Source organism: Mirounga angustirostris, unplaced genomic scaffold (assembly GCF_029215605.1).
Source record: "Mirounga angustirostris isolate CCGP_5_RB_7025 unplaced genomic scaffold, mMirAng1.0.hap1 SCAF_3, whole genome shotgun sequence".
Classification (NCBI taxonomy): domain Eukaryota; kingdom Metazoa; phylum Chordata; class Mammalia; order Carnivora; family Phocidae; genus Mirounga; species Mirounga angustirostris.
In genome coordinates, this window is record NW_026991711.1 from 72,081,869 (window position 1) to 72,226,047 (window position 144,179).

General features: G+C 40.9%; 2 protein-coding genes, 2 long non-coding RNA genes and 1 pseudogene across 5 annotated transcripts; 3 read left to right on the top strand and 2 right to left on the bottom strand.

The window, feature by feature from the left end:
* Positions 1–14,200: 14,200 nt before the first annotated feature.
* SLC46A3 (solute carrier family 46 member 3) lies at positions 14,201–35,298 on the top strand. 2 transcript variants are annotated; one of them, XM_045869254.3, is made up of 7 exons: positions 14,202–14,765; positions 15,183–15,395; positions 21,795–21,840; positions 22,429–22,665; positions 24,316–24,399; positions 29,627–29,783; positions 33,512–35,298. In XM_045869254.3, exons 2-7 carry the CDS (start codon positions 15,207–15,209, stop codon positions 33,594–33,596), a joined length of 798 nt encoding a protein of 265 aa, XP_045725210.1. In that variant the 5' UTR covers positions 14,202–14,765; positions 15,183–15,206; the 3' UTR covers positions 33,597–35,298. The 2 variants fall into 2 exon arrangements, with proteins under 2 accessions (XP_045725209.1, XP_045725210.1); XM_045869253.3 differs by having other exon boundaries at positions 14,201–14,765; positions 21,795–22,665.
* LOC135363853 (uncharacterized) lies at positions 16,615–29,455 on the bottom strand. Its single transcript, XR_010410060.1, has 4 exons — positions 29,370–29,455; positions 17,493–17,619; positions 17,175–17,270; positions 16,615–16,770 (listed from the first exon to the last, which is right to left on the bottom strand). It is a non-coding gene; the product is annotated as an uncharacterized LOC135363853 (long non-coding RNA).
* Positions 35,299–47,044: 11,746 nt separating the features above from the next.
* POMP (proteasome maturation protein) lies at positions 47,045–64,194 on the bottom strand. The gene is made up of 6 exons (XM_045869252.3): positions 64,054–64,194; positions 61,448–61,545; positions 59,040–59,100; positions 56,076–56,177; positions 51,469–51,562; positions 47,045–47,212 (listed from the first exon to the last, which is right to left on the bottom strand). Exons 1-6 carry the CDS (start codon positions 64,054–64,056, stop codon positions 47,145–47,147), a joined length of 426 nt encoding a protein of 141 aa, XP_045725208.1. The 5' UTR covers positions 64,057–64,194; the 3' UTR covers positions 47,045–47,144.
* On the top strand, positions 52,210–53,253 carry LOC123838421 (small ribosomal subunit protein uS8-like; annotated as a pseudogene).
* A 31-nt stretch (positions 64,195–64,225) lies between the features above and the next one.
* LOC123839610 (uncharacterized) lies at positions 64,226–93,456 on the top strand. Its single transcript, XR_006789672.3, has 4 exons — positions 64,226–64,367; positions 81,407–81,559; positions 89,736–89,872; positions 93,141–93,456. It is a non-coding gene; the product is annotated as an uncharacterized LOC123839610 (long non-coding RNA).
* The last annotated feature ends 50,723 nt before the right edge of the window (positions 93,457–144,179 follow it).

Below are 144,179 nucleotides of genomic sequence, written 5' to 3' on the forward strand. Positions count from 1 at the left end.
ACACTTTGCATAATCTACCACCAAGGCACAGAATTTGATGACAAGTTTCAATTCTATTTGAATCAATAATAAGCCTGAATCTGACTGTTGAATGGTTAATATATACACCTGAAAGCTCAGGAAGAATTAAAACTCAATGTGCGGAAGTTGAAGGAGGGGGACAGGTACTGGTGGCCTTTCTGGGGTTGCCAGAATAATACAGAGACTGACATTTTAAAGGTGTATCTCATTAATTTCCTCTCTTGGGCCCCAGCTTGGCTCAGGAGAACAGTTGTGGAATCCCATGTAGAATGTCACTTCTCAGAGGTCAGGGAGGATCATACAGCCCCAGGGCCCACTCCCAGGCTTATCCACTGAGCCATCCCTGGCAATAACCCCATAACCATCAGAGTGACCATACATCCTGGCTTCCTGGTGTGCACCTGTTGTCTTGGCACATTTACTACTAGCATCCTTGTCACTCTAAGAATTGTCCATGTTTGGAAGAGAAAATATATGGTCACCTTCCTCAGAATCATGACATTTTCCATATCCTATAACTCTGCTTGCACATTCTATCCCTGATCCACATCTCAGCTACGGAATTACCCACACCCTTCCTGGGGGTGGTAGGCACCTCCCCAGGGAAGCCAGGGTATGGACTTTAGATGACCCCAGGATCCTTGCCCCAAACTCAGGGCTATGCTTACCTTTCTGGGCTCTGCTTTTAATGTGTTATCATTTCTATTTTTATTATCAATGCTTCTTCCTATAGACTCCTTTTATTACTACAGATAAATTTTGCCTTGGAATTTAATATTCTTGCCTAAACAGCATCCCCTCAACTCCTCTCCCTGTACTTTTATCTGGTGTACATTATTAATCGTATATATCAGACTTGCCAACCAGAAAAGTTCAGTTCCCCAGTCAATTAATAACTGTTTGCCAGGGATTCTGACTTGAGGGAAAATTAAATTTGAATACTTAACCCATTTAACTCCAAAATGTTATGGCATTAAATGCCTAAAAGAATATAAGGAAATATGATAGCTAGGGCCTGAATTGTGTTCCCCCAAAATTTATACAGTGAAGCCCAACCCCTAATGTGACTACTGGGGGATAGGGCCTTTAAGGGGGTATTTAAGTTTACGCAAGGTCATAAGGATGGGACCCTAATCCAGTATGACTGGTGTCCTTGTAAGAAGAGTTAGAGACACTAGCAATGTTGCCACTCAGAGGAAAGACCACGTGAGGACACAGTGAAAAGACAGTGTCTACAAGCCACGGAGGGGGGTCTCAGCAGAAACCAAGCCCACTGACACCTTAATCTTGGACTTGCAGCCTTCAGAACCGTGGGAAAATAAATGTCTGCTGTGTAAGCCTCCCAGTTTGTAGTATTTTGTGATGGCAGCCCGAGTAGACTAATATACACACAAAACAAGTATAAGATCCACTTCTTTCTCACTAATAGCTTACTATTCACTCATGGTTCTCAGACACAGGAAAAAAAAGAGAAAAAAAGTAGCCAGGAAATACTTCAGGCCTTTTGTAGTTTCCTTGGTGCATGACTTTTACCTTCTTTAACGTCATCTTTAGTCCCTATCTTGGTCTGATCTATGCAAAACTGTTGTATGTCAATGTTGTGTCTTTGCATTCTGTTGCTATTGGTCAACTAAGAGCATTCGGATTACATGGACAGCTCCCAATATGCTAACCTGGATTCCCCTTTAATTCCCTGTCCATATGGAATCACTCAAGCCCGGTAAATCCCCACTCTGTGGGGGCTGCCGGAAGTCCTGCCCAGAACCCCTGCAGGCCTGAAGTGCTTGTTCCCCAGCTGTGGCATGTTGGCAGTTCAGGCTTTCTTCTTCACAAGAGAGCTGCCTCACTCAAGGTACACCCCACCCCAGGGGCAGCCCCTGCTTTTTCCTTCTGCTCCCACAGCCTCCATGTCTCCCCTGCAATAGGCTAGGGACACAGCCACACAGTGCCTTGCCTTAGCTGGGCCCTTTGTGGGAATGTTCTCCAGCTACCCGCATGGCAAACTTCTGCCCTTCCTCCAAGTCTCTGCTCCTGTCTCTCTTCTCAATGAGACCTGTCCCCATCCACTTGCACAATCCTCCAACCTGCCCCACTCCACTTCACCCCAGTGCACCTGGCTCTCCATCCTGCCCTATTGTTTCCCCCCAAAACCTACGTATACTTTTCATATTTGCTGTCTCCCTCCACTAGCAAGGCAAGAGTCTGTTTTGTTCACAGATGTATTCCAAGCACACAGTGGGTACACAAGAAACCTTTGTTGAATTTGTCTGACAAATTTTCATCAGCTTAAGTAGGGATATGACTTCACTCTTCATAGGATCTAACTCCCTAACATCAGAAAAAGCCATGATGAAGAATATGTTGTCTTCTTTACACATTGGAGACCTTATGCTGCCTCAGAAAATTCTGAGTCTCAAGGTCAAATGCCATAAAAGCAGTGCCATAATACCTAACATATTTGACAACTATGACGAGTCATTTTTTCATTTTCCCTTAACTATAAACAACAAAATTATTTTCAGTAATTACCAAAACTAATTTTATGTTTATACTTAATTTTATATTTGTCTGCTTGATTCCTTCTTTAGTTTTAAAACAACTAACAAAAAAACAAGAATAAATTTCCATTTAAAAATAGAATTCAAGGGGTGCCTGGGGGGCTCAGTCAGTTAAGCGTCTGCCTTCGGCTCAGGTCATGATCCCGGGGTCCTGGGATGGAGCCCCGCATCAGGCTCCCTGCTCAGCGGGGAGTCTCCTTCTCTCTCTGCCTCTCCCCCTGCTTGTGCTCTCTCTCTTTCAAATAAATAAATAAAATCTTTAAAAAAAAATAGAATTCAAACTCTGTAAACACATCATGTATGAGCCAAACAAAAACATTAAGCCCAGCCTACACTCAGGAGAGAGAAAGTGGGCTCCACACATTGAAGGGAGGAATACTGAAGAATCTGTGAACATATCTTTGCCACATATGGAAATTACTTAGAGCCAACACATAGATTTTGGGGAGAAAATTATTTTATCACTGATGTTGTTTAGAACTGCTGGCCAAAGTGGATAACAAAAGGCAACCATCTTTTAGTCATTTTTATTATGTCTTCACATCCTTCACAATGTGCCCCTTCTCTATACTTGGGGCAGAAGACTCCCCCTTCATTGCTCTTGGTAAACCATGGAACAGAAGGAAAACATTGATGTAGAAGATGTAGGATGTTATGGGTTGAACTGTGTCCTCCAAAAAGGCATGTTGAAATTCTAACACCCAGTACCTCAGAATGTAACCTTATTTGGAAAAAGGGTCATTGCAGAGGTAATTAGTTAAAATGCGGTCATGTTGGATTAGGTGGCCCCCAACCCAATATGACTGGTGTCCGTATATAAGAAGAGGAGACACACAAACACAGACACGCAGGGAGAACACTGCTTGATGTTCTTACAGTAGTGCATCTGGAGGCCAAATGTTGCCAAGAATTGCCAGTAACCACCAGAAACTAAGAGAAAGGCACTCTCTGGAAGAAACCAACCCTGCCGACACCTTGATTTCCGACTTCTAGCCTCTAGAATTGTGAGGAAATAAATTTCTGCTGGTGTAAGTCATCGAGTTTGTAGTCCCTTGTTATGACAGCCCGAGGAAACTGACACATAGCTCTTCAGGAAAATCTGCACGGTCGCCATTTTGTCACTTGGGCTACTCAGCATGTGAACAGCATTCTTATGAAACCGAAGAGAAGCTATTCCCTTTGCCCACCCCCAACAACTACATCACAGACACCTCACCCAAGTGTGGCAAGTCAGATTCTCCCTCTGAGACTCTGAATCTTGAAAAAGGGACTAAGTCACCAATTTGTGACTGTCGGCAGTGGCTGTGGCAGTGACGATGCAGATGATGCACCGCAGCCAACGTGCCAAGACAGCTGCGCCAGCCTCGGTTCTCAGCGGACCATTCCTGCGCCAAGTTCTTGGCTAGGTCTTTTCCATGACTCTCCAGGCTTCCTACTGATTCTGTGAGCTCACACCCCTCTAGGAAATTCCATCTCTGCTTAAGTGAACCAGAGTCGACTTGTGTTATTTGTACCCATGAATCCTGACTAATACACCCTGGAACTTGTTCTTAAGCCAAATGCCTATTGTAGCTTGGTTTCTTGTATTTACCTATTTCTTTTCTGCTGTAAACCTTCTGCATTCATCTGTTCATTCATTCATCCATCAAACATTTACTCATTGCTTTTATATCCCAAAATACTAGGTGTTTGGAAAACATGGCCTATTAAGACATGACCCCTATCCTTAAAGAACCACAGCCTAGTCCAGGGTAGAACCACCAAGGAAACAGATGATTACAATACAGAGTGGTAGTACTATGATAAACAGAAAAGGTACCTAACTGATATGTTGGAAGAGGAAGGAAGGCTTCCTTGTGGCCACTGATTCCTGAACTGGGTCTTAAAGGATAAATGAGATGCCCTGGCAAGGCAGAAAAGGGAAGAGGAGAGACATTCCATTAAGTGGAGGGAACTTAGCAGATCAGAACATTAAGTTACTTCAGTGTGTCTGTACATGAAACTCTAGGTGTGGAGTGGTGGAAGTTGAAGCTATATTTGGACGTTATCCCAACAGCAACCTAGAACCATTAAGTAGAAAGAAAGCAGCCAGTTTTATATTTGAGATTGATTTTTTACAGGCAACAGGGCCAAGAATTAATTGGAATGGAGCAGGACTGAAAGGTAAAAAGACCAAATGTGAAAGTGTAAGTCATCTGGGAGATTTCAAAAAGGCAAAGGCCAGGATGGGGATGGTAGTAGATGGCAAAGATGGGAAGGATAGGACAGACTTGAGATGAATGGATGTATTCTGAATTCTCGGCTTACGGTAAGTGAGGCACCTCTAGAAGGACACAGCCACTTGTCTTGTTCATCACTGCCCAAAACAGTGTCTGGCACACAGAGTCACTCGGTACATTTTGATCTGTCTTCAAGTGCAGTGGTTCTTTTCTTGGCCATGTCCAATCTATGGAGCCCATCAAAGGCACTCTTCATTTCTGTTACAGTGGTTTTGATTTCTAGCATTTCCTTTTTTTTTTTTTTAATTTGACAGAGAGAGACACAGCGAGAGAGGGAACACAAGCAGGGGGAGTGGGAGAGGGAGAAGCAGGCTTCCATGACCTGAGCTGAAGGCAGACGCTTAACGACTGATCCACCCAGGCGCCCTCTAGAATTTTCTTTCAATGCTTTCTTAGAGTTTCCATCTTGCTGCTTACCTGACTCAACTGTTCTCGCAAGTTGTCTACTTTTCCCAAAATAGCTCCTAAAATATTTATCATAGGTATTTTAAATTGCCTGCCCAACAATTCCAAAATCTCCGCCATACTTGCCTCTGGTTGTGATGCACTTCAGATTGTGTTTTTGCTTGCCTTTTAGCATGCTTTGCAATTTTTTTTTGCTGAAACTCATACATGACGTGTCAGGTAATAGGAACTGACATAAGCAGGCCTTTACTATGAGCTTTTCTGTTAATCTAGCTAGGGTTTTAGGCTGTAATCTCTCTTGTGGTTGCAGGTGCCAAAGGCTTCAAAGTAAATAGGGTCTGTGCCTTACAGCTCTTTCAGTTGGGATCCACTGCTATTCTACTGGAGCTCTGCTGGTGCTGGTCAAGTGTGGGCAAGGGAAAGTGTTCTTATGTGATCTTACAATTAAATATCAGTCTTTTAGTGGACCTGTGTTCCTGGGCTGTGACTGTCACAAATATTTATTAACCTTTTTTTTCCTTCTCTCAGGTGAGACAGGAAGGCTAGAGGGGGCTGGGGGCAGGGAAATGTCCTTCCCCAGGTAGGACAGTCCCTTCCCTTATAAAGCAGACCTTTGTTGTAAGAATGCTCAAGGCATATATTTTTTTCTTTTATTTATATTTTTGAGAGAGAGAGCACTAGTGGAGGGAGGGGCAAAGGGAGAGGGAGGGGGAGAAGCAGACTCCCTGCTGAGTGTGGAATCGGATGCAGGGCTCTGATCCCAGGACCCTGAGATCATGACCTGAGCCGCAGTCAGGCACTTAACCGACTGAGCCAACCAGGTGCCCCTAGGCATATTTTTAAAAGATAAATATTCCCCTTCCTCTGCCAGAGCCATATGGGGATCATTCTTGGCTCTTCAGCCTGAAAACCTGGTGAGGTTTTTGGAGACAAAACCCCCAAAAAGGTGTCAGACACCAGGAATTTCTTACTCTCAGGCTATTCCAAACTGGGCCTCCAGGAATTTATCAAAACTGACAACTAAGTGTTCCCACCAGCTTATAGTTCTACAGATAAGATCTTGGTGGTGACTCTGGATTGGCCTATCTCTCCAGACTGTGGGATGTAGCTCTGCCCTGTGACCTCCGTCTCTGCTGGGTTTAAGAGAAGGTATTGATTTTCAGCTTGTTCAGCTGTTTTGCTCTAAGGATGGAGTGATGACGTGCAAGCTCTTTACACACTGGAGCTGAAACCAGAACTCCCTCAGTACATTTCTGTTGAATGAATAAAGCACAGTAAAAGGTCTGAATGAACACTTGTGGAGGGAATGTATTAAACAGAGGAGTCAAGGATGAAGCCAGGGTCTGGCTGGGGTGAGAAGTAGAACACTAGATAGGGAATACAGTGGGATAGCAGATATTTGGGGAAGGGAAATTAAGAAGAAAAAAAAAAAAACCCTTAACAGAGAGTTCTGCGGGACTCCTGGGTGGCTCAGTGGGTTAAGCATCTGCCTTCGGCTCAGGTCAAGATCCTGGGAGTCCTGGGATCAAGCCCAGCTGCGGGTTGGGCTTCCTGCTCAGTGGGGAGTCTGCTTCTCCCTCTCCCTCTGCTCGTCCCCACCCTCGTGCTCTCTCTCTCCCTCCCCCTCTCTAATAAATAAATAAAATCATTAAAAACAACAACAATAAGAGTTCTGCTTAGTTATGTTTTGCATACTTGCAAATTTTGCTCCGATTACCTGAAGGTTTGCATTTTACAAACCTATTATCAGAGTTACGGGGGGAAGAAATAAAGTAAACCATAATCCAGGGGTTCAGGATTGGTGTGAATGCCGGCAAGACATCTCCTTTTGTTTGAAGATACCCACGGGTGTGGGCCCCCCCCACCCCGCCCCGCCCCGCCCCATCAGTGTCTGCCAAGGTGGTGTGACTGCCCTGTTTTCATAACCTCCAGAGTGCAGTAGTATGACCTGAGGGCACAGAGTATGACCTGAGGGACCTAGGAGCAGCCTCGGAGTGGAAAGATAAGACAGTACACTTTACCTCCTGGGGCACAGGCATGGGCGGGGAGCCTCTTCTGCTGAAAGCTCCTTCTTAAACGTCTTAACTGCCTTCTTACACTCCTCCTTAAAGACTCCATTCATTTTCTGTTTAAAACAATAATGGAGGAAGGACCTTCGGCAGCTGGGTGGGAACTCCCAGGAGGAGCATTTCCACCTCTCTGTGAGCACAGCACTATCGAACAGCAAAAACAGTGTGGGAAGAATAACACAGTTACTCACTTTCGCTTCAGTTGTCTCATGGGTAGAGTTAAAGGCTTGGACTAGAGCGTTTCATGTTCTTTGAGTCTCCACTGTTGTGTGCTTCTGGTTTTCAAGAGGTTGGCCCAGGCAACCCAAAAGTTCACCCTGGTTCCTCCATTCATTCCACAACAGTTAGTTATTTCTCCTTCTCAAGGAACTTTTCCGGAGAAAGAACTCTTGATTATCTGTCAGGAGTTGGCTTCCATCCTGTCTTACCTTGGACCACCTGCGACAGGCCCAGGATGTCAGTTTGCCATGTGGTTGCTGATTCAACTGTGAAGCTTGTAGCACTTCTTGGAAAAGAATCAACTTTTGAGAAGTCCTGAGGGGTTTTTTTCCTAAAGCTTTGTAACAAATATAGGCGATTTTGCATGGGTTTGTTTTTTTTTTTAAATCATTTCCCTCTCTTGTTTCTTTTTCAGTAAACTCTTAAAAAAATAAAAATAAACGTTTTCTGATTATAAATTAATACGTGTTCATTGTTGAAAATGTGGAGAATACAGGAAATTATACTGTCTGTGGTATTTAACACACAATAAAAATTGTTAGCAATCCCATCATTCAGAGATAATTGCTATTAGCACTTGGTATGTTATGTTATGGGCCTTTTTCTCTGCATTCACATGTATACTTACACTTTTTAAACAAAATTGCAATATACTCCTTTTAATTTCCTTTTTGTCTCAATGCCATAGTATGAAAAATTTTCATTAAATTTTCAGTATAATAGCCTTTCTAAATACACCATTATATATATGCACTATTCCTCTATTATTTTATTTATACAACATAGCTATAGTTACATAGTGTTATATATTTAGGACTTTTCAAATTATAAACAACCTTGTAAAAATCCAAGTAGCTCAATTTCTCTATCAATTCATTATTATTTTACCAAGAGAACTTGCTGGGCAGACAATGTGGATCCAAAACATTAATGATTTTAGTGCATATTGTTATATTATTTTTCTGAAAAAAATTTTACCCACTGACTTTTCACCAACAGTGTATAACAGTGTGTTCATTTTGCCTCAGACTGGTCAAATAAATTTTATCTTAAAAATAAAACCTTTGCCTATTTTGAATGTGGAAGATGACATTTTAATTTTATCCTAAGATGAGTTCATTTGATTACTAGTGGGAATGAACATTTTTTTCTCCTCTTTTTCTGGTAAAGAATAACATTTCAGATAGAATTACAATTAGTTTTGAAGTTACACATTTTAGACTGGTTTTATGAATAAAACCTTTTCATTCCCATCATTATTACATAATATATTTGAATATTGTTTATAACCACAGTTTGCTGAATACTCTGGTACATATTTCTTTTAAGTAATTCAGCAAGAATGCATGTAGTCATAAACTCAGGCCCTTAGAAAAATCAATATATCAGATAATCATTCTCTGTGGTTCACAAGGACAGATTTTGTGTACAATTCCATAACTTGGGAGCACTGAACAAAATCATCTCATTTCATTCATCTGACAAAGATTTACTGAGTTCCAACCACTGCTGTAGATGTGGACAGTCTTGCATGAGTCAGTCATCGTTCTGTGCTTACAATTCTAGTGCAAGGAATCGATGACAAAAAAGGGAAACATGCAAATAAATAAAATAATATAGAATGTGAAGTCTTAAACAAGAAGCCATTGAGCTAGAGCATAGCAGAAGAGAACACACTTTGCTAGTTTGGCAGGATGATCAGAGAAGACTTCTCCAGGGTGACATTCAAGTTAACGCCTAAAGGAAAAGTGTAATAACCCTGATGGTAGGAAGGAGTTCAGGGGCACAGAGATGGATAGTGGCCAGATAATTTGGGGCCTTTCAGGCTACAGCAAGGAGGCTGAGCTTTATTCAGAATTCAATAGGGAAGCCATTGAACGGTTTCAGGCAAGAGAATGATGTGCTCCTACATCTATGTAAAAATGATCATGCTTTGTTGCTGTATATAGATAAAGAGGAGAGGTGGAGTGCCCAAAGTGAGAAACTGTTGCAGCAATGCAGATGAGAGAAGATGGTGGCCTGGGGTAAGGAGCTGGACACAGGAGGAGGACTAATCCTAGAAACATGGAATCACACGTGCATGAATTTAACTGACTCTGCTAACTCCAAATCCTTCCCATATCCAACCCCATTAAAAATGGGACTGACTCCTCTTAAGAGAGGAAGATGACAGTTGCTCTGTGGGGTCACAGAAGGAAATGTCAACTTGAAGCAGTGGCCAGGTTCTTCCCTGTAATTTATCAAACACAGCAGGATGTGTGTCTTATTAAACAAGGTTTAGATTCAAATCCAAACATCATTGAATACCCACCAAGTGTGAGGCTGTGTTCTAGAAGCTTTCACATATATCCTATTTCACCTGCTGTGGTTGAAAAATAAAGCCATACGAAATTTACTACATAAATAAAGCAAATTTTATTTATGAGAAGCCCATTCATCATTCTCTGAGCTCTCCCTTCCTTGGAAAGTAAGACCTCTCGGGTGCATACTTTGTCCAAATGAGTCAGTCTTGTTTACTTCTGTTATGCAGAAAAAAAAAAAATTGAGAAGTCTGATCTGACTGCCTATGTTTCTCACTTCTGCTTTTGTGAGGCTGATACAGAAAACAGTACATCCAGCTCTCACACCTGAGGGCTGGAGGCCTAGCCACTGCACAGACCCAACTACAACTCTAGTGACAAACATTTTCATGGACAGATAATCAACCATTTCTCTTGAGGAACGCCAAGGTCCAAGATGGTGGGTCAGGACAGGATGTAACATCATTACTTTGTTCCCAATTGACCTCCCCCTAAGACCAGACAGGCCCTGGCACTGGCCTGGCTTACCAGCCCAGCCCTTTCCCTCCACCTCCACCATCACCACCACCACCATCATTTTGGTGGATTTCTTCTTGAGGGCCATTGTTGTCCATTCTGACACTTAGCTCATTTAGAACCATCCCAGCACATCAGAAGGGTTACCATAACTTGAAACTCCAAAGGGAAAGAGCCGGGATTTCTGATTTACTAGGGAAATCCTTAGTCCCTTTGCAAGATTTATAAGAAGAGAATATCTGTTTTGGACATTTAAAACTATGCAGTGGTCTTTAAAAATACTCAGGTGGAAACTCTGGGTGTCAAGTTCAAGAGTAGTGAGTGAGCTTGAGATTTGGGAGTGAGGGCTGTATTAGTAGTTGAGTCACAAGTAAGGATGTGATTGCGAACATGAGGATGTGAAATGGAACCTGAGGAATAGTACGGTTTGAGAAGCAAGCCCGCCAAGGAAGCTGAGAAGGAGCTCTTAGGGTAGTAGAAAGATACAGCCATGTCATAGACCCCAAAGGGAGAAAACATTTCAAAAAGGAATTTGTTCAACAGCGTCCAAGGTAACAGTGAAAAAGCCAAGGACCGAAGTCAGGTTATGAATTTCTCGGATAGATAAAACTTATTCAGGTCTGTTTTGGCATATTATCGATCAAGGTCATATGATCGGATTACATTCCCTTTCAACAATTTGTGCTCAGAGTTGTATAATTAGACTCTTATCAGCACAGTACTGACAATCACCTGCTAAGTAGTAATTGGTATAATGAAGGTCATTTCATCACATCTGACTCTACTGATTTTATCAGAAGTGAAAAAGCCACTTTCCTCCTGAAATCAACAAAATCTAGTAACTACTATATTCTGTTTTGGCTTTGCCACTTGACAAGGGCACTGCCCTGTACAGCATGGGTTCTTCCGAGTTCAGTATATCTATTCACGTGTCAGGTAATGACTCAATTCTCCCACACTTTTTCCTGGAATACTATCAAAACATTTTGAACAACGTGATAGAACGTGGTCTGGTCTCCACTTAGCTTGGGCATATCATTTATATATTTAGTCCACTTATTTTCTCTTTAGTCTGACATTATTAAAGTATTTCTACTTGGAGCCAATGTGATCATAAGCAGAAATATAAATACAGGTAATATCAAGCATCAATACAATTTCAGAATATGCTTACATTAAAATTTCTAGGTTCACTGAACTGGAAACATAAAAATTCAAAATCCTCCTGGAGACCTGGTGACTCATGTTTCAGAAACACGGTCAGGGAGATTATGCCCAATCAGTGGGCACTCCTCCTTTCGTGCCTAGACTTTATTTTTGATTTCTGTCTTTAAGGGAAGAAGGCTTGAGTGGGAACCCATGAGCAGCAACAACAGCAGTAGGTGAATGACAATTACTGGTCTGTGATGATATCCATAGACTTTGTTTTGAATCATTTTTACTCCTTTCATATATTTTCATCTTTTTCTAAAAAATAAATGGGCATTTCTTTGATAATTAACTGTGGTATGTTAACTTTTTTTGTTTCATCCACAGCACCTAGTAGAGTGACAGATTCCAACTGACAGTTGGCTAAGGCTTCTTTAGCTTAATATATACTCAAGCACTTAATATCATTTGGGGGGAAAAAGGAAAAAGGCTTGCATAACAATTTTTATCACATAGAGATACGCAGCCGAGAGTAAATTAAGAAGGCCTGGCTCTCTCCATGTGTAAGAGCAGGGACGGCAAAGCCTGGATATATATTGGCTACTAATTGTTTCTGCCCATAGACAGAGCATCTCTTAAATGCCTTTCCCTTCTCTTGATTTTCATGAGAAATCATGGCCTTGGGGACAAGGATGTCATTAGAGGTATTTGCTGATATTATTTCCTCTTTCTGAGTACATGATAGGATTTCACTTTTTCACATGGTCTTGTGGCTTGTTTGCACCAATCAAATGTGAGCAGAAGTGGTATGTATCTTTTCTAGGGGGAAATCTTTAAAAGCTGGTATCAGATTCACCATATTCTATTTTCTCTGCCTTGATGCCAGTGATGATATTAAGATGATGGCTCCATCAATCTGTCCATGAGTAAAAATGACAGGGAGTAAAGCTTTCCAGTGACCCAAGATGGGCAGGAGATCGAGATGGGCAGGAGAACCGTACTATTCCTCAGGTTCCATTTGCCATTTTAAGATACTGAGATTTGGGGCATGACCTTGACCTGCTTGATTTTACAGGGGCCAATCACCTGAAGTGGTCATTTTCCTCCTATCTCAACAAGAGGGTCTGAGCTGGCTAAAACAGTTAGAAAGTGGATGCAGCTAGGAAAAAAATAGATATTATTTTAGTGAGAATAAGACTATGCCATGCTTTACAATTCTCAAAAGCATTTTTGCATAGATTATTTCATTTCTTCTCCCTTGTGATCTTGGGAAGTGGTCAGGTCTCTACCTCTCCCTTCCAGACCAACATTCCTTGGTCAGTCGGCTCTTCTCACTGCCCATCCCATTTCTAATGTGCCCCTAATTTAGCACTTAGTACAGTATACTACAATTTTAAAATATGATCTGTCCTCCTAGGCAACTGTGTCCTGTTCAATTTTGTATACCTTCTTTCCAACCAACATCCATGCTCCACTGTTTCATACTCATATCAAGTGCTTCATAAATGCTCATTTGAAGAAGCTGAGAAGTTAAGTGGCAAATCCTAGGTTACAAGTAGCAATTAGTATTCAAATCTAAGACTTCCGACTCAACGTTCTAGTGACAACTATCATTTACTGAGCATGGAGAAAGAGAAAGCATCTGTGACATCTGGGTACTGTCCTTGATGTTGCTATGAGCTCGTCGGGACCACATTCTGTGGACTAAAAACAATTTCACAGAATAACATCAGACAAAGCCATTCTATGACCATGATCAAGACAAAAACAAGACCACTCCACAGTCTTGTCTGAACACAGATCAGGAACATTGTTGAAACCACAAAAATGACCAAAAATGTCTACTACAAGCTGCTTCTTTATCAGTAATGGCTTTAGCCTCCATCTAGCGTTCACTCCTTCTTACTAAGAATTAAGATACCCAATCATAGAATTACCCCCACTTCCTGACAGCATCCAATACAGTGCCTGGCCTTGCTTTCTTGAATGCTTCCCACAATTACATAAACCCAAATCCGGTAACAAATTCTAACGCCTCTACTGAGATACCCCATTGTTCCTCATGTATGCATTCCCCCTCCTCACCAAAACTAAAAAATCCAACTTCGGGTGTGTTGCTGGTAGGCTTGTTGGAAGGCAGTACAGTCCCTCCTTCGCTCCAGGGCTACGGTGTACACACACAGGTTGAGGGTTTCATTAGAAACCCTCATTAGGTGTGGGATTGTGATGTCCACTTGACAAAAAAATGGAGGGTCATAGAGATGAAATAATTTGCCCCAGGTCACACTCCCAGGAAGAGCCAGAGGCCACAAATCAGGCCCTTTGCCAGGAGCACTCTCTTTCCTGCACCCTCCACGGGAGCTCCCTACTCTGTCCCCATCTTCTGCGTTCCTTAGGGCACTTGCCCTGTGACCCGGATGCTATGGGGAGCTGCATCCCAAATATGTTCCTTTTGCAACTGATCTCCTGTGTGCTTCTGTGAAAAACAATATCCGGGCCCAGAAATGTTTTCTCACTGCAGAGCCCTGGAGCCGGCCACGGAGCTGCCCAGCAGCCGGGAGCCGGCAATCCGGCAACCCTGCAAAGTGGGATCAGCCTGGGCCTCTGGGGGCGGGCTCACGAGAGTGACGTCAAGCGGACCAATCCCTGCGAGGTCGCCGGCCACGGGGCCCAATGGCAGGAGAGCCTGGCAGGACAGTGAGAGCAACGCCGGCGGCAATACCCGCACCCCAGCGGCCCTACCTTCTCGGCGGGCGGTGGTGCTCGGCGGGCAGGGGCCAGTGTCGCCCGAGCACCGGACGGGCCGCGGACCCACAGACCCACCCACGACCCCCGGGCAGACTGCCGACCGCGCCGGGAGTAGCCGCCCGTTGCGCCGGCAACTCCCGCAGCTCCCTGGGACCGAGTCCGCAGGGCCGCCGAGGAGCCGAGCGAGGGCTGCGCAGCGAACTGTCGCCGTCGTGACTCTGGACGCAGGAGTGGTTTGCTTTAAAATGAGAGCTTGAGTTTCCCCGACAGGTGCATTTGGTCGAATTCAACGGAAATTCCCCTCCCCGTCCCAGCGCGGCGGTGCAGACCCGGCCCCCGACCCAGACGGCGGCCAGTGTCCCCAGCAGTATTTGCTGCTGGGCACGTGCCCAGGAAGCGCAGGGCACCCCCGCCCCCAAAGAGAAGACAGCCCCCAGAGATTCCGGGCCCCGAAAATGATCGGACCCGCGCCTAGCCTGGCAGGAAGACTGTAACCGTGGGGTGAGTTTAAACGAGAAAAAAAAAATCCCTTTACGATTGGGAGCTGCTTTTTGAAGGCCTCCTTCCTGTCCTATTAACAAGCAGCAAAATAACAATAACAAACAATTGCGCAACTGTCCTGTTCTCAGAGGAACCTCACTGTTTCCCTTTTGAAAACCGGTTGGCAGTATACAAGGTGGGGACTGTAGTGAGATTATTCCAAATGAAAATGGGTGACAACTTATAAAACTATTTTAAGGCGGCGTGAGTCCTAAAAGGTCGTAATTCTTAAAAATAGAAGTACGACAGTCTCGGGTTTACTGCGTACCCTATTCCAAAGTAAAAATTAATCTCTTAGTAAGTGCTTACTGCTTTCTGTTCCCTAGTTTGCCTGTTTACTCCACAAAATTCCTCTAACTTCCCCGTTCTTTTTCATAGAATTCAGCTACCTACCCAGGCAATATGAAGATTTTCTTTGTAGAACCCGCCATTTGCCTTAGTGCATTTGCTATGACTTTGGCTACCCCACTGACAACCCAGTATGTGTATAGGAGAATATGGGAAGAAACGAGCAACTACAGTTTTGTATCTGATAGCAATACTTCTGAGTGTGGAAAAAACAAAAGCAGCCCCATTTTTGCATTCCAGGAGGTAAGAAATTAAAATATCCCTAAAATGTAATAAAAGGGGAATGTATAATGGGGTTTTCATTGAAAGAGGGCCTTGCACTCATCATCCGTTGATCCCTCAAGGGTCACCTTAAAACTCTTAAATCCCAAATCAAGAGCCTTTATTCAGTTCTCCTGTTTGAAGTTTCCTGACACCTCTAATCTGCTTCTTCTAAGTAAAACCCCCTTCTTCTTCTGTGACACTGGCTGTTCTCTTTTCTGAGAAAATTTCAGCCTAATCTCATCTCCTGAGTGGCTGTGTCCTTCCTCCTTCCCACGCAAAAGCCTGAAGGTTTGACCAAGGCCAGCTGGAATGAGTACTGGGTGACCTCAGTGGGGTCAAACAGGGTGCTCCTGCCTTTCCCTTCCCTCCCCTCTGGCCTTACCCATCCCCCCTTCTACGGCATGTACATGACCCAGTTTTCAGTGACCCCCAGAACGTAGCCCATCACTGAACACGATGGGCCCCAGGGTCCGTCATCGGCTGATGGAGAAGCAGTGTGTCATTCCTCATTTGCTGTTCTCAGATCAGCTCTGACTCTCAAATGTTGAGGAGCTACTGTGTGAGCTTACGTGTGGAGGAGAGCACTCACTTTGGTGCTGAGAGCACTGAAAATGTTTAGCCAGATATTACAGATTACTTCTGCCTCTCCAGCCTCCTCCCCCAATTTTTTGTTTAAAAGAGGAGGTACATCGCCATTCTCCTGCTCCCTCAGTTTTGTTTTGTTTTTTTAAATCAAAGTCTGCCAATGTCCAGATGCAAAGGAGATGCATTCAGATTTGGAATTTTTCCCCCCAGAAAGCCTTAAAAACAGACCACACTTAGAAACATTGACCTATTTCCCTAGAGCATATTTAGTGATGGCAAAAGAGTGGGACTGCCTCCCCAAAGGACAAGAAGAGTTTAAGGGAATTCGAATCACCTGCTGGCTGGCTCTTAAGATTTTTCTCCTCAGTAGAAGAGAATTCAGGTGTGACTGGAAGATGAGTCTGAGGCCTGGAAGAAATGGCAAAGGGCCGAGAAGGAAGGCTCTAGCATTTCCGGAGATGTTCCCCGAGGTGTCAGGTATAACCTTGCTAGGCTGAGGCCTGGCTGTTTGGCACAGCTTCTGCTGTTCCTCATTTTCTCATTTCCATGGGAGAAATTTTCTTGGAACTGATAATTACTGGGAACCCATACAGACATCAAGGTTCCAGCCTAAAGTGAGGTCATAAAAATAGAAGGGCCAAGGGTCTCACCTTGTGGTTTTGTCTCCTGATTTCAAGAATGTTTCCTTTTATATATGTATGTCATTCCCAGGGAGTGAAAAGGCTCATCAGTTTCTATATTGGATTCTGTGCTTTCCTTTACCAGACACCTGGGAGCAATGGGAGGGACAGAGGGAAAGAGGACTTGAATGTCTGGAAAAATCTGCTGCCCTTGCCCTCCTAGAGTAAAGGGAGACAGGCTGTGGTTCAGTCACCTTGGTGGCCTCTATGACTGTGCAGGTGATGACTGTTGGCCCCTCTGGCCTTACCTAGTTGCTGAGATCCCCCCACTGCCCAGAGCAGTGGTCTCATTTTGAAGATTTTTGCCGAATGTTTAAGTTGATTGTTGTTTCATTGTTTTTTAATTAGATTAATATTCAAGAGGACATATTGCCCTAGATCCCTTCCCTTAAAGTTGGTGCTCTAGAGCTACAGGTGCTTTTTCTCAGATTGGGGAGCTAGAAAGCACCTCTGTCTCCACCCATAACCGAGACAGGTCAGGTGGGCCACTCACCTTTAGCTCCTTAGGAAGGAGGAACACTTTTGCTTCCCAGGAGGCACCACCATCACCTTCAGCACTTCCCTCTGGCCCCTTTTCTGGACACTGTTCCTGCTCAGTATAAGAATATTCTCTTACCTGGGGCACCTGGGTGACTTAGTCGGTTAAGCATCTGCCTTCGGCTCAGGTCCTGGGATCGAGTCTTACATCAGGCTCCCTGCTCAGCGGAGAGTCTGCTTCTCCCTCTCCCTCTGCCCCCCACTTGTGTTCTCTCTCTCTCTCTCTCTCAAATAAATAAATAAAATCTTAAAAAAAGAAAGAATATCCTTTTACCTTTAAATCCAAGGACAAATGTTGCCTGTTTTATGAGCTTCCTTCTCAATTCCCAGCTCTGCTTGGTGGGTGCTGACCACTTGCTGACTAAAAGAAGTTTAGGAGTTTGAGAACTGTTCTTATAACCCTAAAAACAAAATTTCATAGCACAGGGTCAGTCCCTAATAAAATAAATAAATGATTTTTTTTTTCAGTTCAGGTTTTTCTTTCCCACTCCCCCAAAAGACCAATTACTTATAAGAAAAGTGTATAACACAATAATGTATTGAACTTCTTACCGTTATACCATATTTATTTATCCTTCTATAAAACAAATACACACATGGACACATGTATTGGATGCAAGATAATATGAATTTCAGGGTTCAGATATAAGAATAAACTGAGCTGTTTGACTTACACTTATCATTTTGAAAGTCTATGAATAAAAGTCTTATTTTTCAAATCCACTGGGATTAATATGTATATCCATATAAATAAATATTGATCTAACCTATTTTTCAAATCTTTGAGTTTGACTATAAGGTACACCCACATACTTCTCTTGGGCAAGATTAGTCTCTAAAGGACGTCTTAACAAAATGGCAAGGCTGTGGGAAGGAAGGTCTTGGCTGAGGGAGAAGAGGAATTCTAGGCATGTTTGTTGACTTTTGCAGAGGAAGGAATTTTTAAGCCCCTTGTCACCGCCTCCTTCCCACCCATTACTTCCCAGGTTAACTGACTGGTTTTGAGGTATTAAATTGGCCATTGTGGTCTGTTCTCTTCAGGTACTTTCAAGATAGGGATGCTGCTATTTGAGGGGACAAGTTGGCATTAACCAGATCATGAAGTTGTTCTTATTCAGTAATTTATTTATAAACCTTTTAATAACTAACACAATCCCTTATTACCAGCAGATAGAGAATATTTTCTGCTCAATTGTAATTATACATTTTAACCTATGAAATTGTGACTTTTTAAAAATTGATATTCCTTTCCTTAAGTTATATCTCTCTCTACATTGTCATTCTGTTCAAACTTGCACAGGGTATAGCACTTTTTACTCTGACTTCTCCCATCTCCTTATCTAATATATAATTATCATTCTGCAGAGTTTAAAAGGTATAGGTTGCAGATGAGGAGAGTAGTCTGTGTAAAAGGCTGGGTTAGGAATGACAGTAGACAGAAGACAGGATGTGGGGGAGGGGTGGAAATGGGAGGAGGAATCTCAAACTGGAACATCTTGTTGACGAGTTGAATAAAAGATAATTGTTTTATTTACTTCTTTATTCAGTAAATATTTACTTGATGGCTTTTATATCCCTAGAGATACAGAGATGTGCTCAGGAAGCCTGACCTAGTAAAAAGGAAAACAGCCGAAGTTGATTAAGCACTAATCCGTAATAGGATCTGTGCGGTCTGCCTTATATTGACATACTGACTTTAAATGCAACTCTCACGACAGCCTGCATGATAGGGACTCGGGTTACGCCCTCTTGTCAGATGAAGCTATAGGGATAAATGATTTGGTGAGGATCACACACAGCTAGCAAATTACAAGGCCCATTTTACTTGCTTATTCATCCATGCAACCAGGCACGGATGAATATCTAGGGCGCGCCCTGTGAAGCACTGTTGTTGGAACTGGTGATACTGTGGTGAAGACAGGGTTCCAGCCCTTCTGGAGCTTATGCTGTAGTGGAGAGGGCACACCTGAGCAGTTCAATGAAAGGAACCCGTCCTGTCGAGGGGTGGCAAGTATATAAAGAAAATACAGCCAGACAAGCTCATAGAGCGCCGGGTGAGGGTTAGTGGGGTTGCTTTGGATTGTGTGATGAGTCGCAGAAGCCTTCTGAGGAGGTGGCATTTGAATTGAGGAAGTGAGCTGCAGGAGGGAGGCAGAGGGAATAGCAAGTACAAAGGCGAATGAGCACAGAGTGTTTGAGGAATGGCTTGCAGCTGAGGGGAGTGAGGAAGTGGACATGAAATCAGAGAAATCATGATGTCTGGCCACCCATGCCATGGCAAGGAATTCGGATTTATTCCAGCGTAAGGAAAGCCACTGGGGGATTTTTTTTTTAAGTATTTATTTATTTGAGAGAGAGAGCGCGAGAGATTGAGAGAACGAGTGGGGGAGGGACAGAGGGAGAAGCAGACTCCCCCCCAGAGCAGGGAGCTTGACGAACGGACATGGGACTGATCCTAGGACTGTGGGATCATGACCTGAGCCGAAGGCAGGTAGATGCTTAACCGACTGAGCCACCCAGGCACCCGCCACTGAGGGATTTTGAGCAGAGGAGTGATGTGAGCTGATTGTTTTTAAAGATCACTCTAACTGCTGTGTAAAGAACGGACTACATTATGGGGCACTTGGGTGGCTCAGTTGGTTAAGCGACTGCCTTCAGCTCAGGTCATGATCCTGGAGACCCGGGATCGAGTCCCGCATAGGGCGCCCTGCTCAGCAGGGAGTCTGCTTCTCCCTCTGACCCTCCCCCCTCTCATGCTCTCTCTCTGTCTCATTCTTTCTCTCTCAAATATATAAATCAATTAAATCTTAAAAAAAAAAAAAAAGAACTGACTACATCTGAATCTAGATTGATCTGACTCCAGAGCTCTTAATCATTACACCAAAGAATGTAGCTGGGGAATGATAATTGCCATATGAGAAGTTTCAATAGAAGGAGAGATTACATCTGTTTGGGCATTTCAGGGAAATCCAAGTGGGACTTGACTATGGACTGTGCCTGTAACATAGAGTATTGGAGGGGGAGTGAGTGGAGATAATGCAGAAGAGTGGGGTTGGACCGCATCTTGGTGGCCTTACACAACAGACTAGGAGTGTGAGCTTTCTCTAGCAGACAGTGGGCTGAGCAGGTGAGAGACATGCTGCTAGCGTGTTTTGGTAAGATGCTGCCACCATTCGCGTGTATGATCTGCAAAGTAAGGGGGCTGGCATCATAGACTGCATTGAGGAGAGAGCCAGCTAGATGCCAGGGCAGTTCAGGTGAAAACTCTGAGCCCTGTCCTTCCAGGGGCAGCTCAGGGACTATAAAGAGGTAAAGGATGCAAGAAGCACTAGGTGTTGGTGGGCATGGATGAAGGGAAAGGCTAGAAACAAAGATGACTGAAGGTTTGAGTCTGAGGGACTAGAACATTTCCTGATAACCTGAAATTGCTTGCATTATTTGAATATATAAAAATAAACACAGTCTCTTAAAAAAATTAATTTCAGAAATTGATATTTTTGTGGTTCATCAGTTGTTTTAGGGTCTTCCTAAATATTACATGAATCTATTTTTTAAAATGAGTTTAGTTGGGCGCCTGGGTGGCTCAGTTGGTTAAGCGACTGCCTTCGGCTCAGGTCATGATCCTGGAGTCCCAGGATCGAGTCCCGCATCAGGCTCCCTGCTTGGTGGGGGGTCTGCTTCTCCCTCTGCCCCTCCCCCCTCTCATGTGCTCTCTCTCATTCTCTCTGAAATAAATAAATAAAATCTTAAAAAAAAAATGAGTTTAGTAATCCCTAGTATAAAAATGACACATACTCTTTATATAAAATTTGGAAAATACAGAGAGAAGTGGCAAACAGAAAATGCTTTTAAATCACCCAAAATTCTTCCCATCAAATAACTAGCGTAGTGGTTGTAACATCTTCCAGTCTGTGTGTGTACCTGGTGATTATGGTCCTCCGGGGAGCTGGGTTTATCTTACTCCTCAGTTCATGGCATGCTACCATCTTTAGTCAGTGCAAAGCTGCTCTTTGGGTTTTATCTTATTTTTTAGTAAGTAAAGAAACAGATTAGAAGAAACTTATTTGTGGAGACACATGTGAACAAAGCAACTGAGTGCTTCCTAAATAAAGGCCTATCAAATATGACATTTACATGTGACACTCATTCCCCTTTAAGTAGACAGAAAGATCTATCACAGGAAAGGGTATTGCTCTTGCTTTACAACAGTGGGCATGATCTCAGTGCTAAACTGTTGATAGAAGAAAGAAAAATCATTATATGACCAGTCCCAGATGTCTTGGGGTCTGTGGATCTTCTATATAAGACACACATGCACCAATACACAATTGTCTGTTTATGAGTTCAAGTCCCCACCACGGTACTTGCATATTATGCCTGAGCTTCAATTACTATATTGCCTCTTGATACTTGCTTTATGAACTGGATGAAGATTCAGGCTGTATCAAACCCATGCACCAGAGATTCCTTGTTGGTGACCTACTGGAAATGTAAAGAAAAGTATGCATCATGATTATTTCTTTGCATGTTTTCTATATCTCTGTAAACACATTGTCTTCTTTTTGTCTCTTTGCAGGAAGTTCAGAAGAAAGTGTCTCTTTTCAATCTGCAGATGGACATAAGTGGGTTAATTCCTGGTCTGGTGTCTACATTCATACTTCTATCTCATAGTGATCATCGAGGACGAAAATTCCCTTTGATTTTGTCTTCTGTTGGTGCTCTTGCAACCAGTATTTGGCTCTGTTTGCTTTCCTATTTTGCTTTTCCATTCCAGCTTTTGATTGCATCTACCTTCATCGGTGCACTTTGTGGCAATTCCACCACATTTTTAGGAGCCTGTTTTGCCTACATAGTTGATCAATGTACAGAACAGAAACAAAGAACAATTCGAATAGCTATAATCGACTTCATACTTGGACTTGTCACTGGATTAACAGGACTGTCTTCTGGCTATTTTATCAGAGAATTAGGTTTTGTGTGGTCTTTTTTAATTATTGCTATGGCTCTTACTGTTAATTTGATTTATATTTCATTTTTTCTTGGTGATTCAGTGACAGAATCTTCATCTCAGAATGTTTCCATGTCATGTAGTGAAGGCTTTAAAAACCTGTTGTACCGAACTTCCATGCTTTTTAAAAATGCTTCTGGTAAGCGACGGTATTATCTCTGTTTGTTACTTTTTACAATGATCACTTACTTTTTTGTGACAGTTGGCGTTTCCCCCATCTTTATCCTTTATGAATTGGATTCACCACTCTGCTGGAATGAAGTTTTTATAGGTTATGGATCAGCTCTGGGTAGCGTCACCTTTTTTAGTAGTTTCCTAGGAATATGGCTTTTTTCTTACTGTATGGAAGACATTCATATGGCCTTCATTGGAATCTCTACCACCATGGCAGGAATGGTTATGACTGCTTTTGCCAAAACAACACTGATGATGTTTTTAGGTAAGTTACAAATGTAGCCTTAGAACTAACCATGTATTTATGTTTATATCAAATGAATTTAGTCTGTTGGGTGATAAACTTTTAACATATAATTCTCTATTTAATGCATTCTAGTTCAAGTAAGGCACTTTGTTAAAAGCCAGTTTGCCAGAAACTGAAAGCCAATCTGCTTTAAAAAAAGCAATTCACTGAATAACCACAATTTTCCAAATTTGCATACTTGACAAAAAATTGTTTTGAGGAACATTCTTCTTGTGAGTCAGTTCTTCAAAACAACTTTTGCCAACTTGCATATTTCTTAAATGCTGAAGGTTGGGGCACTGGGCACTGGGGTGGTTCAGTCGGTTGAGCATCCAATTCCTGGTTTTGGCTTAGGTCTTGATCTCAGGGTCATGAGATGGAGCCCCCCTCAGGCTCCCTGCTCAGCAGGGAGTCTGCTTGAGATTCTCTCTTTGCCTCTCCCTCTGCCCCATATATGTGCTGCTAAGAAGGCTACTTTCCATAAAAATTTTAAAGAGCATTATATAAAGTAGACTCAAAAGATTTATAAAATTCATATTTATTGAATATATTCAAAAAGAAAATTCTTTAAGATAGGCTTTTGCAAATTGGTCATTTCATTAATTGGCTTTTGATAAATTATTTTTTGCCAAACTAGACTGCTTCCTTAACTACCTACCCCATAAGTGGTTTCAGTAGGGCTTGAGTGAGATGCTACCTTTGAAAGAGCTAAGGGGTCTGTAAAGTGGGACCTTGAGAAGGGTCTAATTTCGTCTTTTTTACAAAGGCACTGTCAACCTCTTGCTCCCTTGCAGGGAAGCAGGATGACCAAATAGAATTGGGCTTAATGTCCATCTATAGTACCAGGTGATCTTGGGCAAATTACTTAACTACTCTGGGCCCTCATTTACTCATCCGTAAAATGGGCACAGTAGCACCGAATTCACTGGGTTATAATGAATATTAGAAGAAATCACTGTAAAGCACTTAGCACAATGCCTCGTATTCAGTAAATGTCAGTTCTCCCTGTCTCCCTTAGAGTTGCCAAGGCCAAGTAAGTTAATATATGTGAAATCACACTGAAAACTTTAGAGTCATCTGCAAAAATAATATATTGCTATTTTATCGTATATAACTAGAAATGCTACTATTAGGGGTCCATAATTTAAGAGGAGAGGCAATCTGTGTTCATGAAATTATTCCACACAAAGATGAAGAAGCATAAAGATAAAGAACCAATTTATCAATACATGCATCAATATGATAAAAGAATGCAGACACTAAGAATGCCAAGTCTGAAAAAGCAAAAACAGAAAACAAATGTGGAAAGCTAAGTCACACCTTGCTAAATGAGAGGTTTCTACAATAATCAGGGAAATAGCAGATCAGTCCCAATTGGCAGAATATATAGATCTGGACCTCAAACCTCCCTGAACTCTTGTTCTTAGCACTGTAGAATAAGAGGGCAAACGAACCTTGAACTGGCCTGTCTGCAGTGTATCTGTGTATTCATTAAACAGAAGTCTATAATTAATTACTTCAGTCCTTAGGTGCAATGAGTTAGGATGCTTAGAGAGAAAACATTTCATATCAAAAATTGACCATTGGTTTTCTGATTTAGCCCATGATTTCCCACCATTTCTCTTACAGTCAGGCTGCCGTTCCTTTTCACTATTGTGCCACTCTCTGTTCTACGCTCCATGGTATCCAAAGTGGTTCTTTCTACTGAGCAAGGTGAGTTTAATTTGCTGAAGGGAAATAATGAATCTACAATCTGTATCAACTCAAATCTATGTACAACCAATGTTTGATTCTTCAGAATATTCTACAACCGTTTTTCTGCTCAGAACTCCCTTTTGAATTAAGTGGTAAGTTCTGTGTTCAGAAGAGGCTTATATTCAGGCAGGGGTGCCCCTGCCCAGGGTCTCCTGCTTTAGAAGCTTGCTCTGGCCAGACCCCACCCCAAGAGGAGAGCAGTGCTCAGAGCTAGGCAGATGCCCACTGGGAGCCCACCACACCTACCCCTTCTAGACTACACTCTGGTTACCTGGACCCCCGTAATTCCCCACCAGACAGCTCTGGGTTCACATCCATGTGTGCCTGGATGGTAGTCTTCCTCAGACCCTTTAGCCTGAGGGTGGACTGTGACCCCAGTGTGCTGTCCTCTAGATCAAAGGGGTAGCCAAGCCATGACTCTTTATAGGAGATCTGGCCCAACCTTAGAATTGCAGAGTGGGGTGTCTACAGCCATGTGTAAATGATCCTTTCTGAGCAGGATGGAGCAAGAGGTAGAACACAACATGGGTGGGCTGCACCCTACAGCTGGGGACTGAGGGCCAAGGGCTAGCTAGCTCTGCCAGTGCTGCCATTTTCCTACACAGAACTCTAAAAAGTCTGAGAATTCTAAGTTTGTTCCTGACCCTCCAAATCATCGTGACGGTATATAATATAGTATATTTCTCAGAGAGGGGAGACAGAATATATCTTAGTTATGTTTGTTTATTCGAACTGTAACTTTTAAATACTTAGAATGTAATATATAGGCCTCTCATTGTATTCTTACACTGGACCCCACAAATGTTAGAGCTGGGCCTGAATTAGAGTCCTAGCATAAACAGGATCCCACTCAGCTGGTTCAGTAGAAGGGCAGCAGTATGGGGGGTGGGTTTGGTGAAGGCACCCAGAGAAGATGGCCCAGTAAGAAGGGAGCAGAGACAGAACACCACAACCTTTCTCTCCACGTTTATCCCATTGACCAAGCACAACAGAAAGTCAGGCTAGCAAGGAAATCCAAGTCATATGATCCGAAGGGTCAGCCCCCCAAGCACAGAGCAGGATACAGGAGATCAAACAGTTTGAAAGGGAAGGCAAAGAATGACCAATACAGAGGACAAAAAAATTAAATTTCTGGTTGGAACTAGTTACTAGTTAGATATTAGGCATATGGGGTTGTCCTCCTTCCTCCCTGTATCATATGAATACTGTTAGACTTTGAAGCTTTCTTTTGTTTCATGTCTTAGCCTGGTGCAAATATTCATATTAATTATTGATGGATCATTCATAATTATGCTATTGTATTTATGGCAGTTTAGTCAACACTGGGCAAGACTGCATAATTCACTACATTTAAAATATATTTCTTGGTTCTCTTCTACTCATAAGATGCAGCTGTATATGCACACAGCTGTTTATAGATTATGTAATGATGATCAACTGGAAAACCACTTTGGGATATAAAAATGTGTAACTAGAGTATGTAAAATCCTACCTGCTTCCTTGGGTTATGCAACGGTTTCTGAGATATGACACCAAAAGCATGACAACAAAAGAAGAAATAGATAAATTAGAACCTATCCAAATTAAAAACTTTTGTGCTTCAAAGGACACCATCAAGAGAGTGAAAAGACAACCGACAGAATGTGAGAATACATTTGTAAATCAAATGTCTAATAAGGAACTTGGGAGGTGGGTGGGGGGATGGAGGAAATAAGTGGAGGACATTAAGAATACACTTAGCACGATGAGCACTGACTAATATATGGAAGTGTTGAATCACTATATTGTATACCTGAAACTAATATAACACTGTATGTTAACTACACTGGAATTAAAAAAAAAACCTCAACAACAAAAAGAAAACCCAATTATTTGGCAAAGGATTTGAATAGACTTTTCTCCAAAAAGGTATACAGATGGCCAATAAGCACATGAAGAAATGTTCAACATCATTAGCCATCAGGGAAATGCAAATCAAAACCACAATGAGACCCACTAGGATGGCTAAAATGAAAAAAGACAGACCAAGATATGAAGAAATTGGAACCCTCTTACATTGCTGGCCGAACATAAAATGATGCGCCCATTTTGCAAGAACAGTTTGGTAGCTCCTCAGAAAGTTAAATAGAGTGATCTTATGACTCAACAATTCCATTCCTAGAAATAGAATGGAATTGAAATCCCAATAGAAATGAAAACATATACCCACACAAAATCTTATATACAAATGTTCATAGCAGCATTATTTATAATAGCCAAAAAGTATAAAAAAATGGAAATGCCCAGGAACTGGCGAACGGATAGACACATGTATATCTGCCCAATGGAATATTATTTGGCAATAAAAATTAAGTCCTGATGGTACTTGCTACACTGGGGGGGAACCTTGAAAGCATGACCCTAAATGAAAAAAGCCAGACACAAAAGGCCACATACTATCATATAAATATGGTTCCATCTAGATGACATGTTCAGAAAAGGGAAACCCATAGAGACAGAAATCAGAGAAGTGCTGTCCAGGGCTGGGGAGATAGGGGGTGACGGAATGGATACAGTTTCTTCTGGGGTGATGGCTGCACAATTCTGTGAACTGTGCAGTTTAAAGGGGTGGGCTTTCAGGTATGTGAATTATATCTCAATAAAGCTGTTCAGCGAAAATAGAAAAATCTACCTGCTTTAACTTGGAACATAGACTTGTCGGGGTGTATAGTTTGTTTCTGTTTATATTTGGTTTAGTTTATTTATAAAATGGCTTTTTAAAAGTCATTTCATACTGTTAAATATAGTGACATTTCAAAGTGTTTTGTTTACTTTTTGGCATTCCATATTCTGAATTGTAACTTCGTGAATCGTGGTTCCATTGTTCTAGGATAGGATAATTACTTTGTTTTTAACTGCAAACTACAAAATCCTTTTGGTGATGTCAGAATTTACATATTAAATATATTCCCATCCTTCATTACTTTTTAAAAATGGGATATTTTTGTGAAAATGTTATACACTTTAAAGTAATCAGAGAACGGAAACACTGCATAATGTCTCACTAGCCTCTCACTATCCCTATTATCTTGAATAAGAGAGGAGACAAAACTAGATTTGGGTAATTATTTTGGAATTTCTGTGCTCCATACAGCTGTGAAGCTCACAGCTAAAGCCACCCCAGATGACCTCTTACCTGATCACTACCTGCATACTCCTTCTGATTACAAATTAGACAGTGTAAAAACAGACTTGACTTTTGAGGTCTATTGAATTAAAAAAAGTATAGGAAGTAAATTAACCTGCACTTGTTATTTACTCCAGTTTATCTCTGGTAACTATTAAACAAGTTGAACTGCTTGGGGAAGTTAAGCAACAAGCGAACCCTACTTTGTAATAGTATGGCTGTTTATGCCAGACAGACATACCGCCTGACTAACTTGCCATCAAGAATGGATGTAAGCCATTGCATAAAAGGACTAGAACAATCCAGTCTGTCTTCCATGGCACTGTGCCTAGCTGTGGCAAGGGATCAGAAATAGAAGAAAATAATAGCTTAGTTAGATAGTGAGTACTTCCAATTAAACTGACTTCATGTCTTATCATAAAACATGGAAGCAGTAGGTCTTTATGCTACTTGCCGATTGATAACTGGGCTCTTGAATTAAGCTTTTATTCATTCATTTGACAAATAAGGATTAAACATATCTACCATGTGCCAGGACAGATAGGCCCTGGGACACAGCAGTAAACAAAGTAGATGTGCACTCGACATGAACAGAGCTTTTGTTTTAGTTAAAAGAAGACATATACGTGAAAATACAATATTCTTCAGAGCTGTTTATGTTTTATGAATATGTGACCTGTCATTCAATGAAGAATGAAAAGCAACGTACGAGAAATACATACTAGGGCAAAAAGCTTAAATAGATAAAAATCAACACACAACACAGTCTACTAGACCAAGACCATGGGAAAAATTAAAACACAGACATGTAAACCATAATCCAGTTATGAAAGGTGACCCTCAAGCTTGCCTTTTCCTTCTATCAGTCCAATCAAATACAATTATTTACATGATTTGCATTGTTTGTAAGACAAATACATGACCATTTGCCATGGAAAGGTAAACTTGGCAAAGTAAGAAGAAGCACAATGGCTTAATGCGAAGAGTCTGCAGAAGCTCCATAGGAACGTATACTGGGGACGTCATGGAAAGTGGAAAACTGTCACAGAACTTTGGTGATGCAAAATTTGACAAAGAGGAAGAAAAGTACATCCTGTCTAGAGGTTTAGCTGCTTGGTCAATGTGGTCTTGGATTCCAGACAAAACTAAAAATCAGTAGACTTAATGAGCACTTTTCTCTGATCATGAGCGTGGACTAGCCACGTAGCCACTTTGTGTTTCTCGAACAATGCTCCAGGGCCTCCTGCCCTCTCGCAAACGTGGTGTGGAGCCAGTGTTGCGGACAGCAGCAGGATCCCCACTCACTCAGTCTTGCAAGCCACCTCACAGTGGAGGCAGTTTCAAGCAGGGGAGGCAGAAAAGAATCACTCAACATCAAATCATGGCATAACGAGAGCACAGAGAGTTACTTAAGAGTCACATGGAGGAAGCGTGTGGACTGAATTTGTTCACTTTGAAGGGAGGGCTCAAATTCAAACTGCGGAACCCATATGCGATCGTCTTTGTCTGCCGCTGTCACTTTTGCCAGAGCTGAGAAGCAGATGAAAAGGATTGCTTTAACTTTCAAAAGGCCCCCCGGGACAGGACCTTTGCTGGAGGGAGCCACTGGCACGTACACATACGGGTGTGTCACAGATGTCCCCAGCTTAGGGACCAAGTGGGAGATAATCTGGAACGACAGTGCTAGTTGTGGCTATGTGTGCGCCTGCGCAGGGAGAGGAGACTGTGGATTTCGAATGTGTCAGCTGCTGGAGCCTCTTACCTTTGCCGGACTGACATCCAAACTGTTGTGTTTTCAGCTTCCCTCACATCAGGTCAGGGAGAACTGGTGACCTCAGTTTCTTCACCTGCAAAATGGGTTACTGGCTTCTCAGGGATTTAGAGGCAATAGCTTCTGTTCACCAAGCAGTGCCCCACGTTTGCTTTTTTCAGCGAGGAACAATTTTCTCCCTTTGTTTTGTCTATTGTTTTGTTACTCAGCCATTTCTTTTTCTCCCTGCACACCCTGACCCCAAACAGGCACCTTGTTTGCTTGCATTGCTTTCTTGGAAACACTTGGCGGAGTTGCTGCAGTTTCTACTTTTAATGGAATTTATTCAGCAACCGTTGCTTGGTACCCAGGCTTCACCTTTCTGCTGTCTGCTGTTCTATTACTAATTCCAGCCATCAGTCTATGGTATGTAATTATTTTTAATCATTTTATCAAAGGATAGCTGGATTAAATGAATTCCCTAACCTCACCGGTAAAATTACATAGACTGCTAAAGTTGTTGAAGAAATTCAACTGAGTAACTTTTTTTTTTTTAATTTATTTTTGTTTTAGAGAGAGAGCAAGTGGGTGGGGAGGGGCAGAGGGAGAGAGAATCTTAAGCAGGCTCCACGCTCAGCATGGAGCTGGATGTGGGGCTCGATCTCACAACCCTGAGATCATGACCTGAGCCAGAATCAAGAGTTGGATGCTTAACCGACTGAGCCAGCCAGGCGCTCCTCAACTAAGTAACTTTTAAAGATCTAATTGGCTCTAATTGATTCATGAATTAGGCAGCATCCCATCTAACAAGTAGAGGGGAGCTCTGAGGAGCTGTGCTGAGTGGAAGGTTTTCACAGGATGGAGGGTGGATCAAGAAGCAAAAGAGAAGAAATAATTATTTCAGGCAAAGTCACCTTCCCTTAAGGAGAAGGGCAGGGGGTCTTATCAGGTAGATGATCCCATCTTCCTTTGGGGGATGGAGGGGACCCGTGGGGCAGACTCGTTGGTGCTGATCAGAAAACTCTTGCCTGACTAGTGAAGATTCTGTCTCTGGGGAAGGCTGGAACTGCAGTTAAGTTACATATTCAGTCCAGGTTTGATAACTTGGCCTACCTGATGCCATTTTGGGCCTGTGGTTTTTTTAACAAAGTTTTACCTCAGAATGTACTTTTCTCAATAAATTTTAAGATTTTATTTATTTATTTGACATAGAGAGAGAGAGTGTGTGCACAAGCAGGGGGAGCAGCAGAGGGAGAGAGAGAAGCAGGCTCTCTGCTGAGCAGGGCATCCCATGCAGGGCTCGATCCCAGGACCCTGGGATCATGAAACAAGCCAAAGGCAGATACTCAACCAACTGAGCCACTCAGGTGCCCCTTTCAATAAATTTTAGACATGAAGACATCTACTGATAATGTTGAAAACCTAAGAAGAAAGAGACAATGACAAGGCTGACCAAAACTAGGAGAAAGAAAGATTGGGTCAGACTCTGAATAGCTACCCCCTGTCTCTTTAAATATGAACAATTGATTAAACTAGCATCCAAGAATAGATAGATAGATAGATAGATAGATAGATAGATAGATAGATAGATAGATAGATAAAAACTATGATTTCCTAGAGTATAATATCCTCTGAGGATCAGATTATATAAGAAGATAAACTTTAATATGGAGTCTTGGGTTGATGACAAGAGCAAATAGTGAACACTGAATATCAGGAATGTTCTTTCCAGAGAGTTGGCTTATTTAATGATTACTGTTTTAAAGGTAAATACCCAAATAAACACAAAGTACTAAATTCTATTTGTGAATAGTACGTAGAATAAAAAGACCAGAGTCAGACATGTAAGAGAAATATTTATTTCTCCCTTTGCCTTTTGGTTAATGAAAAGTATGATCTAACTAGGTAAGTGTTTGCTAAAATGCCCAGGCAAACAGGGTCAACACATTCTATGGGGCCAGCACAGTGAGCTGAGGGCACACTGCCCTTTCTTTGCTGGGCTTTGCCCATTCCACATGGCTAAGAGCATAGCGTGGTGATGGGGATCAGTAGAAGGTGCGGCACAAAAGGCATCTCTGCTTTCTCCTGAGCACTGGGCTGGGGTGGGGTGAGTAAGGGTGAAAAGTACCGATGTACCCAGGCTTTATGCATTCTGCCAAGACTATGAACTCCTTAAAGGACTGCCCTACATTTATTCATAGTAGGACCTCAGTACATATTGTCTCTACTGAATTTTGATACCTAGATCTGTGTAAGAGTGTAACAATATTTGCAGTTCCTCTGTAATTTTGATGAAAAGTTATTTTTACTAGATAGCTTTTTAAAAAGAAACCATTCACCTATTGAACTGGCAAAATTAAAAATATACGCTGTGCTAATGAGTACACGATGAGACAATCAATCTTATACGTTGCTGGTAGTAGTAGTATTTGGCACTGTCATTTTTGGAAGGCAATTCATAAACATGTATCAAAAGCTTTTTTAAGAAGTTCATAGTATTTGACCCAGTGATTCCTTTTAGAAACATATCCTAAGGGAATGGTCAGTAATGTAAAAAATTTATATACAATTGACCCTTGAACAACAACACAGGTCTGAACTGCATGGGTTCACTTAACATGCAGATTTTTTTCAATATATACAGTACTATAATGGATTTTCTCTTATGATTTTCTTAATGACATTTCTCTAGTTTTATTATAAAAATACAGTATTATATATATATAAAACATACCACATACATGTTAATAGACTGCTTTATATTACTGGTAAAGCTCCTGGTCAATAGTAGGCTATTAGTAGTTAAGTTTTTAGGGAGTCAACAGTGATGTAAACATTTCCAACTACATGGATGCCCCAACTCCTGCATTGTGCAAGGGTCCACTGGTATAAAGACATTCATTAAGACAAAAAAATTTTTTTAAATGACCAAAATGTCCAACAAGAGAATGATTAAATAAATGATGGTGCATCCATAGCATGAAACATAATGTTAATAAGAATTGGGGAAGGGGGCGCCTGAGTGGCTCAGTCGTTAACTGTCTGCCTTCGGCTCGGGTCATGATCGCAGGGTCCTGGGATTTGAGCCCCCCATGCATGGAGCTCCGCAGGCATGGAGCCCCGCATCAGGCTCCCTGCTCCATGGGAAGCCCGCTCTCCCTCTCACACTACCCCTGCTTGTGTTCCCTCTCTCGCTGTCTCTGTCAAGTAAATAAATAAAATCTTAAAAAAAAAAAAGAATTGGGGAGTAGATTAATGGGTAATTTTAATTTTATTCTTCATATATTTATACATACCTATTATGAACACATATGCAGCTAGCTAAAAGATAGTTATCCTTTTAATAATGTTTCTAATGTAAATATAGATGGTCTTCTGAGATTTTTTTAACCCTATACTGTTCAATATTAAAAAATATAAAATTACATGCAGGGTGCCTGGGTGGCTCAGTCAGCTGGGCATCTGCCTTTGGCTCAGGTCATGATTTCAGGGTCCTGGGACCGAGCCCTGCCTCAGGCTCCCTGCTCCGCGGGGAGTCTCCTTGTCCCTCTGCCCCTCCTGCCCCCTGCTTGTGCTCTCTCTCTCTCAAATAAAGAAAATCTTTAAAATATAATTACATGCTTTTTTTTTTTTTAAGATTTTATTTATTTACTTGAGGTGGGGGAAAGTAGAGGGACAGGGAGAGAGAGTCCTAAGCAGACTCTGTGCTGGGCACCAAGCCCCAGCGCTGGGCTCCATCTCACCACCCTGAGATCATAACCCTGAGATCACGACCTAAGCCGAAACCAAGAGTCACCCAGGTGCCCCCCATTACTGCTTTTTAAATTCTAGATGTCTTCTTGTCCCAGCTTCAATTATAGGTATTGAACATGAACTTCAGCCATATCTATAGTCACAGCTACTTTTTGTGGACTACAGAATAAACAATGGGACAGATGGACACTGTAGGTACCTGGAAGAGAAAAAAACTGTAGATTTTTTTATTATTTTCAGAAAGCAGTGAGTCAGTTGTATTCAAAATGCTACTATATTCCTTCTACATATAATTTGCATAATTTATTGGAAGCCATATAGTCGGGGGAAGATAGAATACAGGTTATTTATTTATGTATTGCCTTCATCACAATTTTAAAATATCTTGTTTGCTTTTGCAGTGTGGTCAAGTGCATCAACTGGAATGAAGGAAGCTATGTACTTCTTACACAAGAGGAATCCAGTGAAGACACTTCAGACAGATGATTAATTGTGATTAAAAAAAAAAACAAAAAAACTGAAAGCACATATCATATACTCTGACTTCTGAGGAATGTAAACTAGTTCCATAATCAATATTTCATGAATAATCAATGCTACATGTCCTTTCTTTTAAACTGAACAGTGAGAGAACTAGCTCCTCGCTCTAGCTTCTTACAGTATCATGCACTTTGAGCACTTTATGAGTATCATGTGATACATTTCCATAGATAGAAGAACAAATCTCAAAACATTTCCAACTTTTGGATTTAGGACAGAAACTGAAACTTCACAGTATAAACAGGGATTAAGAAACTTGACAAAATCAAAAGCAATAATCCGGTAATCCAATAATCCTAACATACTCCAGTCTCACTGCGACTAAGGAAGGAGAACTAACGCTATACCTAAGTTTCTTCATCTGCAAAATGGGTTTCTGACCTCTTGAAGATTTTGAAGGCCTAACTGTTCAAAATTACGATGAATCATTCACTGATAGGAAAATGATAGAAGTTTCAAATATTTCTAGTACAATAGTACCTCTGCCTGGATAATGCTTTGTTTTATAGATAAGCCCATCAAGGTGCTATTGACAGTGAAAGCTTTTAATAGATGCAAAAACCTGAAAATGGAATCACTTTAAATGATACATATTTTTACTTTTCCTAATATAATTAGATAGGTAAAACGGGGGATTGGAAAAAAAATACCATAAAAAATTGTTTATAAAGAAATGTAAAAACTGAGTAAGCAGCCAATCAGGAAGTAATATTATAGAGCCAATATTCATTCCTTATTTTTATCAAGGGATAGCCATTTCTTACTGCCTTAAACTCATCCTGAGACCCACCCTGGTCCCTGAAAACACACTCTTTCATGCCTCCTGTCTTTCTATGCACTGTTCCATTTGCTCTTCTTCCCTCGGGACAATGAAACTTCAGAGTCTCAGCCAAAACACTGCTTCCTCTGTATAGTCTTGACATTTCTTCCCTACTCCTATACTTCCCCCCACCCCTGCAGGGTGCCCATAGCACTTTCTTTATACTTCCATCCTAGCATTTTCCATTGTCTCATCATGTTTGTTTTCCCTACTTGACAATAAGCACCTTGAGGACAGGGACAATCTTTGATTCCTCATTTTATCCTCAATAAACATTTGTTGAACTAAATACAAAATTTTGTTTTTACTTGTAAAAAGAATTTAAATCTACATATTTAATGCGTTATGAGAGTAACCACTGATATCGATGCCACAGCCATTAAGCCAGCCTTGAAAAATATGCTAGCCTGTACACTTTTTAAATTGGTTTACAGCATTTTTACCGGTACTTCAATATCTTTGATTTTCTAAGTTACCATATGTAATAACGCAAATGCCTTGAAGTACAACTAGATGATTGATTCTTCATAATTTCTTGAACACAGAGTTTTCCATTTGACAGGACTGCTTACAACTTTTTCTGTAGGGTAATCAATGATTGCTGGACTAGCCAAGAGCACTCAGTGTAAAATATTGCAAATTTTTATTTCCAAGACTATTCCTTTTAAGTCTATCTAATGTCTTCTGGGCTGGAAGCCCATGTAAGAACTGAGTGATTTCCATATTTATTTATTTTTCTTCCTGTTCAATGCTCTTTCCACACCAAAAAATACTTTATGGTTTACAAAGTGTTCCTCTATATCAACTTATTGTATACTCTCTTAATAACTCTGACAAACTAGATATTCATTTTCCTCATTTTACAGACAAGGAAGTTAAGTCTCAGAGAGACCTGACCATGGTTATTCAACTATCACTAAGCAGTAGCATCACACAGAGATGGTCTTGGCACTGCTGAAATTATTCATAGCTAAGGTGTACATGTTACAGATTGTAAATCCGATAACAATAATTGTGTAAGGTGAAGTGCACCCCAACAAAACACAGCACTACTGTATCCAACTAAACTGCCTACAATATTGCCTTTTTTTTATGGTTAGACATGATGGTCTATAAAGTCCCTTTCAGCTCAACCTTCCATGATTTTACACTCTTCATCTAAACTGAAGAGAGCACAGATGGTATAATTTCATACAGTTAAGAGATAAATAGATGGTTTTGTATTTGAGCAAAAACTATTTGAGCTGTAGTATATCAGGGCACTGGATTGAGATGGCCCAGAGTAAAAATAGAGCATAAAGGAGTTTAGCCATCTCCAAAATATATATCCTAAGATACGATTAGTAAATGTGATGAAGACTAGAGAAACTTGTAAGCTGATCAGGATATAGAGTCAAGACAGAAATGAAAAAGAAAAAAATGCTGCCACCTAATCTCCCATAATGTGACCTAATTACCTGAAGGAAGAATTAATGAAATGATTTGTCTCTGTGGAGTCCATTTGAAGGGAACAAAGAGGAAAGTCATGTTCCTTTTTATCCAGCACTGTACAAGGGGGGTTAGATATACCATATCTAATAGAAAGGAATACTCATCACTACAGAGGGGATATTTCTATGAGGCTAGACTATTCAATAGGATTATTTATACCCTGCATTGCACAGCCTCAAGAAATCCCTTTTCTCTTAAGGAATCAAACCCATTTACAATTGCACCAAAAACCATAAGATAACTAGGAATAAACCTAACCAAAGAGCTAAGGGATCTGTACTCTAAAAACTACAGAACAGTTATGAAAGAAATTGAGGAAGACACAGAGAAATGGAAAAACATTACATGCTCCTGGATTAGAAGAAGAAATATTGTTAAAATGTCTATGCTACCTAGAGCACTCTATACATTCAATGCAATCCCTATCAAAATACCATAGACATTTTTCACAGAGCTGGAACAAATAATCCTAAAATTTATATGGAACCAGGAAAAACCCTGAATAGCCAGAGGAATGTTGAAAAAGAAAACCAAAGCTGGCGGCACCACAATTCCAGACTTCCAGCTCTATTACAAAGCTGTCATCATCAAGACAGTATGGTACTGGCACAAAAACAGACACACAGATCAATGGAACAGAATAGAAAACCCAGAAATGGGCCCTCAACTCTATGGTCAAATAATCTTTGACAAAACAGGAAAGAATATCCAATGGAAAAAAAGACAGTCTCTTCAACAAATGGTGTTGGGAAAATTGGATAGCCACTTGTAAAAGAATGAAACTGGACCATTCTCTCATACCATACACAAAGATAAACGCAAAATGGGTGGAAAAAAAAAAAAAAACTAAATGTGAGATAGGAATCCATCAAAATCCTAGAGGAGAACACAGGCAGAAACCTCTGTGACCTTGGCTGCATGAACTTACTAGACACGTCTCCAAAGACAACGGAAACAAAAGCAAAAATGAACTACTGGGACTTCATCAAGATAAAAAGTTTTTGCACAGCAAAGGAAACAGTCAACAAAACTAAAAGGCAACCTACAAAATGGGAGAAGATATTTGCAAATGACGTATCAGATAAAGGGCTAGTATCCAAGATCTATAAAGAACTTATCAAACTCAACACCCAAAAAACAAATAATCCAGTCAAGAAATGGGCAGAAGACATGAACAGACATTTCCCCAAAGACATACAAATGGCCAACAGACACATGAAAAAATGCTCAACCATCATGAGCCATCAGGGAAATTCAAATCAAAACCACATTGAGATACCACCTCACATCAATCAGAATGGCTAAAATTAACCAGTCAGGAAACAACAAATGTTGGCAGGGATGCAGAGAAAGGGGAACCCTTTTACACTGTTGGTGGGAATGCAAGCTGGTAAAGCCACTCTGGAAAATGATATGGACGTTCCTCAAAAAGTTGAAAACAGAGCTACCCTACGACCCAGCAATTGCACTACTGGGTATTTACCCCAAAGATACAAATGTAGTGATCTGAAGGGGTACGTGCACCCCGATGTTTATAGCAGCAAAGTCCACAATAGCCAAACTATGGAAAGAGCCCAGATGTCCATCGACAAATGGATAAAGAAGATGTGGCATATATAGATATATAAAATGTATATGTGTGTGTGTATATATATATATATATAAAATGAAATATTACTCAGACATCAAAAAAATGAAATCTTGCCATTTACAGTTAACGTGGATGGAACTGGAGGGTATTATGCTGAGCAAAATAAGTCAATCAGAGAAAGACAATTATCATATAGTTTCATTCATATGTGGAATATAAGAAATAGTGCAGAGAACAAAGGGGAAGGGAGGAAGACAAACCATGAGAGACTCTTAACTATAGGAAACAAACTGAGGGTTCCTGGAGGGGTGGTGGGGGGGGGATGGGGTACTGGGTAATGCACATTAAGGAGGGCAAGTGATGTGATAAGCAATGGGTGTTACATGCAACTGATGACTTACTAAACTCTACATCTGAAACTAATGATGTACTATATGTTGGCTAATTGAACTTAAATTTAATCCTCTGATTATTCAATGTCCCCAAATCCTGCTGATGAGAATAGGGTATCCTAGGTTCAGTTCTCTTTTAATGAAATGCCTGCATATCAGAACCACCCAAGCATTTTTTTTTTTTTTTTTTTTTTTAAATCCCTGGAAATTCTGATCTAGTCAGTCTAGAGTGGGGTCTTAGAATCTAATTTTTAAACTTTCCAGGTGTCTGATACACACCCAGATCTGGAAACTACTGGCTTCCAGTAGTTCCAGAAGCACTACTGGGGTGCTTCTCAGCCCTATTCTAAATGCACATTAGAATAACAAATGTGGGGTGGGCAGTAAATACAAATAACAAGCCTTTTCATGGGCCAGTGGTTTTCGGTCTTGGCTGCCACAGAGAATCACCTAGGGAGCTTTAAATACTGCCAATGCCCAGGTCCCAGTCCAGGGCAACTAACCTGGAATTTCTAGGAGGGGAGGGAAGACATCAGTATTTTTTCAAATGTTATCCAGGTGATTTTAAGATGTGGCCAGGGTTGAGAATGACAGCTCTGGATGAGGGGTCAGCACACTTTTCCTGTAAATGGTCAGAGAATAAGTATTTTAGGTTTTATTGGTTATATAATCTGTCACAATGACCTACCTGCCATTGTGGCACAAAGCAACCATAGACCATATATTAATGAATGTGCAGAGCTGTACCCCAATAAACAAAACAAGCGACCAGCTGCATTTGGCAATAGTGTGCAGAATCCCTGTTCTGCATATTCTGGTTACTGGAAACTGGAGAGCCATGTCCTTCATTGTAAATATTGGCATTTGAAATCAGAGAATGAATAAAATAATATAAATATATAACTCTTGGTACAGTTCCTGACTCAGTGGGGGCTTAAAAGAGCAGTCTCACTTGATTAGCTCAAGACAGTCCCATGAGCCAGATGGATTCTGGTTGTGCTGACAGAAGTAAGTTTGTGGATGTACATAGCCTCAAATCATTACTTAGGGACTGCTTTCTTGGGGGATGATATGTAGCTAGAATATGATCAAGATGGGACCTAGCCCAAGTGGTTTCATTGCCAAACATGTAAGGAATAAACAAAGAAATTCTACACAAACATTTCCAGAAAACAGACACAAGGAACACTTCCCAACTCATTTTATGAAGTCAGCATTATCCTGATGCAAAACCAGACAAAGAAATTACAGAACTTCCTTGACTTACGATGGGGTTATATCCCAAGAAAGCCATTGTAAGTTGAAAATACCCTAAGTTGAAAATGCATTTAATACACCTAACCTAAAATTATAGTTTAGCCTAGCCTACTTAACTGTTCTCAGAACTCCTATATTAGTCTAGATTTGGGCAAAATTATCTAACATAAAGCTTATTTTATAATAAAGTGTCGAATATCTCATGTCATGTATTGAATACTGTACTGAAAGTGAAAAACAGAATGGTTGTCACTGTGTTGGTTGTTTACTCTCATAGTCACATGGCTGACTGGGAGCTACCGCCCAGCATGGCGACAGGATCCTACTGTGTATCGGTAGCCTGGGAAAAGATCAAAATTCAAAATTCTAAGTGCAGTTTCTACTGAATGCATATCCCTTTTGCATTACCGTAAAGTCAAAAAATCCTAAGTCTAACATCCTAAGTCAGGGACTGTCTGTACATGAAAAGTGAACTACCGTTAAAAAAATAAAGAAGTCAGTGGGGTGCCTGGGTGGCTCAGTCGCTTAAGCGGCTGCCTTTGGCTCAGGTCATGATCTCGGGGTCCTGGAATTGAGCCCTGCATCAGGATCCCTGCTCAGCGGGAAGCCTGCCTCTCCCTCTGCCGCTCCCCCTGCTTGTGCTCTCTCTCAAATAAATAAAATCTTAAAAAAAAAAAAAAAAAGTCAAGTTAGATGACATACACTTTAACACTTCATGAAGATAGGTCTCCAACTGGAGAGTGGCAAAATGGGGTGGAAGGCAGAAAGCTTTTATAGAAAAAGGAGTAAGGAACAAGAAGTAAATAGAGAGCCCAGAATTAGCTTGCCTGGATATACTGTGTTTCTGGTCAAGAAGGGCACTTACAGAGATACATTTCAACCCTACAGACTAATATTTCCCATGAACATAAACAAAAAATTCACAACAAAATATTAACAGATCAAGCAATACATGAAAATGATAACACATCTGTCCAAGTGGAATTTATTCAGAAAATGCAAGGCTGGCTCAACATTTGAAAATCATTTAATGCACCATACTAACAGACTAAAGGAAATTTTTAAAAACCCCATATCAATAGATGCAAAAGAAAAATTTAACAAAATCCAAAATCCCATTCATGATAAAAATTCTCAAGAAACTAGGTCAAGCTGATAGAGGGCCTTAATAGTAAAAAGACTGTATGCTTCTCCCACAAGATTGGGAATAAGGCAAGGATATCCATCAATTTTATGTAAATTATACCTCAATAACCTTAAATTAAAAAGCCTAAATTGATGCTTTGAAGCCAGCACTAATATATGTCCGAGGCCCTTGGTAAAGGTATCATTACCTAGCTTATCTTGGGAAAGCCAGTTAGATGGCCAGTGAATAGGGGATTTACATAAGAAACCAAAAAATCCAAAGTTCCTGTCTCTCAAAGTCTTTGATTTCCTCCTTCTATACCAGCTGTTCTCAGAGTCTGGTCCCTGGATTAGCAGCATCACCATCACCTAAGCAACTTGTTAGAGATGCAAATTCTCAGGCTTCAACTCAAACCTTCTGAGTTTTGGGGGCGGGGGGCTCAGTCTGTGTTTTTAAAAGCCCTCCCATGATCCTGATGCACGAAAAAGTTTGAGAACCACTGCTCTACACAATACTAAGGACCTCTGGCATTTCAGCTTTATTTAGTGTGGGCCTGTGTTGAATCTAATTTTGCAAACTATTAAAACCACATCCATCCTTTTGAGTTAAATGTATCTAAAATTTTCTTGTATAAGGGGATCGTATTGATATTCGAAAAGCACATTCAAAATCCATTCTTTCACATGTTCCTGAAATTCTTGAAGGTATAAATTAGCAGTCTCCAAATTCTTCCTACACGCTAGGTTTCTTTGGATTTGGCCTCCAGGGGGCATGCTGGGCTCTTAACATTAGCTATGGGCTTGGGAATAGAGTGCAGTGGCAAGAGAGTGATTGTTTTTTTCTGGTAAACTGACCCCCTCAGGTGAAAATGTCTTAAGAAAAAAACACCCTTCTTCTAAGTGAAGAAATTGCTTCCTTCCTCAATCATATACCCACTTAATTCTCAGGGTCCTAATCAGTGCTCCAACTTTCATACATCAGATCCCGTAAGGCAGTGACTTCAACAGCTGTGCTAATTCTGGAGCCTCAGATTTGTTTTGGCTAAGCACTATACCTGTAAGAAATGGCATTCTTTAGGCTTCTGTAGGTTGGTTCGTGGATTTGAAATTGTTATTTACTTACTTTAAACTTTCCAATACACCTAGAAGCAGCCACTCCACCATCCCGACGTTTTCACATTCTTGTTGCCCAGAACCTTGCTGTAAATTGGGCATATGATTTCATATGACCAGACAGGATAACTATTTTACAACTGCCAGCAGAAGCCAACTAGATTTCCCACTTAGATTCACTGCCTAATCTAGCTCAGATAACTAATTCCTACTTCCCAAAATTCTCTGGGGTTGTGCTCCCCATAACACCAACTATCTGATGCCAATTACTGTAGCATTCAGAGATCCTGACCAGAAGCAACAAAATGTACTTTTCATCTTAAGCACACTGGATTTACTGGAATGCTCGTAGAGGTTCACAGCTTCAATAAAAAGCCAAAGAACAGGTAAGAAGACAATCAGGAGCCAAAGGAAGCTACAGAGATAGAGCAACAGCAACACAGCAATAATCATGCAGCACAAAAGGGCACTGCTTCCACCAGTGATGACTCACCTCACTGTCTTCCTCATGCCCTTGTGAATTGGAGTCCAAGTCCAGGAAAGAAGTTTAATTGGCCGACTCAGGTCACATACCTGGCCCACGAGGCACCAGGAGCAGAGAGGCATGCCCTCTTAGAATTCTAGAGAGGCACTCAGGATCTTCCCTCAAGACAACGCTCAATGGAGGAAAGGTGATTAGCCTCAAGGACTCAGATATACCCAACTAATGAATCACTGAACACTACATCAAAGACTAATGATGCTAACTGAACATAATAAAAAAAAATAAAAACAAAACCAAAAACCAAACCAAACAAAAACTCAGAGTGTTCAGAAAGTCAGAGTGGATGCCAGACAGCCAAAATAAGACAAATGAATTCTACAAAGTGGAAGATGAAATAAAGGGTAATGGAATGCGGAATAAAGCTAGCCTTGCCTATCTTTCCCCAAAGCCAAACCCTGTTATAGAATATTTAAAAAACAAACCAAAAAAGTCATTTATTTTCAAAATGACTAAAAGTGTTATTTTTCCTGTCTTTCCTGTATCAACTCAACCCCTGGGTAACCAAATGGTAGGTGGTAGTAAGTTTCCTTCTAAGGAAATATTCTGGCTAAAAAAGTGAAGAGGGAATGACAGATTTAGAATCACCATTTTGCAACCCATAATAAAGAAATGGATGTATGCACTAGGCATGGCTGCCCTTGCCTGTCTGGGTCTCATGACTTTCTCATGTGATCAGACAAAACATCAGTAGTAATTAAGTCCAGCAGTGTTTCCCCTATGACTAACATATTTCTTTGGTCATAACTTCTTTGATAACTATGATTATGGTAACTATGATAACTGAAGTATCTTAAGTATATTTAATACTCTGTGAAATAAAAAATTAGGAATGCTAAAAATTAAATCTAGTACTGTAACTCCTGTATAATTTTCTTTTCAAATTAAAGGTCTATGTATTCATTAAAATGCTTAGGTTTAGGGGCACCTGGGTGGCACAGTCGGTTAAGTGTCTGACTGTTGGTTTCGCCTCAGGTCATGATCTTGGTGTGAGCCCCGCATAGAGCTCTGTACTGAGTGTGGAGTCTGCTCAAGTTTCTCTTTCCCTCTCCCTCTGCCCCTCCCCACCTCACGTGCTCTCTTTAAAATAAATAAAATCTTAAAAAAAATGGTTTGGTTTAGGGCATCAAAGAGTAATGACAGGTAAGGATTATAAAACTTTAAGAATCTCATCCATAAGGATACCTCAGAAAGATAAATGGGGAGAAACTTGGTTTTAAAAAAATTTGTCAGTTGATAAATGTAGATGAAATAATGACACGGTTTTTCAGTCCTCCTGTCCCCAAAAACCAGATTAAGTAATTGAGACAAAGATTTTTCATGGATGCTCAAACCCTAGATGAAAGGTTCTTGGGGAACAAGGCATACACAAGGTCTCAAATTACTACTTCACAGATTATTTAATTATGAAAGGAAAACTGTACTTTTACAATGGAGAGTTCTGGCAGCCACCACCTGTTAACCAAGCGATCATACTTAGCAACACCAGTAAATGAGACAACCTAACATTTTATGGCTCCTGATGTGATATAGTTAAGTACATATCACTACATTTGTAGACTTCTTGCCAAAAATGTTCATCCTGAATCTACCCAAGAGAAAACAAGGCAATCTGATAATTGGTGAACCTACATGAAGGTTATGTTGGGTGTTTTTGTATTGTTTGTTCAGTTTTTCTCTAAGTTTGAAAGTTTTCAAAATAAAAAGTTGGTGAGAATATAACTTATGTTTGTAACATTTCCATATAATACAGAAAACAAACAAATAAGAAGGGTCGTTTAAGTCTTGGGTTAAAATCAATCCATCTCTCCAAAAGTAAAAAAGCCCAGGCAAAGTTGAAGCAGAATTCCGCCTGGTCCTTCATTGACCCAAAGCCATATCCTCTGTGACCTCTATTTTGTCACAGAGATGAACAATATAGCTTTTTCCTGTCTCCGCTAGGTCAAGACACTGAAGAGAAGCAAAAAGACAAAGTACAACTGACAAAGCACGTCCACTGGCTCCAGAAATAAATTCGAGATCTGGAAGCAAACTCTAACTTTTCAAAACTTGATTTATCTTTAAAAGAAAAAACATGTTAAAGTCCCTTTTACTTTTTTAATCAGGAAATAAAACAAACCCTGCTGAAATTAGATTCAAAAACTAATGAATGGTATGTTATTCTTTAATATGACTTAAGGATCTACAATATAACAAACTAAAAGTATAGGTTCTTAAGTAAGCATGTATTGTACATGAAGGAATCTAAATTTCAGCTTTGAAATCATGAGCTAAATGATAAGTCCCATGAAGTGTCACACCATTTTGGCTTTGCTTTATTGAAATAGCAAGTCAAAATTTAGTTAATATATACTTAGATTTTATGTGTTTAATAAAAAAAATTTAACCAATTATAAATTCCAGTGGAAGATTATACACAACACAGTCTGTTTTTCAAAAATAATCTACTTGTTCAAATCATCTTTTACATTCTTGAATGTATGCACTCAAAGGAATAACAAAATACAGGGGAGCTCTGGGTTATACTTATGTGTACTCCTGAAAAAGGGATAATACTGCAAAGGACAAAACTATGAAAAATGGTAACCCTTTCACCTATATTTTGCACAGAGGGTAGGAGTGAAAAGGTGTGTTTGTTGTTGTTGTTGTTTTAAAAGATTTTATTTATTTATTTGACAGAGACAGAGATAGCAAGAGCAGGAACACAAGCAGGGGGAGTGGGAGAGGGAGAAGCAGGCTTCCCGCTGAGCAGGGAGCCCGATATGGGACTCGATCCCAGGACTCTGGGATTATGACCTGAGCTGAAGGCAGCCGCTTAACCACTGAGCCACCCAGGTGCCCCAAAAGGTGTGTTTTTAGTGAAAGCCATCCCACGGTGTGTGCCAAATAGTGCTTACTTTTTTACCAACCCCCCAACACTTCCAGACAATAAAACCCATAAATTCCTTTATTCTTATACCTACTGAAAGGCTTAATACAGAATTAGACTGCACCCTCATTAGGTATGTTTCTATCCTTTATTGTGAATTTTATCATTTTAATCTTAATAAGATGAATTTTAATCAGCCACCAACCTAGGAAGCTCCACTTGAACCCAAAGCTGTTTCGCAAGCAAAACAGAAACAAGGGCAATAGTAAACTAATTCTCAATAAAGCCACAGCATCTGAAAGAAAAAACGCCTAGAGTTTGACACCTAGGCAAGTAACTCAGATCTGTATCTCTTATGAACAAACCCAAATAACACCAACTTCAAGCACACACTAAAGACTGCAGAGATTAAGAAACAGCAAACTTTTCAGCACAGACACAGGCCAGACAAATTAACTGATGCTAATGACTGTTGCTAATACAAAGACAAAAGCAAGCCAAGAAGAAAGCAAGCATAGGAATCAAAGATTCTCAAGCCTGGAGAGCTTTTCTAAAGTACACTTCCTGGGATCCACCCCAAACTAGTCCTATTGGAATTTCTGAGATGCAGACCCAATACCAAAATTTCTTCACAAGATTCCCAGGTGATTTTTTTGTGAATCCAGCAGTGAGGATCACTGGTATAAATACAAAGAAGGTATAAAAGAGGAAAAGGAGAGAGGAGGCAAAAAGACCTTCAGAAAGCGCTAATCACAATTACCAACTTCTGTTTAAAGGATCAGCTTTTCCATTTAAATCATGCTCATTAATTTCACAGTACCCCCTACTGGTCAGGAAGGATATATATTATTCTTAGAACTATGGTACAGAAGAAATCTCCCATTTTATTAATTAGTTGAAAGAATATGTCTAGAAACAATTAGCGAACCTTCATTATTTATTTTCTTATAACAAGTATAAAATGATTTGGCAAATATTGTAGTGGCAAAAATGTTTTAAACTTAATCTCAACACTTCGGAGCAATTTTAAAAAATGTATCACATTGTTTATTTCAAGGTTTGTCATCCTTGACACTACTGACATTTTGAACCAAAGTATTTTTGGTTGCATGGAGCAAACTCTGAATGTAAGCAGTTTTTACACTATTCGGTAATAACTTTTTTGACAGAAAAGGCTGTTTCAATGTAAATTATGAATTTTTCAAATCATCTTCATTTAGTACTTTTGTTACATGACCATAACTCTTTGTCTTTTCTGTTTCAGGATGTTTTGCAGCATCCCTGGCCTCTACTAGATGTGAGCAGCAGCCCTTCCTCAAAGTTGTCAAAACCAAAAACATCTCTACATATTGTTAAATGCCGCCCTCCCTGGCCCCCAAAAGGGGAGGGACAATATGGCATTCAGCTGCAAATCAGTGAACTATCCAATTCACATGTTCCCAAAAAATTGATAAAAAATATTTTTTACTTAGTGAGAGATGACCCACTTACTAATTAAATCTAAAGTTCATGAATTTTTGTATACCAGGTTCATAAAGAATATCTCATAAGAACTATAGTGAAGATTTATTTTTAAATAACTATGGAATTTGTGCGTACATGAATATTCTAATTTCTTTTCAATCTAATCATCTTGTGATATATAAATCTATGCAGTACAATAGTTTAATCAACATATGCTGGTTGCTTTATTTAATTTTTCACTTTAAAGATAAGACCAAAATCAAAACCTTTGAACTTATGATACTTTTCAACCTGAAAGAATCAAAGAATAGCTACAACTCTAAAATAGCATCAATAAATCCAATATTATTCTCATGAGTATCAACAAGCTATACTGAAACAAGGTTAAATATAAATATCTTACTCTGTACTTAATTTGAAGTGTTGCCACCGAAATCAATTACAGATGTTTATTCTGAAAGATGCTACTATGAAGGTTGCAGACTCAAATGCTGATAATGGTTATTCAAAATTAAATTTATGGAATACCCAGAAAATAGGCTGAATTTGAACCTGTAGATAGTTTTAAAATACTCATTACCAACAATTTTTTAAAGACATAGAAGGCTATTGTCTTCTATAATTGGGAGTTTTAAAATCATCTCCCTTTAGTGCTTTCAATTGTCACATGGCCATAAACCAAAGACCCAAATAACTTCAAATGATCACAGATACTATTTAGGCAAAAACTCTCATGTGTCAGTACTTTTAATGTTGTGTACATCAAATTATAGTAAAAAGATGACTATAAACAACATGCAGCCCCTCTATTTTCATGAACAGCACAACAGATTACAGTAAACCGAGTTTATATTCCACCATCAAGTGTGGTTCTCCCATTAGTTCACTTTGTGACGGGTCTGAAAACAAACAAAAACAAACATATTAAAGATTCTCAAAGAAAAGATAAATTCAATGATTCCACTTACATGAAAATCTATAACAGGCAAAAGTGACAGAAAACAGACCAGTGGTTGCCTGGGACCAAAGGTGGGGGACTGACTGCAAAGGGATCTAGGAAACTTTCTAGGGTGATAAACATTTTATATCTTGACTGGGGGGACACTTACACAACAGTACACATTTGCTAACATTCACAGAACTGTACACTTAAAATGAGTACAATCTATTGTATGTCAACTATACCTCAATACAGTTGATTGTAAAAAAAAAAAAAAAGCCAACAACAACAGATTGAAAAAGTTCTCCTTTTTCAAAACTTAAGTTTTCCAATGGCTTCCCAGATGATGCTAGGAAACAATCTCTAATTAAAAGATTGAGCAGTTCCTTAAACTAGTTTGCAAAAACATTTTATTTCTATTGTTTTGTGCTCTGTTACATACACATACACAAACATAAATCAGAATTTAGGACCAAGAAAATCTTTAAAATCTTCACTATCTTGTTTTTAGAGAGCAATCAGACAAAAGTCTTATTTTAACTGTATAGTACATATAAAAGAGCTTTTAAAATTAATGCTAACAGTAAGCTTCCAAAAAACAAAGCATTTTTCCGTTTCTGTCTCCTATTAGGATAAAAACCCAATGAACTATAAAATCAGTTTGTAAAAAGAAATAATCATCCACATTAAAATAATGATTACAGGTCTGGATGTTTCCTCACTGATCTCCTTAAGAGACTAGAGATTATTGTGTCACATCAGTTCAGCAATCTATATACTCTCCACACTCATCACACAACAAAGCAGCCTTAGCAACAATTGACACTGCTATACTTAATAGCAGAGCAACTGCTATGTATATAATAGGCATTCAAAATCTAAACTTATTAAAAAAAATGCCTCCACAAGAGTACAAAGGATAGCCAAAGATGTTTGCTTACAGCACTGTTTTGTGTTAAATGAAAAAAGAGGGGCGCCTGGGAGGCTCAGTCGGTTGAGCGTCTAACTCTTGATTTCAGCTCAAGTCATGATATTAGGGTCATGAGATTGAGCCCAGTGTCGGTCTCCGCATCAAGCATGGAGCCTGCTTAAGATTCTCTCTCATCCTCTCCCTCCCCCCACCCCACTCACACACACGCTCTCTCAAAAATTAAATTAAATTAAAATGTAAAAATTAAGCAAAAAAAGCATCCAGCAATAAATGCATTGATGTATCATACATACTGTAAGATACACAGTATGCCAGTTGTGTTAAAAAAAAAAAACAAAAACAAAAACCACTAAGCAATGCCAAATATTTCTGACGATATATATTCATATGAAGACACAGAAAAAAGTCTGGAAGGAAATATACTAAATGAAAACAGCAAGTAACTGAAGAATAAGGGAGAGTAATGGGCTTGGGAGTAATCATGGAGGACCCGAGTTTCAGCTGTAATGTTTTAAATTGTTAAAGAATACAACTTTCTTTTAAACTCTATTTTAAGCTTTGACTTTAAGTCACTTTATTAAACTGCATGCTTATTAAATAAATCATGTACACCAGAAAACAACAGACCACATCAGCAAGGCAACGGCCTGTGGTTCCAGAGCCTTCTCTGCCACTACCTTGCTGTGAGACTGAGAGGGAGGACTGAGCCTCACTTAAAGTCAGGGAACTGGAGTAAACAGAAGACCCCTTTCAGCATTAAAACTCTAGTTTAGACTTTACTATTGCCCTCCTCATAGTCAGTTCCTTTCCTTGTAAAATGTGCAGATTTTTCTTGGCCAAGTACTTCCCTGAAGAGCAAGCAAAACCCTATCACTTCAACACTTAATTCAAAACCCTCCAGCCATATGGGCCTTCTTAACACACTCTTCTGTGTGTTGGGAGACAATTCTCCCTGGGTTTCTCAAAATTCTCTAAATCTTAGATACCCTGCCTGCCTTTGTTTTAGACTCTCTTTCCAAAATTGTTTCTAAAGTAAACAGCCTAAGACAAAGATCATGACTCTTCTGGAGCCCAGAACAGAAAGGCTTATTTCCAGGGTGCCTGGGTGGCTGTCGGTAAACATCTGTCTTCAGCTCAGGTCATGACCCCAGGGTCCTGGGATAGAGCCCCGCATAGGGCTCCCTGCTCAGGGGGAAGCCTGCTTCTCCCTCTCCCACTTCCCCTGCTTGTGTTCCTGTTCTCACTAACACTCTGTCAAATAAATAAATAAATCTTTAAAGAATTAAAAAAAAAAGAAAGGCTTATTGCTTATCATAAAAGATTCAGATGTCCTTATCTGGGGGTTCCTCTACCTGTAATAAAATACACCGTAAATGTGGCATCACCTGACCCTCTTCTTGCTACTCTGTGGGAGCTGGGGCTCAGGGAACCAAAAGGAAAGCTGACACTCCAGCTACTGCTATTGCTGAGTAATAAACTGTCCTTTGACTCTAGGAGGCTTGTCTTCTGCCAGGATCTATGAAACCGTGGCAAGCTAACCTGTTAGCTTATAGATAAGAAAACATCTTAAAACCCTTCAGAGTTCTTCAGCTGTTCTCTCAGGTTACAGACCTTGAACATATTGCTTCTTCTGCCTAAAATATTCTTCCCTCTACTTTTTAATTAACTAATTCATACATCTTTTAGGAACCAAGTTATGTGTCATATTCCCAGAAGTGCCTGTCTCTCCCATCCAACAACAAACTATACCACTATACCTTTTTATTCCTAGAATTTATCACAATTTGTAATTATATGTTTGCATTTATCTGTTTAATGTTTACTTCCCCAGGTAGAAAGCAGTTTGTTTTATCACCACTGTATACTTAGAGCCTAGCCCGTGCCTGACACATAATAAATATCTGACTGAGTAAATGCTTAACAAGCACCTCTCACTTTCTTTATACAAAATTACAGAAATTGATTTTTAAATGAATGTATTTTTATAACTAATTTCAAGATAAAAATATACAGACATGAACTATCACCTTGCTAATGTAAAATGAGGTATAAGTTCAATGTAAAAAGCTTAGGCATTGTAGATTTCCCTGCATTCAGAAAGTTCCCTCAGGAACGATTCTCAAAGGGGAGGCTCACTAGATTTCCGTTGTGTCCACAGCATTTCCTTACCGGACATCAGCAGCCAAGCAAAACTAACATAATTTAATCCTGTTGGGTTTTTCTGTTTCTCTTGAACTGCTGGGGCATAATGAGTAGATGCAATACTAAATAGAATTATATTTGCTTATCTTCCTCAGAACCAGAAAAAACAGAGGATGCTGTTTGGATTGTTCTTACTTAAAAGTTATTTATCTTAGGGGCGCCTGGGTGGCTCAGTTGGTTGAGCGACTGCCTTCGGCTCGGGTCATGATCCCAGAGTCCTGGGATCGAGTCCCACATCGGGCTCCCTGCTCTGCGGGGAGCCTGCTTCTCCCTCTCCCACTCCCCCTGCTTGTGTTCCCTCTCTCGCTGTGTCTCTCTCTGTCAAATAAATAAATAAAATCTTTAGAAAAAAAAAAAAAAGTTATTTATCTTATATATAATAAAATTATCCAAGGAACTTTATTAAAAATGACAGATTCTTCTTTCCTATTCACCACCTATAGAAGCACAAAAACTCTTTGGGGGTGGGAGCTATTTTTTTAAAGAAAACCTTTCTTATTTTTCCTAGTCATTTTAAAAACTAGTCATAACCCACAAATATTTTGAATACTGAAACAAAAATCATTGTTTAAGCTACCCTTATAATACTATGTTAGACTCACACATCAGACTATAAGCGCAGGACATGAAATAAAGGACTATCATTAGTTGACTGCTAATGACTATAACCTCAGAACTCCATAAGTAACTTTCACCTTTAAAACCAGTTCAAGAGGGGCGCCTAGGTGGCTCAGACATTAAGCATCTGCCTTCGGCTCAGGTCATGATCCCAGGGTCCTGGGATCGAGCCCCACATCAGGCTCCCTGCTCAGCGGCGAGCCTGCTCCTCCCTCTCCTACTCCCCCTGCTTGTGTTCCTGCTCTCCCTATCTCTCTCTGTCAAATAAATAAATAAAATCTTTAAAAAAAACAGCTAAAGAACAGTTATTATCATTAAATTTTGTCTTGTTGCAATGAATAAACATAAGTGAATCAATCCAATGAGCTATAAGCTCCGTAAGGATGAGAATGCTATCGTTTTATTTGCTTCCGTTGCCTTGTACATTATTAGGGCTCCAAAAAAAGGTGCTAAATGACACTCACCATTAAGAATATCTTCAAATCCAATAGTCTCATCATTACCCCTCAAAATATCCAGTGAAAGGTTTGAGCTTGGAAGAAATGGAAGACGCTGTACCTTCAGGAAAAATATGAAAGGGCAAGATTAGAGAAAACCAAGGGGAGAAAGAAACAATACATAATCTAATTTCATGCTCCTCATTCTTTACTTGTAAAATTCACAAAGCTATAAATAAAACACCAATATAACCAGTGGAAAAAAATACCAGTTCATATTTTAGACCCAAACCAAAATTCTTAAAATTCCTCAAAACTTTACTCAAAATATATAAAGACACTGAAAATTATAGTTTTAATTAACACTTAATAATCCCATCAGCTTTGCATATATTTTGGGGCTTTGTTTCTGTCCCAAGAAAACCACAGCATACATGTGATGAAATGCCAAAAATCCAAGCACCTAACGTCATATCTACTTCCTAATAGAAGTGGGATGATCAAATTCCTGAAGAAATTCCAACTCAGTAAGAGCATTATTCTACTTAGTAAATTGATTACTTCAATTTGTATGTTGTTTTGTATTGCTCATTGTAAAAATGTAAGTTATGACCCTTTAAAACAGTACTGGTAACCAGAAAGGAAGACCAAAGTCACTTGTGGGGCCTTTAAAAAACACAATACTATTCTCAACTAGTGGTATCTACCTTTTTCAAGGATTAAATATATATACTGCAGACTGGTACGTAAGTATATAGTGGAGCAAGCATGAGTTGTGGAGTCAGAGACCTGGACTCAAACTCTTCTACTACTTACAATACTATGACTGTGTTTAAGTCACCTGATCCGTCTCACCGTCAGTTTCCTCATCTGTGAAATAGGATAATACCACCTTCCTCTCAAACATGCTGGATGATGTGGTGTAAAGTATGTACTATAGTATAGTCATTGGCATAGACTTGTTATTCAATAAACTTCTATATAGCCAAAACAAATTTTCAGTTTTCTGTGTTCTTTGTTAGTTGTCTAGCAATTATAATTGGAAACAATGCAGATTATTTTGGATATTGACAAAAGAATGCCAAGAGTAGTAATAGGTGGTCCATGACTATAGATACTAGTATTTTTTTTTTTAAAGATTTTATTTATTTATTTGAGAGAGAGAGAGGGAGAGAGAGCACATGAGAGGGGGGAGGGCCAGAGGGAGAAGCAGACTCCCTGCCGAGCAGGGAGGCCGATGCGGGACTCGATCCAGGGACTCCAGGATCATGACCTGAGCCGAAGGCAGTCGCTCAACCAACTGAGCCACCCAGGCGCCCTAGATACTAGTATTTTAAAATAACCCTTCTTTCTGCCATCTTTCCGTGCCGCCATAATGGCGTGCATGAATGTCCTGCAGATGCTCTCATGAGCATTAACAATGCTGAAAAGAGAGGCAAACGCCAGGTTCTTATTAGGCCATGCTCCAAAGTCATTGTCCAGTTTCTGTGATGATGAAGCATGGTTACATTGGCAAATTTGAAATCACGGATGATCACTGAGCAGGGAAAATTGTCGTGAACCTCACGGGCAGGTTAAACAAGTGTGGAGTGATCAGCCCCAGATTTGATGTACCACTGAAAGATCTAGAAAAATGGCAGAATAACCTGCTCCCGTCCCGCCAGTTTGGTTTCATTGTACTGACAACCTCAGCTGGCATCATGGACCATGAAGACGCAAGACGGAAACACACAGGAGGGAAAATCCTAGGATTCTTTTTCTAGGGATGTAATACATACGTGCAAATAAAATGCCTCAGTGGAAAAAATAAAATAAAATAAAAATAAATAAAATAATCCTAACTTTGAAATCTAAGGGTGCTGTTAAGATTATTTCCCCCAGGGATGCCTGGGTGGCTCAGTTGGTTAAGCATCTGCATTCGGCTCAGGTCATGATCCCAGGGTCCTGGGATCGAGTCCCACATCTCATCAGGGAGCCCGCTTCTCCCTCTGCCTACTGCTCCCCCTGCTTGTGCTTTCTCTCTCTCTCTCTCTGAAAAATAAATAAATCTTTAAAAAAAAAAAAAAAAGAAAAAGATTTCCCCCAAGAAAATATATCCAGATTTAAAATATTTTTAATTACTAATGGCCTATGGAGTTTAAGATGAAAAAATTTCTTTAGGTTGTCAAAATTAGAAAAAATATATACATATATATTTTAAATATTATATATAAAATAATAATTATATATTAAAATAATATACTTTATTTCTATTTCTAAATATATATATATATATCTATATTCTTTTTTTCTTTCTTTAAAAGGAAAGTAGGGAGGATAGAGGAAGAAACAAAAATGGAGCTTTTAAGTTAAACCAGACAGTAAGGGGGCCGGTAGGTACAGTTTGATCAGATATAGTCCTGAGAAAGTACCAAAAGCAAGGATGAGCAGGCAGTTGTTACACATCCCAACAAGCAAGAACTGCAATAGTACAGGGATAAGGGGAAAAAAGGATAAGGGGCAGAATTCTGGGCAAGGATTTTTGAATTAAATGGGATTAAAATTTTAGGCCTGAAATATAAGCCATAGCTGGAATGTGAGCAGTAGGAAAATAAAAGGAAGCTAATGATTCTGTGGCAAGCTTGCGTTATTTTAATCCTCAGAATAACCCTAATAATCACACACTGTTGTTACGGTTAACTCCACTTCACATTAAAAACAAACAAATGACCTGAGGCTCGGAAAGGTCTCTAATTTATTTAAGTTCTTAAGGCTAGTAGATGGTGGAGCCAAGATTCACATCCAGGTTATTCTGACTTAGAGCCACACACACTCTTTTAGAACTTGATTGCTAGAAAAAAGTTCTGGGGCGCCTGGGTGGCTCAGTCGGTTGAGCGACTGCCTTCGGCTCAGGTCATGATCCTGGAGTCCTGGGATCGAGTCCCGCATCGGGCTCCCTGCTCGGCGGGGAGTCTGCTTCTCCCTCTGACCCTCCCCCCCTCTCATGTGCTCTCTCTCTCTCTCATTTAAAAAAAAAAAAAAAGATAAAAAAAAAAAAAAAAGAAAAAAGTTCTGAAATAGCTTCCACAATGACTTGGCCAATACAGTTGACGGTATTAATAGAATTTACTGAAAAAGACACAGTAGTAGGAAGAACATGTGCAAAAGCCAAAAGGTGAGAGAAAAACTTAGTCAGGACATGCAAGTAGTTTTAAGAGCTATGAAGTATGGTGGAGAACAAGGAGATGCCAATTCATGGACTCAGCCACATTAAGGTGTTGAGTTTTAATTTGAGGGCAAAGTGAGGGGAATGACATGGTCAAATCTGTATTTTATAAAAATTACTGTGGCTACAGCATGTACAATGGATCAGAGGGCAGTAGGGGTGGGTGTTGCAGTGATCTGGATGAAGTACAGTAGATGATCAAAACCAATGGTGAGAAGATCTAATTGACTAGACGGTGGGAGGTATGGTTCGGGGGTAGGGATGTGGTGCAGGGTGAGATAACCAAAGCTCATGCTCCAATCTCTGCCTTAGGAAGCAACCTATTCATACGTGATGCAGAGTATGTGAGGAATAATGAGTTATTCTATACTTATACATGTGAAATCTGAAATGCCTGTGGACTTCCAATGGAGAAGTCTATAGGTTTACAGCTCATGAGAATTAAAACTTGGCAGTCATCAACATATAAAAGATACCTGAAGTCATAGGAATAGATAGGAAATAACAGGACGAAAAGAGGACTGGAGATGGGAACTAACAAAACAGGTATTTCAAGGTACAGAAGAAAGCAAAAGGAACCTATGCAGAAACACCTGAGAGCAAGGTTTCAGAGACGAGGGGATATCAGGAAAGTGTGGTGTCCTAAAACCCCAGGGAAGGAATCACTGGTGTAACATACCACAGGGAGATCAAACAAAAGAGGGCATACGGATGTCCACATTGTTCAAGAGCAGTTTCACTGGTGTGATGGGACCCAGAAACAGTGGGTTGCACTCATAGTAGGTAAAGGAGCATACACAGCATATACAGCAAATGGAGGCAACTTTAAGACGCTCAACCTGCAAAAGCACACTCAGTGAGAGAGAAGGTGCTATAAAGAGACTGACAGACGTTTTGTTTTAAAAGACAAAAAAGGTTAGAATGTATGTAAACACTGCTGAAGAGTCTGAGCAAGTAGAAAGAGGATGAAGATATCAGCTATAGAAAGGATCCATGAAAAGGGAATTCCCTGACATAGTGTGAGCATAGGTCAAGGACAGTTCCTACACACTTGGAAGGACATTTCTGAAGATCTTATTCCTAACCAACAGGTGCACTCAGCTATATACAAACTGCCTATATACAAACATACCACCACATGGATATTCCTAGAGGCATTTCAAATTCAACTCAACTCCCCAAAAAGAGAAAAAAATGAAAGTAGATGCAGGTAAGTTTTGGCACTGAGCTCGTAATTTGAAGTTTTCCACTTAATGTCTTTTTTCTCTATAAAGTAGAAATTGAGGTCATACCCTGAAACGGGCAAAATAGAATAGGCTATAGAGGAGAAGAGAAAGTAAGGGTTATAGGGCTAGTATTGGAAAAGAGTCCTTCCAATCCATAGCAACATACATGTGGAATGTATTATAACTGATATCCATAAACTCACCTGCTGCACTGCCTTGAACTCCATTTGTAATTTTAGTGGAGCAAACAGACCCTGGATGTTTCTTAGTGTGGAAAAATTCATTTTATCTTGGTTGAGCTGGAACTACAAAGGCAAACAATGTAATTTTAAATATTACACTCAACATTGTTTTCAAAACAGCACTGTTACATATGTAACACAACACTTAAAAGAATTTTAATATCCCTAACTGAAATAAAAACAAAGTACTTTTATTAATTTCTTCGAATATATATGTCTATGTTTTATTCAGCATGCAGGTGTACTTCACCAACATAAAATTACCACCTAAAATTTGAATTTACAAAACTGATAAATTAAGGAATGTTTTTTACATTGCAAAAGCATATTTACAAAATATTTCAGTGCTTTTGATTAGAATTACCACAAAACTGATAAAACAAAGGTATAAATGAGATCTAGAAACAGTTACATACAAGTGACAAAAATACTGAATTTCTAAGTATGCAAGTATACAATTCAAAAGATTTCACAAAAGAAATAGTCAAACCCATGATACCACCCTGTTAATTAGGCTACAAAGTTCACACTCCACTTTTTGGGGTAAGAGATTCCCGGGTGGCAGGAGGACCCAAAACTCTAAAGTTTGTCCAGTTTGTATTGGGTGCTAATAGGCAATTTTTTTCTGGAATCACACTTTTACTAAACACTAATATTACTTCTAAAAAACTTTTACTGCAATTTAATGTACTTCAGGCAAAATGAATCAACTTGACCCATGAATTCTAATCATAGTTTCCCAAAATGTAATGGATATGATTTGCAGATAGACTGCTACAAAGGCCTGAATTAAGATTATTATAGTAAGATAATGTGACGTCTGTGATCATTTTTCATTACACTACATTCTCTTGATAAGATTTTAGGTCATGGAGGGGGATAATTTTGATCAAAAACCTATTGAGAGATTAGTAACCACTTTAGACATGACCTGGGGCCATATACATGAAGTCTGAGGTCAGATACCCAGCGATATGGTTTTTAATTACTTTAGCTTGAGTATAAAATTTTAACAGATGGTCCTTACAGAAAACATGCAATATTTTACTATGGGTATATAATCTGAAGTTCTCACTGAAAGTTTCCTTTAAGTATTGAGTTATTCTTATAAGTAAATACAGTTTTATGTAAAAAACTCAACTTTATAAACTTTGATGACTATACCCACCTTGTAATATGATGTCAAACTGCAATTATCAATCAACATGTACTTAATTATTAGCAACCACATGCAAAATTAGAATCAGGCTCTGTGGCAATATACCACAAAACGGTCTACCATGGAGAAGGTTATATAATCTAGTTGGGAAGACATTACATATAGATCAGGGCTTCTCAACCCTTGGCATTACTGACATCTTGGGCTCGTAATTATTTGTTTTGGTGGATGGGGACTATCCCATACGTTGTAGGACGTTTAGCAGCATCTCTGGCCCCATCCAATTGATGCCAGGACCAAAGACCCTTCTCTCCCAATACTACTTGTGAGAATCAGACATTGCCAAATGTCCCCTGAAGAAGGTAAAATCATCCCTAGTTGAGAACCACTGGTATGAATAATGATGCTCATCTTCCATCACTATCACTACTACAGCTCCCAATCATGGAGAGCTACTATAAGCCAGCATATGCCAAGACATGGGCTATTACTAACTCCATTTTACAGATGAGGAAACTAAAACTTAAACAGAGATTAAGGAACTTGCCCAAGTTCATATAGCTGCTAAGTATGGTGTCAAGAATCTAAACCTATATAGTTCAATTATGTAACCCACGCTAAAGGACTTATAATAGTTAATAAGTGCCACAGAATTTCGAGAGACTGCCATTAGCTGGTTAAGTGATTAAGGAGACTACACAGAAGCAGCTGATGTAAACTGAGTCTCAAATGATCTATGCAATTTTTTAAACTCTTCACCATTTGGGCCTGTCTCACTCAGATTTGTCCAAGTTTCTCTTAACATGTATTGCTCAGATCTAAATCAATATTCCAAATCTAACGGCCAGGCTAGTACTTGGGAAAGTGAGACTGTAATCTCCCTTGATTTGAGACCCATCTTACTAATAACAACACTGCACCATCTTCCTGAAGTAGTGTTAAGATACCTTTCTTCTTGCTCTGAACGTGTATTTAGAAAGTCTTTAAGTTGTCTTTAGAACATGTATACAGGCTATATACCCTCTTTGGGGGTGACCCTTCCCTATCTATTAACCTGGTTAATACTGGTCTAAAACTATTCTAATGTATGCTCCTCTACAAAGCCTCCCACTAGCCCTATGCACAGGTGGTTGCTCCATCTTGGCCCTCTATACCATTTTATGAAGCCCCTATCCATTGCCTGTCTTCCCATTAAATTTCCAGCCCCTCAAGGATGGGGATTATGTCACATTCATCTGTGTACCTACTGTGCCTAGCAAGAGGATATGTCCCTCAGTAACTTGGAGATGTAGGGCTTGAGAAAGAGGTCAAGGCTAGAGATGTGGACTTGGAGGTCAACAGCAAAAATGGCAGAGGAAAAATATAAAAGAAAACAGGGTCATCAAATAAGGAAATATTATGAGAGGAAAGGAAAGGGGGATTGGCCTTTAGAAATGTCCATAAAGGGGTGTCTGGCTGGCTCAGTCGGTAGAGCATACGACTCTTAATCTCAGGGTCGTGAGTTCAATCCCCATGTTGGGCGTGGAGCCTAGTTAAATTGGTCCATAAAAAAGGCAAAAGAACAATGTGTAGAAAAAGAGCTTTAGTGAAGTAGTTTAATGATAATTCAAAAGCCTACTCTACAAGGATACTGAAAATAAGTCCTCATATTCTTCATGGTCAAATGCTCAACATTAAAATTGTCTTAATAAATGAAACCACATAAGTATTACTAAAAGTAATCTTCTACTAGAGGATAAAAATAAAAACATAGGTAACATACTTACATTTTTTTCTGATAATTCAAGAGGATGACTGGGCAAAAGTTCATTTTTCACACAAGGAAGGCTAAAGAAAATATTTAAGAGAGAGATTATAAATCACTTAATACCTAAAGCTCAAAATTGTATCAATAGGTGTAACTACAATGGAACAGCACAAGTGAGGTTTTAGGACAATGACACTTCTGTAGCCTGATCGTGGCAGTGGTTGTAGAAACTGACATATGTATTAAAATTCATATTACTATGAATTATAACATAATGAATTATATAACATTAAAAAAAGGTCAAATTTACTATATATGCTAATGGTTTTAAAATGTATCGATTATAGGGACACCTGGGTGGCTCAGTTGGTTAAGCATCTGCCTTTGGCTCAGGTCATGATCCCAGGGTCCTACGATCGAGTCCTGCATCGGGCTCCTTGCTCAGCGGGGAGCCTGCTTCTCCCTCTGCCTGCCGTTCCCCCTGCTTGTGTGCTCTCTCTCTTACAAATAAATAAATAAAATCTTTTTTAAAAAAATGTACCGATTATAGATACTAGTGGTTAATTCACTAGGGTGAGCCCTTCAAAAAACAGTGTTAAATGAAGCTCTGTACCTAGAAGAAATTTAATAAAATATGTTTAAAACTACTATTATTTGGGGCGCCTGGGTGGCTCAGTCGTTAAGCGTCTGCCTTCAGCTCAGGTCATGATCCCAGGGTCCTGGGATCGAGCCCCTCATCGGGCTCCCTGCTCCGTGGGAAGCCTGCTTCTCCCTCTCCCACTCCCCCTGCTTGTGTTCCCTCTGTCACTGTATCTCTCTCTGTCAAATAAATAAATAAAATCTTAAAAAAAAAAAAATGAAACTACTATTATTTGATAACATGCTTCCTGTATTATATTAAAAATCTAGGGGCACCTGGATGGCTCAGTCAGTTGAGTGTCCAACTCTTGGTTTCAGCTCAGGTCATGATCTCAGGGTGCTGGGATTGAGCCCCACATCAGGCTCCACACTCAGTGAAGAGTCTATTTCAGGATTCGCTCTCTCCCTCTTCCTCTGTCCCTCCCCGCACTCGCAGGCCCCACCCCCTCAAATAAATAAATAAATCTTAAAAAAAAATCTACACCTCTTCTGTTTAGGTCTATACATATTCAATATTTAATGTATTTTAATAAATACATGCTGAAAAATGTGTTTGACATTTATTGAATACCTACTATATAAGGTCATATATTGCTAGAACCAGACCACTGGTCTTTAACACTCTAGATATATTAAAGATGACTATCCTTATTGCCAAAATGGCATTTGGGAGCTGAAAGGAACCTGCAACAATCGTTTCTTGAATACTGTCTTTGTACAGAACATTATCTTAGAAGCAGAATTTGAAAATGGTTCTGTTCATGGCTATCTTAAAGTCTAACCATGAAGAAAAAGGAGCATTTTATGTGGAAAAAAATAAATAAATAAGAAATCATCAGAACCTGGTTACTGAATAGTTTCATGAATTTGATTATACTATACCATAAATCAAATTATATCTCCAAATCCAAAGACTATAAACTGCACCTTTCACTAGAAAATGGAAAGACAATAATGAAGCATTATGTCTGTCCCCAGACATCAGTATTAGAATGACATTTTATTATAGTAAGACCAAACTACCTTAAAGTTACATATAAAATTCAAAAATTCAAAACAGATGTTTACAGAGGTAGGCACACTACCCTTATTTGATTAAGCAGAAAAGCAACCTGCCAAAAAGTACCAGAAATTGAGACCTAAACATATAGAAACATGGAAGAAATCAAGGGAAGGGGTACAACTGTGCTGAAGCTAGAAAAATAAAGTAACAGCAGCTAACACTTACTGAGAGCTTATTAATGTCAGGTACTATTCTAAGTATTTTTCATGTATTAACTCATTTATTTCTCAAAATAAGATTTATACTATTTACAGCCCTATTTCACAGATATAGACATGAGACATAGAGCAATTAAGTTACCTTCCTGAAGTCATACATCTAGTAAACAGCAGAGCCAGAATCAAAACCCAGGCAGCCTACTCCTGAGTAGGCTCTTAACTGCTGTGCTCTAGTGTCTCCCAGAGAATTATTCCAGTAGTTAATAAGATAAGGAGACAAACGGCTTTCCATGTTAGCAGTATCAAAAAGAAGCATCCTACCAAATCATGCTACTGGGTAACAGCTCCTTGAAGGATGCCCTGTCCTGGGAACCCACTACTGTTAAGACACTTCTTCCATTATAGAAAACATCCACTCCCATCCTCCCCCAGGCTAAGGTATATTACTTGCTATGTCCCAAATTAAATACATATTTATGGTCTATCAAAATATTTAAAGAATACTGTGAAAAAAATCACAGAAACATCTTATTATAACAAAGTCAAAGTCACAATTCCCCCGTATACCCTTTTCGAAGAAGATCATGACTTTCAAAAGGTCCACTTGCTGAAAGTTCCGTAACTGGAATACTGTCCTTTAACTGAGATCCAAGTCCTCTGGCATTCTACAACACAAATAATAACACTATTAAATACAAAAATGTTTTAAAACTCACATTGAACATCTACATAAAAAACAGTTTAAGCACTAGACAAAAAAAAGTAAAGTCTCTGCCCTCAAAGAGCTCACAGTCTAGATGATGAGCCTTGGCATTATGGTAGAGTGATTATACATGGTACACTAAATAATATCAAATTTGGGCGTAGGAAGGATTCCTGAGTTGATCTCTGAATATTGTCAAATTGAAAGGCATTCCAGGAAAAAAGAACATGGGTAAAGAAGGTACAAAAGTATAAATGAACAAGCTATAAGTAGTTTGACCTGACCAGCTAACTACACGTCTAGTGAGGCAAAAATAAAGCAAGGCTGGCAAAATGAAAAAAACAAAAAGGCTTAAACATGCAAAGAAATTCAGGTTTTATTCTGAGATTGATAGAGAGCCTCTGAGGGTTATGGCCTGATCAGATTTACTTTCATTGGAAAGATCCCTCACTTAGGATGGAGTGATTAGCACAGAATGAAAAAAGTTGAAGAAAGAATCCCAGGGAATACTATTCCTTAATGAAGAACAAGGAAGTGGGATTAAGAACAAACAGAATAGCTAGAAGAATGTGGTCACAGAAGCTAAGGGAAAAAAGAGACATTCAGAAAGTATTTGGTTTCTATAACAGGGTTCTCCCTATGGAAAATAAATCTGATCAGCACAGTATAAACAAAACCAAACAAAAACAAAGACTCACAGTATATCTGGTACTGGTGTATTATACCCTACACATCTATACCATAAAACATTTAATCATCAAATATTTATTAAACATCTACTATGTGGCAGGTACTCTGGTAGATGCTGAAGATACATGTCTACCTTCCAGGGTTTAGTCTAATGAAGATAGATTAAGCAAATAAAATGCAATAAACATTACAACAGGTAAAACACAAAAGCTGACTTTTAATCACTTGTTCCTCAAGTACAATATTGCTTTAATTCTGCAGAAAAATGTAAAACAGCTACAGGTATTTTGGTATCCACCTTACACTATTCTAGGAGAAACTATTCTGAGAAACCAGCATTTTAAATTGATTTCTTAATTTATCTGTGTATTTTATTTGGTCAGGTACTTTATCCTGTTCAGAGTTTCTTCGATCCACCACTCTACTTCAGGATCTCACACCTGGATAACTTTAACAGCACTTGACTGGGTCTTGCCGTCCCTAGACTTTTCCATTTTCCAATTCTGCATATCAAGGTTTTCCTAAAACATATAATTTCCCCCACCAAGCTGTTATAAAACTTTTCACTGATTCGCCAATGTCTTCTCTGAAAAATAAAGTCCAACTCAAGAACCTACAAAAGAGTTTCCCCTACACAGAAGTCAAAGTTGATCAGGAAAAGAATCTGGAATCTAGTGTGGACTGTCTCTAACCTACTATGTGACTATAATCAAAGCATACAATCTCTCTGCCCCCATTTACTCATCCTTCCAGGTGCCTGAACTCTTTCCAGATCTAGAATTATATGATTGTACATTTCCAAATGCATCTCCTGGTACTTTCCCACATAAACATTCTCCTCCTCCCAGACTGCTTTATTATAAAATAACAGAAGAAAAGTTTCTTCTATGCAAAAAGAAAAGGAGAATTCGGATTTCTGGGTTTTACTGTTATGATTTCCCCCAATTTCCTTGGTTAAAATATCAGGATTGGTACCTGAGGTTTCTATTAAAGCAGCAGAGGAAAATAAGTCTATGAAAAGTTAAGTACCACTAGACATCAAAGTGTTTATAAAACTTCTTCACAATAATCAGCAATATTACCAACAGAAACTTTCTAGATTTAGATGGCCTAGTATCAGAGTCAGTGGCCATGGCCATTCAGAAGTCTTTCCCAAGCATCACAACTTTTAAGTTAAAAAGAGAGAAAGGGGGTGCACTAACAATCCTGACAAACGAGGAATTACAACTGTCTGATTTTCCCCCCTCCAACTTCTGGAATACTACAAGTTCCCCAAAATGTCTGTAAAGGTGAGAGATAAAAAGGAGACTTTATAGCTGGGTTTGTTAGCAAAGCAGTTCCGAGGTCAGGGGTGAGTGAGGAATTCGAGGGCTCTGGGCCCCCAAGGTTCGACCCTCATGGGAAGGGTAGTTGGCTGAGCCGCACCACACACCACGGAACAACGCTACACTTTCGGATTTGTCCTTGCCAGCTAGGCGCCAACTACCGGGAAGGGGCCGGGGCGTGCTCGGGGACTTGGGGTTGAGTGGGCGCAAATCGAGAGAAACAAGTGAAGGGAATAAAGCCGAAGCGCTGCTCGCGGGACCCGCGCTGGAGCCCATCCCGGACGACAGCCACGAAACCCCCAACCCCGTGACTCGACAGATCATGGCGCCCGAGGCCGGCCTCATCCTCCCGCCGCCGCCGCCACCCCGGGACGAGCTAGGAGGAGGCGGACCATTCCTGCCGGGCCAGGGTCTCGAGCCCGCCGGGAACTCGGGTCGCTCAGGGTCTCACTCACCATCTTCACTTGCTCTGTGAACAGCCTCTCAGCCCCGTTACCGTCAGCCGGCCCCGCCGCTCACTTCCGTTTCCGGGGTTGCCCCCCCACATCCGCCGGAAGTGCGTCCGTCCGGGCGAGGAAGGAAGGAGGGCGCGGGGCGCCGGGAGGGAGCCGCGCGGGGCCGGGGCTCCCACGCCTGAAGTCCCGAGGGACCCGGGGCCAAGGGCGCAGTAAGGGTGTGGGCTGCGAGGAGGGCGGGTTCGGGACGAGACGTGCCGGAGAGGAGGGAAGACGCGGACCTCCGCTTGATTAATAATAAACGTCTACCGTTGGTACAGTATTTGAAGATGTGCAGTGTGCTTTGGTAGATGCATCCCCTTGTTTAATACAAAAGCTCGCTGAAGTAGATACTACATTTTTCGTGAGGGTAAACTAAGCATAGGTGGGATGAATAATTTGCAGTCTTTCAGCTAGTAAGGCAAAAGTAGAACACGAGGCTTTGCCAGTTCATTTTTACAAATCATATGTCGAAGGCCTGCTATGTTCAGAATCCTGTGCCGAGGCTAAGAATACAGAAATGAATCAGGCTGATGCGGTTCCTGGGCTAGAGGAGCAGCGGAACCGTCGGGGGTGCGGGGAAGGGTGATACCGAATGAAGTACGGTTGATAATTACATAGATTGGCCTTCTATTTATAGCAACACAATTGTAAGTGCTTTACATGAACTATCTCCGTTAATCCCTTCAATCATCTTATGTAGTAGGTACTACTGTTGTCTCAATTTTACGGTCAAGGAAAGCCAGACAAAAGTTAAATATGCCGAAGAACCCATAATCCATTGTCATAACATTATACTGTGTTGTCTTCCAAATATAATGTGATAAAATGGACTCATACTCTTGTCACTGTATAATGGAGGTAACTTAAGGAATCCTTGGGCTGATAGTGAAGGGATAGAATGAACTCGTTTGAGGTAGGAGAATATATGAAAGAACATTACTGGCATTTGCTTAGGTAAAAAAATGGGAAAGGAGGTCTGTGTGGCTGAAGTTCAGAAAGTACGGTAGAGAGTAGCGGGAGATGAGGCTAAGTAGGTGGAGGCAAGTTTATTATGGAGGCTTCTGTGCCAATTAAGGATGAGGCTTTAACTTTAAACAGCCATTGAAGGATTTCTGAGGAGGGAGGCGATAAGGTCAGACATGTTCTGTATATCTACAGCCCTGGTCTTACAACCTTGAAGTTCCAGGATAGCCCAGATTTTGAATATTCTGCACTGCTGTCCTTATCTTCTGTCTCTCCATATCTACCTTGAGATTTGAGTTTGAATGTTTCACTTGCATCTTATTCCTTTCACTCAGTCCACCTGAGGAGAAATTTTAAAACTGCAACTCTTAAAAAGAAATCATTTTAATGTTGTTGATTCCTCACAATTTAGTTATTAAGTTTTTGTTGAGCATAGGATTCTGGAGCTAAAGAGAAGAAAAAGCCATTTCCCTATACTTGAGATGCTTTTATTTTCTTGGGGGAATAGACATGGTAAATAAATGTGGTAAATGCTTAATAGAGAAAGGAGTTGGATCAGGAAGTGGTTGGGAACAGGGAAAATAGGCTTTTGAGGAAGAGGAAATGTGGAAAGGCAGAGATTTGCAAAAAGGCATGTTGTAATATGAACAATGAGGATTTCCATGTGTTTGGAGTTCTGGGGGAGTAGATGGAACAAGATGAAATGAGATTGGAAGGATTGGTTGGGGGTAAAGTAAAGGGCCCGTATGGTGTGCTGAGGCTTGGGGCTTTTTTTTTCCCCCCTTTTTTCCTTTTCCTTTTTTTTTCTTTTTTTGGAGAAAATAGGCAATAATGGAGGTCTTTTCACAAACATTTGACGTTAAAAAAAATTATTCTGGTGGCAGCATGAAGAATATACTGGAATTGGGAGAAACTAGGAACCAAGATACCATTTAGAGTGTTGCAGTAGTCCACAGAAGAGATAAGGGTAGAAAGGTATCACAGCACATTGCAGAGACTTTGAGAAGCAGTGAAAAGTAGTGATGGACCTTAAGAAATACTAGAATTCATGAGGCAACTATTGGAAAGAGAGCCTGCTGGGGAGACAAAAAAGAGATGGTCAGAGAATCAGAAGAAAAATCAAAGTGCTATCATAGAATCCAAAGGGGAAGAAAGTGTTGAGCGGTTGAAAAGTAGTTCAAAAGAAAGGTTAGAAAGTAGTTTTAAGATAGCTTTTAAAAGACCATGAAGTCTCAAAAATAGATCTTTGGTGACTGATTGTGAAGGTAATTTCAGTAGAAGAGCAAGGAGGAAAATTGCCTTATTTTGAGCCATATACACACACCCATATTTATATCCTTCTAAAAAGGTTTGTTACAGCATTAACTAATACAAGTCAGTGTTGAGTGTGCTAAAGTAGTTTAAAGAATTAAGTTAGATTGGATATTAGAATGGGTTAATATGTTCGCTTAGGCTTTATGTAATATGGTTTGGAGGATAGACATCTGCTATATGTCGGGCCCTATTCTTAGTTCTTTTTGTTTCAGTTAATCTTCAATTACTCTATGAGGTAGGTACTACTATTATCCACATTTTACATAAGAAACAGGCTCATGTGCGTTGTAGCACAAGTACTCTATTTTACTTTACTTTTTGTTGTCTTCCTTGACTTTACTCTTAAGCTTTTCTGGCAAAAATATTTGTTGAATGCATGTTGTTGAACATAGCAGAAGAAACCCATCTAGAATGCAGGCTGCTGTTGAAACATGGGTGAGAGCATGTGAATGAAGATAGCCAGGCAACAGCTCGGGTTGGTGTAAAAGCATGCTGAGTTGAAAAATGCCCATGGATTGGTTGAGTCCTCATCCCTTCAAAAGTAAAGAAAGGATGGTGTAAAGCAAATGTATGCATTTCATTTTTTTTTTAAGATTTTATTTATTTATTGAGAGAGAGAGCCTGAGCAGGGGGAAGAGGGAGAGGGAGAAGCAGACCCCCACTGAGCAGGGAGCCCAATGTGGGGGCTTGATCCCAGGACCCTGGGATCATGACCTGAGCCAAGACAGAAGGCAGATGCTTAACTGATCCAGCCACCCAGGCGCCCCACAAATGCATGCATTTCAAAGAAAAGGTAGTTGAATGACAAATGATCAAGCAGTAAAGTGGGGAGCAAGAAGTTGGGTTGACATTTTTCTTACTCTGTGAGTTAGGGAAAGTGGGAGAAGGAGTAGACATCACTGGACAGGCTTTTGAGGAAAGTGGCATCATTTATGAGAAAGATAGGTTTCAGTTAGGGCTAAGATGTGGGAAGAGAACTTGTGACAAATTTAAAAATACTGGGAAATCTAGTTGCAATAAACTAGGGAGGTCTAGTTGAATGTTCTAAGGGGCTTAGTAGCAGGCTTTGTGGAAGGAAGACCAGTGAGTAGCAGGTTCAGGGGCTGAGCATTTAATGGTACCAGAGGAGTACAGGGGGTAGAGAAGTCAAGGCTCTCTCCTTTATGCAGTTGATGTGACCGATACACTAGCATAACCTTTAGCACTTCGTTGTGTTGATCTATTTCCACATCTATCTATTTCTTTTCAACAAGCTTCTGCAGTCAGGGGCTATGCCTTACACATTACTGTATCTGTATCTGGCACACAGAAAGCACCAGTAAATGTTTGTTGAATGAAAAGTGTGGGAAGAACAGATGAATGGATAGTTGTGGCTAATAGACAACACTAGGCTAATATGATTGGGAAATAGGTGGAGGTGGACATGGGTGATCCAAGAAAACTTATTTGAAGAAGTTTCCAGAAGCACTTCCCTGGGCCTGGTGCCCAACCTTAAAGCTCAGCACTATAAGCTAAGGCCCTAAATCCTTATCTGGTTCCAATTATCTCCTTTGTCTCAGGGCTAGACTCAACAAAAACTGGCACCTCACCAAAAAGTCTACAATTCTGACATCACTCACTTTAAGAGCCACAGATGTGTGTGTGCGCGCACGCATGCGCGCACAACGTGCCCAGCCTTCCCCTCCCCTCCAGCTACAAAGTCTGGCCAATCCTGCTTGGTCTTTTTTCCTCCCTGTCTCTGACAGTTCTTAGCCAGATGGATTCTTTTGAGCTCTGAAAGCAGAATGGGGGGATTTGGAGAGGGTCGGGCGACAAGGGTTGGTGGCAATGGTTTTCCCTCAGAGTTTAGCATAGGAGAAGCATGAGAGCTCCATTTTTTTAGAAAGATGGGAGGGAGAAATAATTAGTGTAAAAACTCTGTAAATCATATTCTCCCTAAGGTACCTATTAATTAAAACATTGTATGGCTGTGTAAGTTTCAGATATTGTGTTCCCCTATGAGGTTGGGGAGGGAGTTTTTGTGAAGGGGTGGTACAAATCTCAACTAATAAGAAAGTTACTATGGCTCAGAGGACCTGAATAGAATCTATAAATTATAAATAGTACACCCAACTCTTCTTTAAATGATCTAAATTCTTGTAGGGTTGGGGAAGGTTCAGAGTGCTTAATTTCAGATAAATGATATTTACACAACTCTTTGCAAGTCCCTTCATAAGTGTTAAGGGATGGAGAAATACTTTACACCCAGTTTATTTGACAGACCCTTTTCCTTAACCCTAAGAGATGAGTGTTTCATATTTCTTCTGAAATACTTGCTGACTATGATTTCAGATGGAGCTGCTTTTAAAAGAGTGTCCTCTGAATATGAAAAGCTGGGTATTGAAAATAAGTGCTAAAGTGGACTCTTGAATCCAGGTGTTTTATTTTACTATTTTACATCTGCATTGCAGAGGTTAGCATTCCATGTTCCCTGCTTTTGTAGCCCTATTTCAGGTCTATGCTTTTGAAAAAGTGGTTTATACTTTCATCATAAAGAGTCTTTATTCTAATCTGTGGAGTTGTAGATTATTTGCAACAGAGTTTAAGTGCTAGCCCCATTTCTATTACCCTTCATTTACCAGCCCACGTGTAGAAGCATAGAGTCACGTTAATACCAGCTAAAGAAAAATTTAATTCAGAAGGCAGATCTGCCAAAAACATATAGTTGCATATAGAACCAAATAAAATATGCATGTACACCTGATATTTTCGATTCAGATGCTGTTTTTGAATACTAGGGTCAATCTTCTCCTCCAGTGGCATGAATAATTGAGGGGAAGCTTTTATATTTTTGAAAATTCAAAATTCTGTTCCTTGAAGACAGTTAAAAACTGGAGGAGAGAAAATTTGCCTATGTTCAAAGCATACTAGGAGGTTACCTCAAAAGCAGTTTACACTAATCTTTTTCAGAATTTAGAATCTAAAAGCTGAGAAAGACAGCCTGAGTCATTCTGATTGTATGGTTAGTCTATTTGAGTTTTTTTGTTTTTCCTTATGGGAGCAATGCATGTTCATTGTAGAAAATTAGAAAACACCAAAGGGCAAAAAGAATGAAATCAGAGCAGAAAGAACCACTGGGAACAGATTGGCTCTCAGATATTCTTTTATATGACAGAATATATTTATTTCTTAAAAAAATAAATTGACTCTGTTTTCTAAGTGAGTTGGGAAGTTTTCACTTGGCTTTTTTCATGACCATGTTTTTATTTAATAAAATATGTCATTCTGAAGCCTTAGAAAACATCCTTCCTTTACTTCTTCAAGAATGGTGAATTACACGTAGGCTATTTACTTGACATTTTTCATTCTGTCAGCATGGTAGGATGCCAAATGGCTGTTCTGAATAATTTTCAAAGGTATGTTTTTTTGATACTTTGCCAGGGAAATCATAACTCTTAAAGTGCTCCATAACCTTAACCATACAATTGGATTTAGGGATAGATATTATGTTCCCTGTTTTGTTGTTTTCTCACTGTTTTAGTATCTGGGATTAATGCCAAAGGCTGTTCAGACTCACTCCATTTATTAAATTAGAGTGTACAACTAAGTTTGCACAATAGAGTATAGGAAAAAAAAAAGACCTGTTTGTTTATTGTTCTAGTTAGGTGTTTTTACATCAGCAAGAAAGAAAAGTATTATTTCTCAAATACCTCAGTGAAATTGCCTGACAAATAGGATATCATGGTTAACAGAATAATTGCCTGATGCCTGGGTCATTAGGAAGAGCTCCCTGCCTTACTCCAAACCATCTTCCATAGTGCTGCCAAAGATGTTTTGTCCCCTAAAATTCAAATCTACTACTTAAAGCCCTTCAATAGCTCCTTGTTGCCCACCCTACAGGATTAATTCCAGACTCTTTAGAGTGTCAAACAGGACTTTTGTGATCTGACTGCCAACCTCATCTCATTCTTAAATCCTTTACTCTGGTCATATTAAATTACTTGGAATTCTTTGAAAATGTTGTGAATTTCATGCCCTGTACTTTTACTCCTATCTTCCCCTTTTTTCCCAGAAGGCTCTGTTGCAGTGTCTCAGGGCAAGCATCACTTCCTCTAATGAAGCCTTTCCTGGCTTGCTCTACTGTCCTGCTTTCCCCCTTCCAGGGAGGCTAGATTGGTGCTCCATTGTATATACATACAGAAATCGTATCACAGCATCTGTAATACATTGTTGCCCTTCTTTTCACATGTGCCTCTCCTTGTTAGACTGTAAACTCCATTCACCATCTTTGTTGGAGCTGATTGTATCCTTTTGTAGCTCTCATCTTTCATTAGGTACATTGTAATAGCCTTTCAGCTGGCCTGCCTGCCTCTCTCCTTGCTCACCTGTTCCCTAATCCATTCTCCACATCATCATCACAGTCAGTAGACTCAAGGAACAATGGCTGCATGTTTCAAAGGTCTGGTGGTTGAGACTGGGTGAAATTAGCTCCAGGGCACAGTTAGCACCGAGTTGAATTTATTTCCTACAGTAAGTATTAAGACTGCCATGGCCCTAGCACCCTGCTGAGAAATTCCAGAATGTGGTAGGGGAGGAGTAAGGAGTTAAGTAGGAAAGTACCTGTGAGAAACTAGGTGAAGAATCATGCAAGTCACAGATCCAAAAAGATAATGAAGTCAAAAAAACATTGTCCAGGGGATGGAGGGATGGGTTAAATAGGTGATGGGGATTAAGGAGTGTACTTGTCATGATGAGCATAGGGTGATGTATAGAAGTGTTGAATTACTAGATTGTACACCTAAGATGAATATAACACTGTATGTTAACTAAGTGGAATTAAAATTAAAAAACAAAACAAAACAACAAAAAACACTGTCCAGTGACCAAAAGTAGTTGCAAAATTCTTCGGAGCTGAGAGGGACCTACAGTGTGGAAGATACAAAGAGCAACAGAAGTCAAAGTCTTGTCAAAATACATTCCATGAGAACCTGAAATTACAAAATAGTGTAGTTTGTATGTGACTAATTGTAACATAAAATAATTTCTTCCTTTACCACTGTATTTATTAAAGGATTGTTCTGAGACATCCTTTTCTTAAATAGATGTAAAAAGTGATTAAGAATGTGTAAATGCACATTTCTGTCAACAATTAATTTTTTTTTTGATCTGATGAGTGAGAAATGATGGCTTATTGTTACTTCAGTGTGATTCTTCCTGATTACTGGTAAGATAAAGCAGTTTTTCATATTTGTTTATTGTTTAGATTTGCTTTCCTGGAAATGCCTATTCACACATCCTTTTCTCATTTTTCTATGGAGTTTTTCATCTTCCTATAAATTTGTAGGTGCTCATATACTATAAATGTTAACCTTTGTCTTATGCATCACAGATATTTTTCATAATCTCTAATATTTTTCTTTTGGCATCTTCCAGCTATACTCTCTTTTTATTTATTCATTTATTTTTTTTAAAGATTTTATTTATTTATTTCACAGAGAGAGACTGCGAGAGGGGGAACACAAGCAGGGGGAGAGGGAGAGGGAGAAGCAGGCTTCCCGCTGAGCAGGGAGTCCGATGCAGGGCTCGATCCCAGGACCGTGGGACCATGACCTAAGATGAAAGCACACGCTTAATGACTGTGCCACCCAGGTGCCCCTGTACTCTTTTTTTAAAGATTTATTTATTTGAGAGAGAGCGTGTGCACAAGCACAAGTGAGAGGGGCCAAGAGAGGGGGAGAGAGAGAATCTCAAGCAGACTCTGCTGAGCTTAGAGCCCAATGGGGGCTCAGTCTCACAACACTGGGATCAGGACCTGAGCCAAAACCAAGAGTTGGATGCTTAATGGACTACTCTACCCAGGCACCCCATACATTTTTAAATAAATGTCTCTTTTCCTTTATAACTTCCTGGCTAACTGTTTCAGTTGAAAACATTTCCCTAACCCCTAGTATATGAATTTATTCTCAAATTTTATTCTAAAATACTATTTCTCATACTCTGTTTTTAGTTCATATGGAACTTACTTTTCAATATAGATTGAGAGGAATCTAATTTTATTTTCCTCCAAAGGCATATTAAAATCCTATTTACACTAAGATACATTTTGAGACTCTCCACTCTAATGATCTAAATAGTTTTGCAAACAGCAAAACTAGCTAACGTTTATTGTGCCTGTATGTGCCAAATACTGTCCTAAGCACTTTACATATTTTAGCCCATTTAATCTTGGCAGCAACATTATAGGTCAATTCTAATAGTCCACATGAACTTTAAAATGCTTTTATCAAATTAAAAAGAAACCATTAGGATTATGATTGGGATTGCATAACATTTATACATTGATTTTGGGAAGAGTCACATGCTATATATCCTTCAGTAATATTTTATAATTTTCTTCATATGTCTTAAACCTGTCTTGTCAAATTTAGCCTTAAGTATTGTGTACTTTTATCACTAGTACAAATGGAATATATGTCTTTCGTTTTTATTTCTATCTGGCTATTCCTATCAGCATTCTTACCGGTGCCATAAAGATGGTGTGCATTTTAGTCGGGTTAGGGTAAATTATGCTGCAGTGCGAACCCGAAGGTCTCAGTGGTTTGTGTTGACAATCTGCTCATATTGCATGTCCATCACAAGCTGACAGCAGATCAGCTTCACACCATCTTCACTGTGGGACCCAGGCTAACGGAGTAACTGCTAAGCACATTGCAGCTTTGTAGTAGAGGGAAGGAAATCAAGGTACAGCATCTTATGGCTCTTAAAGCTTCTACAAAGAAGTGTCCCACATCCCCTACCCTCACATTTCATAAGCCAAAGCAAGACATATGTTCATATCTGATATTGAAATGTCAAGAGATCCATAATCATTTTACAGGAAAGGGCCCTTCAAGTCACAGTGCCAATGGGATTGAAATGATCTTCCAACAGGAAGGACAACAAATATTTTGATCAGTAATACAAACTGTCACAGTGTTTTGCTTTTAAGATTGAGAAATCTTAGAAAATAATATGTGTGTGATAAACATCACTGTTCAACCATATCCATTTCCTCTCTACTTCTAAATGTGTAAGAAGATTATACTTTTAGGGCGCCTGGGTGGCTCAGTCGCTAAGCGTCTGCCTTTGGCTCAAGTCATGATCCCAGGGTCCTGGGATCGAGCCCCGCATCGGGCTCCCTGCTCGGACGGAAGCCTGCTTCTCCCTCTCCCACTCCCCCTGCTGGTGTTCCCTCTCTCGCTGTCTCTCTGATAAATAAATAAAATCTTAAAAAAAAAAGATTATACTTTCTTACCTCTTAAAATTAGATATAGCTGTGTGACTAATCTTGACCAATGAAAATGTGAGTGGAAGTGATATTTTTCACTTCTGCATGGAAGCATTGAGGAGTTGGAGCATGATTCTTCATAATATCTTCCCTGTCTTGGTGATTACGGAGGTATGTGTTGATATGGAAGTGTCAAAAGACCAAAGTAGTTAGAATGCTGGGCCTTAATGGAGAAGATAGTTGCCCTGGATGCTATCCAGGTGAAGGGTCTTTGTGGTTTTAAATCACTGAGATTTAAGGGTTTTTTGGGGGGTGGTGGGGTTCTTCTTGGGTTTACTACAGCATAACCTAGCCTATCCTGACTAATACAGCATACATATTTTAAATATTTCAACAAACATGTGTGTGTATTCATATATATATTCATTTCATATTTCATATATATTCATTTATGCATATTGTTATATAGGACAAAGTCCTTTTCTTTAAGTATGGGTCCACTGATTTGGAGTACCATGATATCTTTCTTGCATAAACCACATTCATAATGCATCCTAAACAATTTGCAGTTTACATTTCTCTACCATGGGTCAAGAACTATACTTGCAGTAAAATGTAAATGTAGAATCTTACAACTTCCTCCTCCTGTTTTATAATTGTCACACCGAAACCAACAGCACTGTAACTTGCCTTTATTGAATCTTTCTAAACAATTTTTTAAAGAGAGAGAGTACAGGGTGGGGTAGGGGAGGGAGAGGGAGAGGGAAAGGAAGAGAGAGTCTTAAGCAGGACTCCGTGCTGAGCACAGAGCATGATGTGGGGCTTGATCTCACGACCCCGAGATCAGGACCTGAGCCGAAACCAAGAGTTGGACGCTTAACTGACTGTGCCACCCAGGCGCCCCTTGAATCTTTCTAAAGCAGACAACTAACAGTTTTCCTAAAAACAATTCATTCTTTTCACATTATTGTTTATTGGATTCAGTAATACTTATTTAAATTACTTAGTTTTAATAGCAGTACACCTGTCATAAAAAAAATTTTAGGAGAATGCACAACTGGATATTAGTAAGCATACAACTCAACTGGTGAAGTGGAATACATGGTTATCTCACAAGGTAAGGGCATTTAGCCTGCCATAGGTAATAGTTTGTAAATTCTACAGATGAAATTGAGAACTTGTGTAAATCCCGCAGTTGTGTAGAAGTGAATTAAGAGAGCTTCTACCATATAGAGAACAATGTGCACACACATCTCTATGTATGTTTATATATGTATATGTGTCTCTGTATTATATTTATCTTGTTTCCAGCTACATTACTCAATTATCTTGTTAATTCTAGTAGGGCCTTTTTGAAAGTATATCTTGGGGGTTATAAATATGTAATCATATTATCAACAAAAAGATAATTTCTTCTTTACCAAATTTATATTATTTCCTTTCCTTGCTACAACCTTCAAAATAATGTTGAATACATAATGGTGATAGTGGGTCTGCCTATCTTTTTCTTGATTCAGTAAATATTTATAATATTCGACATGAAGTTTCTTAAATATTTTTGTTGGATTTATTAATAGATACCTTATTTTGTGCTATTGTAACTGGTACCCTTTAAAATTAAAAATTTTAGCTGCTTTTTACTGGTATATAGAAATGCCATTAACTTTCATTTATTGATCCTAGATCTAGTAATCTTGATACATTTTTTATTAAAATTTGTGGTAGATTCTTTGAGTTTTACACAATTATTTAATTTGTAAATAATGACAAAATAGTCTCTTCCTCTCCAATTCTAATACTCCTTTGCTATTTTTCTTGATGCTCTGCAATGGCTAAAATGCCAGCATAAAGTAATTGGGAATTATAATAGTTTATTTCCGTCTTAGTCTTTATTTTTAAAGGAAATGCCTTAAACATTTTTACTATCAAGTATTATATTTGCTGGAGATGTTTTGCAGATACCCTTTATTAGGTAGGCTAAGGATGTTCTTTTCTATTCCTTTTTGGTTACAAGTTTTTTGCTTGTTTTTATCATAAATGGCTTGTGAGATTTTTTTGAATGTTTTTCTGCCTCTTTTGAAATGACCATATGATTTTTCCCTTTTAATCTATTAATGGAGTAAATTGTGTTAATAAATTTCTAATGGTACAACAATCTTTTTTTTTTTTAAGATTTTATTTATTTGAGAAAGAGAGACAGAGAGAGAGAGAGAGACAGAGAGAGAGCATGAGTGGGGTAAAGGGCAGAGGGAGAAGCAGACTCCCCGCTGATCAGGGAGCCCAATGTGGGACTCCATCCCAGGACCCTGGGATCATGACATGAGCCGAAGTCAGATGCTTAACCGACCGAGCCACCCAGGCGTCCCTCTAATGGTACAACAATCTTCTACTCCTGGAGTAGACTCAATTGGTTATTATATTTGTATATATATCACTTGATACAGTTGCTTATATTTTGTTGAAGATTTTTGCATCCATAATGAAGAGTGAAGTTGGATTATAATTTTTTCTTGTCTGGTTTTGTGTATAAAGTTATACTGGCCTCATAAGTCAGTTAGGGGATGTTCATCCTTTTATACACCCTAAAGGAGTTTACAATTGGAATTATCTCTTTCTTGAATCTTGGTAAACTTGCTTATAAAACTTCCTGGACCTGGTGTTTTCTTTGTGGGAAAATTTTTATTAATGGTTATGGGCTGGGTGGTAATCAAATTATTTAGCAATCAATTTGAATGGTCACACTAATCAATCAGAACTGACCCTGGCCCTAAGCAAACAGAATAGTTTACAATTGCATACAAGCTAAATATCAGGCTTATTTACAATTTTAAATTTCTTAAGTCAGTTTTGTAAATTTGTATTTTCAGAAATTTGCCTATTTTACTTGTTTTTAAATTTATTTAAAAATTGCTTGTAATATTTTATCTTCGTAATTGCTGTTGTATTTATGATTTCCTTTTTCTTAAAATTGTATCTGTTCTCTTTCTTCATCAGTTTGCTAAGGGTTTGCCAGTTTTATTAATTTCTTTTCAATGAATCCACATTTTCATTGTTATCCTTTCTACTGAATGTTTTATTTCATTAATTTTGGTCTTTTTTTATTTCCTTTATTCTATTCTATTTAGATTTTTTGTTCTTTTTATAATCTCAACTTTTTTTATTAATGTATTATAAGGCTATCACTTCCTCCATCTACCACTTTAGCTGTATTTCACAAGCTTTCCTATAGAATTGTTATTGTTGGTTCTAATTTTCTTATTTCCTTTTGCTTTTTTAACCCATGAACAGTTTAGAATTATACTTTTAAATTTCCAAGTTTTGGGGGTTATTTTTTGTTATTGCATTGTGGTCAGAGAATGTGTTCTATATGATAGTGATTTTTTGGCCTTTGTTGAGACTTACTTTCTAGGCTAGTACATTGTCAATTATAACTGTTCCTGGGAACAGAAAGTGTATTCTCCATTTATTGGGTACAGGCATCTATATATGTTTATTAGACCTGGTTTGTTTATTGTGATGGTCAAATCATCCCTATTATTACTGATATTTTTATCTTGTCAATTTCTGGCAAGGATTCATTCAAGTCTACCTCAATCATAGTGTATTTGTCAATTTCTTTTTCTTGTTTTGTCATTTTTTGCTTGACATTTTTTGAAGCTATCTTATTAGAAGTATGTGAGTTTAGAAATGCTTACGTTTTTCTAATGAATTGGACTTTCCTTAAGTAATAAACCTCTATCTTTAGTAATGTTGTTTACTTTTACTTGTCACTCCTCTGTGAACTTGTTTTACACGTCTCATGTAAACAACATGTAGCAAAATTTTGCTTTCTATCTAATCTGATAAAAAGGTTGGCTCACTCACCCTTATTGTTATTTTAATTATTTGAATTTCATTTCTACCATTTTACTTTATGCATTCTATTATTCTGCCTTTTCTATATTCTTTTTTTATCTTCTTGACTTTTTGGGGGGATTGTTTTATGTTTTTGGTTTTTTTTTCCTTAATCTATTTTCCTCTTTATTAGCTTGGAGTTTATACCTTTGTTTCTTAATATTTTACGAGGTGTTCTATAATTTTAACATACATATGTGTATGTGTAATTTAATAAAGTATGTAACTAATAAAGTGTGTAATTTAATAAGTTTTGAAGTTAGTGTTTTACCCTCCTGAACAAAGTACAGACCTTTGATGCCTTATTCCTGATTATCTCCTCCCAACTTACATGCCATTTTTACCAACATTTTAGTTGTATATGTATTTTTTAATCTTATAATTAAGACATTACTATCGTTGTTTACCACAGTGATTGGCTAGATTTACCCATGTGTTTATTATTTTCTTTGCTATCTGCTCTGGATCTAAGACCTACTTTCTGGGATGAGTTTTCTTCATCCTGGAATACATCCTGTAGAAATTTCTCTGGTGAGTGATAGTAAACTTTCATTTTGTGTTTGTTGGAAAATGTTTTTATTTTGCCCTCATAAAAGATAGTTTTGCTAGATATAGAAATCTAGCCTGTCAATTATTTTCTCTCTGCATTTTGAAAATATTGTTCCACTGCCTTCTGGCATCCATTGTTGCTGTTGATAAGTATACCATAAGTCTGTTTTTCCCTTGTGGGTAATCTGTATTTTTCTCCCTGGCTGCTTTAAGATTTTCTTTTTGTCTGCATTTGACCACAGTGTGTCTTGGTATGAATGCCTTTTTATTTCTCCTGCCTTGAATTTTTGAGGCATGTGGTAACTTTTATGATAAAACAGGAGGGCCACTCTAAAATGGTCACATTTTACCCTTGCCTATCCTTACCCCCTTATAACACCACTTTCTTTGAATGCAATTGTGGGATCATGAGGTGATAAAAACAAGAATGGAGAAATGGAACCCATGTTCTTGATAACCTCACTGAACACAGATTGCCTACCCCTAGACTTCATGTTATAGGAGAAAAATAATTGCCTTTTTTGCTTAATGTCTACTCTTTAGTCAGATAGTCTGTGGCCCCAAAATAATCTTAAAACATAATACTTTATTTTTCCCTGTGAAATGCAAACAGAACATTGTAACAGAGTAAGTGCTCAATGTTTTTCAAATAACCGCTGCTCATTTTGTATCATGTACCTGAAGAAATCTGTTTTATTTTTATGCATATGTATGCCTTAATTAATGACTAGTAAGAAAAGATTAATCACTTATTAAAGACAACTTGTAGGATTTCACCTTCCATTGAAAATTTATTTGAAAATCTGTATATATTGAGATTACTTTTTAAACTTAGTGTTGTGACTCATGTTGTCATTTAAACAGAAATCTTAGGTCTTACAAGTAAAAGAAGATCATTTTAAAGTTATTTCTGCTGTTGGCATTCCCATGTCATGCCATTAATTCTTAAGGAGATTTGTTTTAAGTGGGGAACACTGTGAAAATATATTTGTCTTGTTTGGACAAAAGTCATGCAAGTGCAGAAAAATAATTTTAATTGTTAAAAGAAATGAAGAATCTGGTTTATGGATATGTATAAAAACCACTCTTTTGTTTGAATGCTCTTTTGTTTTAATGGTATAGCAGCCATTAAAATTAAAAGACTGGAAATTCTGGGATTCCTGGGTGGCTCAGTCAGTTAAGCGTCTGCCTTCTGCTCAGGTCATGATCCCAGGGTCCTGGGATTGAGTCTTACATTGGCCTCCTTGCTCAGCAGGGAGCCTGCTTCTCCCTCTGCCTGATGCTCCCCCTGCTTTTGCGCACCCTCCCTCTCTATCTAACAAATAAATAAATAAAATCTTTAAAAAAAAAAGATTGGATTCTGTTAAAAGCTCTAAGTGCTTGACTCCAAATGCTTTTTTGCATTTTGTCTTTATATATCTGCACAATATATTTCAAACAATCAGCACTTGATGTTTGAAAAATAACATCCCAACTAATCACTCCAAACAAAATTTAATAATTGAACATTTTAGAATCCCAAAATTCTTCTGTGTATATTAACTCATTGTTATTGGTGGCATTTATCCATACTTCCCATTCCTTTGCTAGTGAATAACTACTTCATTCATTCACCAAATATTTATTTATTAAAGTGCCTACTATTAAAGTAACTAATGGCTTATGGGGTCACAATGCCTGCCAGATATGATTCCTGTCCTCATGGAATTTCAGCCTTAGAGGGAAGCCCTATCAATCAAATAATCAAATAAACAAAAAATTATGGCTTCAGCAAGTGCCACAAAAGAGAAATAAGTGGTCCTAATAAAGGAGATTGGAACTAGTCAGCAAGGTCAGAAAAGGCTTCTTGAGTCTGAAGAGTAGAAGTTAAGTGAGTGAAGGAAGGAGAAAGTGAAAATAGACATAGGCAAGGTACAGTGAGAAGAGGTAGCCTGGTGTATATGAGCGAATAGGAGAAGGCCAGTGTGGCTAGAGCAGGAAATGAAGCTGTTACAGGTGGGTACAGGCAGGAAAATGCAGGATCTTACACAGGGGGCCACAATAGATGTGGAGTAATGAGGCTAAAACAAGGGATGAGAGTAGCTTGAAGATGGAGAGACGATGGATTTGAGAGCTATTTAGAAGTCAATAATTACAAGTTTGGGTGATGGATCGGTTGTTGGAAATCAGCAGGTGTCAAGGATGACACAATTTTCCAGCTTGTGCAATTTAATGGAGGTAGTAGCATTTACTCAGATATGGGACATTGCAAGGGTACCAGGTTTGGGGGGAAAGTCATGAGTCCTGCCTTAGACATGTTGGGTTTGAGATATCGAGAAGGAAATCCCAAGTAGGCAACTAGATATACAGGCTTTTGGAGCCCAGAAGAGACATCTAAATGAGAGGGATAGATGCAGGTAAGTGGTAGTCTAAGCCTAGGGCACAAGGAAGATCCTTCAAAGAGATAACACTTTAAGACTAGGAGAAGAAACAGAAGCTAAAAGGGAGAGTACCTATCACCTGAGAGGACTTCTCAGAGTTCTCCACTGAAGAACTTCTAAAAGCAGAAGAAAGTGAATATGAATAAGAAGCAATCTGTGGTCAAGACCCAAAACTTGACTGCAGGCATGAAATTTGGGCACACTTTACATTTCAGGAGTACCTAATATATCCTTGTTTGGTTTCATATAACAACAGAAAACAAAACTTTCAGGTTTTACCCTCAAGTGAAATTGATAACTCTAGGAAGGTATTTCTCTTCTGGCTAGGTACATCCTCTGATACAATCCTAAACTCTTCTGTCTGGGAGCATGAATGCCCCATTTCAAGAATCATGAAGGTACAATTCCTTTTTAGAAAGCCAGGAAATTGTAAACCCAGAGAGGATGGGAGACTGTCAAAGGTTATACATCAAATTAGTAGCAGAATGCTGACAGAGCCTGGCTCTCATGATTCCTAACCAGTGTTTAACCCATCAGGAAATATCAAATGTCAAACAAAGTTAATAGTTATCAAACACCTACTAAGATCGAGGTAGTGTTCTTTCCACTATCCCATAAATCCATGTCAGACTTCTCTAGAGTTTTAGAACCCAGTAATGCCATCTAAGGCATGTGAAATACACAACTCTTGTGTCATTAGGTTTGATCTGTACTCAGAGACCAATCACTCATTCTTAGGAGACAAAACAGATGAAAATTAAGATGAATCAGAGGATCTGGCTTGAGGGGATTGCCCATGTAAGTGGGAAGGAGAAGGAGAGAGTGGGATAGAGAGAGAAAGACAGACAGAGAGAGAAAATACAGAGTGGGAAGGAGATTAAATTAATCAGTCCCCATTACTCTTTTTCTTCTCTCTTCCAATCAGTTCCGATGTCTTTTGAAAGTAGGCATATCTTTCTAAGAAGGAGCAATCTGCAAGTGAGCTCGGAGGCAGACGTGACATTGGTTGACCTGTGGGAAGCTCTCATGTTCATCCAATGCTAACTGCATTCTGGGAATACCAGATGCAGTTCTCAAGGTGAGTTTGCTGAGACAGAATGTGATTGTGTCCTGCAGTGGGATGCATAGTGCAAGCATACCAGGGAAGCTCAGAACTCATATTTTAACCTCTTTCTTTCCCTAACACATAGACATACTTTCACAGAAATTAAGGAGCTGGGCTCCTGCAGGGGGTTTCTAAAACGAAAATATACTTGAGAAGTTTGTTTCCCTAGGTGAACACTGCTGGATTTCCCCCTCATTCGGAGTAGGAAATCCCACTTTAAGTTTCTGCATAAACAGAACTGTTCCAATGGCCAGGGCAGTCAATGCAGACTCAGTAGCGTTTCTATAACAGACAGATGGAGATCGAGAAACGTGCAGTCATGCTTGGGATTTAAAAGCTGATTCTACAGTTGACCAGATTCCTGCAATCCCAATGACAGATGCATGAGTAAGAGGATTCCACTGGTCCATCTACCTCATGATCCTTGATTGATGTGGCCCAGCCTTCTTACGGGGTCAAAATGTCACACACATTTTTAAACAATTAAAGTCATCATATCTTAAAATAGGAGAAACAGGAGCCTAGTTGAACATTCTGCCAGCAGCCATTTCTGTCATGAGGAAGATTGCAGCTTGACCTGCTGTTGAGGAGAATGGCTGCAGTGGGGTGTTTGGATTTCCTTCTCTTTCCACTATGTCCCTGATCATTAAAATGGGGGATCTCCACAGAGTTAAAGGTTATTTTACACAGGAAGCACATTCAGTATTAGTACAACAAATGTTTTCCTTTCTTCAGCTATGGAAGAGCTCTACTCACAGGGTCGTGATAAAGCAGAGCATCAGCCCTTTCCGCTCGGATATCAATAAGTCTTACACTTCAAAATTGCTGACCTAAAAAGGATACTTGAGAAGGAGCAGATCTTTTTTTTCTTTTAAAGAAAGCAACACCAGAAGCAGTCCGATTTCCTTGTACACTTAGATGCATACAAAAAAGAAAAGTGAGTCACTCTGAGTTTCTAACTTTAGTTTATAGAAACAAAGCACTGAATCATGTAACTTGTCAAAGAGGACCTAGATATAGTTTTATCTAGATAACGCTCATATTAAAAGAATCTGAAAATCTATTTTTGTGGTAGAGTTATGGGATTGAAGCTACAACTGTCTACTCACTATCAATTTTGCAGATCAGGATGTTGCTATAAAGAACATTCCAGTAGAGGTATTATGGGGCCATCTTATAGCAGAGCCTACGTTCATTCAGAATCAGCCATCCTCAGGTCTAACCTTCTTCACATCCAGAACTGAAAACAACTATGAAATTAACGTTAGGAAAAACATTGTAGACTCAGTCCTAATACTAATGTTAATCATGCTGTGGATGAAGTAAAGGGTTTTTAAAACTCACCTATTCAGTCAATTGAAAAGTAAATAAAAACATATATGAGGGGCGTCTGGGTGGCTTGGTCAGTTAAGCCTCTGACTTTGGCTCAGGTCAGATCTCAGGGTCCTGGGATGGAGCCTGGAGGTTGGGCTCTGGGCTCGGCAGGGAACCTGCTTCTCCCTCTTCCTCAGCCCCTCCCCCTGCTCGTGCTCTCTCTCTCTCTCTCTCTCTCAAATAAAGAAATAAATAAAATCTTTTTATTATTAATCTTTTATTTATTAAAAAAAGTGTATGTAAAATATATCCAATAGGTATAATCCAAACTCCAGTCTTTCTGCAAACCAAAACAACTCTCTTAGACTCCTGAAATAACAGAATTAGCCTACTCAAAATAATTAGTCTTATTTCCCGAATCCTTCCTTATAAAACTAGTCCCCTATCATGTCTTTGATACTTTTTTATTTTATTTTATTTATTTATTTGACAGAGGCATAGAGAGGGAACACAAGCAGGGGGAGTGGGAGAGGGAGAAGCAGGCTTCCTGCCAAGCAGAGAGCCCGATGTGGGACTCGATCCCAGGACCGTGGGACCATGACCTGAGCCAAAGGCAGACACTTAACGACTGAGCCACCCAGGCGCCCTCATGTCTTTGATACTTTTAAACTTACTTTTATTATCTCTAATACATATGAATACATACATACTTTTATTATCCCTAATACATATCTCTAATACATCTCTAATACATATGAAGCTCTTTTAATGTGTATATAATTATAAAATGCCAATCAACAATCACAAGCAATTATTAATAACAATATTGTGAAATAATCTGTAAAATAGTAATAGCAGTCGAGCTGCCTCTTTTCACCACTCTGCCCTACTGCCTCCCATTAAAGTAAACTAAGCAAAACAAAGTAAATTTGTTGATTCAGTGCATTCCAAAGCCATGATTTAGGGAGTACCTGGTGTTTGGAATATTTGCATTACTGCACTCCCAACCATGAGAGGTTTTTTTGTTTGTTTGTTTTCTGTAAGATTTCCTGAAGTCATGGTATATCATTTATCACACACACTGCAATTAAATCCAGTCCCACATAGAGATTTAAAGAATGATTGGTTCAACAAAATCCTTTTCAGCATGACTTCTGTCATGTCTATATTTATCAGGGTCACTCTCCTTGCTTTGTGACCTTCCTCCTCACAGCACAAGCCTGTGGACTGCCTACAGATGAGCATTCTGCTAAGAACTTGCATATCATTCCATGAGACTATCACAGAAAGGAACCAAGTTTAAAAGAGAGGTAGTGTTAGACTTCCCTCAACTACTGCCGAACATGCATTATGTTCTTTGTAACTGATTTAAGTTCTTGGACATATATCCGTACTTATCATAAGAAGAGTTGCCGCTTAATGCCAGGTCCTGTGCTGAGCTTGTTTCGTTACCTGTGTTCAATCCTCACAACAACCTTTGAAGTTAAATACTATTACTACTTGCCATTTTGTGAATGAGCAAATTTGGTCTCCATTGACTTGCCCAGATCTTGCCAAGTAAGTGACAGAATCGGTGTGTCAAATTCTAGAGCTCAAGCTCTTAACCATTTTACTATGCTAACTGCGTGGAAAATTCAGCAACACTTCCATAAAAACACAGAAATCACTATCTAGCCACATGCAAAATAAATACTTGTTGAGAGCTTTCATAAAAATTACCAAACGTATTTTGAAGCTGTTTGCAGGCAACACATAAAAAATAAAGAAAAAGAACCACTGTTTCTCTTTGAACAGCATTTTTGTAGCACTTGGTAGGGCCCCTAAGATAGCTGCAGATGGCGGGAGGACCAGATAGATATTACACTATCCAAAGGTGCTTTGGCTAATTACAGTGGTCCCATAAAGAAAGGGACCACCACTATTCAAACTCATGTCTTACATACCACCACAAACTAAACTGAGAATATATTTCCATCTTGTCCTATTCTGAGACGTTAGCCCATAACTGACTTAAGTAATCACTGACTTAAAGAAACCCCAAATCTGTAGGTACTTAGAGAAAAAAGGCTCTCCTTCTTGAAAAGCCCAGATCTTCCCTTCTTTATCAAAGATAGCACTGAAATCAGCTCAACGTGAAAAGTGGATGGAACTCCGAGGCTTTTACATACAATGAGAAGGCAGCCCCTGCAATTCATTCCCACTCCGTGCTGCCCTGATTACTGACTTCCCATACACAAAATAAGGCAAGCCCAAGGTGTCTTCTCTCTCTCTCTCTCTCCCATAATTTTAAATATGATTGAAAGCATGCTCAAGAAAGCCATTTGCTTGATCCATGTGCTGTCTTCAATCAAATCTCAGCATTCCACTCTAAACACAAAGTATATAGTTTTTTGTGTCAATAAGTATTCAGCTCTGTGAATACGAGGGGTAGGAAGCCTTTGTCTTGGGGGGGTGTGGGGAATCCAAGCTTCTCCTCACCTCCTTCCAGAGCCATCAGAATCCCTTAAAGTGAAAGTACTTGTTATTTGTCTTTAGCAAATAAAACAAACAACAACCCTTTGATTCTTAGGAAGCTCTTTCTTGTTAAGGTAACATTCTGTCTGACTTTTATGTTTCAGCATTCATTGTATATTTAATTATTTTAAAAAGTTTTGTTTTAAACCATTACACTTTTTCATAACATAAGATAAACATGGGCAGGCTTTGTTAAAGATTAAAAATAAATTTCACACAAAACTGCAAAATGTGACAAAGATAATACCACGTGGGGTCGGTATGTTCCAAAACACGATTCTCAGGGGGCCCCTCTAAACACACTGCTTCATTAGAATTCTTGTTCTGAAAGGTTTCAGGAAGCCCCTGACTCCAACCCACCCTTTCCTGAAACTGGTGAAAGTATTAAAAAAAAAAAAAAAACAAAAAAAAAACACTGAAGTGAAAAAAAAAGAAAAAGGCAGAATTTCAACACATCAGGGAGGCTTTTTTTGTTTTGTTTTAAGGTTTTATTTATTTGAAAGAGAGAGAGTGTGTGAGAGAGAGAGCACAGGTGGGCGGGGGTTGGGGGGAGAGGTGAGGAGCAGAGGGAAAGGGAGAAGCAGGGTCCCCACTGAGCAGGGAGCCCTACCTTAGCAACATGACCTGAGCCAAAAGCAGACGTCTAAGTCTAACTGACTGAGTCACCCAGGCGCCCCAGGGAGGCATGTTTTGTCTCTTTTTAGACTGTTAACCGTGTTCAAAAATGCATTGATACTAACTCTGTAATACCCTTCAAACAGAGAACACACTGGGATAACAATTACAAAAAGAAATATATTTATATCTCTTTTACTAGAAATATTATCAGATGACTGATATTAATTCAACTTGAGAATAATTAGTAGATTATATTACTACATGGAAAACATCATCTCTCTTCAATCTACTGGAGTTTGGTTGTAATCTTGTATAAATAAGTCTTCCCTTTTGGAAATGTCAAAAGAGAGAGAAACAGGTTTCCCTCTGTGCCTTATTTTTCAGGCTTATTCCCCAGAATCTGTGAATTTTCTTTTCTTTTCTTTTCTTTTTTAAGATTTTATTTATTTATTTGTCAGAAAGAGAGAGAGAGCACAAACAGGGGGAGAGGCAGGCAAAGGGAGAAGCAGGCTCCCTGCTGAGCAAGGAGCCTGATGTGGGTGGGACTCAATCTTAGGACCCTGGGATCACAGCCTGACCAAAGGCCAACTCTTAACCAACTAAGCCACCCAGGCGTCCCAAGAATCTGTGATTTTTCACTTGCTCTTCCATTTTATCCTTTCTTTCTACTGCAATACATTTCCTCTTTCTGCTTAGGAGAGCCATCTCCCCTCTTGGATTTGGGACTGGGATGTCTGAAATACGAATGCAGTTCTTGGAGGGGCGCCTGGGTGGAGCGCCCCACACTTGATTTCGGCTCAGGTCATGATCTCAGGGTCGTGGGATCGAGCCCAGTGGGGAATCAGCTTGGGATTCTCTCCCTCCCTCTCCCTCTGCCCCTCCCCCTGCCCTCTTTCTCTCTCTCTCAAATAAATAAATCTTAAAAAACAAAACAAAAAAACCCCTAAATGCAGTTCTTGGAACAGACAGTAGGTGGAGTTGAAAAGCCATGTCTCTCAGCCAGCCTTCATTTCTGGAAGTCCCAAGGCGAAAGTGTGAGAAGTCTGATGTAATGGGATAGGGGATAAGAGCTGCCCAGGAGAGAGAGGGGGACAGACTGGAATCAGAACACATGGCTGTCTCCTCCTCCCTTAGGTATCCACGTTTATGAATAGGACCCAGCTTCCTTACTTTCAAATAGAAAACGATTAGACCCCAATTTAGGAATTCTACCCCAGCTGAAGCAATTCAGTATTTTAGACCCAACTGATGCTTTGCACAAGGATTTTACAAACTAATGCCAATGATATTACAACATCTAACATGCCAGTGTCATTTTCTGAAACTAAGCAAAGATGTACACATGTAAATGCAATAAAGTATAAAAAGTGGTTTTAAAAAAAAGTTTACAATTACAAGAGTCCCTTTATAGATTCTCTCCTAGCCTCGGGTTCCTGGAAGGAAATATTTTCCATAGGGAATAGTGAAATAGAAAGGTTTTCTAGGGTTTGCCTAAGAGAACAGTTAGAAAATGGACTGCCCAAAGATGTAAAAATGGAACTGTAACTATGGTACTTGGCTCAGAATGGAATGTGATAGGCCATCGGGAAGGAATGCTATTTGTGCTCCCTGGAATGAAGTGGGACTTATTATTCTTTCCCAGGACCAAAAAATTGACAATTGGTTGGCCTAAATGAAATTGTCACTCTTTGGACAGAGTTGTGGGAATTCAAAAAAAGACAGAAAGTTACAAGTTTAAGTACATTGTGGTTCTGGCATCAGGCCACTGCAGTCTGTGAAAAGTAGGACCAAAAGCAAATTAATTCAGGGTGAAACTTCATAAAAACTGGAATTATATAATCTTGGGATTGGAGATCACGTCTTCCGACCTCCCACCAAAAGCAAAACTCCCCAGAAGGACATCTCCGAAAGATGACCCTCCAGACATTTTCTGGAACACTTTGAGGAAAGAGCTCTAACAACTTTTCGGAATGCCCCATTCCATTCTTGAACCCCTGATTTCAGCATTTCTTAAACGATGGTGGGGAGTCTGCAACACACAGACATATTCCTGCAGGTCTAAGAGTTTTATACAAGACCGAGAAATTTTGTCTTTTCATTTGGACAATGAACTAGAAAGAACTAATACATAAGCATGTTATGGTGACCCTTTTTTTAAAATTAGACTTTTTGTTTTTTGAGCAGTTTCAGGTTTACAGAGAAAATGAGCGGAAAGTATACAGTTCCCATATACCCCTAAACACTGTACCTCTAATTTCCTTATTATTAATGACTTATATTAATGTGTACTTTTGTTACAATTGATGAGCCAATATCGATAAATTCTTGCTACATTTTTAAAGTTTATTTATTTATTTATCTAAGTAATCTCTACATCCAATGTGGGGCTCGAACTCATGACCCCAAGATCAAGAGTCATGTGCTCTACTGACTGAGCCAGCCAAGCACCGCTCTATATATTGCTATTAACTAAAGTTCATTCTTTACATTAAGGGTCACTCTTTGTGTTGTACATTCTATGCGCTTTGACAAATGTAGTGAAATCTTTTTATCTGAGGACCACCAGAATATATTTGTCAGTGCTTATTTTGTTTATGGGCTACGAGAGTAGCTCTACTTTAATTGTTTGGGATGAATAAGAAAAGAACAGTGTTGGATTCAACAGGCAACAAATGGTGTCAGTTTTAGTGAAAGAAAGTGCATCACAGCATGCCTCCTAAATGAAGGTTTCTCTGCGGTTCAGAAAAAAGAAATAGGTTTGGGTTATCACAGTTTATGTGGTGGTCTGCACCTGCCCAAGACAAAGCCATTGATACCATAGTCAGGTTCTGAATGGTGATTTTGTTTCAGCAAAACAAAATAATCTGTCACGTTGAAATACGGTTATTTAAATATTGTTGCCATCGCTTTGTTTGCATTTAATTTATACATTTGTAGATGTAGTTTGTACCTTTAATTTGTAAATTTGCGTAACTGTAAGCATAAGGACTTTGTACCTAGCTGTATGCCTATAATTAAGAAACATCATAGAAAAAATGTTTGTAAACCTTGGGGATTTGCAAGAGTATTTTTTTCTCTATCAGAAGGTCTGTATATGACTCAGATTTAAGAAACTCCATTCTAAGCATTAGTTTTTCCCTATATGGAGTGCAGAGCTGACTCCTTGCGATCTGCACGCACTTATTCTAGTTCTGCCCCCTAGAACCTAATGCTTCCTCCACACAACAGCCCCTCTAAGTATTTAAGTGGAACAGTTGCTTAGTTTGTAGCTTTCTCTTTTACAGTTTAAGGGGCTGCAACAGATCAATATAGATTGAATATATGTATCATTCCTGGAGGGCAAATTATAACCCTACTCCACCCCCTTCCACTGGTTGTCACACACCAGGGTATTAGAGGTGAGGCTAAGATCTGCTTCTCTCATTTACCAGCTCTCTCAAAAGTGAAAACAAGCTCAGCCTGGCCTGATTTGTTCTTAGTGAGTTCATATCAACTCTTGGGGTGCTTCCTTTTCTGAATGTTCATGGTCACGTCCAACTGAAGTGTTATAGTTTCTGTAATACAGCCTTTACCCATTTGAAAACTGGGACAATGTTTTCCTATAACCAGTGCTTTGGAAACTCTCATTCTATATGATTTCCCAAAGAGAACTGGGAGTGGTTCTCCAGGCAAAACCTCGTGTTATTTTTTCCCATTACTATAGTTATAATTACCTGGAATGAAGGATGAGCAGAGCTCACTGGAGAGTACTGAATCACTGACAACCAAAAGCGTTAAGAAGTTACTGCCTGGAGTCTTTGAAGCTCTGGTTGAAGTTGCGATTTTGGGTTTGGGGTCAAGGTAAGCTGGACCTAAGGGCTCTGTGGAATTGGAAGAGGTGTTAGCTGGTTGCTAAAACAAAATAAGGACTCTATGAGAAGAATCCATTCTTCTTCTTTTTTTTTATATATATTTTTTATATTTTTTAAAGATTCTATTTATCTATTTGAGAGAGAGAGAACGAGAGAGAGCACATGAGAGGGGGGAGGGCCGGAGGGAGAAGCAGACTCCCCGCAGAGCAGGGAGCCCGATGCGGGACTCGATCCCGGGACTCCAGGATCATGACCTGAGCCGAAGGCAGTCGCCCAACCAACTGAGCCACCCAGGCGCCCTCCATTCTTCTTCTAGCATGAAAGATGACAGTGTGTCTCTGACCAAAAAGAAAGTCAACAGAAAAACCGAAGAAAAAGTAGAAGTCAGTGACTTCAAGAATTGAGATCAGGTTGGCATGAGGTGTGAGGAAAGTTTTCCTCAAATAGGATGTTGAAGAATGAGCACATAGGAGAGCCTATCCTGAAGTACCATATATATGGATGCCCACAGAAGGTGTGTGTATGTATACGCACATGCGTGTATGTGTGACACAGAGCAGAACTGGAGGGGAGGCAATTTTGCAAGCAGTCTAACCTACACAGCTTGACCTTCAAAGACCAGGAGAAAGAGCATTCTTACCAGCTACCTTTCAGTAATGTGATTTTGACTAATGTTTGCATTTAATTATGGGACCTTTAAGAGGAAACTACAAATTTTGATCGTTCAAAGCCAGGAGGTAACTTCTGTTGGAATCAGTGGTGATGAGGAAGGCTGTATAGGAGAGCCAAGGCCAACCCTTGCTGATTCAGGTGTACTGCTTTGATATACTACTGGTTACATAAAGACAAGCCCGGGTATTCTGCATGTAACAAAGGAGCATAGATGGTGAAGACAGACAAGTCTGCATGAGGGTCCTTGCTCCATCATTTACTAGGTGTGACCTGAGCAAACTTACTTCTCTGCTGCACATTTTTGATCCTTGGTAAAATAGGGTGATAACAATATACTTAGCTCACAGGGTTGTGGAGAGAATGAAGTGAGTTAAGGTATACATGAAGTACTTAAAGAGTAGCCCATGGCAAGTGTCATAATGTGTAAGAATTATTATTTTACCTTGGCCTTCCCTATAAAGGAAGTTGGGAACATGGGTATGTGGCTAAGGAAAAAGGAATGACTGCAAGTGACTTAAAGTGATCATGACTGTCCCCTGGTGTTGTCACAGGAGGTCTTTCCCTGAGAACAGGCATTCCTCCCCTGGCAGCTACAGAAAATCTGAGCTGTGTCAGCAAGGACAAAGACGGAAGGTAGTAAGGCCGGTTGGAGAAGCTGCAGACTGTGTTTGCCACACACCTTGATGTGCAAGTGAGGCGCAGAGAAGCATGAAGCCCCCCGGGGGGGCACAGCTCCTTGGAAGTTAACCGTGGCAAAATCCAGGGCTCTTGTTTCACTATTTCTTTTTGGCACGAAATTATTTGACAGCTCCATGCTTCTGAACTATCATGGCCCTGGTACAAAGTTCTGATATACAAAAATGTATAGATCCTAGCACTTCTGAAGAACAAAGTACAGCTCTTCCATGAACGTGCACCAGTCTCCTAAGTGTCAATTAAAATAACAGCACATCCGATTGGGAGCACATCCCGCATAGGCTACTTGGTCATGATTTTCAGGGTGTCTTCGTCTGAGATGTTCTGCCTGGCTCGTTTGCCGAGAGATCTTCCAGTATCTTTTTTTTTTTTTTAAAGATTTTATTTATTTATTTATTTGAGAGAGAGAGCACACACATGAGAGGGGGAGGGTCAGAGGGAGAAGCAGACTCCCCGCCGAGCAGGGAGCCCGATGCGGGACTCGATCCCGGGACTCCAGGATCATGACCTGAGCCGAAGGCAGTCGCTTAACCAACTGAGCCACCCAGGCGCCCACAATACCCTTTCTTTTTTTTTTTTTTTTAAGATTTTATTTATTTGAGAGAGAGAATGAGAGAGAGAAAGCACATGAGAGGGGGGAGGGTCAGAGGGAGAAGCAGACTCCCTGCCGAGCAGGGAGCCCGATGCGGGACTTGATCCCGGGACTCCAGGATCATGACCTGAGCCGAAGGCAGTCGCTTAACCAACTGAGCCACCCAGGCGCCCACAATACCCTTTCTTTTTTTTTTTTTTTAAGATTTTATTTATTTGAGAGAGAGAGAATGAGAGAGAGAAAGCACATGAGAGGGGGGAGGGTCAGGGGGAGAAGCAGACTCCCCGCCGAGCAGGGAGCCCGATGCGGGACTCGATCCCGGGACTCCAGGATCATGACCTGAGCCGAAGGCAGTCGCTTAACCGACTGAGCCACCCAGGCGTCCCAGATCTGCCAGTATCTTTAAGAACATATGACACTTCCATTCCTGGGCATATATACTCCCTGCTTTTAGAGTTCAGACTGAAAGGAGTTAGCTACTTGCTGCCAACCCACTCATTCCATTTTGAAGCAATGCACACATCCAATATTAGAGGGAGAGTTAAATGCTGATTCCATTATGAAATATGCGGAAACTCATCTCATCAATGTAAAGGCTGTGTAGCAGCAAGAAGTGTTGGTGTTGTAATTCATGTTAAGGAAACAGAGCAGTATAGCAGACGCTCTGGGTCCGCCCCTGTCACTCAGGGCTCTCAGTCTTTCCAGCCAAGTTCCAGCTGCCAGATTGAGCATCTCTGAACCTGGTGGCTCTTTCTTGACCACCCCCACCTGGGGACATACCCAGAGCTGAAGAATTGGCTCCCCTTCTCCATCCTCCCCCCACCAGCAGTCCTCAAACAATGACTGTGGGGAGTTGATGTATAAAGGGCCCAGCTCCATCACCCTAGAGTAGAATTATTCTGAGGTGTGTGTTTTGCATCATGTCCCCAAATTTTCTTGGGGAATACGCTTCTATCACTTCCCAAGTACACTTTTCATTGACTGTTTCCCCTCCCTATAGTACTTCCCCACTACCCAACCAGCATTGCCTGCATTTCCCACAGAAATTACTATTTCTCAGGGTCTGCTTCTGGGCCAATCCAAACCAAGACCTGCAGACTAGGGAAAGGAAGACTAGCTCTCTTTGCCACCATAGCTGATGTGTGGCAGGCCAGGATGAAAAGGAAATAACCACAATGGCAAGCATTGAATGGGGATGGTGAGAGCACGTTAGAGTTTATGCCCTCTATCTTCTAAACTTTCGGTGAAGTTGTTATATGACTTTTAAATGTCTTTTTTGTCTTCTATTTTTAAACAGCAATGAAAACATCTGCATGCCCCAAATCCACATGCCCAGAAGGCTGGAAACAGACGTAAGCAATAGCTATGGAAGAAGTGGGCTGCCCCCAGAATAGTCTGCTGTAAGGAGAACAGGTGAAAACACAGGAGGCACTGAAGTTTGGGAGCAGGTCAAGAGTGGAAGGATATAACCTCGTAGAGACCAGACCTCAATCTGGTCCACATTTAACATCTACCTAAACTCAGAGTTTACTTTGTTTAGCACCAAAGTACAGAAATGTCTCTTTTTTTCAAAGAATAAACTATAAATACAAACACATATTGCATTCATTCCTATTTTTTTCTGAATTCTAAATAACTAAGCTTTTTTTTAGAAAATTCCTTCCTAGATAAGTGAAATCATTTCTGTTTTAAAATTGTGATCTACAGTTTATATGATCAGAGCTTCTTTTATTTTACTGAGCTATTTTCCATGTAAAATCTATTTTTAATCTGAACAGGTGAATTTAGTTATCTTGCTTCTAGAAATATTTTAACAGGCTGCAGAAAATAACATATTTCTTAATTTTTTCATCATTTTCTTCTTTAGAACACTTGATTTATTTTTTTAAAAGATTTTATTTATTTATTTGACAGAGAGAGAGAGAGAGCACAAGTGGGGAGAATGGCCGGCAGAGGCAGAGGGAGAAGCAGCCTCCCCGCAGAGCAGGGGAAGCCCGATGTATGACTCGATCCCAGGACCCCAGGATCATGACCCAAGCAAAAGGCATTTGCTTTACCAACCGAGCCACCCAGGCGCCCAGAACACTTGATTTAAAAATACATACACACACACACATGCACACACAATTGATTCTATTGCAAAGGGAATTTAGGTCCCAAACCGAGAGCTAAGCAGATTACAGGTGCAAAGCCAAAGTATTTGGGTGTGTGGTATCTGAGAAAATATTGTACCCAACAGTATCACTTTGAAATGGAAAGGAGTGGATAGCTACTGCATCCAAGAGGGTGATTTTATTTGAATGGCTAATTAACCCAACTTACAAGTTTTCTTCTCCTATAGACAAAGAGAGGGTGGGGTAACCTTCTACCAGTAAAATAAGGAAGGAAAATGTGCTCTTTACCTCCTATTATCTTTATCTCATGGGAAGACCGATAATGGCTGTGTAATGTAGTGCTGAAAGACCGCATGTTTTAGAGCTGGGGAGATCTAGGTTCAAATCCTGATTCAGCCACTCATTGGGAGACCTTGGGCAAGTTTCTTAACTTCTCAGTGCCTCAGTTTTTTTCCTCTTTAAAATCAGCATTACACCCAACAGAGACAGCCTTTCATCAAAACAAAACCAGAAAGCAACTGCAATGCCCATCAATAGAAGAATAGGCGGGAAAAAGACACAGCAGAGAAAGCAAAGGAACGGCATCGCCTCATGAAAACATCAATGAATGTAAGGAATATGATGCTGAGTGAAGAAGTGTGCCACTCTTTTTATAAAATCCCAAAATAATGAAAACTCAGCAGTAAAGTATGAGGCAAACAGTATAAAAAGAAATACAAAATTCTGGAGAGTGGTTATGTGTGGGGAGAGCAAGAGAAGGGGATGGGAGGAGCACAGAGATGGACGTAAGTTATTAACGTTCTTGTTCTTGGGTTGGGCGGGAAGTTCATTGGCAAGTTCATTTTATTACTTAAAATGTAAGTAAAGGTTTTGAGAGAACACGGGAGTTCCTTGAGGGTATTATGCTAAACAAAATAAGCCAGACTGAGAAAGACAAATACCATCCAAGTTCAGTCATAAGTGGAATCTAAAAAAAAAACCACACACACACACACACACAAAACAAATGAATAAACAAACAAAAAGCAGAGTCAGATCCCCAAATACAGAGAACAAACTGATGGTTGCCAGAGGGGAAAGGGATGGAGGGATGGGCAAAATGGGCAAAGGGGAGCAAGAGGTATAGCCTTCCAGTTATGGAATGAGTAAGTCACAAGAACGAAATGCACAGCATAGGAAATAGAGTCAATGGTATTGTAATAATGTTGTATGGTGAAGGATGGGAGCTCCACTTGCAGTGAACAAAACGTAATGTACAAACTTGTTAAATCACTATGTTGTACACCTGAAACTGATATAATGTTGTGTGTCAACTTTATTCCAGAAATATATGAATAAATGAATAAAAGATGAATGAAAAGGGGCCATGCCTGGAACAATGACAGTGCATTCTGAATTTAAGATTACGATTAACACAATGTTGTGGGAGTGCACCTGAAATTGAAAAAAAAACAAAATAGACAAAATCGTACCTAAATCATAGAGTTGTTACGAGAAGTAAATGAGAAAATGCATGTCAAATGCTTAACGGATTGCCCAGAAACTAGTCCATCCTTAATAGATGATATCTCAAGCAAAACCATATCTTTTGCAAAACCATAGTTTTTAGACTCTTTCAGGCTTTAGAAATGTCTCATATATTTAGCATATATCAATTTCAAACCAATGAGATTAATTATAAAACTGTGTTGTCAGCTCCGTTCTGCATGATTATCACAGAAGAATAGAACAGATAGATCCTTGCATTCAGCCATCCCTCTTCCAGGGCCTACAATGTGCTAGGTATTGTTTTGGGTCCTGAAGATGGTGGTGAGTATGGAAGATCTAGTCCTCACCATTGTGAGTGCACAGGGTGGTGAAGGAGAAAACAAATGATCACGTGGCTCTCAAGGTGATCAGGGCTAGGAAGGAGAGGTACACAGGGGGAGATGTGAGCTTGCACTGCTGATTCTCAGAGAAGCAGCATGGCATAGGGTATGGAGCACAGACTGGAACCAACCGCCAAGGGGCTATGGTCCCAGCTCCAGCTCCCTGGGTGAGTGACCAGCCTCAGGGTTGTTATGAGGGGCAAACAAGTTAGCCTGAGTCGAGCATTTAGAAGATTGCCTGGCATATAGTAAGTATTGTGTTGGTATTAAAAATAAAACAAAGCAGGGCGCCTGGGTGGCTCAGTCGGTTAAGCGTCTGCCTTCAGCTCAGGTCATGATCCACAATAGGCTCCCTGCTTGGCCAGGAACCTACTTCTCCCTCTCCCTCTACCCCTCCCCCCCGCCCCCCCACTTGTGCTCTCTCGCTCACACTTCTCTCAAATAAATAAATAAAATCTTTAAAACAAATAAAAATAAATAAATAAATAAAACAAAGCGAGTGTATATCCTTAAGATTTCAGCTCCCCACTTACATGTTTATACAACACATGCAAAGGCCTCTCATCTGTAAAAAGGGGTTGTCTTATCCATTCGGGCTGCTACAGCAAATTGCCACAGGCTGGGTGGTTTATAAGCAGCAGAAACTTATTTCTCACAGTTCTTGAGGTTAGGAAGTCCAAGATCAAGGCACCAACAGATTCAGGGTCTGGTGAGAGCCTGTTTCCTGGTTCGTAGACAGCACCTTCTAGTTTTCTGGTTCATAGAACAACACCTGGTTCATAGACAGCATGAGGGAAGTGGGGAAGGAGCTCTCTGGGGTCTCTTTTATCAGGGCAATAATCCCATTTATGGGGGCTCTATCCTAACAATGGAATCACCTTTCAAAGGCCCCACCTCCTCATACCATCACCTTGGGGATTAGGTTGCAATATATGAATTTGGGACAGACACAAACATTCAGTCTGTAGCAGTGGTCCATCATACCTCCCTCATATGGTATTTAGAAACATTGAATTCGATAGTGTGTGTGAAGGGCTAAGCACAGCCGTGACATTCACAAGGTCATTACATTACTATTAACCTTTGACTCTTGCACACAAAAAAATGTTGGAGAATGATTAGCTATTCTTTAACATGCAATGCAAGGATATGGTGACGGGTCCGCTCATCTGCTGCAATGTTACATCATCTGGGGGGGTTGTAAGCAGAAAGGACAGCAAACTTCCCTCTTGGCTCTTTTGTCCTCAGCCTCATGCATGAGTCTGAGCGCGGACCCCTTCCGTGCTTCCAGGGCCTGACAGCTCAGGATTCATTTTTGACTGTTTATTGTGGATGGATATAAGCGTAGGCTTATGATCACCCCACAGCCAAAGGCCCCAAGGGTCTCCCGCACTTTCCTTCATTTCTCCCCACCCCCACCATCCCCCTAAAAGGTCAGCAAGAAACAAGTTGACGGGGTAAATGAGGTTCACAAACTTGAAAACTTGCCTTATCATGTAAGAACAATTACACTCTGGATAGAAATGTCAGATGTGATTAACATAATAAGCCTTGACTTATTCCATCCAGTGAAATTGATAGTGACATTTGCCTGTAATCACTGGGACACTTTTCATTCAGTAAGTGCTTCTTAAAACATCATCGTGCTTATCTAGACGCTATATAAAGATGTATTTGCTTTCACTTACTTGGAATAAGTGTACTCATAATAAGCTTATGAGATTACTCATAATAAGCTTTTAAATACATTTCTCTGCTTCTGTGCTACACATGGGGGAAATGAAGCATTAGCACAGGGAAGATGAATTCTTAATCATCAGAGAATGATGATCCGTGACTCCTTAATTCAACACTAACATATTCTATTCTTGGCTTGGAAGCTGAGAGGGAGTTGGGCCAGGTCTGTACTCTCACATAAGTTAAGAACAAGTTGGGTTTGAATCTTCTCTGTAACTATGAAAAAGTGTTAGATAATTGTGACAGTGGGTATATATTTTTGGAAAGCACCCTCCCTATAAAAGATAAAGCAAATTCTGTTGAGCGAGGAATGATGGGAGTTTAACACCCTAGCTGCAGAGATGCCCAGCAAGGGACCTGCTACTCTGAGCCTCTCAGGATGATGGCTCCACGTACCTCACCTCTGACCCCAAGTCACCCAGGCCCAGGGCCTGGGCAGGATAGGAAGCTGCCTTAGCCTTCCCACTCCTCAAACCCGCTCTACACCACCTTGATTCTGATCTAAAAAAAAGGACAAGAAAAAATCAGAATCTTTTTACTCTCCAAATTCCACATTCCTGATACATACACGTGTAATATGATACTTGGGATTACTGAGTCCTTTCATTTAAATCTCTACTGTCCCATTAAGCGTGATTTGTCTTCTTTGCTCCCCTCACCATGGCATCTCCCGCATTCAGGGACAAACAGAGCTGAGCAGGCAGGGAGGGAGGTGAGACGGGCTGGCCCCAGAGGCAGGAGCATGGGCACATCCCTGCTCCTCCTTGGGTCCTGGGTTCTTGTCACGAAAGTGATAGGCTCCACCTAGGTCACCTCCAAAGCCCCTACCAATCCCAGAGGACCTAATTCACGAGTCATACGTTCCTGTGGCTGTTTGCTGGGTGCACAATGTGTATAGAGGAGAGGAATTCCACAGACTTTGTAATGAAGGCAGCTCCGCTCATCAGCCCCATTTCCTCAGGGTGGTGGAAGCGTGAATCTGGCCAATTTGAGTAACTCAGTCACTTCCAGTTTAAACTCTGTTGCCTTGGGCTAACCCCTCAATCCGTTCAGAATCCTCTCTTTTGTCTTTTCATTTCCTCCTCCCGGGATAGGCTCTGGATTAGGAAGTCTTATTTAACATATTGTCATGTCTGTGATGGGGTAGGGGACAAGAGCAAGTTCTGTCTGTTCTGAGATTGTCTTTGGCTTCCAGTGAGCCGGGACTGGCCTCTTGGGTCCAGAGTGTGGCCCTCGGTCCCTGCTGGTGGTGAGGGGTCCCCTGATTATGATGTCCTGCCCGTGGCATCCTCCTTCCTTTGGCCCTTCTTTGTAACCCCAGCTGAAGGGCAGATGGTGCTGGGGGCCTGTAAAATGCTCCCCTGGCATCATGCGGAAGTGGGGGGCTCTGACAGAGTGCCTTAGGACCTTGTGCAGGTTGCTCTTGGTTTCAGAGTCCACTGTGAGCCAACATCCCTACCTTGTCAGGGATCTCTCTCAGGGCTTGTTTTGCTAAAAAATGCTGCCCCTTTCCCGGGAGCCCATCCACGTCTGGACCCAAGCCCCATTTCCTCCAGTTCTCCATCGCTGACCCCATTAAACTCATCTTGGCTGGAAAAACAGCTCTTGTGTTATCTTGACTCCCCTCTCCCCTGATGCTTATGGTATAAGTTATTTATGATATGTTATTTATGGTATAATATATGCTGTGAGAGTGAGGGAGCCATTTGGGCATATGACGAGTGGGCCTGGCTAATCCTCAAAGGAACCTAGGTGAAAAGATATATATCCATATATCATTTTAGATAGATATAAATCCCCATATTGTTTTTAAAATATGTATAAAGGAACATTAATTATATTGAAATCTGAGAAAGGTCAGAAATGACAAATGACAGGACGGGGTGGAATTCATCTGAATTGCAAAGGGCAATCCAAAGAGAGGGAGGGAGAAGAGAGGGGGGTTCCCTTCAACAATAGAAGAGAAAGGAGCCCCAGGTCTGGAGGGGGTTCAGGTGAACGTCCACAGGTTGGAGGTGAATTGTGAAGTGCACAGATTGGGGTGGAAATGGGGCAGGAAATATTCTTGATCAGAAGAGAGCTGACAAGGAGAGCCTAGGTGAAGATGGAGGAGGTGGGCAGGCAGTGGGGGAAAGGTTTGAGCAGGACGGTGTGGAGTCTGATTTGATGAGATGCTGGAGAGGGGGCCAGTGCAGTAGATCAACCTGTGGGAGGAATGGCTGTAAGTCATTCAAGACCGCTGGGGGGGGGGGGGTGAGGAGCGAAGGGGTAGCTCGAGGAGGGTGGGAATGGGCTGGGAGTGGCTACGAAGCGCCATGTTGCAGCTGTAGGGCCAGCAGGGCCTGGGTCAAGGGATTCGGACGGGACTGTGGAGAAGGGAAAGATTCGAGGGGCTGGGAGGGGGGCAGCTGCCGCCCTTGGCAGCTGCAGGTGAGGGTTGAGACTGGAGAGGAGGCCACGACGACTGAGGTGTCGGACTTGCAGGAGCAACAGGACATTGGCACAGCCCATAGGACGAGGCTGGGCAACAGGGAAGGCTGGGTGAGGAAGGGTGGGGAGTTTGGGGTCTCAGGGCTGTTTACATTCAGCTGGAGACGTCCTGGAGCACTTGGTACGTGACTTGGGGAAGAGGAAAGGCCAGGGTATGTGCTGGGGTAGGAGGGTGGTGGGAGGCAGTACTGGGTGGTGCCAGGTGAGCAGAGGAGTGGGGAGCTGGGCTCTCACCGGGGAAAAAGACGGGGACTCCAGTGTGTACGTCAGCCAAGGGCCCTGTCAGCCCTCTGTCCCCCCATCTCTGAGCTTGGAAGGCTACGAACAGAGCCAGGACACCACTCTCTCATTTCACTTTCATTTCACGTATAAGGAGAAGTTTGCGATTCTCTTTAACTTATGATGCTGACAAGGCAACGTGGTTACTCACAAGAAAAGAGCATGGGACTTGCGTCCTCCCGAGACTTGGATTAAAATCCTAGATCTGAAAGCCAATGTAGTATACACATACAATGGAATATTATTGAGCCTTAAAAAAGAAAGGAATTCTGACATGTGGTACATCTTGGAAGAACCTTGAGGACATCACGCTCCATGAAATAAGCCAGGCACAAGAAGATAAATGCCATCCGTATGATTCCACTTACATGACGTACCTAGAGTAGTCAACTCATAGAAACAGAAAGTTGAACGGTGGTTGCCAGGGGCTGGAGCGAGGCTGGATGGGAAGTTCTCGTTCAGTGGGTATAGAGTTATAGTTTTGCAAGATGAAAAACTTCCTAGAGATCTGTTGCATAATGTGCTACGTATAGTTTGAGTAGAGTTAACACTACTGTATTACAGCCTTAAAAAATGGTTAAGGTGGGAAATTTTATATGCTTTTTACCATGACCACCATCAAAAAAAAAAAAAAAATCCTGTAGGATGGGCATTGAATATGCACCTCATAGAGATATTCTAAGGATTAAATGAAAAGAAGTATATGAAGCTCCTAACATACCACTAGCCCAGAAGAGGTAGTCACATTTTAATTAAATGAAATACACTAAATTTAGTTCCTTATTATTAATACCTGAATGGTTTTCTTTTTTTTTTTTTTTTATTTTATTCATTTATTTGACAGAGAGAGAGAGAGCACAAGCTCTCTGGGGGAATGGCAGGCAGAGGGAGAGGAAGAAGCAGGCTCCCCACTAAGCAGGGAGCCCAGTTCAAGGCTCAATCCCAGGACCCTGGGACCATGACCTGGGCCGAAGGCAGACGCTTAACCAACTGAGCCACCCAGGCGCCCCATGAATGGTTTTCTTTTAAGGATCTAGACCTATTTCGGCCTTTAGCAGCCTATCACAGTGCAGCCCACACAATACTGAGGATGAAACAGTTAATAGTAACACCCCTGAGCTGCTAGACCCAAAAGATTTGTAATGGAATTAAACAAGAAGATCTCAGTATCTCTGTTTTTGATCAGAGGAAGTTCCCAAATGAAGATGTCACTATTACCACCAAAAGAAACTGAATATAATCATTTCTGACCACACGAAAGGGCAGAATTCAAATGCAACTGGCCAGAACACTGGGTTTGCAGACTTGCAGGGCCTCGAAAATATAGAGAAGCCCTTTGCAAAGCAGAAGTGATGAGGAACAGGCATTCAGATGAGCCTGTGGGAGAGAACAAACCTCCTTAGGAATCTTATTACTACATATTTAGGGCGTAACATGAAATTTGAACAAGTCCCAATGTAGAGACATAGACTTTACTGGAGGTCTATGACAAGATCAACATGGAATATTCTTAGGAGAATCACCAGAACTTGGAAACCCAAGACCTAGAGGAATTCAAACCAGACTGGAACATTCTCTTAGCCATCCCTGGCTAAGATTTTTTCTTACTCCTTAGAAGGATTTGGAAGTTGATGACAAAGTGCATTTCTCTATCACCTACAGCTCGCTGCATGAGATTGTAAGTTAACCAGAAGTAACTGGATTGGCCTTATTTCATAGCATGGGTTCAAGCTCTCTTTTGAATACTTCCTTTTGTCATCTTGGTGAAGTTCTGGGTTACAGACAGCCACCAGCTATTATTATAGCAAGATACCTGCACAGGGTGGACGCCTTCTGACTCTTGCAGTTAAAATCCCCATGCCCGGAGTTTCCAGGTAAGCAGCAACCCTCCTACAATGTTGTCTGGGTGTGCGGCCTGAAACAAGTGTGCCACACCCAGAAAGACAATATGCCAAAATATTAAAATATCCTACTCAGGCACTATGTCACGTAGAACACGCATGGCCCGGGACAGGCCAGTCCCTCTTAAGATGTCAGGGCTCTTGAGAGGGTCAGCCAGACTAGATGTGATACTTTCTTATTGCTCTCACCTTTCTTAGGCTGTTTTTTTGAAGGCATTCTGTGGTCTGTCCCACCTTGAATGATAACATGGTGGAGGGGATGGGGCAAGGGGCTTTGGTATCAAGTGGAAATGAGTTGAAATCTCCTCTCCATTCCTTTAGTGGCCGTGTTACTTCATCTTTCTGAGCCTCAGGATTCCTGTCCGTAGAGGAGAATCCTAGAAGCCCTTCAAGTTCATGGAAAGAAGAGAGACAGTGCAGCTGAAGGGTCTGGTACACTGCCTGAGCCAGAGGAGCTGCTCCCCAAGTGTCACTTATTGCTCCAACCCCTCCCTGTGTCACTTTCTCATTTCCCCTGATTCCGAGTCTTGCTTCATTCTTTCTAAATCCAAGAACCTGCTCTTAGGCTTTGACCTCTTTCTTTGATGAGTACTTGCGTTCATGGGCACTCCCGTCCGCACACACACTCACAGACTCTGATAAACAACCTCCTCTGTTCATGCAAATTTCACCTTCCCAGCTTCACACACACTCCCCGTCATCCATTATTTTTCTCTCTTTGGCCCCTTCATTTCCACTGTCCCCAGTGCCTTGAGGGTATGTGACTGGATGGCTAAAGCCATTTTCCCATCTTGCTCCTGTTGGGACACAGATCTTTTCCCTTATGCTTCCTACCATTAATGGATCTGGGCTACACGGAAGGGTCATTTGTCCTCTGTGTGTGTGAGAGGGAAAGCACGTGTGTTTTCCCAAACGCGTCTGTTTTTCCCTCTTAAATGCCAGAACCACTTTTTAATCTAGACCCCTGCGTGCCATTTGTCGTCAGTGACCCAGCAGGACGGTACAGTGCTACGTGCTCTGGTGGGCCCCTCCTTCCACCTCCGTATCCTGCTCAGGAACTTTCTCCTCGTACGCACTGTTCATTAACTCAGACTGAAGCCCCGTCTCCACAGCTACGTGTTCCAATGAAAGGGCAATGGAGACACGGAGGATCCCCCTGCTTCCTGCGGAGAGAAGGTCAGTCTCTCCTTCCCCTTGACTTCCAGCCCACTTCCTTCGGGAAGTCAGGCCGACCATTACATGTTGGGCTTCTAATTTGAGAAGCCAAAGGGTTTTAAAAGTCTTCCGAAGCAGGTACTCTTTCTTTGGTCCTGCCCGTATAATTATGTCTGGTTTCTGTAGGTCCTGTTAATTTAAAAGGTGTCTGTTGGGGGGCGCCTGGGTGGCTCAGATGGTTGAGCATCTGCCTTCGGCTCAGGTCAGGATCTCAGGGTCCTGGGATGGAGCCCCATGTCGGGCTCCTAGCTCAGCGGGGAGTCTGCTTCTCCCTCTCCCTCTGCCTCTCCCCCTGCTTGTGCTCTCTCTGTCTCTGTCTCTGTATCTCTCTCAAATGAATAAATTTTTAAAAATCTGAAAAAAAAGGTGTCTGTGTTCCAGAAACCAATATTGCACTGTATGTTAACTACCTAACATTTTAAATAGATAGATGATAGATGATAGATAGATAGATAGATAGATAGATAGATAGATAGATAGATACAGGTGTCTGTGTGGTGCAGTGTGTCTCCTCATCAGCTCTACCCAGGATAAAGCAGTCTGCAGAGCTTTTTTGCTCACTTTCTCTCTCTCTCATACTAAACGCAAAAACATGTTTCTGACGGAGGCCTGCCCTGACATTTAGAGACCGCAAGATGGGCTATTGGTCCCCTGCAGTGAGCTCTGGTAGAACCAGGGGGCTGGATGAGGAGGGTTTAGAAAGGAGATTTGATAAAACCTGGGGCTTGGCCCCCCGTGGCTGTTGAGCCCGTCGAGGCAAACCGCTGTTAGGATGTGCAGGATGGCGGCTTGTTTATCTTTAGCTGCTCCACAGACCTCTCTGGACACATATGGTTGCTGTTTTTGTTTGACTAATTTTGATTTTTTTTTTTAATGTCCTCATGCTTAAAAGAAAAAACAAATCTTTAAAATGACCTCATGTTTGTCCAATGTTACTTCATGGGAAATCACCAACCTCCAGGGAGCGCGGAGTCAAAGCCGGCCTGGCACTGAGGGAAGGGGGTTTGGAATTCAGGACCTTTGGAGCTGGGTTGAACAGCCATTAAAGTATTGTGTGATTTGGGACCTTGTTCCCCATCCACAAGAATGAGAGTTACCATGAGTTGGCTGCCAGGTTTAAATAAGGAAGAAATTTCACAATATTTGTGTAAAAAGTATAAAGAATGATCAAGTAATGATTATTACAATGATTATAGATAATATAATATAGGTACAGTATACATGATATTCTTTTTGTGAGAATCCTCAACCCCCTCTCCCAACCCCCGAGTTAGGTACTATTATTATTCCCACTTGACAGAGGAGGGGACAGATGTTTAGGGAGGACAAGTCAGAGGGAGATGGGAATGCCGCCCCCTCTGTCAGGCTCTAGAGGTTTTGCCCTTAGCACCCACACTACTGTGATGGTTACCTCACAGATTGGCCTTTGTAAATTATCAATTACAAATATAATTCATGTTCATTGTGAAAAAGTCCAAACAACAGAAACACCGAAAGTAGTTAAAGCAGAAAGTAATAGGACTGCTTCCCCAGAAGGGGCTTAGCGGTTGGAGGGACATCCACTCAGGCCTCTTCCCAGAATGCACGCTGTGTGTTTGTTTTAACAAAAGTTACATCACACTCCGTGCATTGTTCTGTGTGACGTTACGTCTTTATTTGTGAATGGAAGTAATGTGGGTTAATAGATCAGTACAGGGCATCAGAACGGTGCTTAAGCCCCCAGTCCCTACTATTACTGGCTGTGTGTTTTGAGGCAAATTATATAACTTCTTTGAGTCTCACCTTTCAAATGGGTGTCATGCTACTTCTCTTTCAGAGCTCTTATGAAGATTAGAGGTGATATACATAAAATGCCAGGCATATGCTCAATAGTGGGGATTGTTATTATTTCTAATAAACTATTTAAATTCTAGAATATTTTTCATTCTTGAACTGCAAACATACTATATTTTTCTCTAGATTCGAACAAGATGGGTTGTAATTTATAGTCTTCAATGCTTTATTTTGATAAATTCTCAATGGGATTTATTCCTGCTTTCTTTTATATATATATATTTTTTTTTTCTTTTATTTAAATTCAATCAGCCAACATACAGTACATCATTAGTTTTTGGTGTAGTGTGTTCCTGTTTTCTTTTTTCAAATCAGATTTTTTACCGTTTAATGCACATTGGAATTACTTGGGAAGCTTGTAAAAACCCCAAAGCAGGCCCACATCACAGTCTCTAGTTAGGAACTAAGCTCCAGTTTTCTTCAAAAGATCAGTAGGTGATCCCAGTATTCAGGCAAGGCAGAGAATCATCACTTCATATGATGCTCTGTGAGTTCTCAAGAAATGAGCATATAGGCAAGAATGGAATCGAATTTCATTTGCTCAGTGTATTTGTATTAATGGAAGCGCTTACTACCTTTCCCCTTTTAATGTTATTAATGTATTAAATATTATTAATTACCTAATATTCAATATTTAAATACACATGTGGACTGAATGCCAGAAAGAGACAATGAGATCCAATAACATACTGTAAATTGTAAAGTGCGTATATTTTTATTATAAAGCACATTAAAGAGTATTTCGAAAAATAGGGGAGAAAAAAGAAAGAAAACAATTCACTAATAGTCTCACCACCTTCCCATCTATCAGTTTCTGCTGGTATACTAGCATTAGTATATTTATTATATCAGGAGGCTTTAAAGATTTTTTTTTTATTTATTCATTTGAGACACAGAGATACAGAGAGAGAGAGAGAGCATGAGCAGTGGGAGAGGCAGAGGGAGAGGGAGAAGCAGACTCCCGGCCGAGCCAGGAGCCCGATGTGGGGCTCGATCCCAGGACCCCGGGATCACGACCTGAGCCGAAGGCAGACGCTTAACTATCTGAGCCACCCAGGCGCCCCTCTATCGGGAGGCTTTAAAATACATAACTATCCTATCACTGTTCTAACTCTGAACACCTTGTCATTAGCAAACAATTAGAGTGAACAACTGCATCGTAGGGCCAGTAGCTTCGGGCTGAGAGCTGGGCAGCAGGTAGAGCCCCACCGGTTGGGCTGAGCACAGCTCCCCACTAACATTGCTCACAGTGGCCAGTCTACATTCATTCAAACCCTTTTGGTGACTTTGATTCATTTTCTCTTTCAAGGTGGCATCGCTCAATGAGAATGTCAGGGTGACACCAGGGATGGACTGGAAGCACGCGGGAAGGATAGATGACCATCTCCACATGTAACTAAAGCTGGATTCTAGTACTTAGTTCTCCATAGAGAAGCCTCACTTATTAAGAGGCTGTTCATGAAACCTCTGGGAGGATGGACAGGCCACAGGCAACAGTGGCTACCTGCAGAGGGGAAATGTGTGGCTGGGAAGGAGAATTTGCCCTATGCCCTTTCATATCATATTCATATATTCCTTCTCCAAAAAGGTAAATAGAGTTTTAAACCATCTGTTCTTCTATTCTTCAGTACTGATCAGTAATTTCTATTGTCCCTTCTCTGGGACAGGTGCTATGTTTTCCCATTTGCTTTATTCATGCATTTACCTTGTAATAATAATTGTGCAAATAAACAGACAGTTCTTGACCTCTGGAAGCTTACTGATAAGCCCACCCACAGGTATTCAGAGGAACCCAAGGACAAACAGCAGACAATTCGCTTGATGTCAGTCACAAGGAAGGTGTATTTGAGGGAACAGGTCGTGGGAGGAACATACTTGGACAGGGTGGAGTGAAAGGGAAAGAACCTTTCTTACAGAAGAGATTCCAGGGAAGGAAGGAAAATTTCAGAGCTTGTTTCAGTGGCAGAAGAGACGTTTGTGCAGTGTGGGGGAGGAAGCACATTCCAGACACAGGTGCAGCCTGAGAGGTAACCTAACCAGAGCAATAGCACAACTCATGAGGGGGCCCATTTATCTTGGGGTCCCATGACTGACAACTTCTTCATTGTAAAGTGACCTGTGGGAATTTTAGGGTGAGCTTAGAACAGTGTCAGAGATGGTAGGCCCTCAATAGGTGGATGTTAGCTGACTGCATTTATCTAACCCCAGGAGAGGGGAGCCCCCTTATTTTGGAGGGCTCTCTCCTCTGCATTGCACAGTCTGCGAAGATAGCACATTTATACCTACTGCCCTAAGTGAACTGAAGGCAAAGGAACAGAGAGGTGACATTGAAAAGTAGGCTGGGACATTTTAGGCAGCCCAGAGCTGCCCAGCGAAAGGCCTGGACACAGAAGGAGAGGCTCTTGGCACCTCTTGGAAGGAGAATGGTCAGTGATTAGATGGAAGGCAGGAGACGTTTTAGAATAAAATGGATGTCCCCCAGATAACATACCAATGATGATTCTCTGGTCAGGTCCTCACCGAAGCATTTCTAGGTAATTGTCATCAGCACTGGGAACGAAGATGAGAGAGGCACAACCTTGACCATTTTCATGACCCCCTCGACCACCCTTCACTACACACCCTGTCATCTTTGATTAAATGTACCTTTCACTGGATTCATATCCTTTTGCTGCAGGTAGGTACCCTCGGTCTTCAGATTTTATTACAACTTGCAGTGATTTTATCTCTTTGTCTGTTTTCTTTTACCCCCTGAGCAATGAGCTCTGTGAGGGTAGGAAGTAGGTCATATGTCCAGGTTAATCACCCCTGTGACCACACAGTGACTGGCACATAGTAGGCATTTAATGAATATTTGATAAATTAGAAGAACAAATGAATATTAAAGAAGAAATGAACAAATAGAATTTACTAGCTTAGTCTAACACAAGATTAAACTACTAATCATTCTCCTGTTTTTTCCATTACATTACATTCTAGCTTAGACCCATGGCTTCTATGCTAATCCCAGCACTTCGGGTCACTCCTTGATTGTTTTTTATCTGCTTCAGCTGCCAGGAGAGACTGATATGGCAGGTGAAAGTCCAGAACTGGAAAGTTTACCCCTTCAGCCCTGGATGATCTGGTCCCTCCAGCTTCACTTCTCACCCCTTTGTGACATGTTCCAACTGACCTGAAGACCTTTCAGACTCTTGAGTGCACTATGTTCACTCTCTTTTGCCACCTGGTGTTTGCACATCTGTTTCTTCTGTCTTCCTTCCTGCCCCTGCCTTTGACACCCACATCTGAGTTTAGCACCCTTTACCGGGGATCCTATCCTGTATATCTCTGATTTCATGCTTAGCTCATTAACCTGGAATTGCATTTTTAAGTAGTTGTGTTCATTTACTTATTCATCAATAAATATTTATTGTGTATCCATGATCTCTCAGGCACTATTTTAGGTACCAGGGACCTGGTAGTGAACAAAATAGGCAAAATCCCTGTCCTAAAATTACATTTTAGTGGAAAGAGATGAGCAATTAACAAGTGGAGACACAGCTATATAATAGGTCACGTGTTAAGTCCTATAAAGAAAAATGAAGCAGGGAAGACAGAGGGAAATAGGGGTGGGAAGGTTATTTTAGATGAAGCGATCCAGAAGGGCATCCTGATAAGGGAACATTTTATCATCAGCTCAAAGGAATCGGGAATAAGCCATGAAGATGTCTGGGGACACATATTCCAGAAACAGTGCAAAGGCACTGAGCCAAGAATGTACTTGACATATTCAGGACATTGAAGAAGCAGGAGGTGATGTGGCTAGAGCAGAGTGACCATGTCAGCCTTTAATCCAAGCTGTAAGCTCCATCCGGTGAGAGATCACGTCTACCTGGCTCAGTGCTGTATTCTGCAATATCTAGCATGGAAGCTGGCACATGCTGTCAAGGTACTGCATGAACTCACTTCTTGGGGCAGCTTCCCCATCTGATGGCTTCACCATCTGATGACTTCGCCCATCAGGTCCTGAATGGGATAGACAGAGAGGAGGATATTGAGCTTGGACAAGGGCAGGTCTGGGTAATGGAGGAACTAGATAAATAAAACAAGAACAGGAAAGGGTTGAGGGATTGAGAACCAACTTGAGGGTTCTGCTTGGTGCTCCAGGGATCAAAGCTGACCATGGGACAGTGCTTTAGAAATGGCCTCTCATACCATGTCACATCATTAAAGCTGCACTCTTTAAGTCACTAGTAACGTCGTGTCAGATCAATCCAGTATCCTCTCCTTACTACATGTTTGATACTGCACTGAATGTTTTCCCTGGATTAGTTTAACATGACTGTTATGGAGATTATTTGATATGATGTCTCCATTTTACAGATGAACAAACTGACACTTGGAGGGTCAAGTAACCTGCCCATGATCCCACAAGCAGTGAACTCAAGTGATAGGATTCCAAAGGCTTCACTCTTAACCCCTGTACCATAAATACCTCCTTCTTCCTCCTGCCCCATCATGGTGAGATGATCTTATTATTGTGGTAGAGACTTGCAGCCAAATGAAGGGACAGAAACTAAACCTCAGATCTGAGTTACACTTGACCCCAAATCAGTGTATTTTCAAATCGAATGACAGCAGTTGCCCCATGGTTTTGTTTTGTTTGTTTTCTGGGTTGGGGTCGAGCCTATAGAAATGAGTGCAAGAACCAACTACAGTTAGAGAGAAGACTTTGACAAGGAATCTGTGTCCCATGAGGCTTCAAACTGACTGAGGACAGTACACCTCACTAAGAGGGAACCTGGTGGTAAAAGGAAGTTTTCCTAACAAGGGAACGTCTGGAGATTTTCATGAAAAATGGCAGGCAAGTTCTGGAAAAACCCTGTCATGCTCTATCTCTCCAAGACACAGATGAGATGTGTGATGCTCCCACTGGGACAAGAACTGACAGGAATTCTGGTGCTAGGGAGGACAGCAGCCCTCACCATAGGGATCAAGATGTGCCTCCAAAAACAACAGCTAATGATTCATTCGCTTATAATGGAAAGGACACAATGGAGATGTTTTGGCTGTTGATGCTGAGCCTCACTATACAGGTCCCACAATGTGTATTAGGAAGGAAATGGTTGAGTGGAAGTTCATTAGATTTCTCTCAGTAACCTCTAACACTACTACAACCCAATTCAAAGAGACTATGGAATTCAGGATGACTAACTCAAGCCCCGCTAAGAGTGGCGAGTTCCCCAAGAAGACCTTTAAAGGAGCGGTGTGGGCTTTCCCATCTCTATCTGCTTCCCTCTTGAGATTCTCTAAAGAAGAAATCAAAGAGACTAAAGCCAGGAAGTGGCTTTTATCCTGTGATCTCACTACATCCCACTTGGTGCTGCAGTGCCCAAAGGGGGGCCTCTTCCTTGAAGTGATAAGAAGAGCTGCTTGGTTGAAGATATCAGTGGTCATTGGAGCCTATGGCAGTCTTGTTAACAGGACAAGGGGCCTAGGTCATAATCTCTAGGAATCTCCTGTGGCTAAAACTGTGAAGAGTTGACATGTGGGCCAAACAATGGGTGAGTCTATCCCCCAGATTGGAGGAAAATGAGCAGACGCACGAAAGATGCTTAGGCCAGACCCTTACAGCATCACAAAAGAATTCAGAACACCAGATCAAATGTCCTTCCTGCCCTTTAACTTTCTGGGTTTTCTGTGAGAACATTGATGTCTTTATCAAGAAAGAGGGATGCATGAGCACCAATTCCTCAGAAAAGAGAGAGCCCATTAAAACCCATCAGGATCAAGACAGAACACAGCAGAACAAGCTATCATGGGGAAAACAACAACATCTGCCTCTATCTGGTCTAAAGGCCGGGCGGTTAGTGCAGCGCGTGGCCCTGTAATTTGGAGCCGACTGCCAGGAATCCAGTCACTGGTCTCCATGAACCACAGCATGAATTCTGTGTATTTCAGAACACAATGTTGGTTTTTATAATTGTAAATATGTTAAGTTAGAAATTGAGAGACAGTCGTTAATGTCAGGAAGCCAGATCTTGTTTCCAAACACAACACAATGTTTTTTTGTTGTTGTTTTTTGTGGGGGTTTTTTTGTGAATGTGGTTCCACTCTCCTTCAGCAGCAGAGAGAGCATCTGGCAGAGGGTTAGGAAACCTAGGGCTGGCTGTGGTTTTGCCACTAACTAGGTGACCGCTGGCATTTCAAATAATTCAGGATGTTAGAGCCTACAGGGTGCAGTTCCTTGGTCTAACCACAATAAGAGAGAGAAAGATGAACAGTCCAAGGCATCAGTCCTGTAGGAACTTGCATCTGTGTGAGGAGATAAAAAAAACCTGAGAGCAGAAGGGAGGGCATGATGGGTGCTACATAAAAGTACAAAGTACAAAGGAAGAGATCAACTTCAACTGGGCAAGATATATTAAATAAGCATATGGGGGGCATTCTAGGTAAAGGAAAGAGCATAAGAAAAACCCCACGATGAGATACCACTTCACACCCATTACGATGGCAACTATCAAGAAAAACTCCAGAAAATACCAAGAGTTGGTGAGGATGTGGAAAATTGGAGCCCTCGTGCACTCTTGCTAGAAATGGATAATGGTGCTGCTGCTTTGGAAAACCATCTGGCAGTTCCTTAAAAAAATGAAACATAGGGGACGCCTGGGTGGCTCAGTCGGTTAAGCGTCTGCCTTCGGCTCAGGTCATGATTCCAGGATCCTGGGATAGAGTCCCGCATTGGGCTCCCGGCTCAGCGGGGAGCCTGCTTCTCCCTCTGACCCTCTCCCCTCTCATGCTGTTTCTCTCTCGCTCACTCTCTAAAAAATAAATAAAATCTTTAAAAAAAAAAAAAGAAACATAGAATTACCATGTGATCCAGCAATTCCACTTCTGGGTATATACCTGAAAGCATTGAAAACAGCAACTTGAACAGACATTTGTACATTCTCGTTCATAGCAGCATTATTCACAATAGTCAGAAGGTGGAAGCAACCCAAGCATCCACTGGTGGATGAATGAATAAACAAAATGCAGTCTATGCATACAATGACATTTTATTTTGCCTAAAAAAGGAAGGAAATCCTGACCCATGCTTACAACATGGATAAATCTTGAGGACATAACGTTAAGTGAAATTAGCCAATCACAAAAAGATAAATTCTGCGTGATTCAAATTAGATACATAGAGTAGTCATCAGATTCACAGATACAGGAAGTAGAATGGTGGTTGCCAGGGGCTAGAGGTCAGCGATAGGGGGTTACTGTTCAGTGGGGACAGTTCCAATTTTACAAGATGAAAGAGTTCTGTGGATGGATGATGGTTATGGTTGCACAACAGTGTGAATGTACTTGACGCCACTGAGCTGCACACTTAAAAATGGTTATAAGGGGCGCCTGGGTGGCTCAGATGGTTAAGTGTCTGCCTTCGGCTCGGGTCATGATCTCAGGGTCCTGGGATCGAGTCCCGCAGCGGGCTCCCTGCTCCTTGGGAGCCTGCTTCTCCCTCTGCCTTTCTCTCTCGCTCTGTCTCTCATGAATTAAAAAAAAAAAATGGTTATAAGGTGGTAAGATTTTTAAAAAATTTTTCTTTAGAGAGAGAGAGAGAGAGGAGGGACAGAGAGAGAATCTTAAGCAGGCTCCATGCCCGCATGGAGCCTGATGTAGAGCTCAACACGGGGCTCCATCCCACGACCCTGAGATCATGACCTGAGCTGAAATCAAGAGTCAGACACTTAACCGACTAAGCCACCCAGGCACCCCAAGGTGGTAAGTTTTATGTTATGTGTATTTTATCACAAAAAAGCTCCCCCCACAAAAAAAAACAACAACCAGGCAGAGTAGATTTAAAAGAAATAAAGAGTCTGTGAGCAAAGGGCTTAGAAGATGTATCAGCAGATAAAGGCAGATCAGGTCTTGAGTCAGGTCAGGCCAAATCTTGTGCTACATGTCATATGAAATAAGAAGGGAGAGGACAGGAAAGTAGGTGATCGATGGGTAGAAATAAACTTTGTCTTGAAAATGGCATGGTGAACGTCATGGTCATGTTGGGTATCAATAAGTTTTATGCTCTTTTGCTGTAAATACGGTATTTGGAACTACTGCAGCTTCATTCTTGCTATTGAACCTGAAGAGAGGCAGATAGATTCTTATCCAACATTAACAAAGTCCCATAGAGCCGCACAACATTCCTTACTCCTCCCTCAGACAAGCACCTTTATATCTGTATCAGGTGAGTATCTCAGGAGGCAGGTCTAAATCAGGATAATTGGAGGGCAGCTGAATAAAATAGCCCTTTACGAAGATGTGGGTGGGGAATCTCAAAAAATAGAGCAGAATCTGCAGGGAATGGGGACTGTTACCATCCCTGGACCTGTAGGGTAAGAGGAGGAAGCAGTTACTGGCTCAATAAGGAATGAGTCCTGTGGATCAGAGGCTCTCCTGAGAGTTACAGTGACCTTTGATGCAGGGATGCAGCCTGTCCTAGACAATCCCACAGGGAGGTGACCTGGGGTAGGGGGAATGCCCTCACTCCCTCCTCCTTCTTTCTGGGATCTCCTGCCAGGATTCTCCCCTGACCAAGGCCCAGCTGGAAGCCAGGGGTTTAAGGAACCAGTCTGATGTGATCCAGTGTCTCCTTGAATGAACATCAGCCTCACCTGGAAGCCTTAGTCAAACACAGTACACTGGAGCCCCGCCTCGAATTTCTGATTCAGTAGGTCTAAGGCAGGGGCAGAGAATTTGCATGTTTAACAAGTTCCCAGGTGATGCTGATGTTTCTGGTCTGGGGCCTACATCTTGAAATGCAACTCATATTTGGTCAGCCTCTCACAACAAACAGGAAGACAGATGGAGAGGAGATCTGGAAAGGCAAACAGCCTGTTTACTTTAATTAAAGGTGATGCTGGACTGATTAATCTCACAACCTTTGCAGGCCTCAGTTTCTTACTGAGAAATGAGAGAGATCTGCGAGGGCCCTTCTAGCTCATTCTGTGATCCCATGGACCCTGGGGTGCAGAATCTAAGGCCATATCTCTGAATGACCACAAAGGTGACACTTCTTACAGGTAAGGCAATTCTTACTGCTATCGACTATCTGGGGTTGGACAGTAGTTTATGGAATTGTGCACGGGGTTATGTAAATCAATTCGTATCTACGTTTTCTGATTATTTTTCCTATTGGGTGTAGAGCTATTTGGGAAAGGATATAAACAATTGACTTTTCCATCTTATTTCTCTACGGATGAAAGGAGGCATTCACTGCATCAGATAAGCTATGTTCCAAAATGGGGGGGGGGGCTTTAATTTGTGTAAAATCAATCATCAAGGAGATACCACAGGAGAATGTATCTAATTAACAAAAGCCCGGTTGGTTTATTCGAACTATGCCTATAGAATCATTATTCGGCGTAACTTAAGAAATACTTTTCACTTTTCAAGAGCTCATTTGTTAAAATCAAAAGAAATCGGTTGTCCTCCTGGCTATTGGTGGCTGTGCACATCTGTGAGTGTGTGCTCAGGCGCGGAATGTTTATGCTTCCCTTGCCGCATGTTTGTTTTTGTGTGCCGTGTATTTACAGCGACGCAGATGATGCAGAGGCATAGCTGAAAGCCTTTGGAAAATTCCCATCTGTTCCTTGGTTCCCCTTTTGTCTTCAATTTTGTAAAAAAAAAAAAATTTCATAAATTTTTATGCAATGTCTGGTTAAAAATAGACTCCCTCGTGGCAGTCATCAGAGGCAACTTCCAGGAATCTTAAAACATCTTTTGCATAATCCTTCTGCTTTCTCTTCAGGGTATTTCTGACCCAGAAATTGAAGCTGCTTGTAAATTACTGATTCATGTATTCATTCATTCAACTGTGACTACGAAGGCAATTCATGGCTGAAGGACACGTTAGGTAAGTCAGGGGGAAGTGACAGTTCAGTTGGGAATTTGTGTCCTAATTCTGAGAGATGGAAGAGTTTCAGCTTTTTTTTTTTTTTTTAGATTTATTTATTTATTTGAGAGAGTGAGAATGAGAGAGAGTACATGAGAGGGGGGAGGGTCAGAGGGAGAAGCAGACTCCCCGCCGAGCAGGGAGCCCGATGCGGGACTCGATCCCAGGACTCCAGGATCATGACCTGAGCCGAAGGCAGTTGCTTAACCAACTGAGCCACCCAGGTGCCCGAGTTTCAGCTTTCTTTAGGGTAGATGTTCGTGAGAAGCTTTCAGAGGCCTGGGCCTATGGAATAGTCGGGGCTCTACGGACCTGTTTCTTCATTGGACAAGTTTTATTGAGTATCTACAGCACCTGAGAACTGGTGCTGGTGTCCTATATGGGCTCCTGGTGTCCTGGGCACGGACATGTGCAGGAGGAGCCATAATAAGGTGATGAATTCTTCCAACACATTTCTAAGGTCCCTGAAGACAGAGACTGAGTTGGGCATTTCATGACTGTAGTTCTAGTAGCCTAGAACATACTGGGTGCTCAGTACATACTTGACGACGGCGTGGAAGCACAGAGGAGGAGTTGATGGGTCCTGCAGGGGGTGGAGGAGGGGCCAGGAGGACTCCCAGCTCACTAGGGGAAGAGGGAAGAAGAGCACCCTTACCCCTGCCTTCCTAGGAGGCCCTGGGCAGCCCACACTCTTATCTTTAAGGTTCTATTTGTTTTGACGAATAAATAAAAGAGACCAACAAAACAAGCCTGGATTCTGTTCTAAACATATTACCTCAAGCTGTCAGCCTGAAAATGTCTGTAGCATTTTCCATGTAAATTCCATTCTGATGGGCTTCACTGGTCTCTAGCGTGGCAGTGGTTGACTCAAACCAAATTTCTTCCGACTTCGAAATTCACTCATTGTGAACAGAAGAGACCTGAGCATTACACCTGCTGCTGTCCCTACTTGCCTTCTTCTCGTTCCCTTGTTATTTCTGGGAGCACGGGCAGGATATTAGGTGGGGGTGTAGGTGAATATGGTCAAAGCTGGACATTTTATTTAAATAGGAAGAAAAAGAAAACTCCCAATTAATTGACACTTTTCCAGGAACTGTCTGATTCTGGGTTAAAGAGGCAGGGCATCCTGTTTAGTTAACAGTGGGGGCAGGTGGGGATAGGAGTGGTGAGAGGGGAAACTGTCCACCTGACTCTCTCTTCCTCTGACCAGCCACAGACTGAGACACATGAAGGGACCAGTGGCTGCTGGAGCCAACTGGACAAGTTCTTGAGAGCCAGTTGCTAAATTTTCGGAAATTTTGCCAAGTTGACGTCCATTATTAAAATTAATTATACAAGCTTACAATTTGATAAACTATTTGTTTATAGAAGGTATTAAATGATATAAACTCGTAACTCCCTAATTATTTTACTACATCTTGCTATTTCTTATGCTTTTAAGGTTATTTACATCTATTGTATTGGAATGCTGGAAATAATATATGATGGTATATTACCATCTTTCTCTTCTCCTTTCTATATTAGCTTAAAATTGCCCACGGTGGGAGTGTTTACACCAGGGAAATTGGCAGCGCTAGAAATTTTTTCCCACCAGAGAGTCAGTTATTAAACATTTACTAGCGTACCACCATAAGGGACCTTCTGAAATCTCTTAGGAATAGACTTGCTTAAGTTTCCATAGGCCTTGGGGTGCTATGTGCAGCCCAACTTAGTGATCTCTGAGGATAAGACAGAGATCCTGAGCAATGTTTGCTGGACCATAATATTGGGTCTATTCCTAGCAGCCTGGTTGTTCTGTACTGGGGCAAAACATCATTCTGTAGTTGGAAGTATATAATTATATGATAGAATATAATTCAAATACCACTTAAGTATGCAGTTCAATGATTTTTAGTATATTCACAGAGTTGTACAACTAGCACAATCAATTTTAGAAGATATATCACTCCCAAAGAGACCCTGTGCCCATTAGAAGTCAGTTCTTACTTCCCCCAGTATTCTCTTTCCCCTCCAAGCCCTAGGCACCCACCAATTTCCTTTCTGTCTCTATAGATTTGTTTACCTGGACACTTCATATAAATGGCACCATACACTAGGTGGCCTTTTTTTGACTGGCTTTGTCCACATAGCATAATGTTTTCAAGGTTTATCCATGCTGTGCCATGTATCAGTCCTTCATTCCTGAGTAATATCCCATTGTGTGGATATACTACATAAATATATCCTTCCATCAATAGTTGGATATTTGGATTGTTTTCACTTTCTGGTTACTATGAATAAGGCTGCTATGGTCATTCATGTACAAGATCTTCTGTGGATGTATGCTTTCAATTCTCTCTCTTTTTTAAAGATGTATTTATTTGAGAGAGAGAGTGCAAGCAGGGGAAGGAGCTGCTGAGCATGAGCCCGACATAGGGCTCGATCCCAGGACCCCAAGATCATGACCCTGAGATCATGACCTGACCCAAAACCGAGAGTCGGCCACTTAACGGACTGAGCCACCCAGGTGCCCGTTATATGTTTTCAATTCTCTTGGGTATACAAATACCAAGAAGTAGAATTTCTGAGTCACATGGAGACTCTCTGTTTAACCATCTGAGGGACTGCTAAACTGTTTTCCAAAGTGGCTGCACCAGTTTACATTGACATCAGACTTGGAAGAGGTTCTAACTCTCCATATCCTTGCTAACACACTATTATCTCTTTTTTTTTTAAAGATTTTATTTATTTATTTGAGAGAGAAAGAGCACAAGCAGGGGGGTGGAGGGACAGAGGGAGAGGAGAAGCAGGCTTCCCGCTGACCAGAGAGCCTGACTTGGGGCTCAATCCCAGGACCCCGGGATCATGACCTGAGCCAAAGGCAGATGCTTAACTGAGCCACCTAGGCACCCATGCCTGTTTTATTTTAGTCATCCTAGTGGATGTGAAATGGCATCTCACTGTGTTTTTGATTTGCATTTCCCTATGACCAATAATTTTGAACATTTTTTTCATTGCTTATTGGCCATTTATGTGTATCTTCTTTAGAGAAGTTTCTGTTCAGGAGTCTTTAAAAAAATGAAGGGAATTTAAGTCTCTCCTAAACCATCTGCTGTCCAAGTTAACTAGTACCCAGTCCCTTTGGCTTTTCGTCATGAGGGCTTCAGCCCAGCCCCCTGTGGAAGGCTCCAAGTTCCTGCACCTCACTCTAATTGAGCCAATACCCATGGAAACACTTTTGTGCATTTCTGAAAGACTCACTTTTGCTGCCAACTTTGCAGAAGCTTCACCGAAGGATCCCACCTGCCTCTTATTATAGGTCAGTGATTTAGTCCTTCCCTACCGATTCTGAATAATGTTGGCTGTAGTTGGGTATCTCCTCTCCTCTATAGTGAGATCCTCTCTGTCTGACCTTTGAACTCTCTCTCAGGCCACACCCTGTACCTGAAACACCCCTTCATGGCTAGCTCAAAACCCCTCTTCTTCTGATATTCAAATAATCCTAAAATCAGACTTTTCTCACCAAATGTATCCCAATAAGCTGGACCAAGATGGTGACTTCTTACCCTTTTCCACCCCCCACCAAAACCCATCTTGTCTGAACTTGCCCTCCACACAACTGCACCAAAAACTCTTGCACCATTCCTATGTTCATTTCATTTCACTAACACATTTGTTATTTGTCTGGGGCTGGTTTGCCCGGTCATAGCTGTTAGTTTGAATCAGTGAGTTCTACCTTACATTATGAACTTCTAGAAGAAAGAGGCTTTTCATTCTTGGTTACAGCTACTAACAAGGATGTTCTGCTTTCTGGGTGCTTGGGTGGCTCAGACGGTTGAACATCCCACTCTTGATTTCGGCTCAGGTTATGATCTCATGATCATGAGATCAAGTCCCACATCGGGCTTTGTGCTTAGCTGGGAGTCTGGTTGAGATTCTCTCTCCTTCTGCCCCTCCCCCTGCTTGTGCTCTCTAAATAACATAAAATAAAATATTCTGCTTTCAGACCAGAGAGATTTGATTCAGGTTCTTGCCTGTAGTCACTCGAGACTGCAGAACTGAAGTGATACTGTTCACTCCCATAGCACACATGTTAACTAGAGGAAGGGAATGCAAAGCTGAGTGAGACCAACATTCATTAAGACCCTTTTTCATGTGCCCTGCCCTGTGTTTCCTGCTTTAAACATAGCACCTTAGGGATTCTCACCTGAACCCAGTGAGGAAAGTATCATTGTTGTCACTTTCTAGATAAAGTTCAGAGGTTCAATAGTGCACCTGAAATCAAACCATAAGTTCCGGAACCAATATGCAAATTCATGTCTGTGCAAATTTCTCTGTTCCTGTGGCCTCCTTAAGTATATATGGCAAGTAGTACTATTCACCATACTTGTTTAGAAGACAGAGCCTCAGAGCTTTCTCAGTGCATACATTGATCACAAGGGAGGGAGGATGGCAGTGAAAATCCATCTATTCTACACAATTTATCCAATATATGTATTGTACTGATGGGTGAATAGTTTCATTTAGGTACAAGAAAGACAGAGAATACAATGAAGTATGTATAGACATTCCATTTTTCCCCCCTTGTGATTGTTCTAAGTAGAATTTTCATAGAGAAAAGACATATGGATCATAAGAATAAGTTTGTGACCCAATTCTTGCCTGCATGATGGTAAGAATGGATTGCTCTGGGGACGGATAAGAGGCTACTATGTTTGGACTAAAAATCCTTTAAAGGGTCCCTTTCTCTACGCATTTCTGGGCTTGTAAAATTTTTTGCAGTCTATAGCAGTGGATCCAGGTAGTGTCCAGGAGAGTGGAAAGGGTCTTAGGGAAGATTCCGCTAAGGCGAAGTGAAAGGCTTTTTTGCCCCCTAACTATGAGCAACTGATTATGAGAACACCATCAGGGCATGCAGGTGGAGTGTAGCTTATTCCAGATGAGGCAATGTCTATCATCTGTCTCATCTTTTCCTCCTGGGCCTATTTCCCTCTCAGCCACTACTTGGAGAGTGGAGAGATGAGGGGTAAGACATGGAAGGGAAAACAGAACAACTCTTTTGACCTATTCCTGATGATTTCACCCTTGGATCTTCACATTTTTATACATCTACTTTTTATTTTAAAATGAAAACTATATGAAACATTTAAGCTACCATTACATTTTACAAGCAGTGTGAATGAATTTAGACCATTTTCTTGAGAGGATGTTTTGATAGGAGATCAGCAGGGTGGAGCCAGGGACAGGACTGTATAATGCGTGTATGTGGGTGGGGAGTGGAGGTGGTGGAGCTGGGATTTAGAAAGTAGCCTTGTTGTCTGGAGCTTCTGTTTCTCTTGATTTGTGGGGACAGAACTTGCCACAGAACAATGGCAGTGGTTGAAAGTTCTCCCAGTAGCCGGGAAAGACATAGTCCAATGGACATACAATGTGAACCATAAACATAAACCGTGTGTGTAATTTTAAGTTTTCTAGGAGCCACATTTTAAAAACATTTTTAACATTGTTAAAAAGAAGCAGGTGAAACTAAATTTAATAATATACTTTATTTGGGGGCACCTGGGCGGCTCAGTCGATTAAGTGTCTGCCTTTGGCTCAGATCATGACCTCAGGGTCCTGGGACTGAGCACCGCATCAGGCTCCTTGCTCAGCGGGGAGTCTGCTTGTTCCTCTCCCTCTGCCTCTCCCCCACTGCTTGTGCGCTCTCTCTCAAATAAATAAAATCTTTAAAAAATAATAATATACTTTATTTAACCTCCTATATTCCAAATATTATCATTTTGACATGTAATCAATTTTACCTCCTATACTCCTATACTTGTTCACATGGTGAAGGAAGAATCTCCAGGGGCATAAAAGGGCAAGTCCCAATGTATGTTTGCTTTTCATACCGTTGCTTGGATCACATTGCCAATATCCCGTTGGCCCAAGCAAGTTTTATGGTCAACCTCAGAGTCAATGTGAAAGGGAACTATGCCATGGCATGAATTTAGGGAGGTGTTGGTATTTCTATAACAATCTACCATACCAGGGGCGCCTGGGTGGCTCAGTTGGTTAAGCGACTGCCTTCGGCTCAGGTCATGATCCTGGAGTCCCGGGATCGAGTCCCGCATCGGGCTCCCTGCTCGGCAGGGAGTCTGCTTCTCCCTCTGACCCTCCTCCCTCTCATGCTCTCTGTATCTCATTCTCTCTGTCTCAAATAAATAAATAAAATCTTTAAAAAATAAAAAAAAACAATCTACCATACCATACTTTATAGAATATATGCTATTTGTGTTTCATGCTCCCCACATGTGCAGCTTTTTATTTTGGAACTATGGGTTCTCAGAGTGCCTTGTTTTCTGTTATAGCCAGTCTGGAAGATGGTCTCCAATAATTCTTGCTACCTGGTTTTTATATCCCTAGGTACTCTCCTCCCATGTTGAATAGGGTGACCTGTGCAACCAATAAGTTATTGTGAAAATGACACCATGTGACTTCAGAGGCAAGGTCATAAAGAACATTACAGCTTTTGCCTTGCTTACTTGGACCACTTGCTTTGGGAAAGTCAGCCACCATGTTGTGAGGGCCCTTGATCAGCTGTATAAAGAGATACACATGATGAGGCATTGAGGCCTCCTACCAACAGCCAATATTAACTTATCAGTCACATGAATGAGTCATCTTAGAAGCAGACCCTCCAGCCCCACTTAAGTCTTCAGATGCAACTGCAGCCATAGCCAATATCTTGACTGCAACCTGATGAGAGACCCTGAACCAGAACCACCCCTGAAGCCATTCCCAAATTGCTGACCCACAGCAAGTCTGAGATAGTAAATATTTATTATTGTTTTAAGCCACTGAGCTTTGAGATAATGTGTAATGCAACAGTAGGTAACTAATACAATTACCTACTAATTTCATTTAGGAAAGAGATCAAAGGATTCATTAATATGTCATATTTGGTTACATAGAAAAATTAAATATATTTGTCTTCAATACCAAATCTAAATGTTTTCCCTAGAGGTGAAATGTAATTTGCCTTTTATATAAAAATGTTTTTTCTTTTTTTTTAAAGATTTTATTTATTTGAGATAGATTGAGGGCAAGTGAGCAAGCAAAAGAGAGAGAGAAAGCATGAGCACGCAAGCACAAGCAGTGGGGGAGGGACAGAGCGAGAGAGAGAAGCAGGCTCTCCACTGAGCAGGGAGCCCAATGCAGGGCTCGATCCCAGGACCCTGGGATCATGACCTGAGCTGACAGCAGTCGTTTAACCAACTGAGCTACCCAGGCGCCCCTATATAAAAATTTTAAAATAAGAAATAAATGAATAAGCAAATTTTATATTTTGAGCCAAACATATCTACCATCATGAAATGTATAGTTCCCTGTAGCAAATGAAACTAACAAATCTTTACTTTGATTTTTATGCAAAAGAGATATATTTTTAAACATTTTAAAGTATAGTGAGCTAAGGAATTTAGCTAAACAGCTTGTCCATGGGGACTTCTAAATTTTCTTCAAACAAATCCTAGATATAAAAATGGTTTGTGGAGATTCCCTTGGGAATTCCCCTAAATCCTACTTTACTGCTTGGTACATTATGTGCTCTCAGTACATAGCATTGAGTCATTCGAGATTTAGGCAATACAGTGTTGTGTTGCTTTTCCTTCCACTTCTCTCTGCCTTCTTTTATCATGCCAGGAAATGCATACAAATGCAAATGGTCTTCAGAATGATAAAATCTGCCCATATATTAAAAACTCAGGCTTTCAAAGCTAATGATCATAGCTATTAAAACATAGCCTAACCTCATATACCTGCATCCTAACCCTCGATCTGAGAAAGTGAGTTCATGAACACATGACAAGTTGAGAAGTAGCCTAGTTATTCTGGAGAAGACCCCAAACATTTAAGAATTGGTAATATTTCTGGGGCACCTGGGTGGCTCAGTCGTTAAGCGTCTGCCTTCGGCTCAGGTCATGATCCCAGGGTCCAGGGATCGAGCCCCGCATCGGGCTCCCTGCTCGGCGGGAAACCTGCTTCTCTCTCTCCCACTCGCCCTGCTTGTGTTCCCTATCTCGCTGTGTCTCTCTCTGTCAAATAAATAAATAAAATCTTAAAAAAAAAAAAGAATTGGTAATATTTCTGAAAATGGGTGTGAAGGTAGAAATAAAAACAGAAGGAACAATTGAATATTTATTTAAACTGTATTTAGGGCCCCAAATACCCTCCTTACCTCAGCACAGTAGAGGACTGTCGTGTCCTCTCCCCAGCAGAAGTTTGGGGTTTTATTCTCTGGAGAGGTCTCTGAACTGCAGGATACCAAGCACATACCCTCACCCTGCCCCTAACCCTAACCCTGGATCTGAGAAAAAAAGAAAAAAGAAGATGTGGTGTATATATACAATGGAATATTATTCAGCCATAAAAAAAGAATGAAATTGTGCCATTTGCAACAGTATGGATGGAGTTAGCGAGTATTATGCTAAGCAAAATAAGTCAGAGAAAGAGAAATACCATATGATTTCACCCATTTGTGGAATTTAGGAAGCAAAACAAATGAGCAAGGGGCGGGGGAAAGGAAAGAGAGAGGCAAACCGATAAACAGACTCTTAACCACAGAGAGCAAACTGATGGTTACCAGAGGGGAGGTGGTTGGGGGGATGTGTGAAATAGGTGATGGGGATGAAGGAGGGCACTTGTGATGAGCACCAGGTGTTGTATGGAAGTGTTGAATCACTATATTGTACACTTGAAGCTAATATTACACTGCATGTTAACTAACTGGAATTTAAATAAAAACTTTTTAAAAATAGCCTAACCCTGGAGTGTATGTCAGTTGCCAGCGATAGAATTTATACCACAGACTTACTTTGATAGTACTCTTAATTGTATAACCTCTTCTCTCATTTTGTTTCTCTTCTGGGTTTTTTTTCATGCTTCCTTTTTGCTTTTCAGTGGTTTCCATGTTTTATATCCAGTATCCTGTTTCCTCTTTAGTAAAGACTTCTAAATCTTGAGAAATTAAAAATCCAGTTAAGACATTTGTGGCTATATAATGAATGGAAAATAACCTTGTTTATCTAATCCTAACCTTAGAGTAGTCCTATCTTTGTCTTTTTTGGGTGCTTCTGAAGCTTCCTTTTAAATATTGTTTTTCTGGGCCCTTTTCTTGACTTTTGATCTGGGAGCTAGGCATTGTGCATTTTCAAAGCTTTTTCTCTTCCTCCTTTTCCATTCTGACTTCAGGTAAGCTGGATACTTCAACTCTTTCTCATTTTTGTTTTTGCTTTGAGGATGCATTTTGGGGTCCAGCAATTCCTACTTCAGAGTCCTCAGACATGGTCCTGGGCCTTTTTTGTTTTATAGGTGCTCTGGCTGCTTGTGTCCTTATTCAACTCTTTGGCCCCAACATAATTCTTCATTCATATTCCTCTTCACTCAGGCTTTCTTCTTCTTTTTCTTTTCTCCTGTAATAGTGTTATCACAAGTTTCATTTCAATCCAGCTACATCTACTTAAATATTAAATAAATAACTCACCAGCTACTCTTAGGGCAGGAAAGAGTTGATTTTTGCTGTCTTAGGGACTATGTCAGGTTTTCTTGGTGCCTCTTATGGTGGGTAAAGTAACTGACATGGTTGCCAAGAAGTTTATTACTATTTTTCACATTTGCTAAATTTTTTGGTTTTTTTTTTTCTTTCTTTTTAAATCTGGGCTTATCTCAATAGGTTTTGCTGCTTGTTCCTTTGTTTCAGATTCCACAAACGTAGATATTGGATCTCCAGTAGACCTACAACATAGTATACTTCTATAAACAACATTGTCACACTTCCCAAATGCTCTTTCAGTCCAGGTGCAACTAACATTTTTTGGAAAGTAATTTCTATGACAATTTAAAAGCAGTGTTAAATATGTAAGGATTTAATAACTATATAGATTAAGCTTTTTGCAAATCCTCTATCTTAGAAGGTCAATGAATTTTAACTTGAATATTTAATATATATAATCTATATCTATATCATATCTATATCTATCTATCTCCTAACCAGGTAAATATTTTTAGTGTTTTATTATAGGTAGTACATGGAGATTAAGAACTCAACTTTTAGAGTCAAATGGAGCTGGAGTTGAATCCTGGCTCCATCGTTTACTGAAGTAATTTCTCTGAGCTTTGGCTGCCTCATCTCTCAATGGAGATAATAATATGCACCATGTGGGGATTATATGATGTAACATATAATAAAGTACCTAGCATTGTACTTATGCGAGTCAGTGGTATCTGCCATTATCTTCTTTGTTTGGATAAGCTATATGTGTTTCTTGACTCTTCCATATCATGCATTTGTTTTGTGCCAGGGAAGATGTTTCCATAGCAAGAAATTTATTCAAGTATTGCACTTTGCAATGATTGTCTAACATTAACTTTCTGTTTCTAGGCATGATTATAGCTCTTCCTATCTGTGAAGTAAACCCAAAAGAAGTTGAGATATTCAATTAAGTAATAGAGATTCTCACCTGAGACACAGGGTCATTAAAAAAAAATCAAGAAGTTGTTGCCAATACTATATGTCATGTGAAATCCAGACTCTTCCCTATTTGGAATACTTGGTCTAGTAGAACTTTTTTTTTTTTTTTAAGATTTTATTTATTTATTTGACAGAGAGAGACACAGCGAGAGAGGGGACACAAGCGGGGGAGTGGGAGAGGGAGAAGCAGGCTTTCCGCCGAGCAGAGAGCCCGACGCGGGGCTCGATCCCAGGACCCTGGGATCATGACCTGAGCTGAAGGCAGACGCTTAACAACTGAGCCACCCAGGCGCCCCGGTCTAGTAGAACTTAATGGCAGGCTCAGTCTGGCCATAATTTTCTTGGAGTTTCTTATCATTTATTCATTCAATAAATGAAAGAGAAAGACCCCAAAATAATCAATTGTCAAGGGTGAACAGGCCCAATCCAACCCCAGTCCCAGCCCCAGTTCTGTCTTTTGTCTACAAGTTGCCTACAATTTGTCTGATGCCACCCTGGATGTGGAAAAAGGAGTAGAAGCGAAGCCAAGAGAAGGCGTGCCACTTGGGCCGCCAGCGTTTCCTCCATTTGACATGGAAGGGACACATGGATTTCCTGTGGGTTTTGTATACAGTTCAGAAAATGGCTGGACTTAAGCTATCTTCAGGTACCCCACCCAGAGATGTGTCCTCCAGGCAGGGGCAACTCTATGTGCTGTGTTGGGGACTGTGGGTAGAAAGAGCTCAAGCTTGAGCCTGAGCCAGACCTCCATGCCAGGGAACTACATGGCAGAGAAGGCCATCTGAAGACTCATCCAGGGAACCCACAGATGTGTTCCAGCAGAGACCTGGCATGCAGACCCTACCATACAAAAGTCAGACTGTGTGAAGAAGCTATGGCAATCCAGAGAGAGGAGATTGCCTTTCACTCTGGACAACCCAGCAAGGAGCTGCTCCTATGCATTCTGCTCCACCTCCTGCCTGCCCACTGAATAGGCCAAGTCACTGGATGAGTGAGAGTGAAAGTGTTTGCAGACTGCCTTCCCATCCCTTATGCTGAACTGCGGGGGGAAGAGAAGGACTTGGAATGGAATGTAAGGTTAGTATTTTCTAAAGAAAACATTTAATTGTGCAAAATATCAAATGTAAAGATAGAATAGTGTAGTAGCTTCTACCAATCAGCTTCAGTAATTAGGAACTCAGCCAAGCACATTTCATCTATGCCCTCCAACTTCTTCACCCCCAATTATATATGAAGCAAGTCCTAGATATTATACTATTCCACCCATAAATATTTTAGTATAAGTCTCTAGAAGATAAGAACTTAAAAACAACCATTAGATCCCTGAATGTTATCACATATTCCCTGAGTGCGTCATACTTTTTTATGGTTTATTTGAATCAGGACCCAAATAATTCCATACGCTGCAATTGGTTTTTATGTCTTTTAAGACTTTTAATCTATGGTTTCCTCCTCCTACTACTTTTTTCTCTTGCAACTTATTTATTGAAGAAACTCCGTTGTTTCCCTGTAGTTTCCCACAGTCTGGATTTTGCTGATTGCTTCCATGTGATGTTGTTGAACATGTTCTTCTGTCCCTGCATTTTCTGTAAATTGGTAGTTAGATCCAGTGGCTTGGTCAAGTTTAAATTATTGTGATTTTTTTGGCAAGACTATTTTGTAGGTGATGCTATGTTCTTCCCTGAGAGGAATGTAATATCCAATTGTCCTGGCCTCTGTCTTTTTTAATTGTGGTAAAATCATATATATGTATATATAATTTCCCATCTTAGCCATTTTTAAGTGTACAGTTTACTAGTGTTAAGCACATTCACATTGTTGTGTAGCCAATCTTCAAGGCTTTTTCATCTTACAAAACTGAAAGTCTATGCCCATTAAACACCAACTCCCCACTTCTCCCTCCCCTCAGCTCTTGGTAATTGTCTCTATAAATCTGACCACTCTGGATACCTCATATAAATGGAATCATACCATATTTGTCTTTTTGTGGCTGTCTTATTTCACTTAGCATCATGTCTTCAAGTTTCATCCATGTTGTAGCATGTGTGCAAGTTTCCTTCCTTTTTTAGGCTGAATAATATTCCATTGTACACATCCTGTTTAACCATTCATCTGTCAATGGACACTTAAGTTGCATCCACCTTTTGGCTACTGGGAATAGTGCTGCTATGAACATGTGTATACAAATAACACTTTGAGACCCTGCTTTCAATTCTTTGGGGTATATACCGAGAAGAGGAATTGTTGGATCATATGGATATTCAATTTTTAGTTTTTTTTGAGGAACTGCCATACTGTTTTCCATTCCCACCAACAGTGCAGAAGGGTTCCAATGTGTCCACATCCTTGCCAACACTTGTTATTCTCTGGTTTTTCTTTTTTCTTTTCTTTTCTTTCATTCTCCTCCTCCTCATTTTCCTCCTCTTCCTCCTCCTCCTTTTTATTATTATTATTTTTGGCTGTAGTCATTCTAATGTAATGGGTATGCAGTGATATCTCATTGTGGTTTTGATTTGTATTTCCCTAATTTAGTGATGTTGAGCATCTTTTCATGTGCTTGTTGGCCATCTGTATATCATCTTTCGATGTCTATTCAAGTCTTGTCAGCGATGTGATTTACAAATATCTCCCCCATTCCCTAAGTTGTCCTTTCACTCTGTTTATTGTGTCCTTTGATGCACAGAGGTTTTTGATTTTGATGTAGTCCAATTTGTTTATTTTTACCTTCGTTACCTGTGCATTTTGTCTTATCCAAGAAATCCTTGCCGAATCCAACGTCATACAGCTTTCCCCCATTTTCTTCTTTCTTTTAGTCATTGATGATCATTGTCAAGATAACTTTCATCAGAGGTTCCAATATTCCAATTCTGTTCTTCTTCATTTATCAGCTGGAATGCTTTTATGAAGAGAAGTTTCTCCTCATCCACTACTTTATTACCCTAAGCCTCATTTTAAACATGAAAATGTGTTCTTTCTCTCTACTTACAAGTTATCAAAACAATGTCTTAGTTCCCTACCATCCTCAAAATAAGACAAATGAGTTGAGGGTTTTTTTTGAGTTTCACTATGAACTAACAGATTTAATAATTTTTATGTGTTTAATCTACTACAGTTATTATTTTTTAGTATTGATCAAACGTTTCCACCTTTAGACTCTTCAAGTTGGCTCCCGAATTATTTTGGCATGGCCCCAGAATTCTTTCATTGATTCCTTGCTTTCTGGTGTTCTAAGATATTTGAGGCCTCTCTTACACATTTCCTGTCCCAGACAGAGAATTGGCCATTGAGATAATATTTAAGTATGGCAGTACTGAGATTTTAAAATCTAGAACGAGACAGCTTTAGTAATCTCAATATTGTACAATTGGACCAAACTATTCCAAGATTCTTGACTATCCAGAACAGCATAATTGGGTAGCCATGGGAAAACATAAAATTATTTCATGTTTATACCCCCAATGAATTGAAAATTCTCAATAAATGTATAGACGTCCAACTGGAGGGGTCAAGGAGGCAGTTGGAGGGAGAAAATCCAGGCTGAATGCACTAATTTGGGAGTTATCTGCATAGACTTATATGTAAATCTAAAGATGGATGAGATGATCTAGAAAGAAAATGCTGAGAGGAAAGAGAAAGTTGATGCCAGAGCCTGGGGTATGCTGACATTTAACCACTGAGAGGAGGTGGAACCACCAAAGGAATCTAAAATGCTTAGTGAATTAGGAAGAAACCAGGATATTAAGGTAGTTTTGAAACCAAGAGAAAAGTGTATTTCAAGGAGGTAAGTTGTGTCAAAGAGAAAGGTTAAGAGAGAGAAGGACAAAAAAGTGACCCTTGGATTTGGCAAAGTGAAAATCATTGTGACTTGGACAAGAAAGTTTGCTGAGGATTGATGGGGATGGAGGCATCAATGGAGTGGACTGAGGAGATGGACTGTGTCTTCATGGAGATTGCAGAATAGTGGGTTCCAGCCGTGCCACCAGATGAGAGGCCAAGGAGTCTCATTACCAAAGGCCAGACCCCCAAACAAGGAAGCAGAGCACCATATTTGAGTGAACAGCTTGGAGCTAGAAGGGGACAGCAGACTAGGGGCACACCAAGCTCACTGCTTATCTGCTTATTTTTTAAATTATGGTAAAAAAAAATACATAGCTTCTTAGTCATTTTGCAGCATACAATTCAGTGGTATTAAGTGTATGCACATTGTTGTGCAACAGATTTCCAGAATTATGTCATCTTGCAGAACTAAAACTCTGTCCCTAGTAAACAACAACTCCCCATCCCCTCTCCTCCCAGCCACTGGCAGCCACCATTCTACCTTCTGTCTCTATGAATTTGACTGCTCTAGCTATCTCCTATCAGTTACCTGCCTGTTTAAGAAGGCTGAACTCAGATCCCAGAGAGCTAGATATGTGTGTGGAGGACCCTACAGAAACTATCCGGACTGCACAGGGAAGATGCAAGCACAGGCTAGCAAGTAAGAGCAGCTAACTCAGAGCAGCATTTTGGGAATCCAGAGATAAAAGAGAGACCACTGAGTGGGTGGGATGCTTCCACAGCCTGCAGCTGCCTAAGGGATGAGCCAGTGTGAGCTGAGGATGGATGGGGAGAGGAGGAAGATTCCAATGCCACACATGGAGAGAGGCAGCAGGGGTGGCTGTGGTGACACCAATAGGGAGCAGAAAGATGCAGGGTGCCGTCAGCAACAGCTGCACGAGGCTCAGAATGAGGACTCTGCCAAATCAGCCCCTCCTCTCAAAGACCGAATGGTGGAAGAGCGGGGTGAGGTCCAGAACAAATGTTTCTACCCAGCCTCACTTGGAGCAGACTCCAGCCAGCTTGGGAATAAGGACTCAGCCCTCCTCCAGCTCTGTACCCTGGGGAGGCGGGGCTAGGAGGCCACTAAAAGGACAGGTGGCATCCAGCGCACTGAGGCCATTCAAAAGGCTTGAAGATGATCTGAAGTCAAGGTGCCAAATGTTGCAGCCGAAGTCTCAGATTTTCCAATCCCGGTGCAATAACATGGGGTGGCCCAGACTGAGTTCCTTAGTTACTTCCTTAAAAGCCTATACTAGGGGGAGGTGGTGACAGTGAGTTCACTTGCTCATTCAGTGTACTCATGTGCATGTGGTGATGGCAATGTATGAATTTTAGCCACCATACCAACTGCCTGACATTCAGTGTTGTAGACTATTGTTTAGTTTCCTTCCTGGTAGATTACCTAGAATGCAGGGGCCCCTGCTTTTCATCCCAGTCATGCCACCTACTAGTTGTATGACCATGGCTGAGTCGCTCAGCTCCTCTGAGCCTCTGTAGAAGATCTATGATGAGAATAAATAACACCTACCCTACAGAATTGTCTTATTAAATAAAACCATGTATATGAAGTTAATTTATTAATTGCATATTACCAAACATTTACATCTTTTTTTTTTATCCTTAAAAGACACAATTTGTAAAATTGTCGATAAATTGAACTCCCTCCCCCCCCCCCCATGGCTTCCCATTGCCATGCAATAAAACTCAAACTCCTTACCTGGCCTCAGAGTCCATGTGATGTCCCTGCCTAATTCTCTGACTTCATTTCTTAGCACCCTCTTGCTCTCTTTCATGCAGATTTTTATCACATTGAAGTCTGTTCCTTAAGCATTCCAATATTGTTCCGAGTTCAGGGCCTTTGCGATTGTTCTCCCTCCTGCCTGTGATGCTTCGCATGTGGCTCAATCCTTCACCCCACACTGGTCTCAACTGAAATATAATTCAGTTGATCATCATAGCTAATGTTGTTCCCTGACCTGTTGATGGTCTCTATTATGGTAACCGATTTTATTTTCTTTATGAAATTATCACTCTCTTGTTTATGTATGTTTTACTTATTGTCTATGTTCCCTACCAAAAGGCAGATAAAGAATAGAATTTTGTCTTATATATTTTTGTATCTCTCACCTAGAATGGTGCCTGGCTCATAGGAGGAGTTTAATAAGTATTTGTAGAAGAAACTGTTTACTGCTAGGGAGATTCTTTGTGTTAGATTTTTAAGTAGCTACATTCATGGAAGCAAAATAAATTTGAAACAATAATTTTATATCACAAAGAATCTGGTTCTTCAAATCTATCTATATATTTTTACATATAACGTTGTATTAGTTTCAGGTGCACAACACAGTGATTGGACAAGTGTGTTATGCCATGCTCCCTACAAGCGGATCTCCCATCTGTTATCATACAGCACTATTACAACACCATTGACTATATTCCCTATGCCGTACCTTTTATTCTAGTGACTTATTCATTCCACAACTGGAATGAATTGTACCTCCCACTCCCCTTCACCAATTTTGCCCATCCCTCCTCGCCTTCCCTCTGTCAACCGTCAGTGTGTTCTCTGTATTTATGGATCTGTTTCTGCTTTCTGTTTGTTTATTCATTTGTTTTGTTTTTCAGATTCCACATATAAGTGAAATCATATGGTATTGGTCTTTCTCTGTCTGATTTATTTCACTTAGCATTATCCTCTAGGTTTATCCACGTTGTCACCAATGACGAGATCTCATCTTTTTATATGGCTGAGTAACATTCCATTGTATGTATATAAAACATCTTCTTTATCCATTCATCTATGGGCTGCTTCCATAGCTTTGCTATTGTAAATAATGCTTCAATAAATACAGGGGTACATGTGTCTTTTTATATTAGTGTTTTCGTTTTCTTTGGATAAATAGCCAGTAGTGGAATTACTGGGTCATACGGTAGTTCTAATTTAAATGTTTTGAGGGATCACATACTGTTGTACACAGTGGGAGCACCAATTTACAGTCCTCTCAACAGTGTATGAGGGGTCCCTCTTTTCCACAACCTCCACGTTCCTGGAAGCAAAATAAATGTCAAACTTAATAATTGTATATAATTGTAAAATAATTATAATTTACATTATATTATATTTACACCATATTATAATGGTAATTTTATAAGTAGGTTTTATAGCCTTAATAATTATATCATAGAGAATCTGGTTCTTCATGCCTATATATATTTTTTAATCAAAAATTATGTTTGTATTGAATGTTATTTTGTTAGCTACTCTTTCATCAGTGACACAGATGTTTCTCCTACATCATTTTTAATGGTGACATGTGGATGTACCATATTCTATTTAACCAATTTCCTGTGGTGCACGTACTAAGGAATGCTGGGTCCTGATAAATATCCTAAATTTCCCTCCAGAAAGGCTGTGTCAATTCACACTCCTACCAACAGTGTAAAAGAGATGCATTTTCCTGCCAACAATGAATTTTATCACTAATAGAACAAAACAACATTTTTTTGCTGATGTGATCAGTGAAGAACTATCTCATTGCTTTATTTTGCATTCCTTTATCTGCTTGTAAATGTGAACTATTTTTCTTTGCTTTTCTATCATGTTGTACTTCTTCCCTTGTGAATGTTCTCTTTGATTTTTTTGTTGGGTCTATTTGGTTTTGTTGCTGATTTTCTATTGTAGTATTCATCTTTTATTGATTTTCAAGAGCTCTTTTTATAGTAAGGTGGTTGACCTTTGTTACCAATTGCAAATATTTTCCCAATGTATTATTTGCTTTTTAATTTTGGTTAAATTAGGTCCTGAGGTCCTGTAAGTCTCTAGCCAGGCTCATGTCTTGGAACCTAAGCCAGCCAGAAGGAAAAGTTCAGCTCAGTGAAATCTAAGTCCCAGCAACAGCAGGCCTGGGGCCCTGGACAGTACAAGTTCAGGCCAGGGTATCTGAGATGTTCAAAGAATTCAGAACTAAAGACTACCAAGACAACCTCTAGAGCAGCCAACTACTCTTTACTTACTGATGGGCTTACAGAGTACCTTCCACTTCTGATCCAACGGTGTTTAAGTTTTAAATAGGAACTTTAAAGATCCAAAGGAATGAAGTTGTAATGATGAAATGATAGGTATTAGAAATCTTTTAAAATGATTTTACATACTTTCCTCCATAAAGGAATCTTCCTCTGCCTTCTCAGAAGGTCAGTGTGCAATCATGGCTAGACCTGTGGAGAGAGATCCTCAGTGAGGAATATTTAGTGTGTGTGTGTGTGTGTGTGTAAGGAGGAAGGGGAGTGCATCATATTACCTTCCATGTCCAAGTGATCATTTTTGATAAAATGCTTTTCAAGGAAATACATGTGTGGATGTCCTCAAACAGGTGAGGCTGCCTTTCAATATGGCATGATTGCTAGAACCTATTGCGCATCTTTTGCCAAAGACTTCCAGAAGATGGGTGAACTGTTCCTTGGTCGAATCTAACTCCTCTTGGAATGTAAGCCTACCTCTCTTGTTCCCTTACCTGTGGACAATGCTCCCTGTGTCCCCTCTTCTGCCCCAGGGACTGTTATTAAATACCGCTCAGCCGTCCCACCTCTGGACTTCAATAAGGCCAGGGTTGCTCTGGCCTCGCCTAGCAGAGGGCTTAGTCCCCAAACCTTCCCTCAGCCCGTTTCATTGGTAACTTTCTATTCATTTCTGCCAGTTCTGCTTTGTGTCAAAAGTGTCAGAGAAGAGGGAAGACGATGAGTTATAAGGTGGTGGGCAGGAGGAATGTGAAAATAAACAGCTAAGGCCCCAGGAGCGATGATCCCACTGGGTCAGATTCTAGTTTTCTCCTGTGCCTTAAGGCACTTGCTGATGTCCCAGGGAATCCCCAGGTGCCCGGCGGGGGCCTCTCTGTGGCCAGAAAACCTGATGGTATCAGCAACATGGAATCTAGTTCAGTGAGGGACTGTGGTGTTTTCCAGCTGTATGAAAAGCACAGTATCTCATGCTAAATATGGTTCCCTTCACAAAGCATGTAACAAGAATCATCAAAGAGCTTCATAAACATGTATGGCAAAAATACTCGATATGAACATTTTAATCAGAATGTGTGTTTTGACAGAGGCGGAAGTTTAATGTGTCAAATGTTCCTACATAAATCCCCCCACCCACGCTACTCTGTTAACATACGAGCACATCCAACTGTTGCAGGCTTGTTACAGGATTTGCGTGTGTGTGTCTGCAAAGCTTTAACAGACCTTCAGAAAGCCAAGCTTTGTAATTATAACCTACCTTTCCTAAACCACAAGAGTTATTTAAAAAGCAGATATTCTTCACTGCCCGTGTTCCATTCCGACCTCTTACTCACTATTTCCTATAGAACCCTGTTCATCATCCCTTGTTTATTAGGCGTAAATATGTTTCCATCTGTGTCCTGGCGGTTCACTGGTATTTGTTATTTTATTGACTGTCCCCTTGTACCCTGGGGCATCAAGGCCTTTTTTTTTTTTTTTAAGGTAAAATGAGCAAAATTTTGTCTGCTTATCTTTCTCTTTTAGCAGACCTGTAGCAAGATGGCTGCAAGAGACACATAATGGCCTGTTGGAACCTCTCCATCATGAAACTATGTAGCTCCTACAGAGCTGGTCCTCACGTCGTCTCACGTAACAATCTGGAAAGTAAAACTAATCTCACTCTCCATCATACGACACACAATCTAATGTGGCGAGAGCTGGAACCAAAGCCACAAGCGATCATACATGACTTTAATCAGTTCAAGGGTATTTTATTGAGAAACTACTATGTGCTTATCACTAGTTGAGATTTGGAGGAATCTCAGTAGAGATTGAGATGAGTAGAAATGGGCAGGAAAGGAAAACCCTTTTCTGATGTTAATCCTCCTTTAGATCAGTAGGTCCTACCTTTTCCAAGTTCTTTTTTTTTTTTTTTAAGATTTTATTTATTTAACAGAGAGAGACATAGCGAGAGCAGGAACACAAGCAGGAGGAGTGGGAAAGGGAGAAGCAGACTTCCCGCAGAGCGGGAAGCCCGATGTGGGGCTCGATCCCAGGACCCTGGGATCATGACCTGAGCCGAAGGCAGACGCTTAACAACTGAGCCACCCAGGCGCCCTTTTCCAAGTTCTTTAGAATAGGAATAATCTCACAAGGGGGCAATAAACAAATATTTCCCCAACCAGCCTGCTCCATGTCCTAGATGTTTCATATCACCCTGTCATCTTTAGGGTCTGTCAAGGCCAGGGTAAAGAATGAAGCCAAGAGGAAGAAGGGCTTCAGGCACAGGACAGAGATCCGCTCCACCAAAACCTCATCCAGTTCCCAATTTTGACTCGCCTTTCCTCAGTTCCTTTGTACATTCTTCCTTAATCTCCAGTGAGTTTTCCACCCCACAGCATTTCCAACAATTCCATCTGCCTCCCCAGCCAACAACGTCCTTGGTATTTATAAAGTTTGTTGGTAATGCCACCAGTGAAATTATATTATAACATCTATTCAACAAACCAAGACCTGTCCAAACCCTATCTAGCCAGACTCTTTTATTGGAAGTCATCTTTGTTATGATGCATTTTATGATCTCTTTGAGTTTGTAGTATTGGGGTTTGAATCGTAATAGCCCTGGAATGTGGCATCAGGTCCCATTTATCTTACAAATTCCAGGAAACTGAAGACCCCAATATATGGTTTCGGTGGCCTGCTTGGAAGAGTATCATGGGCGCTTACATGCTAACTACGTGCTATATGGGGATACTGTCCATGGGAAATGGGCTTACAGAAACTTTATTCGCCCATCTCTTGAAACCATGTAGGGTACAAGTACTTAGATTTGTTTGTTAACATAGTCAGTATGAGTCGACTGTGTTTTTTTAGTTCTACTCCATACGTAAAGAGCACTTGTGGATGCAGGGCAATCTGTAGGTGCTGAATGGGAACCAGTCAAAATGGCCTGGTCTCTACACTCAGGGCACCTGGTCCAGTATGGACGGAGGCAATGGCGGGTGCTGGGACACCACAGTGCCAGGCAGAATGTGTCACGTGGCATGAGAAGCATGTGCGTGACGTGTGGTAGGGAGTTCAGGGTGGGAGAGGCCCCCTTCAGCTGGGGCGAGGAAGCCAGCTCTGCAGGGCGCAGCCGTGTTATCTGGCAGAGTGGAACAGGGAGAGAGGCCACCAGGAGCCCCCAGCACCTGCTGTCCCATTGGGAAGGGAAGGGGACGGGAGGGGAGGGAAGGGAGGAGACAGAAGACGCAGAGAAGGGAGATTACAAAGGACTTGTCTAGGATCTGGTGCAGAATGAGAAGAGGCAGGGGGCAAAACTCACTTGCTCAGCTCTCAATAATAATAATTGTCATAGCAACAGCCATATGCTGACCACTTAATATGTACCAGGCACTTGGCTTTTCACCCATTAAATTCTAAGGACCCCCCCCCCCCCCGGCACACACACACACACACACTGGCCCTGGTTTCCAGATTAGGACATTGAGGCCCAGCTACTGCACGTCAGAACTGGGGCTTAACCTGGCATGTCTGACCCAAGGCCATGTTTCCTTCCCTCCATCGTGTTGCCAAGTGACGGCGAGAACAGTGATTTCTGAGGGTTTTACAGAGCTGCTGTTCTATTATATCTGTTTATTTCCATGTCTAGTCCATTCATTCTTTTAGGACTTCTCAATACTTTGGTTTCTGCAGTGTCACTGCGCGGCAGAGTCTGAGTCCTCCAGATTGCCTGGTCAGGGGGTCTGAGTGTGAACAGCTTTCCCCTCCGCCAAGTCCTATCACAGGACAGCGTTTACTTAACTGAAAGTGCTGGATACCACGTGTCCCTGTGCACACTGACCATCCCTGGGGAGTGTCAGTCCACAAAACCTTTCCTTCTTTTCCCAAGCAAGTCTGCGAGGCCTTGAGGTGGCCCCGATCCTGCACTCAGTGCGCTTCCCGCCGTTCCCAAGCCCAGGATTGCGGCCGAAACCCGCGTCTGCCTCTCAGATTGCTTGGGGCTGTGATTGCTTCACTTGCTGCCTGCGGAGTGGATGGCCCGCGCCCAGGGCCGTCAGGCATTCCTGGGGACTCACCAGCCAGGCAGGCCCTCTGATGTGGCCGAGGCCCTCAGCGCGTTGGGTGCCGCATTTTCCCCTGGATTGCTTTTCCTCCGCCTCTCAGGCAGAGCCTGGCCTGCTCCGTCCCCCAGGCACCTGGAATGTAGCACGTCCCATCTTACCCACATTGCAGAATCCAATCCGCCTCTCCCCCTGGAGGGGAGCCCCTTGAGGGTTGAATTGTTTCTAATTCAGCTGAAAACGGTGGGTCCTCCTCCTCCACCCCCCCCCCCCCCAGGATTTGGCACTTCGCTACATTCCATACATATTTGCTAGAAAAACAAACACGGAGTCTTCAGTGAGGTAAGGGGGAACCCTCCAAGGGGACATGCCTGCAGGCTGTTTGGATCTGGGCCACTAGAACTTTGGAGAAAACTCAGGCCTAGGGAAAGAACTTTGGAGACACAAATATGAAGAGGATATCTGATCCACTGAAGGGAAAGCAGGTGAGAAAAAAAATCAGGACATCCCAGAGCAGTGCAGAGGGAGAGGCGCACCCCAAATGTTTCTGAGTTTTTGAGTTCAGAGGATACCAAGTAGATTATATCGTGACAACTGCAATGCAAGGTGAGGCTTTCTTTTCCAGCGAAATAGTGCCACACTAAATGCGTTTGCTGGAGATCTAGAAATATAAAATGAATTTGAACCCATGTTGCTCCGCCCTGGGGAGAAGAAGAAATAGTATGTATGGAGTTCCTATTCTGTCCTTTTCCACTTTATGTCATCGTCCCAGCAACTCGGTGAGGTGGTCTTGTTACAGTCATTTGAAAGACGAGGAAATTTCGTCTCAGAGAAATTAAACAATTACTCAGCATCCCTCGAATGTGAAGTCTGGTCTCCATGACTTCAAAGAGCTGGATCTGCTTCATTTTCAGCTTTAAGGCAGGCCCTCCCCTTGGCGTCAGATCTTCTGCAGCCTGCACATCTCCCCGAGCTGCTGGAGAAATCCCAGCTCATTTCAGCCACAGGAAAGAGACCAAACTTCAAAGTCCCCTGGGGATGTTACCTCATCTGTTCTTAGGTCAAACACTTTCTTCTCATTGTCAAAACAGCCTCTACTTCTACGTCCGTTTTTCCAGCCCCGGCTGACATCTCTGTCTACGGACCAGGCCAGACGGAGGTAGCACCTCCCGCCGCCCACTGCCCTGCATTTCCCGGGCTCCGTGAGCTGCTCCTTTGGCACATCCTGTTGCGTATCTTGTGCTCTTAACAAGAGGCCCCTTGACCTTTCTCCACTTGGCTTGCTTCTTGAGACTGAAGCTATTAAAAAACAAACACATAAACAAACAGTAACTTGAGGTTATGTTAAAAACCTGTTAGAGGAAACCAAATGCCTTTGATGAGTAATCACACATAAAAAAGGGAATTAATTTTATGACATAATGAGCACTAATATGCTGGCCTAGGGATACCGGATGGTAATCAGGCACACATGTCTAAACCCTGCCCCTGGAGAAGGGACTGATGGCAGAGAGGCGTCCCAGCCCTGCTGGGGGGAAGGAAAGAGTGTGGGGCTCCCCCCGCCCTGCTCCTCACTGGCTTAGCACTTTGGACCAGCCCGTGACCTCACAGAACTTAGAGGATATAAAAGGAGGGCTCTTTGTAACTTTGTAATTGTTAAACACTTTTTCCTTTCTGGACCTACCCCTTGTTGTTGTTTTGTTTTGTTTTTTTTAAAGATTTTATTTATTCATTTGACAGAGAGAGACACAGCGAGAGCGGGAACACAAGCAGGGGGAGTGGGAGAGGGAGAAGCAGGCTTCCCGCTGAGCAGGGAGCCCGACATGGAGCTCGATCCCAGGACCCTGGGATCATGACCTGAGCCGAAGGCAGACGCTTAAAGACTGAGCCACCCAGGCGCCCTGACCCCTTGTTGTTTTTAACCAATCCAGCCAGCCTCTCTATCTTTTCACTGGTGACTTTAGTATATTCACATGTATTTTGGTAACTGATCTATTTGGACTTCTTTCTACTACCCTATTTTTGTTTTCTGTTTGCCATGCTTCCTCCCCGTCTCTGTTTTTAATTAATGAAAAGTTTGTTTGTTTGTTTGTTTAACTCAGAAAAGCTTTAATACTCACAGTTATGGTCTTTACAGAGAAAGGATACAGATTAAAATCAGCAGTGGCAAAAGGCACATGAGTGGAGTCCAGAAGGACCAAGCACAAGCCTCCCGCTGTCTTCTCCCAGAGGATTCATGCTCACAGCATCCTGTTCTCCCAGCAACAATGTGTGACACATGCAGAGGGGAGTGCTAACTAGGGAAACTCACATGAGTCTTGGTGTCCAGGGTTTTTGTTGGGGGTCAGTCACTTCGACACTTTTGTTTCTTGGGCCTTTTGTGTCATGACCAACAAATCACTGCCAAATCCAATATTGTGATGCTTTCGTCCTATGTTTTCTTCTAAGAGTTTTAGGTCTTACATTTAGGTCCTTGATCCATTGTAAGTTAATTTTTGCCTATGGTGTCAGGTAAGGGTCCAGCTTCATTCTTTTCCATGGATGGATGGATATCCAATTTTCTGAGCACCATTTGTTGAAAAGACTATCTTTTCCTCCATTGAATGGTCTTAACACTCTTGTCAACAATTATTTGGCCATATACATGAGGGCTTATTTCTGGGCTCTCTCTGCCTTTGATTTTTTATTCCCACTTTTTACCTCTGCAACTTTGGAAACACAACATTCTACTTCTAATTCTTTAGTGGTTCTCAAACTTGAGTGTGCACCAGAATCTCCTGGAAGACTTCCCAACAAAGACCACTGACTGGGCTCCTCATCCCACACTTCTGATTTAGCAGGTCTGAGATGGGGCCTGAGAATTTGCATTTTCCTTCCTTCCTTCCTTCCTTCCTTCCTTCCTTCCTTCCTTCCTTCCTTCCTTCCTTTTTTTTAGAGAGGGAGAGGGAGAAAGAGAATCTCAAGCAGGCTCCACAGCAGGCTCCACACTGGGAGCCCAATGCAGGGCTCAGTCTCATAAGCCTGAGATCATGACCTGAGCTGAAATCAAGAGTCAGATATTTAACCAACTGAGCCACGCAGGCGCCCCACAATCTTTTTATGATAAGGAAATTGAAGCATAGAGAGATAAAATAATTTTCCCATGGTCATAATGCTAATGGATGGGATTGTTGACATTTGAACCCAGGCACTCTCCTTCCATCCCCTCTCCCGTGCGATGTCATCTCTGAAAACAATAGGTATAATATGGTAATTACAATTGCAACCAAAAAATATGTTAATACTTGTGTCACTCCTCTCACTCAAATTTAGATAAGGAGGCCCAAGGCAAATGAAATCATATTCTGACTGTTAGATTTAGTTTACTTTTTCCTACCTTCCTTCCTTTTTTCCCCAATAATAGATTTGGAATAAGATGGCAGCCCCATGAAAGTGGGATCACAGGGATCATGTCACACAGTGAACAGAAGGTCAGCTTTGCCAGCAGCTCAATGACAGCTACTCCTGATCAGGGTGTCTTGGCAGTGGCAGACACTGGGGAACACATCCTCAGAGGCCACTTGATGATGGTTTTATGACTTCACTCCCTTGAAATTTCCTGGGAAAATGTGGCTGTCCTGTTACCATCACAGCTGAAGGGTCTCTTGGCATTTCTCCACTGTGGTTGATTAACCACAGGGCAGGGCTGGTGAAAGGGAGGGGTATGAGGTACGTCAGGGTGGATTATGACTCAAGACCAATGTTTTATCCTATTTTACTTTCTATACATTACCAGTTTATTTAGGAGTCAAAACTCATGTGTTTAAAACAGAAAATGTTTAAAATTGTTTTCTAATAATTTTGTCCAACCAGCCTTGTCAAACTTTACCAACGAGTAGCTCATTCATTATTTGTACCTTTGTCAAATTTTATAATTCTTAGGCATTCTTGTCTTAGAACAGTCTCATTTTGAATATTTAAGACTCATTCACTCCCATTCATTTCCAAACTTGTACCTCAAAAGTCATTCCAAGGTTTTTCCCCCTCATCTACCCAGTACCAACTAGACCTGTCTTGGTTCTTGGAGCTTATGAGGTTAAATGTGGTTTGTACAAGTGTGATTGAGAGCAGGTTTGATTCCCCTGACAGGATCAGATTTGATTTAATAGGCAACATTCCAGACCACATGGCTCTGTAAGTTGTGCTGGCTTCTTTCTCCTCCCTGCCCCACCCCCCCCATCTCACTGCCCCTGTCCATACCAAAGATGTTCCATCTCATACCTCTTGATCCTGGGATTATTATTCCCTTCAGGTTAACTGTCTTTGATCTGGTATCAGCCATGTGACCCAAGCCTAGTTATTTTCACTGGAGTCTGTTTGACCTGCTGGAAACGTACACATCTTTGTCTAGTCAGATGGTGGGTGTGGCTGTTCCACTGCGGAGACCTCTCTCCATCTTGCCATCATCTTGAAGTTTCTCCTCCTCTTCCTCAACTAAGAGGGGCAGATTAGAACTCTACTAGATAAGCTGATGTTCAACCAGGGAATAAAATACAACTCTCCTCCTCTTGTAGTCTTCCCAAGCCTTTATAGCTGATTCTCTCTTGGGGTCTTACCCTTGGTTTTAGAGAATGGACGGAAATAGCTTCTTTTCATAAACACTGTATTAGTCAAAAAGCAGAGGACTCCTTTACCTCTTAAACTTTTTCTTATAGTCACTGGGTGTGGGGTGGGGTGGGAAAGTAGGATTGGCTCTGAACTTGTGCCTCTTATAGGCTCTGAGGTGAAGAGATAACCCCAACTGTTGGCAGCTCTCTGAATGTGGGGTGCTTAATGCCTCTGGTTAGTTCCAGGACATGGGAAAAATTTCACTGGATGTTCTGTTACATATAATTGCATGTTTTAATAGTTTAGAGTAGAATTTACCCAAGTTATTTTTTCAGCAATAAGTGACCAACTTACTAAGATCTGTGTGCTTGTTGTGAGGTCCAACATCCATTCTTCCTATCCTCCTTGCTAGCAGAATCATGATTTTGTTCATGAAGAAAGCCTCCTCTTTCTCCCTCTTCTCTCTCTCTCTCTCATTATTTTCCTGGATCATTTAAGAGTAAGGCAGAAACATGGTGTTTCATCATTCTTAAATATTTCAGAGTATATTGTCTCAACTCAAGGAATTTTCTTACAAAACCACAGGACAATTATCAAAACCGCAAATTAACATTGATAAAATATTCTCTAATCTACAAACCTTATACATATTTTGTCAATTGGCTCAATAATATATGTTACAGCAAAAGAAAATCCAAGGCATTTAATTGTCATGTTTCTTTAGTCTCCTTTTAATCTACAACTGTTCCTGAGTCTGTCTTTGTAGTCCATGACATTGATCTTTTTTTTTTTTTTTTAAGATTTTATTTATTTATTTGAGACAGAGAGAATGAGAGACAGAGAGCATGAGAGGGAGGAGGGTCAGAGGGAGAAGCAGACTCCCTGCTGAGCAGGGAGCCCGATGCGGGACTCGATCCCGGGACTCCAGGATCATGACCTGAGCCGAAGGCAGTCGCTTAACCAACTGAGCCACCCAGGCGCCCGACATTGATCTTTTTTAGGAGTATAGGCCAATGAGTTTGTAGACTGTCCCCAGTTTGAATTTGGCTGGTTTTCCTGGTGATCAGATTCAAGACTTCACTTTAGAAGGCACCTGTTGATTAGGCCCATTGGGCAGAGAATTCAATTTCTTTTTTTTTTTTTTTTAAGATTTATTTATTTTTGAGAGAGAGAGAGCAGTGGGGAGGGGCAGACGGAGAGGGAGAGAGAGAGAGAGAATCTCAAGTGGACTCCCCATTGAGGATGGAGCCCAATGTGGGGCTCAAACTCACGACCCTGAGATCATGAACTGAGCTGAAATCAAGAGTCAGATGCTTAAAACTGACTGAGCCACCCAGGAGCTCCAAGAATTTGCATTTCTAATAAAGTCTCCAAATGTTGCTGTAGACACTCCTGTAGGGACCACACTTTAAGAACCACTGTTTCAGAAAAGATTTGTTAACTTTGGGCAGAAAGCTACTTTGAGTTTCTGATAAAAAGTATTGATCATCTCCTTCCCCAAACTACAGTAGTACCCATAAAATTTTGCATTCAATCTTCAGGATCTACAGTCCTTCCACCCAGATTAATCCATGCATGCTCTGGGAATCCCTAAGGACCTTTAGAGGCTGGTTGTATTATTTGGGAAAACTCAAGTATTAAAATGCAGGATTTTCAGTCTTAGGATGCTACAGTAACCTGAGGGTGCATATTCAATTCTTTCATTCATTACTTTAGCCAGAAAATATTTCTCAAGCTCTTAGCAGGTCATAAGCATTGTGTGAGGCAATGAGAATAACATCCCAACCTCCACAGAGGTCACACATGACAAGTAACAGATGTGACTTGGACCTATAGGCAATTGTCCCTTCATGATAAGTACAATCTCAGGGAGAGGAACAGGTTAATAATGGCAGAGTCATAAAGCCTTCTATCCCAGGCCCTGCCAAGTCCAAGAGGCAATCCCACCCATTTTTGAGTCAAGGCCTATAGTCCCATTTCCAAGTGTGTGCTTATTTCAGTCCTTGTTCTATTTCGTGTTTGACTGGTCTT

Bases quoted from the DNA above. Each gene is read 5' to 3' on its own strand.
- SLC46A3 (XM_045869253.3), top strand. From the start codon at position 15,207: ATGAAGATTTTCTTTGTAGAACCCGCCATTTGCCTTAGTGCATTTGCT. The intron at 24,400-29,626 runs GTGAGTTTAATT...GACCCCAAACAG, and splicing joins GGTTCTTTCTACTGAGCAAG to GCACCTTGTTTGCTTGCATT. The intron at 29,784-33,511 runs GTATGTAATTAT...TTGCTTTTGCAG, and splicing joins ATTCCAGCCATCAGTCTATG to TGTGGTCAAGTGCATCAACT.
- POMP (XM_045869252.3), bottom strand. The intron at 59,101-61,447 runs GTATACGGGGGA...TATTTTCTTTAG, and splicing joins CATGATCTTCTTCGAAAAGG to CCTTCCTTGTGTGAAAAATG. The intron at 47,213-51,468 runs GTGAGTGTCATT...GTTTGTTTTCAG, and splicing joins ATTTGAAGATATTCTTAATG to ACCCGTCACAAAGTGAACTA.